This window comes from Cyprinodon tularosa, unplaced genomic scaffold (assembly GCF_016077235.1).
Source record: "Cyprinodon tularosa strain WSP-4 unplaced genomic scaffold, ASM1607723v1 ctg446, whole genome shotgun sequence".
In the NCBI taxonomy this organism is placed as follows: domain Eukaryota; kingdom Metazoa; phylum Chordata; class Actinopteri; order Cyprinodontiformes; family Cyprinodontidae; genus Cyprinodon; species Cyprinodon tularosa.
Window position 1 is genome coordinate 210010 of NW_024039170.1, and position 144179 is coordinate 354188.

The 144179-nt window shown below is 38.2% G+C and overlaps 7 protein-coding genes across 10 annotated transcripts; 5 read left to right on the forward strand and 2 right to left on the reverse strand.

Annotated features, from left to right (window-relative positions):
* Positions 1-1600: 1600 nt before the first annotated feature.
* On the reverse strand, positions 1601-75814 carry pag1 (phosphoprotein membrane anchor with glycosphingolipid microdomains 1). 2 transcript variants are annotated; one of them, XM_038300304.1, is made up of 9 exons: positions 75527-75814; positions 56439-56583; positions 18719-18950; positions 17140-17197; positions 14356-14452; positions 13935-14104; positions 13339-13770; positions 6075-6134; positions 1601-4675 (listed from the first exon to the last, which is right to left on the reverse strand). In XM_038300304.1, the coding sequence occupies exons 3-9, from the start codon at positions 18904-18906 to the stop codon at positions 4334-4336; spliced, it is 1347 nt and encodes a 448-aa protein (XP_038156232.1). In that variant the 5' UTR covers positions 18907-18950; positions 56439-56583; positions 75527-75814; the 3' UTR covers positions 1601-4333. The 2 variants fall into 2 exon arrangements, with proteins under 2 accessions (XP_038156232.1, XP_038156234.1); XM_038300306.1 differs by lacking the exon at positions 56439-56583.
* Positions 75815-84040: 8226 nt separating this feature from the next.
* On the forward strand, positions 84041-86811 carry mrpl53 (mitochondrial ribosomal protein L53). The gene is made up of 3 exons (XM_038300311.1): positions 84041-84177; positions 85879-85991; positions 86618-86811. The coding sequence occupies exons 1-3, from the start codon at positions 84083-84085 to the stop codon at positions 86734-86736; spliced, it is 327 nt and encodes a 108-aa protein (XP_038156239.1). The 5' UTR covers positions 84041-84082; the 3' UTR covers positions 86737-86811.
* Positions 86812-87846: 1035 nt separating this feature from the next.
* Positions 87847-89055, forward strand: fabp4a (fatty acid binding protein 4a). Its single transcript, XM_038300298.1, has 4 exons — positions 87847-88008; positions 88116-88291; positions 88375-88476; positions 88965-89055. Exons 1-4 carry the CDS (start codon positions 87936-87938, stop codon positions 89013-89015), a joined length of 402 nt encoding a protein of 133 aa, XP_038156226.1. The 5' UTR covers positions 87847-87935; the 3' UTR covers positions 89016-89055.
* Positions 89056-98475: 9420 nt separating this feature from the next.
* LOC119793233 (fatty acid-binding protein 9-like) lies at positions 98476-103450 on the reverse strand. Of its 3 annotated transcripts, none has more exons than XM_038300301.1 (4): positions 103310-103441; positions 98996-99168; positions 98818-98907; positions 98476-98620 (listed from the first exon to the last, which is right to left on the reverse strand). In XM_038300301.1, exons 1-4 carry the CDS (start codon positions 103380-103382, stop codon positions 98567-98569), a joined length of 390 nt encoding a protein of 129 aa, XP_038156229.1. In that variant the 5' UTR covers positions 103383-103441; the 3' UTR covers positions 98476-98566. The 3 variants fall into 3 exon arrangements, with proteins under 3 accessions (XP_038156229.1, XP_038156228.1, XP_038156227.1); XM_038300300.1 differs by lacking the exon at positions 103310-103441 and adding an exon at positions 99290-99448; XM_038300299.1 differs by lacking the exons at positions 98476-98620; positions 98818-98907; positions 98996-99168 and adding exons at positions 102492-102636; positions 102836-102925; positions 103013-103188 and having other exon boundaries at positions 103310-103450.
* Positions 103451-111026: 7576 nt separating this feature from the next.
* Positions 111027-112129, forward strand: LOC119793234 (fatty acid-binding protein, heart-like). The gene is made up of 4 exons (XM_038300302.1): positions 111027-111188; positions 111326-111501; positions 111585-111686; positions 111962-112129. Exons 1-4 carry the CDS (start codon positions 111116-111118, stop codon positions 112013-112015), a joined length of 405 nt encoding a protein of 134 aa, XP_038156230.1. The 5' UTR covers positions 111027-111115; the 3' UTR covers positions 112016-112129.
* Positions 112130-114759: 2630 nt separating this feature from the next.
* Positions 114760-115787, forward strand: LOC119793235 (fatty acid-binding protein, heart-like). Its single transcript, XM_038300303.1, has 4 exons — positions 114760-114922; positions 115060-115235; positions 115319-115420; positions 115678-115787. The coding sequence occupies exons 1-4, from the start codon at positions 114850-114852 to the stop codon at positions 115729-115731; spliced, it is 405 nt and encodes a 134-aa protein (XP_038156231.1). The 5' UTR covers positions 114760-114849; the 3' UTR covers positions 115732-115787.
* A 12880-nt stretch (positions 115788-128667) lies between these two features.
* On the forward strand, positions 128668-136570 carry fam8a1a (family with sequence similarity 8 member A1a). Its single transcript, XM_038300296.1, has 5 exons — positions 128668-129124; positions 132450-132570; positions 132674-132797; positions 135923-136062; positions 136152-136570. The coding sequence occupies exons 1-5, from the start codon at positions 128764-128766 to the stop codon at positions 136291-136293; spliced, it is 888 nt and encodes a 295-aa protein (XP_038156224.1). The 5' UTR covers positions 128668-128763; the 3' UTR covers positions 136294-136570.
* The last annotated feature ends 7609 nt before the right edge of the window (positions 136571-144179 follow it).

Below are 144179 nucleotides of genomic sequence, written 5' to 3' on the forward strand. Positions count from 1 at the left end.
GAACATCTACAGACAGATCAAGACATGAAGGTCCACACTGAGCAGCAGAAGAGCATTTATCAGAGACGGCAAAGAGGTCCATGTTTACTCCAGAGGAACAGTAGAGATTCACAGCTCTGGTGAGAGAATATGCTGACAGGACATGACAGGACAGTCATGCACTCTACAAATCTGGCTTCTATAGAGGAGTGGTGTCAAAAAAAAAGAAAAGGAGAACAGACCAAAATCTAAACCTATGGCCTACACGCAAAGCTGTGTGCAAAGGAAGATTAACGCCACATCTCCCAGAACACACCATTACCACGGTGAAATATGATAGTGATAGCGTCACGCTGTTGGGATGCTTTCTCTTCACCGGGGGACAAGGAAGTCTGTCAGAGTTCATGGTAAGATGGATGGAGCTAAATACAAGGCAATAATGGAGGAAAACCTGTTAGAGGCTGCAAAAAACAAAACAAAACTTGAAATCCGATGGATGGAAGGAAAAGGACTTTAGACAAGCTAGAATGGATCTGCTCAGATATAAATATCTATGTTAAAATGTCAGATTTTGATGACGTTGACTAAGCTTGAGCAGATTTGGAGAGAACAGAGAAAAAGTCAGACCTGTAATGTAGGTGTAATACTTTCAATATATATATATTTTTTTATACAGAATTGACTAGAGCAGCCTAAATTCTCAGTATTTATGTTTATGTGAGCCACCATGTGTAATTTCTCCACATCAAAATGATGCAGCTTTTAGTTTTTGGTCTAACACATAAAAAACAACAACTATAAAATACATAAAAGTGTGCTTAGTGAATATGCCGAAATGTGAAAACTTTTAAAAGCTAGGCATTAAACTAGATGTTAAGTTTGGAAGGTTGACATTAGTTTGATTACTCGTATCTACTATGATATCAGCTTATCCAATGTTTATTAATATAATAATGGCATCAAAAGGTGTCTAAATATATAAAAAAATACATTTTAGAGCTATATAATACAAAGAAAACAATATATTTCATCATAATCACAGTTTATTATAAGAGATGTATTAATGCGATCAAAAAAAAAAAAAAACTGCGCAGCAACAGATGTGACTAACTGGCAAAATGGGCCTGGCCCTTAGATCAAGGGCGGGTCTCACCACAGGGTTGTCTGCTGCCTATTTAGCAGGAACAAAGGTCCTCATTACTGGAAAAGAGAAGCCTAAAGACGATGCAGAAGGAGGGGGTCCCCCCTCTCCTTCCCATCAGGGGAATCTGTGTGTTTATATGACCAGGACAGGACGAGAAAGGAGTTTAGGTCTTTTAATGTATGTTGTCCTGATTAGATTTGCACTACAACATCTCCCTTTGGCATTTGCTCAGAGGTCCTTAATAGCATTCTAAGAACATTAAATCCAATTGCATGATATGTAGCTACATTGCTGCAAGCGGGTGCAATACTCTAAAATTTGGAATGCATGTAAAATACTTCCTCAAAGGTCGTGCACTGGGAGATGAAACAATATTTGAAATAATATACATTTAGAGATTGATTACCAGCAACAATCAGGCTGGATGAGCTAAAACCAACAACAAAAATAAGCTTCAGGATGTCTCATGAGAGCAACTGACTGGAGATAATGTAACACTTTAATAGTCGGATTTGGAGGGAAACAGCTGACAATATTTATCTGCAAAAGAAGATACTGTAGTAAACAGAATTAAAAATACAGCAAAATCACAACCAGGTAAACATATTAAAGAGTTTGTGTTGTTTTTTTTTTCCATATTGATGTACCAAAATGATCTTTCAACACTTGTACCAAAATAATTGTACCACCTGACGCACATCTGCTTTGTTAGTTACTACTTTGTTACAATTAACTAAAGAAAATACAACAAAATAAGTTGAACATTCAGAACTTTTCTTAAAAATATAAAAAAATCATACTACTCTGGACATTGAACAATTGAGTACAAGATTACATCACATTTCCTGTGAATAGCAGTCGGTTAAAGGAGTGCTCTAACTACATACATGCCTCATCTGGCATTTCGTCAGCATAAGCTGTTACATAGGTGGATCTAAAATGCATTATGTGCTAAAATTTTACAGGTACAGACCTTCTGGATTCATTAGCATCCATATTAAAGACATGTATAAAGAATTAACGATTAAGCTTTTTATTGTGTAAGACTAAAAAAATGAAAAGATGTTTCAATTTTCATCAGATTAAGGAAAACGCATGTTAAGGAAGTTATTAGGTTTACAAGAAAAAAAATCAAACAGTTTCTAATGAATATTTTACTTTTTAAATGATCACAGCATATAGACGTGTTACTTAAAGTGTAAGAGTTTTAAAATATCAATTTAACTGTAATATTACTAATAGAAGGAAAACTATTTTCCTTGTGGGAAGAATGGTGTGACACAGAGGCTGATTTCTCTTAGGTACTTGGGGAAAAACAGGAGAACAAGAAGTTCAAATAAGCCAAATGTTTTTACGTGTCAGAAAATAATTGCAAGAAATAAGACTAAATCATCCCTTATCTACAGTTAGATCAACTTTTTATATTTTAACATTACTGGAAGGACGAGGAAGTGAAACGAGGCCTCTTGTTTATACAGGCTTTTTTTTATGGATTTTGTTTTAAGATTTTACACTTAAGGCTCATATTTGAACATTTCTTTTGGAATTTTTATCAACATTTTGGACATTTGATTAGGAAACATTTCCCTGGTTGGGTTTTATGAGCCGTTTGATTCTCAAATCTAGATTATGTGGTGTTGTAAAGGGATATTTTACCACATTTTGGCACATGGACCAATTTGGATCAGCTCTCCTTTTTATAAAATCTCTTCAAATAACAGCTTGTAAATCTGCAGTTAATTATCCTTTGATAAAGGTGGATACTTTGATATCGCTAAACCTCTAAGCTTTCTATCAAAACTGAACCAAATGTCTGGTGATTAAGCTGGATCTGTGGTTCCATGGCATCTAAGCAACTAAAAATATATAAGATTATTAGTCTAAGAGGGTCTTAATACCAACATAAGATTAATAAGCATTTTTTTTTTATTTACTGGATGACAATAAATAAAGTATGCGGCCTTTTCTTTATCTTGTAGGTTATTGAATATGTTCATTTTAGAAATAAAAAGCTTTGTTGGATTATACTCAGTAAGAAAAATTTATCAATTGCAATGCTTTTCAAGACTAAAAGGAATTCTATTTATGTTGCAAGCTATAATGGAAAAATAGATTAACTAAAGCTCTAAAGCTCTTTTGCAAAAACTTCAAGTGAGATTGTGAAATAAAAGTGAATGCATTTTTAAGACTTTGAGCACATCTTTAACAGAGATGCTAATAAATGTGGAAGGTTGCTATGAGGTGATAAAGTCTGCAGTACCATTAATCTAATTCAAGTGCTTTGAAGCAAAGTGAAGACTGTACCGAGAAGATTAAAAGTTGCTAATAAACAATACAATAAGGTATGCAGTGTCATTCAAACACATAAGTACTTCAATGTTTGTGAAAACTGACATCCTTACATTTAAAGTAAAGGAACACGTACCTAAAACGCTTCAAACCCGCTTTGCGCTTTCAGCAAATTTCAATTAAAATGCCAGAAACTTCAATAAAAATCCTCTCACAGACACAATCAGAAACATTTCACAATTACACAATTACATTAATAAACATTTTCAAATAAATATGATTTGTACAAAAACCCTTTCCGTTTAAGGAAAGTCCAGATGTACAATGAAACCCTAAGCTCGAGTGAAAAATCACCCTGTTTTTTCTTCTCAGTGACGGTTTTTCAATCTTTCAGACATCAAGCCCAGAAAAGCAGGGAGCTGTCACTGATGGAGTATGCGACCAAATATCATTGCCGTTTGGTCGTCAAATGCCTCTTTTCTTTTCCTATCAGAAACTACTTCACAGGAACAGCTAGTGAGAATGCACAGTGAAGGTGCTCCTAACCTGACAAAGGCAGACCTAGGACACATTTCGGCGCTTAAACAAAATATGACTCAAAGCTTGACAGACTAAATGCTGCAGAGAGGACATACAGATAATACAGTTAGTGACTGATTTATACGCAAGTTATATGGCACTAGATTGATATCTTTTCATCTCTTCTGATCATGTGTAGAGAATATGTTGAGATTGGATAATTTAATAATCCAGAGTTCTTAAGGCCTTGCAGTACCGCTTTCACTCTGATAGACAAATATGATCAACTGTACCGAAGCAGTAAAGAAGATGTACACTTATGATGGAAGCAGTTTGCATCAAAGGCATCCTAAAAAGCTGCTTCAAAGTGCTACTATAAAGATGCAACCTCAAGCAGTCGACTCAAAGGCGAGACATTTCCCGATCCAGACCCAGCTCTCCAACACTTTCGTAGTCAGGTTCTGGCTTGGCGTTCCCGCCTATGTGATCATCGTCCGAGCTGCCAGTTTTTGGGATGCGGATTGATTCGTAGCCGGGATCTGAGCTGTCATTATGAGGCATTTCGCCTGTTTGGGGGTCATCAGGTTGAGCGTATAGGTCGTGGACGGTGGCATAGAGGTCGCTTGAGGACGAGGCCGGGACCAGACCTTTGAGCTCGGCGATGCTGCTGTAGTCGTGCTCTTTGTCTTCCTCGTTAATGGCCTGGTCGCAGTTCGGCTTGTTAACAGTAGAGTATAGCTGGGACTGAAACATGGACAAAGAAGAAACAATAAACACATCACACAGGACGTAATAGAGGTGTGCATGACATTGCACTCATAAGCATGGCCAGCTCTAAGCAGGGGAAAAGGGTGGCCGGTGCCCTTTTTAGAACTGGCCATGTTCTAAAACACGGCTCTCCACAACCACTATTGAGCATTTTTTCTTTGGATAAACTTTATATGCACAATTGCACTCTCACAAACAACTACAGGTGCTTGATTCCAGGTACTCAGAGATTCACTTCCATACAGAAAGCCCACATTCTTATCGTCAGGTAACACAGAGTACATGTCAGATTAAATAATATTACTTCAGCAATAGTTTCAAGGTATTACTTTATTGTATCGTACCATGTCTGTTGGTTGTGCTGTTCTTATTACATCTTGTTGCAGGTGATGAAGCAGACTGAAGATGTTTTATCATTATCTCCCTTCTATTTCCTCCTTTTTTTTGTTTTTCCTCTTCTGTTCTATTTACATTGCAGTGTCCATATAATCTATAATACTCCCTGCATAATTATAATAAAGCAATTTATATGCATGAAACAAGCGGAACACTATGGCCATAGCCGTACTGCTCCACTTGTGAAAGTAAAATCTGTTGGGCTCTTTTTGGCATCAAGACAATTATTCTTGTTGCCACATTGCCAGACAGGACACTGTTAAAAAAAAAAAAAAAAAACTGGCCATGTCCCCCTGTCATGGTCCCTTTACTAAAGACATAACACATAATAATTTATGTTAAATAAACAATGACATCCACTGACACAGGAACCACAACTAATAAACGATGATGCAAAAATTCAACTGTTGCACTTTTAGCTTTGGTGTTATTAAGATACGATCATATTCTTTTATCTGCTATGTCTAAGAATCTTATAGCAGATTATAGCTCTTAATATTCTTTTTTCTTTCTGCATTTTTTTTTATTCTCTTTATTTTCCTATATTTTAATCATGTAAAGCACTTTGCATTGTCTTTGTACTGAATTGTGCTTTACAAATAAATTTGCCTTGCCTTGACTTGCCTTTTGGTTTCCTTAAACTTAAACGATTAACTGTTTTTGGATTTATTCTTTTGAAAAACCACTAACCTCACTTTGCCCCCCTTGGTAAATTTGGTCTAGAACCGCCACAGTTCATGTGACAATGTAATTGTTATCAAAGATCCTTAAATAAAATAATCTTTAGCTACACTTTCTGGAGAAACAAATTTTTTTTTTGCTGTTTTTCATGTCAAATTTCAAAAACCAACAACTGTTATCTACAGGAAAGTAAAATAGAAAAGCCACATTTGACTTTCGAATAAAAAAAACATACTGTGCTGCTGTCTTAGAACTGAAAAAAGGCAGGCTTGGGACAAAGAGAGTTGTACAGACTTACAGCGTTATCGGACTGTGGATGATCTCCAAACTCCGGCGGAGGAGACACAGGGGATTCTAACTGTGGAACAACACAGAAAAAAAGATTTAGATGTGAAAGCAAAGGAAGGAGAAGAGTCCATCCAGAAGTGTGGCTCCAGAGCCTTTTAAGGGTTGACTTTATTAAGCGACACATCGATGGTTTTCTGTAGGCAACATGTTGCTACAAAAAAAAAAATGCTTTGAAATTTGAGGATTTTTATGATTTTTTCTTTATTAATTTCCCCTAAATAACTGGGTAAACATGGGTAAGATTTTTTCTTTTCAAGAGACAAAAGAAAAGAAAGTAAAAATAAAATATGTGGATCCACAACACGGGTAGGACCTGGAAAAAGAGCGAATTGATCCACAGCCTCCTTAAAGAGGATTAAAAGCAACAGACTCTTAACAAAAAAAGCCAACTAAGACTTTCTAAACAACAGCAATGGAAGACAATTACGGAAGAGTTGCACTTCTTATTGAGCTGTATTAATAAAACATGCCATCAAGATATCGACCGGGTCTCAAAAATGCATACTCTGTTAAAAAAAAAAAAAAAAACCTGTATGAATGCCTTGGAACGCTCCTCAGCCGATCGATGGTGAAATTCAAAACTATCCCCGCTGGCAAAAGGGGAAACATGTTCAGCATCTGCTGCGATACATTCAAAGTGAATGTTGTACATAACCACCCATTCATGAAAAAAATTATCGAGCCAAAGTCGATAGAGAGTGACGGGGAAAGGGATGCTTTTTCTGCTCGGCCTCTGTCCACTTTGTCTGATGATCGATGAGGCAGCCATTAATCAACAAAACCCATCAGACAAAGCACTTCAAAAGTCTAACGAGGATCTCAATATACCCACCGGCACTCACTAAGCAGTTTACATCATGTGGAAAGAAAAAGAAAAACTGCTTCATCCAACCTGATGCACGGGCAGAAATTTGAATCACGTCTACGGTTGGAGTTCCCAAGGTCAAGGTTGATGGATGCCAAGGTGCAGCTCTTTGTTTTAGTTAAGTCTGCCTCTTTGTGCAAACCACACTGTAGAATACAGGATAAAAACCAGCACAGAGTTCATCCATCAAGCTGTCCAACCCAGCTGTATGTCTCTGTTTCTTCACGTGTTTCTTCCTCAGAGCGTGAAAATCAATATGACTACTTTATGGATGGCGCGTATTTGGAGACATGATTACTTTTATAGATCCGACCTGAGCTCGACAACGTGGAAGACTCTTTTATCATTTCACTTTAATTAGCCAGCCAATTAGGCAGAATGCCCCCTGGGGGGATATTTGTAGAAAAACAAGGATGCAGGTGACTTTTAGCCCAGTCGGTGCAGCCTTGAAGTGTGTCTCAGAATAAAATACATGCTAATACATCCTAATTAAAGGGGGAATTTAGTCTGGAAATAAAAGCGACTTTCATTATGGATTTTCAACATGAGGGCAAGAGAACAAGCGCTATAAAAATGGGATTTCCTATATATGAAATAACTAGAAAACCATGGCGATGGATGTTTGTCTTTGGTCGATCCAAAACTAGACTTAACCACCCGACAGATTAATATTTTGACGTCCAACAATAAGCTTGCTTGTTTGTAAGTGAGAGCAGATTAGGAGTGTGTGTTGATGTTGCAGGCACGTACAGGAGATTTAATAACATGCAGGGCGTGCAGGAAAGACTGCACGCTAAGCGGATTACAGCCATCTCAGTAGATGGACGGCTCAGGTGTCAGCATGTCAGTCACAAGCGACGTCCACGTCGACAGATGCATACATCCGTCAATTTGAGCATATTAGCTGGGATATGTAGCGTGCCTGTGGTCACTCAGCAACTAAAACACCTAAAGAAATTTGAAGTAATGCAAAAAGCATGGGTTATATCGTGCAGCAAATTTGTGTTCCATGTTGGAATGATTCCCTTTAGCGACAGGTCCACTGCCGTGTTGAGTGATGAGTAGAGCACTGTTTTCCTGGTCTACATCCCAAATGTATAATTCAGCAGCCCACCAGCAGGGTCAAATTCATTTCCTGCCTCTCGCGTTAAGAGCCCACAGGCACTAAACGACTGCAAACATGCATTGCTGCTGCTGTATATGACAGTTCAATAAAAGCTCACCTTCACAGCTTTACAGGGACTTGAGGTGCTTGGGTGTTTTTTTCACCAAGTTAAATAGTGAATCTCTTGGTGTGTGCAGAAAATAATAAATATATATATATATGATGTAATGCCCTACAAGTTTAACTCTTTTTTTCTTTTCGTTTTTTTTGTACTGGAATGGCAAACATCTATTGAAAGGTTAAGAAAACAATCTCCCTTTAATTTTGTAAATTTATCTACAAAGGATAATTACAGACTCTAGTTAGCTTCATTTACTTGGCTACATTATTTTGATAATAATGTTGGTGTAAAATAGTAATTACTAAAATTGGTGTAAAGATTAAAAAATATTAATATATTTATTGAGTCTTAATTTAGCATTTAAAAACAACAACATAGAGCTGGTAAATTAATTGTATTTGCAATATAATCACAATTTAGTAAAATGCAGTTTTCAAATTGCAGAGGCTGACAATTTTTGTCACATTGCATTTAACAAAAGTAAGACACCAAATTTCTTACTGCAGTCCTTTCAATGGCGGTTATACAGTTAAAGTGTGTTTGCTGCCACATAGAAAGGTAGACAGAGTTGCAGCTAGTAGGCAGAGCCATGCATGATAGTAGAAGTAAGCACTTTTTACAGTAAAGTCGTGCAACATTGGAATCTGGACAAGCAAGCTTTCAAGGTCATGAAAATTCTGAAACATCGCTCAGCTTGTCGTTAGTGCAAAGGAAAGTTTAAATAAAATTGGAATATTGGTTACAAAATGTAGATTTGGGCAAAATAGTTTAGCCCTTGAACGATGTATTAAATCAAACTATCATAAAATGGGAACAAGATGGGATCAATGGTTTGTTTGGAATTTGAATTTTGAAAATTTCAACAGGAATGGCCCACAAAAGTCCCAATAATAAATCTGAAGGTCTGAACAATGCACGGTGGTGCAGTTTGTAATACCGCCTTGCAGCAAGAAGGTTCTGGGTTTGATTCCCGGGCCCAGGGTCTTTCTGCATGGAGTTTGCATGTTCTACCTGTGCATGGATGGGTTCTCTCTGGGTATTCCGGCTTCCTCCCATAGTCCAAAAACATGACTGTAAGGTTAACTGGCTTCTCTAAATTGTTCCCAGGTGTCAGTATGTGTATATGTCTCTGTGGTGTTGTGAACAACATGACCATACCTGACATCAGCATTTAAGCTGATTGCTGCTTGCATAAACAGTAGAACAATCTTTTTACTTTATTCAAAAAACCTTATAGGTTGGTTTATGCTTGAAGCATTTAAAAGGCCACACCCCACCGTACGGCTTCAACTCATCCGGAACTTTCTGCAGCCCACACCAAGAAATGCTCATAACTATACGGACAGATTTGTGCGGAAAAACATTTCTCATGAACAATAGGGTTTGCAAACAAAAAAATTTGCTGACATCTTAAGATTTTTTATTTTTTTTATTTTATCAACAAATTTTGGAAAGAAATGAGTTGACTATCGCTGATGGATGACACGAAGATGCATTGAAAATGTTGGGAACAAACAAACTGTTTTCTGCTTCTACATATGCTGCAGTCTGCGCCCTACACGGCCCCCTCAGAATATTAGCTACAGTGGGGAAAAGTCATGCAGAGATTACATAGCTGCAAACAATGTAGGCAACGCTCTGAAGGTGGATGCATCAAGCATAAACCAACCATTAGTTAGACATAAAGGAACACTTTCCAGTGCTTACAGGATGAGATATTTAATCACGTTTACATGTTTAAATGCAAAAATAGTGTCCATATATAGGGACGAAGAATACTAGCTTTCCAACTTTCAGTAAAGAGAGACCAAAATGCTGTAAATTCTGAGATTACTTCACTCCAACTTTCTAGTTTCCTGTTAAATGCAGAAAGAGAGGCAAAGGCCAAGAAACAAAACGACTAGTTTGTATTTTATTCTACCCTTTAAACATCTTTGTCGTCTAAAATCATATTTTTCTAACTGGAAGAGGTTAGGATAGACTTGATATATTCATCAATGGAAGACTCTAAGCCCAGTGAAGCTCTACAAGTACGGAGGAATTCATAGACTTCTGTTAACGGCCAATTTCCGTTCCAACCAATCAGGTCTTTTACACCACCAACATCCAAGAACCTTCAACTCAAGGCGTTGCGGACAGCCCCCTTCTCATTGCGGTTGGCACCATAAGTCAGCCTGTTTCTGTGTTAAAGAGCAGCCACCTGATGGGGGGGGGGGGGGGGGGGGGGAGTTCTCTAATATATTTACATCCAGACGTCTCAATGTTTGCACAGATGATTTGTGTGTCAATATGTCTGTATTTAAGAGGCCCCAGACAGATAAGGACTTTCTATGTCCCACATCATCCATCATGAAGTCTGGGTAAGTGACAGTGACGGGGTCCAGCTGGTGATCCCCAACACACACACACAGATATACAAATACTTGGTTGGGGCAAGAAAAATGGCAGGCAGCTCCTGCTCATACATGGGTGGAAACCGCAGGGAGCGGCAAACACTCCTTGTTAACCTAACACGAGGGAGGAACCCCCCCAGCCCCCAGTGCTGCAGAATATAAGTAAACAAACACGCAGACTGTGTGATATTATCAGACTGTGTGATATTGGAAATGGTGGGAGGACAAAAAGACACGTGTAGCAGAATACATTTGTTTGCTGCTGGTTGAAAGAACACATTCTTAGGTATGCGTGTATGTGAAAGTCTGTGGAGCTATACTGAAAAGTGTAAATAAGCAGAAGCTTGCTGGATCAGGATTTATCCCCGGCGTAGGGGTCAGGAGGGGTATTATTGTTCCCGCAACAAATAGGCTACTGCAGAAAAAATAAACAGAAGAGCAGCAAGCTAGGAAAAAAAGGTTTACAAACAGCTGAACTTTATTATATAGGTGAGGATATGTGGATAGATACAAGGCATAAAAGATTCAAACTCTATTTTTTCCGCAGTTGCGTAAATTGAAAGAAAGAATCCTATAAAGAGCAAAAAAAACAAAACTGTAATTTTAAGCCTTGAAGTTGGGACTTTCATTTAGACCCTCACTACGTTTTTTGCTGAAAACAACTAAAGCTCAGGCTGTTTTTTTGACACATTTCAGATCTTCAGTGGATAAATTATATAAGATGACAGCCTGCCATATCCCTGATTAGTGTGATGTTTTCCACCTCTCTGCAGGAGTGAAAGGAAAGGGAGAAAACACCTACAGAGTATGTCAAACAAACAGCTTCAAACGATCACTGTATCAAACAGTACAAGTCAAACTGCATGTAAAGTATTGGCTTTTGTGGGCTTAAATATGTACCGGTACCTACAAACATGCTGCACCAAATGTTTTAACATGTTGTAGAAAAGTGTTTTTCTGCCTCTGTCCATAACCTGACAACAGATTTAATACCACTTTGTAACTTATTTTGTAACAGTTTTAAGTCCTATTCTCCAACATTAGACAAAAAAAAAAAACATCTTGTAGAATATAATTGATAAACATTTCTAAAAATTGACATTCACACTCATGCAATAAACTACCATGACTGACTCAATTATATGCAAAATAGTTTTTCACATAACCCTATGCTGCAATATATAGAGATAATATTGTTTTTTTTTTTTTTTATAACTGCACAACAATAATATCCTTTTTTTTAATTAAATGTATCCCAGGTTCATTCAGATCTGTTTTGGTGTTGGAACAGACGCAGGTTGTGTTTGGTTTCCATTAAAACCCATTATTTTGATGCACCCTTACTCAAGTAATGAAGTTTAGTATAAAAACTAAACCAACAAATGTTTTTTTTTTATTCTAGAGACTAATACGATAAACTGATATTTAATCAGCAGAAAGGGAGGGAAAAGCAAATTATATAAAATAGAACTAACTTTAGAAATCAGAGTAGCAGCTTTGCTATGATCTGCTTCTTAAAATGATATGTAGCCAGAGCGTCAAAGCAAGCTTGCTGAGTGCAGCTCTACTAGAGGTGTTCATCAGTTTTAACCTCTTCAATCATTCCCATCTCTTCACATCACATCTCTTGCTCTCATCCTTTCTCCTCTTCAGAGCCATTTCTTCCTTATCATCCCATCTTACACTACTTTTCACTCTTTGCTACAGCGGGCTTCATCTGTATGCTGCTGGCCTTCCCTATTTCACTCCCCCTTCTATCTTACCATCTATAACCCCAAACCCTTGACTCTTTCTCCTTAATGCCTTCCAGTCCTTTCACTACTTTTTTGAGTCAATCTCACCATCACCATCTCTATTTCATCCATCTTCTCTGGCTTTTCTAACTCCAGCTCCTACTTGCAGTCCTCTCCTCCATCTTTCATTCGACATTATCAAGGTTTTTCCCTCTTTGTGCCATAGAAGCTTTCTGATGGCCTTCCTGAAGTATATTTGGGTTTAATGTTTTTATTTTTCAGGTTTAGTTAGACTCAACATTTAGCTTCAACCACAAGCTAAATGTTAATGCTTTTTATAGGTTAGGAATGGAAGTATGGAAGTAATGCATTGAAGAAAATTTAAAGAAAGTATTTTGCAAGCATTTGGGGTTGTACTGCATCTATGATACCCCTAAGAAATCCAGTCTAGACAGACACCCCCACCACCATGAATTGTTCTTCCTGCTGCGCTCTGGGAAGAGACTTTGCAGCATTCGATGCAGGACTAGCAGGTCACTACTTAACTTTTGCACTGCTCTGAACCTTCCACATCAATTCTACATGTTGTTTGCACAATGTTTACATTTTGATCACTGCTGCACTTTATAAATGAAAATGTTCACTTTCACTGCTAAGCTGCTGCTCATTCACTGTCAGAAAGCTGCATAAACTAAATTTTGTATTGTATAAACTGTGTGTATACAAAATGACAACAAAGTTTGTCTAAGTCTAAGTCATTTAGCTTCATGTAGTGTTTTACTCAAATAAATACAAACATTTTTAAATTTTATCTGTGGTGGAAACACAAAAGATCCAAGTCGCTCTTAAAAAAAGATAAAAACTAAAAAAAGATTAAAAGTGTGCGTTTTTAGTATTTAACCAAATAAAGGCTACTTGTCTTGTGTTGAAATTCCCATAAAAAACTGCAGTTTGTGATGTTTAGTAAAAATCTACAGATGTCAAATGCATTCCTTACCTCTCCGTTGTGCAGCCCAGCCCCCTCGCCACCATTCAACACCAGTGGCTGATTGTCGTTTTCATCCAGGACCTTCATTGGTACTGGCGGTGGCGACTCTTCTTCTGGCTCCTCTGCAGGCTTCTGTGAGACAGCGGCAGCATTATCGGAGCACCTTTTGGCCTCCATGTCAGCGCTGTGACGGCTCTTCTTTCGCAGGTCCACGGAGGCGTACTCCACCCCCTCGCACAGCGGGCCTCGCTCTGGGGTGCAGGGGCTGGGGTGGCCGTTGACAAGGGCAGGGGCCTGAGGTGGAGGTTCATTGGGGCTCGGCTGGATGGCACCGTTGGCGAGGGAAGATTGCAGGGAGACGTCTTTCATCTCCTTGACTGTCTCATACAGAGAGTCCTCAACGCTGACGTCTCGAGACGCCACCTCAATCTCCTTCACCACCTGGGTACCACACAGACTCATCACTTTGCTTTGCAAGTTACAGAGCAACAAAAAATCTTCTGGTTTCTCACTGTGACATCATTTTATTGACGATACCAGTCTCACAATGAAAGTTTCATTTAAACGTAGTAAAAACAGGAGGTAAGGTGACTTTAAACGCTGACCTCATAGGTGCTGTCTCCTGAGGCGGGGGGTCTGTCCTCCGTAGGGGCACTGCCAGGAGGGAGACTGGGAAGCTCTCTGTCCTGAGGACATTTAGAGGACCTGAGCTCTGATTGGCTGGAGAGGAGATCCTCTGACAACTGAGGGCTGGTGTCCTGCGTGTCTGAGAGGACTGTCGATTGAGACAAAAATATATTTTGGTTCTGTTGCAAACAGGATTTATTTCTCTTTGCTGTCATGCATCAAGAGAAACCACTGACCCCTCAGGACATGGACTCCAAACAACCACTGAAATGTATGCTTATACATATGCAACTAAGATGCTTCAGGTCCAACCAGAGAGGTTATTTTCCCCGCAAACACTTTGTGAGAGTTTTCCCTTTGTGTCATGACTTCATGTTGAGGCTACATTTCTCTGCTTACTTGTACCGCTGGTTAGAGGACCGTTGTGAGAGCTGCTGACTGCCGCGTCAGTCACTGGACTGTCTGCTGATTGGCTGATCATCTCCCTCTCCGACACCTGCACAACAAAGGATGAGATGATTGTCATTGCAGGGAGAGCTCACCTCGCCACGGAGCTAAAACCAGTCAGTACTCATCCAAGCTTGGACAGAATGGGTGACTCTCAAACCTCAGTGCAAAGCAGAATCAAAAGAAGCATGTATAATGTAAAGAAGGTATAATTTTCTCATATCTGCAGTACCAGCCCATTTTTTTTCCTGCTTCCCACCCTCTTTTATCTCTTCTTCCCTGAGCTATTCTGGTCACACTACTTTAAGTTCATTATCTAAACATTATTCATGCCTGATTAAATATCAGTTTTTCTTGATTACCAAGGAAAGACTTCAATAGATAGCTAGCAATTTCAGTATGCATAAACAACAAAGGAAAATGCGAACTAAATCAGGCGTGCTACATGTTTTTGACTCACATTATGATACTACAGAGTGTTGAAATTTCCTTGAATAAACGTAAATAAACTGTCAGATAGACATATTTCATTTCATGTTTATGACCTAAGCTGAACTGAAGACAGCAACACTGAGTCAAGAAAAGAAGCAAAGTTCATCCAAGGAGGGTAAACCACACTAAAATCTGTTGGCTTGTTTTTACCAAACTTCCCTCCACAAAAACCTCAGGGACTCTGAGCAACACCTCTGCAGCTGGCAGCTTGTCAGTCTTGCACAAGGACGCTCCAGTCCTTTCACCTAAGCACTGCAAACTCATAGTAACATCATGCAAGCTTTTAAAAACAAAACGAAGTCAGAACTGCTGCTAAAATTAATCTTCACCATTCATAATCCCAAATAACAGGAGAAGAGTACACCAGGTAACAGAGGATGTGCTGCATACGTTTTTAAAAACAGAGAGGACATCTGTAAACATGCAGTTAACAGAACTCTCTAATTCATGTGTCAAAATCTTCACTCTGTTATAGAGTTCAGAAAATCTGAAAACCTCACTAAAGGTGTGAGCCAGGAAGGTTCTTTGTTTAGGTTGTTGTTTTCATGCTGCATATTGGAGAATGGTGCATCAGCAGCTCTACAACCCCCCCTAGTGGTCATACACTCTCATAGCTGCTGTTTTCAATGATGTAATGTTTTAACTGTTTTATAACCTTATTATTGTCTGGCCATTGTTTGGTGTCTATTAAACAAAAGAAACAATGACACCTTTCAGTGATCGCGCTTTCTGCTAATCATAAAAAAAATGTGATAAGCAGCAACATGTCAAATATGTCGTCATTAAGCGTTATCTTTGGGTGAATATCTGCAACTTCATGATGTGTGTGTTTTTTTATTCTGCACAAAAAAATTAACGCGAAATTGTGCTAAATATGTTATTATTGAGTCTAAATACAAAGCAAATAATAAGGAAGCATAAGATGCTTCCTTATAATGTGGACACACTGCAGGTGAGAGAGGAAAAGCACATTACTTATGCTCACAGACAAAGACCCCCATTTACTCTGCCAGGCTTGACACGGTCCAACATACAAATGGGCAGCTCTTATGACAATCTGGCAAGTCAGCAAATTATGTGCACTGGGTTAGAGAGAAGAGAATCAAATGGGGAAATCACCCGGAGTGTGCGACAGACAGAGGGACAATAACACAGCCATCAATTATGTGATACAGAAAGAGACCAAGAGGATGTCATTCAGGCTGTGAAAGGTGGACATTTGCTGGATTTCATTGTGTTCAGGTTGTGGAAGTATGGATTGTGATGTAGAGGACAGGGTGTCATTAATAGAAGTGAAAATCTGTGAGGTCACCTCGATATATAGTCCTTTCAGCTCACTGAGCTGAATTACAGTAATTTTATTAAACAAAACAGCATCAAGAGTAAAATATCTGATCTGGAAATTTTAGCTCTTCATACCTTTGAAGAAGAGAGATTCTGGCCCTGATTCCTTTTCCCTTTTAAAGTACTCATTAGAGAGTCAGAGTTAAGCAGCTGCTCTTTCTTGGAGAGAGCCATTCAAAGTTTATCATGGCCATAAACTTTGTGTTCTTCCCAACCCATAGAAAGTACTTGTCATCCATTGTTTACAAACAGACACATCTCTTAAACGATTTTGCCATAAACAAAGCTTTTAATTGCAACCTTTTCTTATTTAGTTATTTATACCTATAAAGATTATTCCTATCTCAGATTGTCAATGTTTAACTGTGTCTTTTTCTGAGAAGAGGCCACTGGAGAATTAGCTGATTTTCTCACAGAAAGTAGTCCTTGCTAAGTGTCATCACTAAATGAAGGCACAGTTGAAGTATTCAATATGGTTTTATTCACATAGAAAGTACACCTGATTCCTGAATAAGCTTTCGTTCTACTTCTGTCTTTGCAATGAAGTTTAAACCGAACCGGGCACTGAGCTTTTGTCCATGAGTCTTATTAAAGTGAAATATTGACTAACTATTAATATGCATTGATCATTGACTAATATATAAAAGGTCAAACCTGAGAAAAAGCAAACCTACACAAAATGAACATAAAATATCTGTGTTGATACCAAACTGTAAAGGATGAGGGGAAAAGGGGATAATGGCCCCCCAAAAAATAAAATAAAATAAAATAAATGTTACAATCACGTGGATTAAAATTGAGACCAGAATTAACAATCTGATATTTGTGTCATGCAGCCCTCCTTAGAATAACAGTTTATGCATAGTACTGGTTTTTCTAAAATGCATAGATCTCACTTACTCCATTAACAAGGTTTTCTTGGTCTCCTGTAGGCTGTCCATCTTTTGCTTTCTTCTGCCTTAAGGAAAGAATAATGAAGAGATAAGTGAAAGGAAATAATAAAAGAAAATAAACTGAACAAGAACTGATTCTTTTTTGTTGTCTTTGGCTATAACACCTGATCAAATCTTCGATACAGCCTAAAAAGCATCAACCTTGTATGTGCACACTGCTGACAAGGAAGACTTTGTCCTTTAGGTATAAAAAAAACAAAAACACTCTTTGTTCGTTTTGAAAGTTCCACTGGTGCAATCTGATGCAATCCAGTGCAACAGACCTGCCAATAGTTTTTTTTTTTTTTTTTTTTTTAAACAAAGCCTCTGGGCTTCTGTCGGGCAGGGAGAGGCTTTGATAGCAAACACGTTAAATTTACAATAACAGAAGGATAGAAAATAATACACAAATTAAACTAGACACATATAGAAAGGAGGGACAGACAGAAAGAGTATGGGTGCAACTCAATAAATCAAAGTTTTATCCAAAAATGTTGATTCATTATAGCAGCTCAGGGAACCAGAAGGCTACTGTGGTTCTGCTAAGGTGGTCAAGAAGTCCAGCTTGCTTTCATGGAGGTATAGCTGGTATAGAGAAGTATAGAGCACAGCTGCACTATTGACTGCAGTGTTTCTTATGTTGCTCTACTGGGTTTGACTCAGGCACAATGGCAGGGCGGTAGTGGTTTATAATAAATTGATCATTTCAATATGTTGATTAAATAGTTAATGGTTCATATGCAAAATGAAAATATCTACATGTTCACCTTTAGGCTACACCATCTCCAGCTTCACAGTCAGAATGAGAACAGATGATCATTTATTTTGTTTTATTTATTAGGATCACTGCCATTTTTAATTTGACTGCGTTGTGATATACATGTGAATGATTTTGTCAGATGGCCATATGACACTGAATTATATTTATCCTTGACTTGCAAACTTAATTAAATAGAAATCATATGAAGAAAGATTCTGTCATATGGGGAAACAACATATCATTACCCAAACAATTATCACTATATATTGTATTTTTATAAAGCTGGTGATTTACACCCCTTGTACTTTTAACATCTTGCAGATATCGATAACATTCATGAATGAGCTTTGCAAGGTTATGTGTTTCTGAGTTGCTTCCACTAGGGGGAACTGCTGCTATGGTGGACAGCAGTTTGTTTCCAAAGGTGCATATTTGTTCAATTAAGGCTGTTAAAGGGCCAATTACACTGACAAAACAACCAAACCTTTTTTTTTCTTTAAAAGTATGAAAATTTTAATAACTATTGGTGAAAAATTTATATAAATAAACTCTTAGTATATGAAACATACTTCCTGTAAACTAATGCCTATACAAAAAAGCATGTAATAGTTAAAAGATGCAATATAAAGCAGAAATGTAAGGCTAAAAATTCACAGTTTTCAGTCCTACTAGTCTTGCCAACCTGCTAAAAAACAAAAAAAGTTGCATTTTATAATAAAATAAAACATTTAACATATTTAGGGCCTTTAGTGGTTATGCTCATGTCGGTGTGTGTGATGCAGCTCACCCCCGGCAGCTGGCACACAGCCCCAGCAGCACAGAGAGCAGCAGCACGCCAGTGACGATGCTGAGGGCCACGACCCACACCAGCTGCTCACTCTGCGGCCATGATGCCGTGCCGCTGGCTGCTGCCTTCCCAAACCCGACCGCTCCCGCCTCCGAAAGCCACCGCACACCACTCAGCAACGGAGCCATGACACATCACACTGTATGGGCTGAGGACATCGGACAGGAACCAGCTGGGAAATCACAAAGAAAAACAAACAGTTGTTTATCATTTTAGCTAGTCAGATTTCCAAATGCTGAAAATTAGCTGTTTTTCCAATTGAAACTTCCCCCAATCTAATCCAGAATAGATGAGATCAGCATACCAGATCAATGGTCACAGCAGGGGATAAAAAAATGCTTTACAATATTGTGTAGTTAAAGATCACAGAAACCAAAAAACTTTCAATTAAAAAGAAATTGTAAATCTAATAATATCTATGAACATTTACAGTTAGTCAAACATTTCTGCTCGTCGTGGATTTAGAAGAAAAAAATGATTCAACCAAGAACTATGGTTTTAAAATGTGACTGTTTTCTTCCAAAAGATAAAATCATAAAATGGAAGAGTCAGATAAAAATGTGGTAAGTCAAACTGCTTACCCTTTTTGCTGAGCAAGGCATATGTTTTAATTTTTTTTTCTTTTTCCTTTTATAAGAAGGTGTTTTCACTGGTAGCTTAATGAAGGCTTTGGGATTTAAAGTGCCTCCTTGCCATAATCCTAATCTGTAGCTCCCTCTACTGTCTGATTCCGTTTGGGACTCAGGCTGGATCAAATCCAACACTTAAATACACATTTAGTCAAACAAAAAAGAATATTTTGTAAGTATTCTGTAGAAAAAAATAATTATCTTTAGCTTAACTTTCATTTTCTTTTATTTTAACTGTTAGATGTGTATTACATGATCTACAGTTTTTTTTTTTTGCTACTGTTTGTTGCTTTTTTTTCTTCTTCTTTTACTAAAGTCGAACATCCGATAACTCTGACTAAAGTGGAAGTGGAGGCCGTGTCTGGTCAGAAGTCAAACATGACGTCTGAGGACCGTATAGAAAATGACCTACTAGAGTTAAGGGTGTTGAATTTGCTGGTTGAAATTTGTTTTGGTGTCAACCTAAAGATGTTACTGTGTACAGGCGGTCCGGGATGTGGCTCAGTGAACTCTGACTCTCATTTTTTAACTTTAGGAGATATTTTTAGTTACCTTGAAAATACCAGAGAACGAAGAAAAAGCCTCATTAATTTGGATGTTAGACCGAGCTGGACAAAACGGCAGTGCTCTAAATCTTTAAAGCTCAGTGATTAAGGAGCAGCAGTAGTTCCTATAGCAACCATTTGATTTTAACTTAATATTGATCAAACAATATATGGACTTTAATAAATGCTCTTGCTTTAACAGGAACCCATAAGCTTTGGTCAGAATATAAAAATATTGTTTTGTGTTTAACAAAACAAAATTTGCAAAAATGTAATAAATAAAAACTCCAGAGGGCTATTTTACAGAACCAAGATAATGGATTAAGTTGGGATTTTCTGAACATCCTGGTTTTATTAAACCACATAACAGCACAGTTAAGTTACCATGGCAATTCATTCTGTTCAGCTAGTATTCCATCCTGGTGGCGCATCTGCTCAAAGTGACACCGATCAGAAACCAATTAGCTTTGTCAGGGATCTTGTCTGTCTATTACGGTAGCCTTCACCATTAATAACTTTATAATTATTACTGTTTGATCTGTTTTTAAAGACGGCTTCTCAGTTTGACAGGAAGCTCTTTAATAGACTATTGATGTGTTGAAGAGATTGTAGAAATGCGCATATTAGATTTTTTCCCCAACAATTAACTCCACCATAATTTTTGCTTTTCTGAGAATGTCTCTATGTAGACTGATGGCTCCCAAAATTCAGCACTGCAGGAACAGAGCCATGCCTTTTCAGTGACACAGAGGTTCTGTGTCGGGCTCTTTATGCAGTAAGAGATGCTGACAATCTTAGCAGCCACTATTTGCAGCACCATCTGAAGTGTGTATTTGGCAGTGAAAGGATATAGACATAACTTCATAACCTTCCCTGGACACAGAAGAAATAACTACATCAAGGAAGGATTCCATAATACTGCACCGAAAAAGGAACTAGGTTAAACATGAAAAAAAGAAACAGGTGGACTACTTTTTTAATTTTTCTACAGGATCCCTGTCATTAGTGTGCACACATTAAGGTAGAGTGCCTTATGCAGCACATGAATGTGGAGGACCGGAGGAGTCAATAAAAAAAGAAAACCAGCCATTTCAAAGTTAACATTTAAATCATGCAATTTAAAATCTAATTTGAAAAGCAGTTTTTTAGTTGCACAGTTTAAATTTAATTATTAAAGAAGAATGGTAAATTGTATTTATGAATCCATTAATAATTACTGGAATTTGAAAACAATATTTTCAAATCCCCTTTCTAAATGGAAATTTAAAAACCAAACTTCTACTTACAAATACCTTTTCGTAATCAGACATTTAAAAAGGTTACTCCATTTCCAATTTCCTTTCAACTGTTTTTTTTAAATCCTTCTTAAAATTGCATTTTCATTTTGCTTAACCAATTCTAATGACCTTTTCTGTGACCCTTCTGGTCCTAGAGCACAATGGAAAGCAGTAAAACCCTCTTATTGGTTAGACTACCACACTTGGTTAACAAAAGTTAGAAGTTAAATTAAATGCGTTTTTTAATTTTTTTATATTCAGTGCCGAATAATACAACTTATATGAACAACAAACAATTCATCTAAAGTGTTTTTATCACCCCCTACAAAATACCAGTTAAGTGTATAAACATTCAGTTCTAGTTATTTAGAGGAACAGCTGTTAAAGTTTGATGGTGATATCAAATGTTAAAAGTATCATTAACCAAAACCCTGCCTTACCAAAACTTCATTTGCAATTTTTTTTTATTCTTCCTGGTACTAACTAATCCATTAAAATATAACCAAACCTTACAGCTGCTCTGTTATCTTGTTTTCTTACTCTGCCTATTATACACAAAGCCCAGAAAAAAATAGTTTCAAAGTAAGTTCTAAAAAACAAACAAGGACATTTTAATTCAAAAGACATAAAACAAAATGCTTAAATCAAATGGATGTTTAAAATTCTTTTAGCTAAAGACTTGATGAGTTTGAATATTTATCATTTTAGAACTTCAAGGAGGAGTAATATATTACCATAAATATTACCAAAAGTAAAGAATGTACATACTTCATTTAGTAATTTGGTTTAACAACATTTGGACAACGTCAGGTCTTACTTCGGATGACCTTATTTTGAGGTAGAAGTCTGTTAATATTAACATAGTTTATATCAACTTCATGCTATATCTAGAAACGGCCAGCAGGTGGCAGGGCAGAGCAGAGTATGGCTGCATTGCAGTCTGCTGCAGTGGCCCCCCTCACAACAGAGCCTCCACAGCCAGCATGAGCCCTGTGCACAGCATCAGAAAGCTCCTCACGTCTGCGTCTAACACCTAAAGTTAGGCTTCGGTGAACTGATGGAACCCCTTGATTTTATCACAGATGATTCATGGGGGCTGCGGGGAGCGGGGCCCGACGGGGGGGAGGTGATGGAGGAGGGAGGGAGAACGTGTGATTCTCAAGAAATGTCAAACAAATAAATGTGAAGAGGGGTGGTATGTCGCCTAGGGAGACTGTGCTGTTATGTTCACAAGGGTGCAGAGATAAAAACGGAGGCCAATGAGCAAAGATCACACACACTCAGGAGTGTTTGGTTTCTAGATATTTGCCTGCTTTTTGCATGTCTTTCAAATCATAGCTGTTCCATAGAAAATCGAAGAAATCAAGCTCTTCTTTCCTGCTTTGTTTTGCATGATTCAAACTCCTGTCAGGCTGTACGTACACAAGGCACGCATGTTGTTCCAGCATTCAACAACTTCTTTGTCTCTCCCTGTCCATCCTATGCTAATGTGTCCTGGAAGCGTAGGAGTCTGGGGCTAGCAGGCAAGGAAGTTGAGCTTGTGTGACTCGCACTGAGCTGCAGAAGTCAAATCAAACTTCTCCCTCAAAGAGTGTTTCTGTTTTTGGCGACACCATGACAACAGTATTATGTTGCTTTCTTTGTGAGTGCTTGTTGAGGAGGAGAAAACATCCTTACCTCAACACTGAGGATGATTAGTCAAGGGTGGCCTCGCCTGGCAGGCAGCAGATAAAAATTAGAAGAAGGCAGGGGAAGGTTATTACCTCAGGGAGTGGGGATTGGCTTTTTCCGGGAGTGAGTATCAGCGACCGTAGACAGCAACTCGTGTAAGTCGGGAGGTAATGAGGGAATTTGTGAGCAAATTCATAACAGGCTATCTGAAAGCTCCAACATGCACATACTGGTGAATCTCATTAAATTAGTTTAACACTGGAAAACAATCTCTTCCACTAGTTTAACTTACAATGGGATTTCATACAAAGTGATTTACTTCCGTTGGGATTTTTGATGATTATGGCTTACAACTAATGAAAAGAATACTACCTGACAGTTATTAAAATGATCACTGACAACCTTTACAAGAGTTGTACATCTATTGCTAAAACTGGCTAATTTGTGCGGTTTCCAAGCATATAGAGAAGCACACAGAGAAGACGGTAACACCTGTCAAACTCTTATCTATTAAACCCCCTTTTATTGCTGCTATTTGCATAGATCAAGGGTCTTCAATTCCAGTCAAGTCCAGTTCTGTTTTTAGCAAAAGAATGACTTCAAATGGAGGATGTAATTCAGCCATTTGATTTAGGTGTGTGGAAGCAGAGACACCTGATCTTGAGGCTTACAACTGTAGACCCATAATGCCAAATTTGCCAGATAAGGGGTCATGTGTGCTTTCAAAGCTTGCTGAGGCAAACAGGCGAGGCTGAGAAGACCAGGCCTTTGCTGAAAGAATATGCGCTTTCCTCTCCATATGGGTGAGCTCTGTCATACCCTCAATAAGCCTTCATTTATAAATCAATTTTATGCTAACAACCAGAGAGCTTCAAACCAAAGCTACATTCCTCCAGTCGCACTGGCAAACTGTATGCTGATACTAACCATGCTGAACTTAATGCCCTTGACAAACATTTCATATTACCACTTTTTCTTCAATCTTATGTAATATTTAAAGCTCCATATGATTATCAGAAATGACTTTTAAGCTATTAGTCTTAATATGATTTGCTAATTTTACTAGTTAAAACTAGGAAGAAAACAGCAGATGTCAGATTTCCTGAAAACTAACCAATCACAGGCAGTTTACTTTCTCAGGATGGTTCCAATCTTAAGTAGACAAAGGGGGCTTGTGGTATTAAATCTGCACACATAAAACCTACAAAATGCTTGTTTGCATGTATGATTTTTGGTAAGAACTGCTCACATGAGTATTTATCATGGGTGTGCAGCTTTTACAGTATTAAGATTTCATATTGCTATGCAGAAAGAAGGTCCTGTGTTCAGTTCTCACCCTAGGGTCTTTCTGCATTGAGTTTGCATGTTGTCCCTTTTTATGGCCTTGCAACCTGTCCAGTCTCTCTTGCCTTTTGCCCATAGACTATGGAGAAAAACAAAAGCCCACCGTGAGCCTGACGGATACACAGCAGCGGATGGATGGTTACTAGTTTACTGAAATGTAGCCATGTAGACACAATACAACATGCTTCGATGTGTTCAACACACATTGAAGACAACTATATTGATCAGCCATGTAACTGAGGAGATAATAGCTAAATGACATCACTGCTCCACACTATCATGTGACACATTATAACTTAGAACAGACTCTCTTGTTAAATCCCTACAGTGCAGCAGTTAAATAAATAAAACCAGCAAAACTAGCAGATTTTTAGGACCTTTATGTTTAATTTCTATTAATAAACTCACCAGGACTGAATGAAGACAACATGCTGTTAGATCATCTAGGTAGGATGTGTGTCTAAAAATGAATGAATACATAAATGAATAAATAATAAATCCTCCCCTAACAATGTCTGGTAGGCTCCTGTCCAGGTGTCACTATCTGGCAACCATGCTCTGGCTCGCTTGTGTCCTGGCTGGCGTCAAAACCAGAATAATTGCCGGCTGCTACGGTGTCACCATGGCAACATTGCCTTCTACCCATCAGCAACAACTTATGTCGGTACAGAGGTAAGCAAATATCCAGAGAGACATTTTAAAAGCAATACGTGCATAATTAAGCAGCATGTGACAATACATTGGTATTATTGGTTTGATGAATAACCTCTGAACTTTACATAAGATCAGAGAACAGCAGTGCAGAGGAAGAATGGACTGGGAGGGGTTCAGGTCAGCTTAGATATCTGACATTAGACACTTTGAAAAGTAAATCAGCTGTAATTATATCTTTGTTTTTTTATATGATTCATTCTTAGGATATGATTAAACCCCATGACCTTCTTGTAACATCAAAACAGAAAAAAGCATCTTCTGATTCTCACAGATTTGACAGTTCCTTTCTATCTCTATGTGCTTCAGGGCACAGAAAAATAAAAAGGCTTTCATTGGACGGATTAGAGGTAATGCGGAGAAGCTAAGGGAAAAGGTGCAAAAGCCTAAAAGTGGAGGCAGCAGAATACGCCTAAATTGTTTTGTGCCACAAGGTCAACAGGTGGCATTAGATGAGAACAAGAAGGGGGACAGTATGGAGCCCAGGAACTGACATAGGGGATAAAAGAGATACGGTTTAAGCACAATATGCTAATTTGTTTCCATAAAATACTTAATTGTAGCTACGAAATATACATGACATGCACAAAAAATACTAGTTGTGGACACAACATAGGTATATGGTACGCATCCTTCAACAAAACATCCCTCTACAAAGTGCACCTTCTCAAGTAGTTAGAGGAACATAAAAAACACAATGGACAGTGATAGTCTGACTGAGTTTTACTTTAAGCTGGGATAAGCTGCAAAGATATTCGTTAAAGTCAATCATTGAAAATAATTCTCATTAGAGAGAAACATAGAAATATAATATGAAGATCAGGTGTATGGATACATGCAGGACTTTATGTTTTTCATTTCTGTTCTGATGTCCTTCAAAATGGACAATGTTCAGTATTGGGTCAAAGGAACTCAATGCTGTAATCTATCCAGAAATCCACAAGTTGAAATGTTTTAGTTTAACCTGGTTTAATTCTGTATAAAATGTTCTTTAAGGAACATTTTTCTAACCGGTTATTAATCTATTAATCGAAAAAATAATTGACAGATTAATCGATTATTAAGACAATCCTTAGTTGCAGCCCTATATATATATATATCTATATATATATATATATATATATATATATATATATATATATATATATATATATATATATATATATATATATATCTATATATATATATATATATATCTATATATCTAACGGCAACAATCAGTATAACAAAGAAGGACTACCTGGTGACTAATTATTATTCTATGGCCAAACTGTTGGATTTCTTGCTAACATTATATATTTTTATTCCCCACATCAGCTCTTTAGGCTCTCCTTCCTTGTTCTCATCTGAATCCATCTGTTATACTTGCGGAGATGCTTTGAAACTACATTATCCATAATTCTTTTAGGTGACTCCAAACTCTGGTCAATATATTCAACAGTTAAATGCAATATCAAAAGTCAAAGTGGTTATAACTCTGCAAGGGAGGGTGCAAAGTTTGCAGATGGAATGGGATCAGATGAAAGTCAACTACCAGAAACTGAACTGTAAATATGATGGAGAAGTTTCTGCACTGAAACAAAAAGCAGACCAGCAACCAAATCACAAGAAAAATGGAAAAAGAAGAACTTGCTCGACGCCTTTTAAATAACCTGAGAGCTAAAAAGGATTATCTCTATCAAAAATTATCACAAGACATTACATCTGTGGAGGAGAAGAACAGATGGCACAGAGAATTAGACCAGCCTGAAGTTTTGTGTCGAGAGCTTAAGACAAGTATGAAAAAGATGCTTCTGCATTAAAATAGCAAGTTGAGACATACCAGCTGAAGATAAACTACTACAAAAATGCTAGTTCGGAGAGAGCAATGTAGGACCTACAGCTTATCAATGTCCTTAACACTGAGAACAATGATCTCTGTCTAAAAAATGTCACAGGAGATTGCAATCCTTTAAAAGGAGAACAAGTCACAGAGATAATTTGACCAAGCTAGAATGTCACATCAAGAAATAACCTGCATGTATGAAAAATAGGTTTACGTACTAAAACAACAAGTAGAAGCATATCATGAGGTAAAATCTGGCATTCCATGCATTTGAGGAAATCCAAAAAGGGGAAAAACAAGCAAGAATGTTGTCTAGTTAATTACGCAATTAATTAACTTGTGTTTTGAGCTGGGTTGTTGGAAAAACTCATTTACAAACTAGAAAAAAGTTCCCCTTGAACCAAATAAAACGTCACATTCAAACTAAATAAAAAATCTTAGGTTTAAAGTAGATGGTAGGATGCTACAACTTCACAGAGATGACGTCCCAAATCTAAACTGGACGTCCCTTTCTGTTTGGTGTTTGCATGTTTTCCAAATGTTTAGTGGGTTTTCCCCGGGTACTCCAGTTGCTCCCACACTGACAAAAAAATATTGATTAGGTAACTGGCAAATGTGATACTGATTCTAAGAAAGTAAAAAAAAATAATCTATTAGACTGTCATTGTGTCTGGTGGACAGGGGAACTTCAAGCAGGCTTTTAAGACATCCACTCTCTTGTTTGAATTGCTTAGAAAGGGACCTGAATTGACAAAGATCATTATTTTTTTTATTTATATGGTACTTGTTTCTGTATGAATATGAATGAACCAGACAAAATAATTTTCCTCCTGTGGAAACCAAAAAATTTATTTAAATTAGGGGAATCTCACACCTAGAAACAATTAAACATATTACCTTAAAAAGTCATCACACATCAAACATCAAAATGTGTTTGTTTCAAAAACTTACACACAAAAAATGTATTCATGTAATCCAAAAGTTTCAAAAACAAGAAAAAAAAAACAAGAAAAAAAAAAAACAACAACAGCACTTTAAATAAAATATGTGAAAAAATGTCAAAAATGTTTTGGAATGTGTATGTGTGGGGTGTTTTTTTTCACAGGGTGTGTGTAAAGCAACTACTGCAGGGGTGTTTATGGGAAGTTCGTGTTTTCTGCTTGCAGCTCCCTGCATTCAGCTGCTGCAGTTGGATAACGCCTTTCTATTGGTGTGAAAAGAGGAGATAAATGTGAAATCTCCTCCTGCCAATATATACATATACTCTCAACCACTCCTACAGTGCCTTATTGTGTCCTCACATGGCAACTGGGTACCCTGCAGTCCCAGGACAAAACTGCAGGGGATTCTGGAGCAACAGTGGGTCCTAGAGATACACACTAATATACAGGTGCTGGTCATAAAATTAGAATATCATGAAAAAGTAGATTGATTTCAGTAATTCCATTTAAAAAGTGAAACTTGTATATTATATTCATACATTACATACAAACTCATATATTTCAGATGTTTATTTTGTTTAATTTTGATGATTACAAATGACAACAAATGAAAATCTCAAATTCATCATATCAGAAAATTAGAATATTGTGAAAAGGTTCAAAATTGATGGCCCCTGGTGCCACACTCTAATCAGCTAATTAACTCAAACCACCTGCAAAAGCCTTTAAATGGTCTTTCAGTCTAGTTCTATAGGCTACACAATCATGGGGAAGACTGCTGACTTGACAGTTGTCCAAAAGACGACCATCGACACCTTGCACAAGGAGGGCAAGACACAAAAGGTCATCGCTAAAGAGGCTGGCTATTCACAGAGCTCAGTGTCCAAGCACATTAATAGAGAGGCGAAGGGAAGGAAAAGATGTGGTCGAAAAAAGTGTACAAGCAAGAGAGATAACCGCACCCTGGAGAGGATTGTGAAACAAAACCCATTCAAAAATGTGGGGGAGATTCACAAAGAGTGGACTGCAGCTGGAGTGAGTGCTTCAAGAACCACCACACACAGACGTATGAAAGACATGGGTTTCTGCTGTCGCATTCCTTGTGTCAAGCCACTCTTGAACCACAGACAGCGTCAGAAGCGTCTTGCCTGGGCTAAAGAGAAACAGGACTGGACTGCTGGTGAGTGGTCCAAAGTCATGTTCTCTGATGAAAGTAAATTTTGCATTTCCTTTGGAAATCAAGGTCCCAGAGTCTGGAGGAAAAGAAGAGAGGCACTTCATCCACGTTGCTTGAAGTCCAGTGTAAAGTTTCCACAGTCAGTGATGGTTTGGGGTGCCATGTCATCTGCTGGTGTTGGTCCATTGTGTTTTCTGAGGTCCAGGGTCAACGCAGCCACATACCAGGAAGTTTTAGTGCACTTCATGCTTCCTGCAGCTGACCAACTTTTTGGAGATGCAGATTTCATTTTCCAACAGGACTTGGCACCTGCACACAGTGCCAAAGCTACCAGTACCTGGTTGAAGGACCATGGTATCCCTGTTCTTAATTGGCCAGCAAACTCTCCTGACCTTAACCCCATAGAAAATCTATGGGGTATTGTGAAGAAGAAGATGCAATACACCAGACCCAACAATTCAGAAGAGCTAAAAGCCACTATTAGAGCAACCTGGGCTATCATAACACCTGAGCAGTGCCACAGACTGATCGACTCCATGCCACGCCGCATTGCTGCAGTAATACAGGCCAAAGGAGGCCCAACTAAATACTGAGTGCTGTACATGCTCATACTTTTCATGTTCATACTTTTCAGTTGGCCAACATTTCTATAAATCCTTTGTTTTTATTGGTCTTCAGTAATATTCTAATTTTCTGATATGATGAATTTGAGATTTTCATTTGTTGTCATTTGTAATCATCAAAATTAAACAAAATAAACATCTGAAATATATGAGTTTGTATGTAATGTATGAATATAATATACAAGTTTCACTTTTTAAATGGAATTACTGAAATCAATCTACTTTTTCATGATATTCTAATTTTATGACCAGCACCTGTAATGGTGTGGCACCAATCAACCACTGTCTGTCAGGACTCCAGTCTATGTGTTTAGTTTTTTTGTGTTGTTCTCCCTTCTACCAGCAGGAGGCGCCTGGTTCTGGTCTGCCTCCTTACACACCTGATGATGATTATCTCGTTAACGGAGTGCTCTTAAGCTGTGATTGCCACTACCTCGATGCCAGAGTGTTTGCCAGTTTTGGGTACTCTAGCCAAGCTGAGTTTTTGCTGAGTAAGACTGAGTTCTTGTCTACCTGAGTTTTAACTTTGTTTTTGTCTTTGCCTCTCGGCAGGACGTCATCCTGCAAACTGGATCTTTTCGGACCTTCTCTCCCTGGAGGAATCAACTGAGCCTCAAACCGAGCAGGGGATTCAAACTGGATGTTTGGATCCAGTTTTCCTTGAGAGGACGTTGAGTTTACTCTCTGAGCAAGGGAATCATCTCCACAACGACCCGTTCAAGTACAGCAGGAAATCTGAGTGGCAGTCAGCTTCTCCGTTCACCAACAACCATCCGAGTTCTGGGTTAACCCTGTTCCGCCCTCCACTGAATCAGAATAACACTGGAACACAGCACATAGATTAGTGTCAAAGATTCTACAACTTCTCTAGAAACGTGAGTCACAACCAGATCCTCTTCTCCAAATCCACGAATGAAGTTTCCAACTGAGCTTGAGCTAATCGTTTGTCTTCCCTTCACCTTCCAGTTCCGGTCGAGCTGAGTTCAGAGCAACTCTGCACCGTGCCTTATCTCTTCAATAAACCTGTTAAACCTTTCCCCTGGTGTCTCTCTGAATTGGTTTCTCTGCATGTGGGTCAGAGGTTTAGATAAAATCATGACACTGTCCCATCTGTGGGCAACTAGCTTCACTTTCATAGCCCTTGCCTTGGTAGGCAATTATGCTTTTGCACAGATCAACCACTTTTCCAGGTAGAGTTAAAAAGCTTGTCCTTTTCCTTCTAAGCCTAAGTAGTCTAAATAAGGTGCATTCACTTGTTTGTTTGTTTTTTGTTGAAGAAATGCTGCCTTCTTGGGGTGGGGGTTAGGTTTAGAACTAAGGAATGAATTGAGTTTAGGTTTAGGGTTAGGCATGTGTTGGTAAGGGTTAGGCAATAGAAATCAGTGGGAAATGAATGGAAGTCAATGGAAAGTCCCCACAAGGATAGTGTAAACCAACATGCTTAAACCTGTTTCATACACAGGATCACCACCTAACAGGATGTGGTTTTCTGTCCTAAATATTTAAGAAAATCTTTGAACCACAGTACTTTAACACTATTACCTTCACAAAATAAGGCAAAAATAATGTTAATTTTCCATTTGTTTTTTTACTATAACTATTTACTATTTTAGCTTAGGGCAGGTCTGCCAGTGGTTAATTTCAAAGGGAGCTGGTCTCAGTAATGCCAAGAATAACAGCGCCATTAGGACGTCAGGAAAATTTACACACTGTTCAATTTTTACAGTGTATTATTGAAAAAAGGTCTTCATCGTTTAGTACTCTAATAATAAAGGTCTTTTTTTTCTCAAAACACTGTATAATAAAATATGTGGTTCTTTCTTTCTACACACTTATTTTATCATCTAAATGAACTAAAAATAGAGTAGAATTTTTCATTTTGTTGACTTAACCAGACATTCAGGACCTCTTTTATAATAGAGATCTGACCAAGTTAGCTGCCAAATCACAAGAAATACATGATGAGCACCAAAGTTACATTTCAGTGATAAATAAATCAGCAGTTTATCTGAATTCGGTTTCAACTTGTGGCACATGTAAAAGCAACCAATTTGAGGAGCATAGTGGATTGATACGAGGCAAAGAGAGAATTATTGTTTTCTGCTTAAGAGAAGAATTAACCCCGGGTCATCAGTCAAAGCATTAACAGATGCATGATGTCTTCCAAGTCGTTTAAAATCATTAACATCAGCTCTGCTATTCAGAAAATGTTCCATCTGATACCAGTCAGAGAACAGACAGACTGAATGACACTGACTGATGAGGTGTTTAGGTACTAAAGGAGTAACTTCTGAAAATGGTAATATTGACACTTTGAAGGATTTAGTAAATCGGGCCTAATTAAAGGTACAATGCAGGATTTTTGCAAATTTTCTAAAAGACTCAATCATTCCACTAATAAGAAATGCACGCCCTGTACCCCCTCCCGAGAGGGAACACCTATTAAACACGTGCAAGAGCATGTGAAAGCCGATTTCTCCTCGTGCACGCTCTGTTTAAAAGCTACTGTTTGCATCGTTCATACAAGCTTACTTTCTAAAAGAAAATTTGCAATTTTTCCACTATGTCAGACTCACCACTGGTAAGTGAAATGGGAACGAGCACGTAGGGCGGCTTTACGTAAATATATCCCCAGAATGATTGACAATTAGGAGGATCAATTATTTTGATGATCCACCCGGAAATAGAATATCCTCCACTATGGGGGGGACAGGTTATGCTATCATGTAGAAAACATCTGCAAGGTGTTTAAAATGGTAATATTACTCCCGCTTGATTTTCTTCCTTTCCTGCATAACTTTATCGTAAACTACCATAGATTTTCTTTTATTAGTATGTTACACAAACACTTAATGCTATCTATAAATATGCTTTGTTCACTATTCTACAATGTGGACAATACTGTTTCCGTCAAAGTTTTAGAGCAGTAATACATTTCCCTGCCGTACCTATTAAAATGCTAAAATAAAATCCATTGTCAGACCTTTGTCTTTTTAGTTTCAGATTTAAAAATAGTTTCGGTAAACTCGAAAAAAAAACAACCTACAAGTAGGTAGTTTCCAAAAAAAAAAAAAAAATCCGTAAATTTGGTCTATTTGGGGAAAAGTTTTCAAATTACTGTTAGCTCTTACAATGTTTCCTAAAGAAGGATCAACTTAAAGACTTTGCTCTTAGATTTGTTTCCTGTTTCTATGTTTCGGAACAACAGTCCAGAACAATCTGCTGAAATGTCCTATAAAATTATTGGATTTCAAAACTAAAAAAAAAACACAAGACTGCTTTGATGCAAACAGAAAGAGAGCAGGTGTGGTTTCATCTGTTGCACAAAATCTTATGCCTGTATAGTCATTAGTGGGACATCTCATTGGCAATGAGTACTATATAACTGTTTCTCATTATAAGCTTTTTTTTTTCTTTTCTCAAACCAGCTGACTATAACATGGACAGAAAAAACACCTCAGGTTCACAGCAGCCCTGACCATGTTGTGTCCTTAGCAGAGGGCAATATGGATGGTGGGGTGAGAATAATGGGGGAGGGGCAAAGAAGAATTGAGGAGCACAGCCGAGAAAGAGCAATGATGATGATGATGATGATGATGGGAAGTAAGCAGGGGGATGAAGACGATTCACAGAAAGCACCATACTAACACAGATAAATAGAATGCACATAAAGCAAAAATTTAAATAAAAAAAATAATAATTCAAGAAAGCAAAAATGATCACTCAGGCAGACATACAGTAGCCACAGTGACACACACACACCCATCCCCAGGGAGGCTTGATGATTTACTGCTCCCCACCCTTTACAACCAAAAAGCAGCTATGCTGTGACAGAGACACTGTAATCATCTGATATAAAGATACAAGCAGAAACAGGCATTCAGACACAGCAAAATTTGGTAAATCAGATGCATTTTCTTTTTAAAAACGACCGTCTTAGGCACCAACCCGACTGCCCGGTGTTCAGCCAGAAGCATCATCATGCATGTAATGCAGTTCATTCTAATTCACTAATCATGCCTCCAATGTATGAGTGTGTGTTAGAGAGAGGAAGCATGGAAACAGGTGCTTCCCATCAAGGGACATTTCAGTGTTGCTGTGGTAACGCTGGCCGGCCTAAGGGTTATTGGTTTAGCGCAAGAAATTGATCTGTCCGCCCTAATATTGAAACTGCATAATTTAAAAAGGCTCCCCTAATTTTCTGTAGCTCATATTACAAATTAATCTGTTGTATTGATGTAAAGTATTAAGGCCTTTTGCTTTTACAAGACACAGAGGCGGTATCTAATGGCAGTACATTTTTTTATTATTAATGTTTGGCTATAAGTCTATTAAATGGTATGCTTGGTGCTCCAAAATAGTCTGTAATCCATGAGATAAAACCACAATGACAGACTTATTCTATGATATAGCCGTTGCAACCTTTCATGTTAGAGAAATCAGCTATTTACATATATGCATTCATATTAGACATGAAGTGGGGATAGGTTATATACACTTAAACTTTTACAACATTTTGGCATTTATTGTAATAAAAAATAAAAGTAATAAGGTTTTAAAAAATAAAAAAAAACCTTCCTAACTATAAATCCAACAACTATAACATTTGCATTCAATAACTGTGCTGCTAAACTATAAAGGCTAATTGCGTTAAAATAATATTTTAAAATTAAACAGATTCTAGAGATGCTTTCAAAGGGACAGTTGTGAAAAATGGTTTGAACAGCAAAATATAATGTCAGGTTTAATCAATGATGATTATAAAATTGTGTGCTTATGAAAGATTTTTGCACTCAGGAGACCATCCTGCCTGCTGCATTGTGTCTTGTGATGCAGTCAGGAGACCATCTTGCCTTGTCATTCTGATGGAGCATCTTGTCTTTATGAACTGATCAATTGTTGTGTCAGAACAAATACTGTTTTGTAATCATGTGCTATGCTCTGTTAATAAAAGACGGCTGCAGGAGGGGGTTCATTGAAGGAGGAAAGCTTGAAGTTGGGTTGGGCTTCTCCTTCCGCTCCTGCAGTACTGTAGCTGCTAAAACCTCTTTCGTGTGCAGGCTCAATTTCTATTTATTTGCAAAGTTATTCTTCCTGAATCCAACATTTTTGGTGCCGAAAACCCGGGAGTCAAGATCCAATTGTCCAGGACCGTGTGGGACCAAGGCCAAGAATCTGTCGACAGCCGTCCTCCCTTCGCTGGACGGGGCCCATAGGTTGGTCCAGCCCTGCCCTGGGCATCCTGGTGACGACTCCCAGAGGACTGAATCTGCACAGCGAAAGGGTAGGCCTAAAGCTTTTGATCAAAAGTTGGTCTGGGACCATATGAAAGCTATAACTGGTTGTAGTCGCAAGAATATTTGACAAACAGGGTTTTGTTGTGATAGATCTGGGATCGGTATTCTGTGCGTATTGGGTCTGGGACCCTCTGTGTTCTTTTGAGATAATAACACAGTTAAGTAAGGTGCAGCTGCAGCAGAGATATTTGACGAAACCAAGTTTTGTTGACAGATCTGGGATCTGGATATCTGGTGTGTGTGCCTGTGTGAGAGTGTGTGAGGAAACAATCAAACCTTTCAGGTTTTGTTGTTTCATACTAAAACAGCAGGGGTTAATACAGTACAACTCTTGTGGATGCAGAGGCAAGAATTTCTCACCTGAAAAGGTAGAAGCAGAAATTACCACAACAGTGTTTGGGTGCTGTCTTGCTGAATAAAAATCCAGTGTGTAGAATACCCTAGGTGTTTGTACTGGACTAAATTCTTTAAAATGGGTAAAGGTCAAAATAAAATTAGAGATAATTTAGAATCTACGATTAGAAGTTTGTAGAAACTCAGAATCCAACAAAAAATAAACACTTGAATATATAGTTTGGTAAAAAAAAATGGGTTTGAGGGACGCCTCTATTCCAAAAATAAAATTATAAGAACTAAATGATAACATAATAGAATTAAAGTGAGCCAGGGAGGTAACAGAATTAAAAAGGATGGATTCAAAAAGAGTGTAGAGATCATAAAGGGGATGAAAAAGTTTGTGTCAGATTGATCCAAGTAATTTAAAATAGTTGTAGAAGTGGAAGTAAAAGTATAAATAAATAAATGAGCTCCAAATGGCGAGTTGTTGATATAATACATGCGCAAAATAGATATGTTATTATTAAAAACTAAATAAATAGATCTAATGTTGTGTTTGTCCGGTTTCAATGTTATGTGTTTCTGTCTTTAAAGTTATGTTTGTGGGTTTTTTTAAGTTGTTTGTGTGTCCAAAAGATAATGAAACACAGTTTAGAGGGAGACAGCTTAAATCTGCACAAGCGCAGGGGGGATGTCATTGGAGCGATGACTGCAGCATTGTTCTAATTGACAGCCTTCCTAATGCGTCTGCAGGGTCTCCAAAACTATAATTTCGGAACCAAAATGTAAAATTAATAAACCCACAAGAAAATTTTTTTAGTCATGCAAGCTACCTACAGGGAATAAAAAAAATTAGAGGGATTAAATAAGTGGATTGTGCAACCTAAAACATAGAAACGGCTATGAAGTGTAATTTGGACCATAATTGGGCTCAAGTGAGGGGCTGGTGGTCAGTAGGGATGAAATAGAACAATTGGTCACTGATGAAGAGGGATTCACGGTGGAAGCTGTGTTAAGCCAAGAAAGTCCAGTCAATCTATCAGGCAGAGGTCTGTTAAGGAAATTGCAATTAGTCTTGGTTCCTACAGACAAATGCATGTCAGTGAGGAGCTGTACAGATTTTATGACAGCAGAGTTCAGATGCAGCTGACACACATGTGATACATTCAGGCTCATTCCCAAAAACATGAATAGTTCTAGCAATTAATGGACAGGCAGTTAGACTTATATGCGATTCAGGAGCCTGTAAAATTTGCATTAAAGATAATGTAGGACTAAAACCATCCAAAAGGCTTATTTTTGTAAAATCAGCAAATAATCAAACATCCTAGGAATGTATGTCAACCTTCAAACAGGAAAAAGGTTGCATGTTTTTGTAGTAATACTCACCCCATTAATCTGTTTGGATGGGAATTGATGGGAAAATTAAGCAATTTTTCTCAAACAGGGGGGCATGAAGGCTGAATGTGGAGAACATATAAATATCGTTTCAACAAAATCTTCTTGTGTTTAGATGCACTATGCTAGAAGCACATAGTCAGATCCACAGGATGCAGCTCTGTTAGTTGAACAGTAGACCGCTATGAATTTGTGCTTTACCCCAGATGAAAAGTTTGCAAAACAGTTTCTGAAACAAGACATTACTATAATGGTTACACAAATTATGTACACAGATGGGGGTTCTTAGGGGCAGTTACTGTTATGCTTGCTACACAGATGTAAGGAATGTACTGCTTATCATGGGTAAATCATTTGTCATTGGTTAAGACCAGTGAAGAGCAGTGGAGAGACACATGCCTGCGTTTAGAAGCTGCAGAAGGCGTATCTGATTTCTATCCATGTCCGCACCACACAAACAAGGCTGGCTTTATAGCCCTAACACAGAACTATGCAAGCAGCCTTATAAAATTCTGTTTAATACAGAAGCTTGGGTTCAAGATTTAGCATTTGTTAAAATAACTCAGCATTCTTTGCTATCACAATTTGATGAAAATGATTTCAAAGAGATCCCAAATACTTTGTGGTCTACAAGAAGAATTGATGTAGGACTGTTGACAACTATAGATTAAGTTGAAATAGTTCCTAATATAGGCCAAGGATAAAACAATATCTGCTAAAATGTGAAGCAAAGGAAACTATAAAACTAGTTATAAAATTTTTAGCGGGTGCAGAAATAAGTTTGTTGTTTGGGCTACAAAAGCTACAAGAATGTCTTTTTAGAATTGTGAAATTACTGTACGGCTTAGATTCCACATTATAAAGAAACTTGGCTTTTCTTAAGTTTTTTATTTTTTTTATGACACACTAATAGCTATGTCAGAGAAGCAGACAGCAATTCACAAAGCTGAATGTAGAACTTTTCTCAGCAACTGTCTTAGCTTTGTAAACTTATCAAAAACCGTGCATCCAAATAGTTGGTGGTTAAGCAAGTTATATGAGCTCTGTGTTGTTACATTCTCATGGTGATACGCTCATACCTGTAGTGTCTTACTTTTAAGGGTTAAAGGGGACTCGTGAAGCAACAGTTCCCCCATATTCTTATTCTTTATTGTATTGTGTAGTTGGATGTGTGTATATAAATAGAAAGCTGTAACCGAAGCGTGTAATAAAAGTATATTCCCTCTGGATTTATTCAAGTATTTCTGATTCTGATTCTGATCAAAACCAGCAGCTATTTTGATCCATGAAATTATCATGTCTCAAACAGGGGGGAGTTATGATGAATATAGTATACTAACACACACACAGGTGTGTAACTACTACTACTTTTAAAAATTTTGCATGTTGTAAATACAGTTCACAAGGAAATGAGATAACTAAGTGAGGACAGGTGCCAAGAGGTACAGCTCCAGTTGAAATAATTAGCATGGACTACATTGAGCTGACCCTAAGTGGACAGTACAAGTACTGCCTAGTCTTAGTGGACAATTTTTCTAAATGGGTAGAAATTGTTTCCACAAAACATGCAAATGTACTGACCGTAGCAAAAGCGTTGTGTAAACATAGCATACCTGAGCATGGTATCCAAAAAATCCTACAAAGTGATAATGGAACACATTTTGTGAATGAAGTGGTATCACTAATGTCTAAACATTTAAACATAACCTTAAAACATCACTGTTCCTACCATCCACAGAGTGCAGGATTGGTGGAACGAGCTAATGGAGAGGTTAAAAACAGATTGAGAAAATTCATGGCAGAAACAGGAAAGCCATGGCCAGAGTGTTTGTATTTAGTAAAACTACTCATGAGGATTACTCCCATATCTGATGGTCTGACCCCTTTTTAAACTAGTGTATGGGAAACCTTTTGTTCTACCCTTATGGGAAGGGCAACCATGGGCAGAAGAGAAAGGAAAAGAACATTGACCCATTTACTAAGCGAATTCTGAAGCTTTCAGATACAGAACTGTTCAAAGAACATGTAATCTGCCCAATGCTCCTTTTGTTTTTCCCACAGGAAGGCCTGAAGCTGGAGACCGAGTGCTGATTAAAATCATCAAAAGGGAAAATTGGGCAGCTCCGAGGTTTGAAGGACTCTACATTGTGCAACTAACAACTCCAACCACTGTGAAGAGATCCAGGAAAGAGAGACTTGAATCCACCAAAGTCATTGTAAGCTGATTAAAGATTTTCGTCAGCAACAAGTCCAGTTACCTTCACAGGGACCCCACGACTAAGGTATAGATCTGTGGTGAAGTCCAGCTTCAAAGGGGTTTGGTTTTTTTAGGACCACTCGTCTCAACGCTGGTGAAGGGACCAACCTAACCCAGTCTTTTAGAGTCCGGTTAGTGGGTGTTTCCTTGGACGGACTGGCAAAGATCTGAAAAACCAAAGTGGTTATGCTGCCCGGTGATGACTGTTGGACCGGTGTTCCTAGGAACTCAAACTGACTGTCTGAAACAAAGGAAGAGCAGGATGATTTTTGATGGATCCACAGCAAGTCATCCTACAGTGCCAATATGAGGTGGGAACATTCCAAGCACGTTGCTGAAGGTTTGAATAAAACGGACTGTTATGTTTGTACTCATACAGACTACTCTGGATGAGTTGAAGATTTAAAGAGGTATCTTGACCATCACACTTCTGGTGCAAGTCCAGCACCATGGACAAGTTGGTTCACCATGGGATCATGGTGGCATGTGCTGATGAAGATAGCTTTACCATTTGTAGGATTGTTTTTCATATTTTTCCTTTGTATTTGTTGCTTAATCCTATATCTCTAGTCAATGATTCAGAGAATGATAGGATCCACTCTAATCCAGTATTCAGCTGTAACTTATGTTCAACTCCGCCAAGATGCTGATGCCGATACTGATGATATGGTGGCAACTGTGTAATCTGTTACAGGGATAATGATCGCTTCCTCGGGAAGGGTCGGGTAGGAATTTTCCTCTATTGGAGAGGTTTTGCCTACTCAAGGGACAGATTTTTGAAGTTTTTACATTCTTAATAAATCTTAAATTTTTGCTTAAGTTTTACATTTTAATCCTTTTCATATTTTTGTTTTTTGCATATTGATCTTTGATTACTGAATTCTCTATCTGCAATGCATTTATGATGTGTGTAATAAAAATCTCTTTAGAAGTGCTATATGCTAATGTTTCTATGCACAAGAGGAGGGAAATGTCAGGTTTAATCAATGATGATTATAAAATTGTGTGCTTATGAAAGATTTTTGCACTCAGGAGACCATCCTGCCTGCTGCATTGTGTCTTGTGATGCAGTCAGGAGACCATCTTGCCTTGTCATTCTGATGGAGCATCTTGTCTTTATGAACTGATCAATTGTTGTGTCAGAACAAATACTGTTTTGTAATCATGTGCTATGCTCTGTTAATAAAAGACGGCTGCAGGAGGGGGTTCATTGAAGGAGGAAAGCTTGAAGTTGGGTTGGGCTTCTCCTTCCGCTCCTGCAGTACTGTAGCTGCTAAAACCTCTTTCGTGTGCAGGCTCAATTTCTATTTATTTGCAAAGTTATTCTTCCTGAATCCAACATATAACATAATGATATATTAATTACCCAACGGCAATAATATTTTTTTAAGAGGAAAGAAACTAGACCAACAACTCAGGAACTATCATGGCTTCAGTAAATGACACCAATTTCTAAGTGTCCAGAACCATGATGCGGTCTGTTTTGCTGCCAGCATTAGTAGATGTGGAAAGATGAGGAATGAAGTCTACCTTCAACTTTTTTCAGTAAACCAGCAGGTAGGTGTTTAAAATGTTGGCAGGTTGAGTTCTCCAACAAGAAGATGATCTTCTCTTTATCTTACATTATGTATAGCTTACATTTCTATCATCTTACATATCTATAGCTTACATTTCTAAAAATAGAACATAACCAGCCAATAATATGCCAAAAGCCTAGGGATGGTGACAACATTTATCAACTTGTTAAAAGACATTAGACCAGTCATTATTTGGTGTAAGAATTTATCTGAGGCTGTGTGTTTCTCTATTTATGCATATGCAGACATTAAAACTTACGCACCTAGTTGTTGTTCATCAAAACATCTTAAACTGAATTTTGTCTACTTTAATCTAATGAGACAGGATATGTGACAGAAATATTAAAATGTTTAAAATATATACTATTGTATAATTTTAAACTGCGTTAATTTTCATTAAACATGAAAAACCTACTAATGCTAACATTAACTTTAACACTGGTGCAGTGGTTTGGTCTGAGATGAGGAACATCAAGCAAGTGCATTAGCTTCAACTCTGACAGGAAGATATTTTTTTGTAGTTCTCCTTTTGTAATCTAAAGTTGTGAAAATATTCAAAAATACAGTTTTAAAACTGGTGCACTAATGAATAATGTCCTGTTTTTTTTTCTCTTGATATCCTATCCAGCTGCAAGGCCACGGATCAACCACATGTCCATATCCTTCATCCCAAATGACAAAGCTTTCCTCGTCCTCATCAGGCTCTGACCCGTCCTGACCTCACAGGGCTGATACAGTCCATAGAGGCTGTGCGTATGTGCAGAGATTGTGTAAACACTTGTGAGCAGCGTCTGTTCAATCTGCCTCCAGTTAAAGTCCAACAACCCCATGGGAAAATACCCATTTCCTGCTTTCCTCTGTTCATGTTTTCCAAGGACACAAATGACCATGAAGTCCAGCACTAAAGCTTTCTCCAAATCAACACTAAATGCAAGCTACTAAATTTAATGTGAATAAACATAAATGCGAAATCCCATACAGATGATTCATGTTTTCCCTCTACAGCTTTTCACATTAGTCATAAGCTCTACTAATGTTTTATCAGTATATGCCAATGCAAAGTCAAAACATTTAAATCATAAACCCTTAGCTCTATAATAAGTTAAGCTCAGGTAAATATGTTAAAGGAACCAAGACTATGGAACGAATAATCTCTCTTTCAATCTAAAGTTCAGTTCTGCTTTTATCTTCCCATATTTAACCACCATAATAAAGAACGTATTGGACCTGCTATGACCTATCCTCTTACTTCACCCGTTTCGCACAGACTCTCTCAACTTAAAAAAACAGAAGTGCTCTGACAGTGTTAAGAGTTTCACCAATTTAAAGGTTAGTCACAACTAGCCCTCCTAGATGAGATAAACAGAAAGGCAGAAATTCATATAATACAGTCTGTTACCAAGGTATCCATACGCCTTAAGCTTTTACACATTTTCTAAAAGTAGAAACACAAACTTTAATTTATCCTGACTGTGATGCATCAGAAAAAACTATTGCCCAGTTCTAAATTTGAAACAAACGTCTATTTGACTTTTTTTTTACTCTAATGAGCCGAAATTAAATTCAAAAGGCTAGATAAGTCTAAATTACACCTTTCTGTCTTTAGGGGTATAGAAAATAATTTCAAGAAGGTGACCAAAACGGACTTATAACTAAAGACAACATGTTGGGTGTAAAGTTGGGCTGAGACAATTAATCGGATTAATCGTGATTAACTGATTATTGAAATAATCGCCACTGAGAGCCGTAATTGTATCGAAATTGTAGAAAATTATGTAAACATTTTGCATTTAAGGTAAAAAAAAAAACAAAAAAACTTTTCTGTCGGTCAATTTGTTCAATCCAGAACTCCTCAAGTGGAAACATTTTATTTTCACCTTGTTTAATTTAGTTAAAAAAAAAGTCTTCTTTAAGGAACCTTTGGCTATACGATTATTAGTCGATTAATCGAAAAAATAATAAAAAGGTTAATCGATTAGGAAAATAATGATTAGTTGCAGCCCTACTTTAAAGACTAAAACTGCAGCAGGGTAGTGGCAGCATCATGCTGTGGGGACGATATTCTTAAACAGGAAAAGCTGGTTAGAGAACATGGTTACATGCACAGTTTCATGCAATTGTGCTCCAATCCTCAGGGTATTTGATTTCTGAAATGCTCATGTAAATATGTTTAAATCAAAGCATATAAGTGTGTTCAAATGGCCTAGTCAAAGCACAGATCTAGACGCAACTAAGAAATTGTGACAGGACTTAAAAACTGGTTCACTGATGCCTCGGTTCTACAAAACACTGAGTCGGAGGGCTGAAAACAAATACATGATATACATTTACATTTTTGTTTTGGTAATTTATTTGCGATTACATTATTTTAACAGTTTAATTTCCATTTCACAACAATGTACCAATATCTGTCGGGCTATCACATAGAACCCCAATTGAATACACCAAAACTTCTAGCTGTAATGTAAAAACATGATAAAGTTTGACGGCTATGAATTTGTAATTGCAAAACATTAGCATCACTAAAATCTAATGAGATGTACCAGATTATTCACGTCTACGGATTCTCAGACATGACAGTGCATTGTTTCATTATCACTAATTGGTTAGTCGTGTGACAGAGGAGCCCCTCAGCTTATAAAAAATGCTAAAAGAAAAGCAATTTTTGTTTCTATGCATCGCAACAGTGTTCAGCAATTAAACTGAGCAGCCAGGCGTAACATCCAAATATGGAAATGAAGGCGTGCAGCGTGAAAACAATATATCACTAGGGTTTCATGAACTGTCACTCATACTATAAGTCTAACCTCTAATGGGGCGATAAGGAGAGGATTGAGCTATGAGAATTTTAACAGGGAACATGAGTGCAGTCTTGTTTTAAAGTGATCCTCAACATACAAAGCTGACCTTTCTGCTCAGCTAAAAGCAAAGACAAAACAAAAACAGCACCGACATAAGCATATGCAGACCCATGTCCGCGACCCCGACAAGGATATAGCCGATTTATTCAGTACTGAAACTACTCCCTGCGTAAAATTTCTCCATCACTGTCACCTTGAGATGCAGATTAGCATTAGAGTGAATGAGTAGCAGATACGACCACCTCATTATTCACTCGCAGCATCCTTTATGAGGCGAATAGCTGCAAAGATAAGGGGATTATCAGGATGAATGGAATAGGATGAAGGATGTTTAGAGTGTGTGCGTGTGTGTGAGCGTGTGTCGCTGCGGCGGAGAAATCCACGGAGGTAATTCATTGTAAAAGCTGCTAATGAGATGCAACAGATGCCTACAGACGAATGGGTTCATTCTCGCTTCGGCTAACACGCATGCATCAATGAGCTGAACAAACATGTACACGGAGGCTATCAAACATTTACAAGCAACAAAAACCCAAAACTATTCTTTGAAGTGTTTCTGCCACGCCCAGAGCTAGTGCTTGTGCTGGGGAAATGGCCAAGTGATGGTTCATTTATCTCCCTCATGTGACACTGGCCTTTTGAACGAAAGGGCACAAGGCAACTGGGTTATTACTAGAGGTATGTGAGAATAAGGGCGACTGAAATGGAAATGGGGTCCATCTTTACAAGACTGTGATCACAGCAGGGGTGGGCTTAATAGATGACCCAAGTGGATCCAGTAATAAAGACTCTGCCCCTTTAAACCAATAAAACATCACTCTAGGGTAGAGTGGCTTTACTTCTAGGGAGCTGCTTTGCTTTTCTTCAAAATGAATCTCTATATATTCATTCCCCTGTCGTCCTAATTTGACTATAGTTACAGGTCTATCTCTCTCCATAGAAGAACACTATAGAGTCATCCTGTAAAGATATGGTAAAATATGGAAGCCTAAGGGACCTCAAAGGGCACATCTACAATCAGCAGCTGCAGCAGTCGGGGGTCAGTCAGACAGTTGGGGGTTTGCTGAGAGGAATTTTGAAGCTGACCAGGCATGGCAACCCCCATAATGGCAAAGAGGGGGGTAGGATGCTGCTGCGACATTCAGATGCAACTTCTGGATTCCAGTCTGGTCCTTCACCACACGAACATAAAAAGCAGGAGCAGCGTTTAAAGATTAAACTGCTCTGTCTTCACTTTTTAAAGGATTCTAAGGCTGCATTATATTACACAGACAACAGCAGTATTTACCCATACCATTGCCATTGGTAAATGATCTACTCTGCTATTTGATTTCTCACTTCTGAAGGCTGACTTTAATCCATTATTAATGCATTTTTATCCTTGATATAGGGAAAATAAGTCTAAATCATTAGATGTCGTAAAACATCCATGGGCTGATGTCTCAAGTCTGTAACAAAAGTAATTTAGAAATGAAAAAAAACCACAAACTGGGCCAACCTCTACTCAAAGGTAGGCCTCCACCCGCATGCCTAACCAGCTGCTTTATGGTGTTTTTGAAAGAGAAAGGCTGAGAAATGTTGCATTTATTCCAACTTTGTTCTCAATGCTTTCCCTACTATGCTACAATTTAAATATGCACCAATCAACTAGAATAGAAAAGCTGCAGATTGTATTTATTAAAGTCCAATCATGTTAATGTAGATGTAGAACACGTTACCTGGCCTCTTTATTCACCATATTAATCTTACATTTTACTACTGTTCTGTTCCCATCAGAGCATTACCTAAGGGGAACTATTTTGATGAGGTTCCTCTTCCAAATTATAGTTTGTAAATCATAGACACACAAAAAAGCAACAACAACTTTAAACAACCTGCAAATGTCAGCTTTGTGGTTGGTCGAACAAAGATCGAACATTTTAGGCAATATTCTTAGGAGGTAGTTACCTGCTGTGGATCATGTCAAGACTAGCATGGAGTGGACTTAAACTCTACAGGAAACACTGAAGAGTCCATTAAGGTATTAATAATACCGGTAACGCATCTACCTTTATTGTGGGGCAGACATAATTATGTACTGAAAGTGTTCCTGTAAAACTTCTCTACCTAACAGTATTTACTGACACCGCTCCTCAGTGTGAACAAGCCGGGTCAAACCATGTATAATAAATTTATAATATGGCAGAATTTCTATTTACAGAGCGGCAGAAGCTGCAACAGTCCTTTTCAAATCAGTTAATGGGGGTTGGCTCAGCGTGTCCCGAGGGACAGCCCGAACCAAATGAAGCAGCTGAATGTGCACCAGAGCAGTAAACAGAATGCCTGCTGGTGGCAGACAATCTGCTGTCAGTGTCGAACACACACACACGCACACTTACCGCCATTATTTAGGCTAGCATACACACTCGAGAGTTTCACTCAAATTCACGCTGAAAATGGACCCATGTAGACAGAGTCACTTGAATAGAGATGGGCCAATTAGCACGTGACAGACAGAAAGACAGAGCAACTGGATGGGGTGAGAGATGAGAACACAGTAACTGACTCTGTGTGCAGCAACTCATCACAGGCACCTTCACACTCTGACGCTTTGAAGGAAACTAAGGTGGCTAGCGGAAAAGCCATTCAGTTACAGAGGGAGGATAATTTGTGAAGATGAGTGGAGGATAGAGTGGGACCTCTGTAACTCAGATATTGAAACCAAACAACTAGAGCATAATTCCACTCTAGTGATAAAGTGAAACAGAGCGAGCATGTGGAAAAATAAAGGGTAGATTCTTTTCTTTGGTCCTGCACAAGACTGGAGATCTATGTCCGGGGTTTACCTCTCATTGTAAGATCTATACATGCATGCCTGCAAGGATGGATAGAGGGATGGAAACAGTATCGCTGCTACAAGAGGAAGGTGCTCCTACAGAGCACAGAAGATCAAATGCACAATCAAACTGCCATGGCTAAAGTTAGTGGAACCACAAAGTTAGGTCGCCATCTGAAATAATATTAGTGCTGCGAGACACAACTTTCTACCATCTAGGTCAACTAAAGACGCAACAAAGTGTGAGCCGAAGCAATGCTCTGTGGATATTTTAATAACAGAAATTTATTTTGATGGGTTTGATGTCTGTAAAGACTTTTTTTCTTGCTTCAAATACTGTAAAAATTTATTTGAGCTCAAATATATGAGAAGATGGCGGTGAGTTTGTTAAAAGTTTAGATCGCTTCAATGCCTACGATGACAGCCCCCAATTAATTCCCATTGTATTTAAGTATTAACAATGTACAGACTGATTACTATAGTGCAGTCCTTCTATACAGAACACAACAGTAATTAACCAGAGTAAACAGGCAGACTTAAGATAAATAATAATGTTCAATATATTCAATCACAAGCATGATCGACATGCCAAAAAATGCAACTGCAAAAGTTTATTGGACTCAGTTAAGGTCAGTTTTAAACATTCAGCCAATGTGGCTGAAATAAACCAGTTCTGTAAAGACAATGAGTGATTTGATGATCTGAAACATGCAAGCATCAGAAAAGTAAAAACAGAAGAAACCTGTAAGGGAAAACACTGGCAGAAAAATGTTTAACTATAAGATGGTGATAGGAACAGTTAAAAAAAAACAAATAAATACAGATTGTGTCTACATCGAATATCATTATGTCATAGCATTTGTAAATCACCTCCTAATAGCCTGACAACCAACGGCTATTGGGCCATTATAAGAACTCGTACACTAACGCAAATTACAGCAGAGACTAACTGAAGGCATTGACGGTTAAATTAGAAGAGCAAAAAAAACAAAAACATAATCATTATGACTAATGTTTGACAACTTAAGAGCTTTCTTAGTGTCTAGGATTGAGAAATATGTTGTTAGGCTTTCAGGGCAGTGATCCCTAGAGCAGATTGCTGGAAAATCTCAGAGGAAGTTATCAGATAAAGGAGAGCAAAATCTCGGTCTAAACTATGTCTATATTTAATCATCGTTAAGATATATCTAACAAATCTACTCTCTAGAAATGAAACTCTGAAGGGAAATTCTGTTTTCAGTAATATGTAGATTCAAAAAGCAGAAAGAAAAGACAACTAGTTTACTTTCAGCTCATGAGAGCGTTAAGGAGGAATTAATAGCATGAACAGGGTCAGAGAAGATTGACGGTTTCCCCCTAAGCTGCTTCAGAATGAAAAATAACGTGAAATCCCCTGACTTCTAACAACAATCTTGTTGTATAAGACTTTCTCGATATCAGTGGGATGTGATCCAAGAAGATGAACAGTAAAGCCCTAATCCCAAGCAACCTATATATGTATAAAACCTAAATATTGCAAGCAAAAACTCAAATGGATATAAAAAAAACAAACATAATTAAGCATGTTTGTGTTTATGTTAGCACTTTGAGGGAAGACTTAAGTATCACACAACAAACTGAACCACAGAGAGTATAAACCTTTCCTGGCACTGCAGCTAAAGGAATGAGACAACAGAGAGTCAGTTTCCCACTGGAATCAGTGGAATGTAAACAGGCCACCCGCACGCATAGTTTCAACCTTATTTTTTAAGAGGCCGTGAGACCAGAGCCACATCTGGAAAAAAAACAAAAAAAAAAGTCTCATGGAGCACTTTAGTTTGTTGGGATTGTCCTTTAAGTTTCTTCCTCCTGACCACACGCTGTGCTACAAAAAGCCTCAAGAGGCTGCAGGAATGTTTCTGCCTGCTGGGAAAAATATCTAATTTCTGCAGTTTTTTTGGTTTGTTGTAAACATCCTGTGTCCAAAATGATGCAGAATTATGAGTAAAATGATGTGGTTGCATCTACTCACATCTGGGAGTTTTTTTTTATTTTTATGGTCAAATGCTTGAATCCCAAAACAAAGACTGTGTGATTTATAGTTTACCAAGTTGTAATTTAAAAACTACATAAGACTTATTTACAATACTTTTGGTAAAGCTGGCATCCTGGATTTTGAATTCTAATATCATAAAGGGCATTAAATGCTCTTAAATTTGTTGGTGGAACTGTTAAAACTGTTAGTATGTGGTAAAAATGGATCATTAACCTTCCCAAAAGGCCATAAAAAAAATAAAAAAAATAAAATAAAAAAAAAAGATTCTCAAAGGCCAAACCACTGGCTATACAAAGCTGATCTAATAACATATCTAATAAATAACGCTAAATATAATTTTCCTTTGTTAAAATTAGCCATTTACAATCTATAACAAGATGTTATCCATCATATGAACGACTCATGAACGGTTAATACATTATCTTTTATTGTATAAGTCATCAGTTGTGCAGCTTTTGTGCTTCACTTCATATTTAGCCTACAGCTAGCAGCTGGGATGGTTTGGCTTTCTCAGTCCTCACAAATGTTACTCCCCTCATCTTTAAAAACACTTAAAATTGTCAAGTACCATTTTATGAGTCACATGTTTCTTTTAGAATATGGATTTAAATTCCCTTATTTATTTAGAAACATTTCTTTTTTAACTTGGTCCAATTTGAAAATAGGTAGCTGGTATTTTTTTAAGCTGTTAACTGAATTTGATATGGCATTATAAAACAGATTAACACATTTTAAAGGTATTTCTTAAACTGAAGGGCTTTTTAAGCCAGGCGAAAACGTACGTAATAACCGGCCCATACGTAATTATAATCACTCTCGAACAAACACCTTGGATATAGTGTTGTTTCTTTCATGCTTTTATAATCTAGAGCTCTGGTCAAACCCAACAAGACTTCTTTATATTCAACGCTAACAACACAAAAGGGTAACTTAAGAATAATTCCTTTCTGTCTTCAATATATTTCTCCAAAATGTAAATCCCATAGGGTGTTGGAAAGGCACAACAGTAGATCTGGGGCCAATTATATTAGGCTGGACTTATTTCACCATCTGAAGCTGCATGAGGACAGCAGCTAGATGAAGTTTTCTTTTACATGAACTTAAGGCACTATTTTCAATCTAGCCTTTACACTCATATCTGAAAATGTTTATTGCCTGGATATGCTGTTATTTATTGTTTGGGACAGAAACAAGTCTGCTATTGTTCAGCAATCTCCACTTATCAAGTCTTATCACTGATGTGGACTCCAGCAGGCATCAGAACTCAACCTTTAGCACTTTTTAAACCCTATTTTATTATAGTGGAGCTATCAGGCTTATGGTTACTCAAGACCACCTGCTCTGTAGAATGAATTTCTGGGTTGTTGTGGGTTTATTTTACCATTGCACACAGTCTTGGGGGCCAAAAATGGGTCAAAAAACGGTTTCTTGTCAGAGGGTTCCAACAAAAAAACAAAGCTGATGCCACTGAGATGCACGGAGAGGCATGCTATTATTAATTAGCAGGAACAGGTCTAGACAAGTGAAAGCAAACAGTTGCTAATTTCCTGTGTTGTGACTTCTATCGGCTTCGTTTTGTGGTCTGGTAGATCCAGCCCTCCTCCTGGGCGCCTTGTGGGTACCAGTTATTGTTCCGCTGACAGGGCTAATAAAACAGCTTGTTGCAGCCCTTGTTATGGTTGTGAAACTGGCCACAATTGCTTGGGGAAAAAAAGAAAAGAAAAGAAAAACATGCCAGCATATGTTTGAAGTTGTTTTCCTTTCATAGGGTGGACTCCCTTTGTTAAAAGTGACAGGGAGAGAGACCATGCTTATTTCAGCTTTCAGCTCCTTTTATAGTGTATTCTGTCAGCAGAACTCTCCATGAACACGCTGGCACATTTAAAAGAAAGAGGAGGCAAAGGAAAACGCGTGCAGTAATGTAGGACAACTAGAGAGCATCAGCTATTTCTCTTTGTAACATGAAGAGAAAAAATCAAGTCAATCAACTTTCTTAAGTCAATTAAGGCTTTAAAAGTACCTGCCATATTGATTTCCTATCTCCACTAATTAAACGAAGACCTGAAAGGCAGTTAGTATGATTAAAAAAAACAATTTGTACAGCAATAATGGCCTTCATACTGTGGCCATAATGGCCCATTAAATATACAAGAATGTATCAAGTGTCAAGCTGAGAAACCTTTTATGGGAAGCTCTTTAAAGGTTAAACTAAAACAGATGTTTGGATTCATTACCCGACTAAAAGCATACAGCATAGTTTCAAAGGTTCTAGCAGGAAATAACAGAGTTCAATTGGTGAGGAAGTATAAAAAAAGGGAGCTGAAAGAAGCACAACGAACTGCTTAGAGACCTATTTTAACCCTCAGTGAAAGATGCAGATTCATTCCTGTTGGAGGAAGACAAGGCATGAGTAGTGGACCCATTTTACAAAAATTACAACAGTAGAAACAACCTCACCATTTCAAATTTAGTCTATGTGTGTTTCAGACAAAAAAATAAAAAATAAAATAAAATAGTAATAGTAATAGAAACAGACAATAGCAACTAAACCATGAAAAATGTTTATTTCACCTGACAATCGGTCTCTGCCAAGTGACGTCAATTGTTTACCTCGGGCGCGGTACACTACGCCTTTTCCACCTAAAATGGCGTCTTAGCAACAAATGTCACTTGACTGGCGGAGACCGATTTTCCTAAATCCGCCCCCGTTTTCAGGCTTATGTTAACTGTAATGACTTATCTTGGACAGGCTGCTATGTAAACGGGCCTTTAGTCCTTCGTTTTGCTATGCTGCGGTTGTTTACACTACGCCTTTTCCACCTAAAATGGCGTCTTAGCAACAAATGTCACGTGACTGGCGGAGACCGATATTATAAAAATGTAATCACTAAGTCAAGACCTTTGAGCAAATTAAGATTTAGATTTTTTTCCCAAGTGGAGAATCCAGATTTGAGTGATTTTAGAGCTAAGAAAGACAGAAAAGCTACTGTGATTAAGGATAAATGAAAGCGATGGCTTTTTATGGGCTTAATTCATAACCAAAACAAAAACGGGGCTGATTGGATCTGTGAATTGAGAAGAGAAACTGCTGACCTAGCAATTAGCATTAGAAACAGACTTCTCAAATAATAGTGATCAGATGTGCAGTTGTGAGGGAAGATCCTTAACGGGATGAAGTTAATGTCAATTGCCCCACCTACAGTCTTTTTTCATTGATGGAGAATATTTTTGTTCTTTTAGCTCCTCCTTTATTCAGGGGTCACCACAGCACCTTATTAGGACATATTTGTCAGAGAAATCTAAGGCAAACTTTTTTCAAGCAAATAATTCTTAAAGGCAGTTTGCACTTGTAAAAATATACAATTATCTATAGGGCCAGAAAATAAAATAATGCTGGATATGCATCTAAAAAAACAACCAAAACACAGAAACTTTAGGCTTTAGTCTATGCTCTTGATAAATGTTTGACTGCAAAAAAAGTTATGTTAAGGCCACAAGAACATTTGGATTTTCTGATGCTCTTAAACTACCTGTGCAGTCAGTTTTCTGAGGAAATATGAGTGCTGCATGATAAGCATTGAGTAAGAATGTCATCAGCAGGGATGACAAACCTCTCTGGGTTTGGTTATCACTTGGCAGACCGTTCTGCACTCAAAGCACCGTGTCCCAATAACAGGCTATAAAAGTGACGATGCGCATCCACGGAATAAGAGGCTGCTGGGACGCATTCGAGGATAGAAGACAACCTTGAAGTGTGCAGAAATAAGGTATTAGGGATGACGCATTCACAAAGAGAACACAAAACAAGTGCACACATGCTTTCCCAGACACATTCGACATCGATTACGCCTCACGAGTGGCTGCCTAAGCTTAGTGCGTCTGGGGAGAGCTGTTTATGTGGATGTGTAGGTGTGGTCAGCTCATATTCCAGAGTCGTGCGCAACTGTCACTGAGATTAAAAAGAAGAAAGAGTAGCTATGCAAGCTGGAAGACACTTTTTCTGCTCTTGAATGAAAGATATTTTAGAGTAAATCTATAATAATAGAAAAATAAGGTATGCCAAGAATTCTAGTTCACCAATTTGCATTACATTAATGTTAATAAGTTTTTTATATTGCTAAGAGGGTAAAAAACGCATAAAAAATTTATTATTATGAATATATTAGATCATTATAGAGCATTAAGATATTAAAAAAAAAAAGATATAATTTTAAATGTTAGAGTAAAAAAAAAAGCATTAAGAAAATCTGTAACCTGTACTATTCTATTTGCATTTATAAATGTTTCAGTGGAATTTTCTATCGAGGCTTTTCAGAGTTATAACTGTGGACCTACAGTTTACAACTACATAAACATGTATGAGCCGTTCTATGCTGCTGCCTGTTTTTTTTTTTGGTGTAGTCCTGTTTCTCTGACTGTGACTGGCTGGATTTGCTCTCATCATCCTCTGGCATGGGGTTGGCTTGGAGTTCGTCTGCCTGGCTGTGTTTTTCCTGGATGGGGCCGCTTTTCACAGTTGCTTTTTGTATCTCTGTCTCCTTTAACCCCAGTCGGCCTCAGCAGATGGCCGCCCACACTAAGCCTTGTTCTGCTGGAGGTTTCTTCCATTTAAAAGGGAGTTTTTCCTCTCCACTGTCACTACAAGCATGATAGTGTGAGAGCATAGTGTGAGGGATTGTATGCGAGTCAATGAATCGATGCAATCAACTGGTTTTCCTTAGATAGAAAACTTTAAATCAATTTCACTGTATGATCTGGTTGAATTGTAAAGTGCCTTGAGATGACATGTGTTGTGAATTGGAGCTATATAAATAAACTGAATTGAATTGAATTTAAGAGATAGAGCTCTACTGTCCATGCCTTCAACCTTTAGCTTAAATTAACAATTCAACCAACCTTCCTCTTCAGGACTTCATTTTTTAAATTGCTGTTAGTATTTGCCAGCAAGTATTGTGACTGCAGTCATTCAGCCTTGGATGAATGCCTCAACACCAAGTCAGTAAAGGCAGCAGACAAATGAACAGTTCCATTGACTCTGACATGCCCACTCACAAACTGCAGGGTAGATTTTTTGTTTGTCCTCCAGCTCATTTATTGTAATTCTCCCATAATCCTTTATGTGGCAAAATGACACAGCTGCCAGACATATCCTCTCTGCTGGCGCCTCAGACCTCCACTCCTTTCCTCTCCTCTTGCTCACAAATGATTTCTCCCTAAAATGAACGTACTTCACAACCACAACATATCCTTAAACATCCAAGTTAAAATGTAGGGACTCTCGTCCCTGGAGAGCCGACACATCTTAGTGTTTTTGTTTGTAAGGATGGGACACACCCTGTTGACAAAGTTTGATTCATAACTCTCAAACCATTTGGTGACTAAGGGCTTCTGGAGAAAAACAGCTGTGCAATTTGTTTTTTTGCAAAGTGTGACTACTCTGGAAGTGCATAGGATTAAAAGCCATAACAGAAATCTGTACACAGCTGAACCACAATGAAAAGCTTCAACACTAACAGGTAAAAACATGAACTGAAATGGCTTTTCGGTAGATGTCCAACTGTCCTAAATTAACTAGACAAGACAAAGCCGAACTTTGCATTTCTCGGTTCACTGATGAAGATAAGAATCCAGCCCCACATTGGCAGAGAGCTTCCCAGACCAAGCAGCAGACTGTGGGTTTGAAACGGTGTGCAGGGCTGTGTGGCATCTGGCCAAACTGCGATCTGCTTCCTAGCAAATCCTTGTTGATTTAATTTGTGCACAGTCGACCGGCAATGTCAACTTCGTGAAGCGCGGACCTGAAAGCTGGGCTAAATTAGATGAGCGTGCTTAATGCCTGCTTTTCTCCCTTCATTGGATGCAGGATGACAGCACATGAACAAGTGCTAAAACAGCCCAGAGAGAGCCAGTAACGCCAACATCACAGCAAATAGGATTGGAAATTTCTGGAACAGTGTCTGTATTGTTGGGAAAACACCGCTGGAAAGGCAGAGCGAGGAAAACTCAGCTGCACGAATCACCAGACAGATGCTGGGTTGTTAATGTCTGTATCTGTGCAGATAAATCACACATTCACCTGGTTCCAACCAGCAGACAGGAAGAACCCTGGAAGGTGTTGTCCTCTGACTGAGGCTGAAAGCAGTTATTAAGACATTACCTCTTTAAGCCAGGTCTGTGAAAGGACCAATCCAGGATCATTAGTGGTGTAGCTTTCAGTGCTCAGCATGCTTAATGAGCAGACCTGTCCATCCTGTCTGAGTGATTACTGAGCAGGCTGAGCGCTGAGACTGACTGCTGTGTGTCTATGTCTCACAAAAGGCACACATTTTGCACATCCTCTGATTTAGAGGATTCAAATAGATGTTTAGATTAGTTCAAGATAAAATAAACTCCTTTGAAATGTCTAAACCCACACAAAGAGCACCTGTGGATCACTAATGCCGACATTAGGGATAACTCTGCATTATGAACCAGCTGTGGTTTGGACCAAACAAGAGATCATCTAGTACTTCAAATGTCCTAGACTGGCTCACTATGGCTCATTTTGATTGGAAGCTAATTTCTGTGTGTCTCTAAAAGAGAATTTATCACTAAACAAACCACAACTCATCTTAGGACGTAGATTATTTTCACAATTCTCACACATGTTAAATGTTTCCACATCTAGTCGGCCTTTTGCTACCCAGCATCTTAAAGCTCAGTTCAATCAAAGTAAAAACCAAATTCATCAGCAGGAAATGCACCACACTAGGGCTTAAACAAATAATCAGATTAATCATGATTAATCGATTACCCAAATAATCGTCAACTAATTTAGTTATCGATTAATTAAGTATAGAGACTGTAAAACATGCCTTTAACTGACAAAGCAACCTACTTAGAGCAGTCATTATACCAAAAAAAAAAAAAAAAAAAAAAATAATTCAATTGGTTTGATTAATTAAAAAAAATCTTCTTTAGAATCCTTTTGCTGTCCAATCATCAATCGATTAATAATTAAACAATCGATAGATTAATCGATTAGGAAAATAAACGTTACACCATGCCCTATACCACACAAAGTCTCTTTTTCATCAATCTAAAAACTGATGCAGAGGAGAAAAGGCTGCTGGAAGAAACACTGAATCAATAAAGGTATAATGGTGTAAACAAATTCAGTTTAAGATCTAATATGGAAAATATATATAGATGTATTTCAGACTTTTTAAGGGTTAAAAATAAGATTTCTTTTTTTAAAGCTTCTCACATACATAGAAATATGATAACATATTTTGGGCGGGGTTCTGTTTTATTTTTGGATCTTTTCATGACTGTTCATTGTGTCCCTCTATATTTCAAAATATGAAGCACTAGATTGGTTATTGCACAGGTTATGCTGCCAGAAATCTAATGAATTTCACTTAATATTTTGTCATCTTTACATAAACTGATTCCCCCCAAAATAAAAAGCTAAAATCTGTCAATAAAATACAATTTAAAAGGGAGATAAAATAAATTGCATAGAGTATGCATTTATAGTTTGTATAGTATGCCCTTTTAAATTATGCTTGTGTTAGGATGGGGAAGAAAAATGTGACGAATAATGCAGTCTCTTCTGCACCAGTGCTGCAGCAGACTGCTTGTTTTTATCCTAGAAAAGCTACTCACTGCAGGGGGAACACAGGCCTCATCAGGGTGTTTCCTGCTGCTACTAAATGCATGAAAATTAAATCAGAGCAACAACAGAGAAGCCGAGTAGACAGACAGGAATTAAATGGAGAAACTTGAAGCTCAGATCTGTTACAAGCTTATGACGGCAGCCTGTTTGGTCAAGGTTAACTGTTACTGTATGAGCTTGCACTACCTGTTAGTACAGATAAAACAGCTGGATCAGAGGATTACCAGAGCAACAGTTCCCATAAAAAACATTTCATCCTTGATCTAAACAAAAGAGCATCAATGATTGTAAAAGAAATTTCCACAAAGCTATAGTAGATCCAATCACACAAAGACCTGCAAAATGTCAAAATATATTATTCTAAAAATTAAAACAACTCAGAACTACATGCAGAACCATTATATGTTATTTAACCAGTGTATCTTTTTGGTATTTGGTACATCTGGAACATCAGACATGAAAACAATGAATAGTTAGATAAAAGACTTGCAGACTGACAGAGAAAGAAAGATTATTTTATAACACATTGGACTCTGAAGACGAAAAAAATAATTTTTGTGCTTGGAAATATTTTGTCAAAAATCAATATACTTTTAAGAATCTGGTTAAGATGTACATTTCTTAATGAAATAGATGTATCACACGGTTCTAAGGTCATATCAAATTATGTCCAGATGTTTTTACCTCTTTGTGTTGTCTGAAGTTGGGCCAGAGGGATGGCAAGGTGCCTTGAAATCACAGCTTGGTGGAGACAAATGTTTGTCCAAGTTTTAAATGAAACAGCAACCAATGACTGCGACCATATGGGTGTTTGGTCCAGATTAGCGGTCTGAAATAACATCAGAAAAGAGACTTCTATCAAAAAGCTGAAAGCATTGGTAAAAGCTTTTTATTTCCCACAATTATCAACTAACCCACCACAGCCTAGATGGATTTTTGGATTGTATATAATTTTTTGAAAAGCAAATGAAAAAAACAAAACAAAAAACAAATTGAAGTGAAAGTGTTAGTTAAAATCTGAGGCTTTCACTCCCTGGAGTGTTGGGAATTTCAACAGTCTGTTGTGTCTGGCAAAGCAGCTTAAAAAGGGTCCTTTCCCATCTTGGATTTCCCGCAGCTAGTCACTTCCCAGGCTGAGCGTTGGCATTGGCTCACGCCCTCAGCTCCATTTTCCTAGTTTAAAGTTCCTCTATTTCCATTAAATATCCCTTCAAAGTTTTGGAATCAGTTAGGAATAAAAAAACCCATCCAAATTAGAACATTTAAACAAATCCAGATGCTTTACTCTCCTAATCCTCAGTTCTATATTCCACCGTTTGCTTTGTACTCAGTCCCTTGTGATATCTGTCACCTCCAAAAGTGCCCAGTTCACAACTTTTTCAAAGTCCTCTTTGAACTTGATAGCTTTTCTAAAAATCAAATCAAAAATATTTTCTTTTGCCATCTTCTCCCACGTTTTCCCCGCTCACCTCAGATCTTCGCTTTCCATTAAGTGTCCAGGGGTCTGTCTCAGTTTTGAAATTGTTTTTGGTTGCTGTTCTGTGCAGCACAGCAAGGCGCCCTGCTGCGGTGCGGCTGTTCATTTTTTAGACTCATGTCTTCCTTTTATAAAACGACCACTCCCTTCTCTCCTTCCCTTTCTCACTTCCTCTTGCAGAAGCTAGAAGGTAAGCCCCTTTCATCTTCCTCCAGTCAAACTTTTCTCCCACTATTGAAGAAAGCTTCTGCACTGCAAGTTTAACATCAATACTTTAGCTGGTTTCATTCTAACAAACAGGGCCGCATCTCGGCTAAGAGAGCCAACCCCGACCCCCCAAAACAGAAAACAACTTATTGTTAAAAAGCTCTACAGTCAGGAAGAAAAAATACAGCAATAAATCATCTTTTTATTAAAATTAAGTTCAGGCTTTTAACACTCAACAGCTATACTTAATTACAAGTTGGTCAGAGACTGAACATGATGCATGAAGAGGTTTAGGCATTGACAGTTAAGAAAAATGAAGGGACATAAAACTCTGCAATTGAAATGTGAGTTCATAATGCAAACATCAAACAGGAGAAAGTTCGGAGAAATGTTGTTTTAGAGGAGTAACAGAATTAAATCAGGTGAAACTAAAACTTTTCCACTGCAGGAGTTCTGGATAGAGCATATTGACAGACTAAATTTTTTTATTATTATTATTATAAATGCCAAATATTTACATTATTTTTGTTTTTTTGTTTTACAATTTTGGTATAATTACTGCTCTAAACCTAGTCTCTATACCACAGTTAACCATTAATCCAGAAGTTGACGATTATTTCAATAATCGGCTAATCATTAGTCCAATTAATTGTTTCAGCCCTAACTGAGTAACTAATGCGGTTAGTTTAAAGTAACCCAAAGTAAGTCTAGTTATTTCCTTTTCCTCCTTTGATGCTGACACAGAACTGATTAGTGGTAAATTGTACATTTCTTCTCTTAAACACACTTCAACGCACGCTTATGTAAATCACTGGCGAGCGCTTACAGGTTCTCTCTTGCAAGTCATGGTGCAAAAAAAGGAATAAGATTATTCAATTTAAAGAAACGTAACAGAGCTGTGATATCAAGCCTTCAGCAGAGACCTGAACATATAAAAATAAACACAAACTGCAAACAGTTTAAAATTAAATGAACTTTCTGAATCCTTTAAGATATCAACTGAGGTTTTTAGGAAAAAAAACATTAGGGACCGACTGTCTGGGAGGAGAAAGCTTCCTCAGTTTGGATTAACAATACGCTCCTTGTTCTTTCACTAGGCTCAAACTGCTTTTATCAAAATCTATTTACTCGCTCATTTGACCTAACTCTTAACCATCTCACATTTTGTCACATTTTTGTTTTTTCCATCCTATCTTTAACATTTTACTGCTGTCATCTTCTTCTTCTCAAGTATAAAGAAGCATATTTATCAGGCAGAAACAAAAACCCTTTTCAAAAGGCTCAGCCATGACAGAGACCAAGGCAGGAAGAACCAATGAGTGGGAAAACAGAGGAAGACAGAGTAAACTCTCTGAATAACATGTGAAAACCAATAAACAATATCTTCAGGGAGTTCAAATTACATTAGATGCAGGCATGATGCAGTTAATTGCCTCCATTTTCTATTTGCTATTTGTTATGCATTTAGATACAAACACTACTTCCCCTTTCTTTCTCATTTATACACACAAACACTAACACACACACACACGTATAAAGACCCAATGCTCTCTGATATTATATTGCCCTGGGGTCCATTAACCTGAGCATGAAGACTATAAAAAAATAATTGGAAAAAAGACAGAAAAATCTCAAGGGTAAAAAAAAAAATATATCAATTAGTTGCAGAAAGAAAACCTTCAAAGCGTTATTAGCGTTGCGGGGGGGGGATTTAAACTGATGAACATTAGTTGTTGACATGCCAAAAATGCAAATATAAGTAGATGTTTAGGGCAATTTCATTTAATACTCTTTGACAAAGTAAATAGCTTTTGTTTTTTGTTAAAATAAGTAAAAAAAAAAAAAAAAAACAGAAACAACCAATTTATTTTATTCCTCTAATCTGACAGAGTGAAATCACAAGGTACTGTATGAGGAGGTGTACTCTTTTACAAAAGATGGATTAAGATTCATAATACAAATATAATGGAATAAAAATATATAATGGAGCATATTAAATACATACACTGCAAAAAATGTAAATCTAAATAAGTCATTTTTTCTTAAAATAAGTGCATTTTATCCTGATTTGAGGAGATAAATGAGAGACTTTGCCAGTGGAACAAGACAATTTACATTTGAAATAAGAAAAATCAATTGCATTGTCTTATTTCAAGTGCATATTATCTAATTATCTCATTTTAAGTGTAAAAATACTCATCCCATTGGCAAACTATCTTATTTACCTACTCAAATTAAGTGTAAATACACTTGATTTAAGAAATTTTTACTTAATTTCAGATTGTTTTTGCAGTGTAGTGGTTCAGCTAGGAAAGCAATCAATAAATGGAGAGAATAAGAAACAGTTTGGGCAAAGGCAGAAGTTTTTCTTATAATGATGAAAAGATGGAAGCTGGAGAGGGCAACATTTACACTGGAGCCTCAGAGAAATCCTGGCACAACAATGCAACTTAGCCATACCTGCAAGAGTGTATGGTGGTGGCAGCATTATGACTGGGGGTTCTTTTTCTCCATATGGAATTGCTTTGTTTTATTTTGTAAAAGATATGGGAAAATATTGATAGATCTAAAAATCTGACAGCTGTTATTCAAAGCCTCCAGGTGATTTCTAGAAAAAAGACAACGAATAAGGATGAAAGTAATGTTTCAGCATCACAGGGAGTCTAAATTAAAAGAAAGGATCTGTATGACCTTGCTGGAGTCTGGACCAAACAGTGACAGGACTTCTGCAGTGTCAAAAAAGATCCTCAACAAGCGATATTAACAAAATATAACCGAATGAGAGAAATGTTATACGTTAGACTCTGAAATTTGTGCTGAAAGACTCAAAACAAAGACTGAAAACTGTAACTAAGACAAAAAGAGCCACAGATAAGTATCAGTTGAAGGGTATGAAAATTATACAACTGGGTTATTGCTGCTTTTTCAGTTCTCCGTGAAAAACAAAAATAAAATAAATTATACATATACATATATATAGATCCAAAAAGATATTTTTCGTTAGAGGTGCGTATAAACATGTATCAATTGAGGAAGAATGTTCTAATAACAGACTAAACCGCCGAGAAAATGTTTCGACTCAGACTTAATGTCAAATATGGTGGTTAAAGCTAAACATCTAGTGCTCTTTTCCAGCCATTATGTTAATCATAAATACATCTCTACACCAAATTTATGATTTTATTTTTGGATAACTGAATAAATAATTTTATAAATTACTCACAATATCTTCATGTTCATAAACAGCTGAAGAAAGCCAGTATAACGATTACTGCTAAAGTTTAATTACTACAAATTGTGCATCTGTAAACCTTTCTAAGAGCTATCATTAGTTTAGAGCCAACAGGAAGTTTCACTTCATTATCCATTTTTTGTCATATTTAAAGTAGTAGGAAAATTAAACTGTTCTCCATTTTTCTACATAATTTCATAAAACAAAATAAAAATTGTTTTTTCATATTATTGCTGGTTTGAAAGTGAGTGAAAGTATGATACATGGTCATCAATAAATGTTGCAATCTCCTCTTAAGCACATTTTTTATTTTTTGCAAAAATGTCCAGAACTACCTCAGATGAGCAGAAAAACTTTTTGTGAAATTTAGTCAATTCAAATTTTAATATTTCAATCAAGTTCTTCTAATAAGTCAATTCAAAATGGCTTAAAAAAGGGGATGGAAACATGTAATAGTATGCAGCTTTTGAATTTTGCATATTTTTGTTGGTATGAGGTCACATTTAACACATTTATTCAAAAGCTACAAAGAAAAAATAAAATAAAAAAAACTCCTAGAGTCATGAGATTTCTTAAGATCCAGCCTCCTGTGTTCCTCTTTGTTATTTCAGTCTGTTTTCATCACATTTTTAGGATAAAGTAGAAATGGCCCTGTGCTATAATGACCCCCGAAAGCTCTATCTTTCACTTCCCACATTTCTCACTTCTGCTTTCTGGCTTTTCTGCTCTTAACCTTCTTGTGCCACGACAGGCATAATTGACTCAAGCAGTAGAGAAAACAAATAACCTGAAGAGTTTTGATTTGCATAAACTGGAGCCTGGGGATACATAAGCTTTATCGGAGAAAGGACACACTAAAGCACGTTTCCACACCTTGTTTGTTTTCGGCTTAAATTAATACACCGGTAGGCAACGAGATAACAGGGGCATTTCCTATTATGAGCCTGCTTGGGAAAGGGGAACAGGGAGGTACGGTTTAACTGTGAGAAGGACAGACTTGTCTTTGCATACCAGACATTTCTTTTAACCTTATGAACAGATCTAAACAGCTGGGTGGTGAAAGGGAGTGGTGTATTTAGAGAAACATGTGACAAATGTTCAAAGAGGAATGGAAAGCAGACAGAATGAGGGAAAAATGTGAAACATGCCAAGGAGATAGGATGGAATAGGAAGGCCAGGTGGAAGAAAACAAACAAGTAATCGTAAGAAAAAAAGGTCAAAGAGACTCCCAGAGGAGGAAGGAAAATGAGAAATAAAGAAAAGGTGGAAAATGGTAGCGGCCAGCCGGAGGTCCTTCATGATGGATGACAGCCAATCATCTCCCTGTCCATCCATCACCTGATAGCACATAGAGGGAGGAAATAACCAAAGTGGAGCACAAAAAAACAATATACTGCTATAGTGGATGTGTGGCTTCATGCAGCTTATGTGGAGAAACATTTTTTTCCAAAGAAAAAGAGAGAAAATCAAAGAACAGACATACAGCCTTCAAAAACTCTGTTTTATTTCCTTTCAGATTCCAAAACAACCCTCTTACAGCTTAGAAAGTGTCTCTGAACAGAAAAGCTATTTCTTTTCGATCACATGATGATCACCACAGAAACCAAGTGGCACTCACCATGACTAGAAGCTGCATCCACTACAGATGGACTCAGTGTCATGTCGTCACACCAAGCTTTCATCAAAGGCTTGTAAAAATAAAAGCCTCAAATGGAACTTCTTCCCCTTTTAATGGTCTGCACAACTTTTTTATAAGGGCAAATAGTTTTTATAAGAAACTACAACAAGTCAGACTCAGTTTTAAATGGATTGAACTTTACTTTATATAAAACTATATTTGGTTAATTACTAACTGGCCAGAGTGTTAGGTACACCTCTTTTAATTCTAAGAAGTGAAATAATTAATCACCCTTTCAAATTGCAAAAACCAAATTCAGTTTTGCATTGACATGATGGAGAAGACTCACCAATGTTTAAAACTAAGTATCAGAACTTGGAGAAAATGGGTTAAAAGGACTTTCAATGAGGCAAATGCCTCATTTACGCTACCCCTCTAAAACCGATCTGTGCCGAGTTCGGACCGAGCTTGGATCAGTTAACTGTGCCGAGCCTGGTTCCTTACGACCATTGACACATCACGCTAGCACGTTTCTTTCAATGCTCTCTAGGTGGGAATTACACAAACAAAAATGGCAGCACCCATAACATTCAGGAACTTATTTTCCTGGATAACGTCCTTCGCCCAAATTTCAATGAGAGCCTTGGTCTCGGCATCCTCCATAGTCACACTAGGCTCTTTCGATGCCATTTATTGTTAATAGGCTGAGAAGAGGTTCATGTTGTGAACAAGTGAAGAGATCTGTGAATTGCAAAGCCAGACACGCCAGATAACCCACTAAATGAGTCAGCTGACTGTAAATAGGAGATGATGCGGTCTACTCATGCGGTCTTTGTTATCAGAGAACTGAGCCACAACTGAACTGTGCCGAGCTCTACTTTAGAACTAGTATTAGATTGGCACGGTTCGGTTATATCTGGCACGGTCCAGTTCAGTTTTGCTTTCCATTTAAACTCAACAGTTATCTCAGTTACCATGCTTGGACCATTCTCTGCATGGTTTCAAAAGGCTAGTGTAAATGGGGTTATAGTTTTTAACAGGCTGGTCTGAGTGATTTAGAAACTGTCTTGCTTTTACACAGAATAGTCGAACTTGCTCTATCAGAGCATAGAGGAGAATAGGCAGACTGAGATGAAATAAAGTGAACAGCAACTAAAATAAGCAACAAAGTATGCAGATTGTCATTTCTAAATGCAGAACATTTTAACGTTTGATGTAGACCAGGGGTCTCAAACTAGTTCCAGAAAGGGCCGTGAGGCTGCAGGTTTTCTTTCCAACCAGCAATAGCACCCCAGACTCCAGTCATTTCATCAAGTGAATCCAGTCTTGACATGATGACTTGATGAGATGAATGGAGTCTGGTGGGCTATTGCTTGGTTGGAAAGAAAACCTGCAGCCTCACGGCCCTTTTTGGAACCAGTTTGACACCCCTGATGTATACAGACTACGGCAGCAGAACAACTTATCAGCTGCAAATCGCTTAGGCTGATTATAAGAAAACATAAACAAAGAGCAAATAAATACACTCTAAAATCTTCCTTTGACTGTCCTTTCAGATCAGTTCACCACATCGCTTGCTTGCATGCAAAAAAACAACACAAAGTTCAGTCCAACATAAAGCCAAAAGGAAAATGTTTTAACCAGAGAAAAGATGCAAGTCTTTTTTTTTTAACTGGCAGATATTTTCTAAGTATGCAAAAAGGAAGCATACAGACCTGTGAGCACAAGCATGTCCTTCAAATGCACAAGGGTAAAATGTGTGTTTGTCCTCCCTGCAGTGTTTCCCCTGCACTGTGTGAAACAAAGATCCCTCCCTTGGATGACATTATAGCATCTCTTCTCTGCAGAATACAACTACAAGTACAGCTGCTGCATCAGCGCCTTTTTACAATAAGGAGAGTACGGGCAAGCCACTATAGATCCCCTGCCCTGGATTCAACAGCCCCAAACTGCTCCATCAGCATCCAACCATTAAGTTATCACTTGTTCACATCATGGTCATACATGAAACATGCAAACACACTCAAGCAATTAGAAGTGTTCAAATTATGATGTGAGAAGGACGCTTCCCATCTGACCTGCTACAGAGAGGATGTTGTTGGTTCTCCACCCTATCCTGGACGCTCCACTTGAATTGAGGACTAATAAACAAATATACCGGAAGTCTATGTTCAAAAGGAATAAATAGAAATAAAAGGCAACGAGACCAACAATAGAAATAAAAGTAAAACTTTAAGATAGTTTCTACTCGGACATTTAAGGAAAACTTAAAGAAAACAAATCCTCATCCACATCCATCATCATTAGTAGTAGTATTACAAGAAGTTAAAAATGTTTTGCTATTTGTTTGAATATTCCTCATACCTTTTTTTAAACAGTGTTATTCAAATAACTAGGATGAGTTCCCATGAGACTTCTTTGTCAGAATAAAAGCCCCTTTGAAAATAACAGCCTTTAAACAATTGTTAACATACTTCTTATAAGGCCCTCATTTATGTATTAAATATCTTTTGTATTAGTCAGATTTAAAGGTATAGTGGATGTTGGGTCATCAAAATAAGTGGTCCTACTAATTTTCAATCATTCTCGTGATATGCTTATTTAAAGCCGTCCTACGTACTCGTCCCCATTTTCACTTACGGGTGTTGAGTCTGACATAGTGGAAAATTTGCAAATCTTCTTATATAATGCAATTAATTTTCTATTTGAGTATTCATCTTAAAATCATATTTTTGTTTGTCACTTTTTTTTTATTTTAAAGCAGTCACGGTTTTAATTGGCAACCCTCAGGTCCCAGCCTCTAACCCAATGGAGCACATATGGCTTAAAGAATATAAAATGCACTTTTTAATCAGGAATAAAACAGGCCTAGCAATGGCAACATCATCCTTAAACTAGAAAAAAAAAATACTTTATATGTTATCTGTACCAAAAAGTTTACTTTATATTTTGTTGTATATTTTCATCATTCAGTTGTATATTTTCATCATTCAGTCTTCATCATCCTTCCCTGATGTTAATAACTACATCAACATCTCTCAACTGAATGTTTAAACTTCAACAAACTGTCTCTTCTTCCATCTTAGGGGCTTGGACAGAAAAATGCCTCCTGATCTAGATAATTACAAAACTGCTTCAATATATATATATATATATATATATATATATATATATATATATATATATATATATATATATATATAAACGCTTATTGTATGTTACGCTCTGACGCTCTGTCTGTACTGCTAAAGATTTTCTCACCTTGGAATGCCAAAACAGCATTGGACCTACTTTTTTAATAATTGAACCAATAAATATTTTACAAACTGGGGAGTTTTTAAAATGCAGAAATAGCAGCTCAGATGGTCAGGAGAGCTGCAATTAGAAAAAAATCAAATAAACAGGGATAAATGTCAATATTTCTTGGTACCAAAAGAGTAAATGCACAGCAGCTAACAGAGGCACATGATCTAAAAGCTAACTTTTGCTAATGTTTGTCGTCATAAAACTTGTCTTTCAATGCGTTTATAAAGTGGAGAAAACAAAAAAATATTTTTTATGTGAACTAGTTGTCTTTTATCTTATAACTGTGCATTTTATTATTTTCTTCTTCTATTTAAATCAATTTCTATTTCATATTGACCTATTTTGTCCTCCTCGGACTTTCCAAACATTTCGTACATTGTGACGACAATCCCTATCAGCTAATAAAACATTTTTGACATAGCTCAGTGACGGTCTGTCATCAAGCTTTCTTCCTGATGTTTAAAACCAGTTAGTCAGAAATGAAACCAGCTTATAAAAGAATGAATGAGGACATAGAAAATCTGCCTGAAGCATAGATCAGACAAACACTGCATGAGAGATTAAGTCAGAAGGGTTGTCATAGTGATAGATTTCTCAGATCATGCCTCCTTGTTCACATTTAGATGCTGGAAGAAAAACGTGTGTGGCAAAAAACCTGTGTGACACTGAAGGCTGAGAACTGAGCTCAGGTTCTTACCCAAAATAAAATGAAAAAATTATGATACATAGTAAGTCATAACCCCCATTGTTTTTTATAACATTTATAACACAATTTATAAATTGTTTCTGTCAGCTAGTTTCTAGAAAGAGGAACTCAGATTGTCCTCTGAAGCCTTTTTGTACTAGCACATTTAAAAATTGCATTCGAAATCGTCAGTTGATCTTAATATAGTCCATTATGCAGGTCTCTATTTTATACAGCTAAGGGACATTTGTGTGCTATGAAGCATCAATTTAAGAGTTATACAAACTTGATACAAAAAAAAAAGAAATGAAAACACTTTTTGAGAAAGCATTTAATTTATGAAAACATTCAATACCGCCTGAACATTTGAAACTGGTGCAAAATAAAGATTTCCAAATTAAAGCACTGCATCTATATTCAAATTGTGCATTTCTATGCATTCATACTCTCTATACAAACAACTTATTAGACCACCCTTTTCTTATTAGTAGTATTTTATTGGGCTGCAACTAATGATTATTTTTTAAATGAATTAATTTGTTGATTATTTTTTTGATTAATGAATTAATAATCGGATAGCAAAGGGTTCCTTAAAGAAGACTTTTTGCGAAATTAAATCAGGTGAAACTCAAATCTTTCCACTTGAGGAGTTCTGGATAGAGCATATTGACAGAAGTTATTTTCTTTTCAATTCTAAATGCAAAATGTTTATATTTTTTTATAATCTTGGTTTAATTACTGCTGTAGGTATGTTGCTCTGTTAGCTAAAGGCATGTTTTACAGTCTCTATACTCCAGTTAACGATTGATCGAACATTAAATTAGTTGATCAGTATTTCAATAATCTATTAATCATAATCAAATCTAATACTTTATTTTCCATAACTATAGGTGAGTTTTATGTTCTTATGTTTTTGACATTTCTGGGCATGATCAGGCAGGATTCCAGCCACTGTACCTTAGGAGGAACAAGTTCCACCTCATTGCTGGCTGTTTGAGCTTCAGAGTTTGACAAGCCGATATGATGAGCTCAGCAGCTTCTCGTAAGGGATGTTACAACTTGCATTCTTTTTTAAAACATGGAAAGAATGTGTTTACACATAAAAGCACACGTGGCTAAGTGAAAATGAAATCATGCATGGTTTCATGGCGCTGCAGTGACTCTGCAGCCCCGGTTTTCATCAAGTTCTCTTTTAGAGCATGAAAATAATCAGCAACAAAATCAACAAATGCAAACTATTTTTACAGTACAGATCTTTTTATGATTTAGACCTCTTGATAAATGTACTGTGAATAAAACTCAGATGAAATGAAGAAATGACAAACTGACTCAAAATAAAAACATAGCTTGATCCATTTTAAAATCAGGTACTTCCCCACTTTATACAAATAGACAGACTTTCTTAAGGGAGTGTAAGATAAAAGAAAGTCAAATAAACACCCATCCTGTTTGACTTCTATTATAAAACCCTAATTGACGGCGACAAAAGCGAATAACATTTAAATAGGGGAAAAATTGCTCTTCTGGATGAATGATGCTAATTAAAAATCAATTTAACAAGGATTGGAGCAAAAGAGAAGAAGCAGCGATAATCCAAATTGAACACTGCAAATCAATATTGTCCTTTTCATTATTGGAATTTTTATGCCTTATTTTTATTCTGCTCATCTGGCATCTACAGCGCCATGTTTTCGTTACTGCCTCATTTAATCTGATATTATTTCTTCTTTCTTTTCTGAAGCTTCACAAGCCATGCACAAAAACACAAGTGTAGCCAAGAAATCTATAAATCTATGTGGCAAATAAGTAAAAAAATATTATCTTCACAGGACTAAAATCTAGTTCCACCTGTATTAAAAAAAGACTTTGAATTTTGAAATGATAGATTTGAAAAAAAAAAAAAAACAGATAGAGCCCACATGTTTTTGCTTTGAAGTATGATTAACCACAATCTAACTCAAGCAGCATTGGTTAAACCCCTACATTTTTGGCATTATAAACCCCCTTTTAAGGGGGAATTGACAGGAATTTCCCAAAGATGAAGTGTATTTTTATAAATTCTCCTTCCAGATTCAGAAGAGATGATGATAAAGTACCTCCAGTGGAAAAAATTAAGATAAAGTAAATCAGCTTGTTTATAATTTTTGTCCCCTAAAGCCAACTCTCCCTGATGAGATCAACTTACACGTTTTAGTAATTTCCTTCTGCGCCCACGCTCTAAAAAAAAAAAAAAAAAAACACTGGCAACAAACTTCAGAAACTTTAACTTAATAATTTACCTTTTATTTTTAAGTTTCCCAAATTTAAAATTCTGTTATTGTAAATTATAATTTTTAATTCCAGTATATGTAAAAAGTGGATGGGACTTAGACAAAGTAATGAATAAAATACTAATCTTAAACCTCTTATTTAAGAATCATACTTTTTCTTTAAGGATTATTGTCCCTTGGTGGGGAAATTTTTCTTCTATAAAAAATGATCCTAACCTTTTTTTGTTTTAGGGACAGTAACAGTCTGAGAATTTGACCTCCAAACTTTACAGCTGCTCCAAGAACAAAAGCTCTGCTCACTAAGCAGCAGGCCGCTCCATGGCTGCATCCATCCCTGATCACTGATAACTTCTCTATAGGTGAACTGGAAACTTAAATAAGAATTAAATGTGAAGCTTTATTGTTATTGTGCAGCTCATACAATGTTATTTTGCCTGGGAGCATCTCTTAAGCATCAATTGTTTTTTTTAATCAAACATTAAAAGAAAATTGAGCCTCTCACTCAAACAAAAAAAATTTAGCTGAACCTTCACCATTCAAAATAGCCAACAACTTAAAGCTGTACGTACAGGCAACTCACTCAAAGTTAAGGAACACAGCTACATTATTTTTCTGAACTGATTTAAATCATTGTCTCTATTTAAAACACTTCATTTTTTCCAGGTTTAAATAACTGAAAATAGTTTTTGAGCTTAAATTCGTCTACATTTCAAGATGGAAAAATCAACAAAATAGAGTACAATCTGGTTCTGCTGTTAAATTGATGCATCTGGCTTAAATGGTTGAAAGCATATCAGGCAATAATCATATTTTTTTTAAAGAGGATTGCGATTAATTTCAACATTATTATTTTCCTAGATAAGAGTCCCTCTAGTTGTCCTCTGCCTACGTTTCTGTTGCTTTTTGAATGCTAAGGCAACTGAGTCATGTTTGCTGACCAAAGAAGATTAGGTGAGGTGCTTTAACTTTCTCCTCTTCAACAGATCTGTTTACCTTCCTCCATTAAGGCCGGCGCCAAAGTCAGTTCTAGTTAGCTCTGGCAGAGAACAAGCTGGTTTTAAAACAACCACAGATCAACCTCATTATGCCACTACAAATAACGACTAACATTTGATCCTCCCTCTAGTAGTGAAGTCTGTGCTTCCAGGGAGAACCTCAGAGCAGAGAAACCACTATGATGGAGAAAACCAACTAGCACTGAGAATCCACACTTTAAAACAAAGAGCTTGTACCTTTTAAGGTTTACAGTAATATCCTATTGGTTTTTTTGTCTCTTAAATAAAGTAAAAGCTCTGCTCCAGCAAGGAAGCTTTTGCATTGATAATTATTGTACGTTTTGCATGCAATCCTTTTAATAACTTAGTAAAAACCAAACAAGACACTTTTCTGAGGTCACCAAGTAGTTCTAGTAGACTACTGTGTTTCTTGACAATTACTATAGAATGCAAAAGTGTCTCTTGCTAGTATTTTGTCCTCTTACATTTTCAGACACGGTGAAAGTGGGCGATATTTAAATGCACTTGAGGTAGCACAAACACCAACTTTGAATGAAGAGTTTAGTTTAGTCGTGAAACTGCTTGCATGAGGTGAGAAAACTTAAGAACGTGAAAAGGAAGGAGCTGTATGTGAGGCAAAAGCAATAATTTGGTTTAAATCTGCAGTGTCCTCCATTTCAAACCATAAACCAGGTTTTTCAATTGAGTTCTGATGATCACCTTCTACTCAGCAGGCAGGAAGGTGGACTTTAAGCAAAGGTTCATTGCTAGTCGAAGCGACGCACCCTGCTCCAGACTCAATCTTCGGTTTAATTCCCTCAGGTTTACGCGCCTCAAACGGACAGCGGTGTCAAACAGGGCGTGCGGCGTAATTGTTAAATGTGGGGCTGAGGCTCCACAGTTTGCTTTCCAATGATGGGGATGGTGTTCCTGCTTGTTAAAGACTAAGTGACTGTGAAATGTGTGTAGTCTGCTAAATGACATCTCGACAGCCTGTGATGAAGCGCTGCGGTCAGAGAGGGAGTGATTACAATTTATCCTTTTCAGAACAGGGACGCTCCAGATCCAACTGAAAGCTCAGCAGTGTTTTTAAGACAAGAAAGTACTAGCATTAGAATCACTAAAAATCTAGAACTAAAAATCTACTTTTTTCTTTGTTATCAGGATTGGGAAATATATATATGAATCTGTTGGATAATATGGCACAGAACAAAATAAGGATGCAAAATAAAATAAAGGCTGCTCTCTGCCCAGCTACATACATGAAAGCAATCGACCTCATCCAGACAGAGCTCTGGATGAACCAAAAGCTGTCTACTTTTTCCAGCATTTTTTTTCCCAAAAATTTACGGTCTCGTAAAACCAAATCAAAAGTGCTACATAGAGAAAAATTTAGCAGTAGCGTGTAATGTTAGGTTTCACCTATGCTTTTATTGTAGATTGCCGACAGCCAGATCTTGACAGGAAATGCTATGCAGTTTCCTGGGATAATGGCAGATTCAACTAAAAGAATCTGGGATGCTGATGAACTACTAGATATTGTAAAACACTCATTTCACCCTCTGAACAAGGTAAACATGCCCACTGTCATATTCAATGCCACCACAGGAATGGCAATAACTTTATATTCGGAAACAAGCATAGCACTGATGTCTGGTCAGATGGTGACATAATCCGCTTAGATTAAAAATATCTTAAAAACCAAAGCAACACAAACAACAGTTTTAAATGCACACATCTGCATAGAAGTAGCACAAAAAAGTAGACCATTTTGGTGCAATTGCAGCTTAGTGAGGGGATGATTAACCCTGGATGAACTAAAAATATTAACAGAAATTATCTTTTTCTTTAACACAAATGATAATTTAAAGTGCAGTAAAGGTGCAATAATCATTGTCTATTTGCTAAGATTTTTCATGCATGTGGGGTGTTAACTTTAAGTAGCTAAAGCTCTGCCTATCTGACGTAAACACTAGGCATCTGAAATGCACACCGGTGAACTCGCCACAGATTAACTGTTTTTTTTTTTTTTTTAAAGCTTGCTCTAATAAAAAAATAAGCATAAATAAAAATAAAATAAAAATCTTGCTCTCTGCTGTTGGGGCTGTAGCGTGTTGTGCTGTACGAATAAGGGGGTAAACGTATTAAAACGTATGTAAACCATGGATATTAAAGAATGTTCAAACATTTTTTTTTTAGAATAATTATCATACTCATTACTAATTGTGGTTTCAGTTGCAAAGCAGTGTAAGGAATAGTGTACTAATAATGACTAAATGCTTTTGCAGAATATATGATTTATTATTAAGATGTAATCTACCAGTAAATGTTTTTTTTTCCTGGGCGCTCTTTACAGCGGTAGCTCCTCTTCTAATAAACAGTTCAGTAGCCCACCCCTGACCTCTTTTATTTCCCACTTATCTCCTGCTTTTTGTACAACAGCTGCAAGCACCTATCCTGATCTCCATCCAGATTCTTGGATTAGCGGCCCGCTATGAATACCAGCGAGAAAAACCATCACAAAGCATTTGCCTTTCTCCATCACTCGGTCAGTTGGTTACAGAGTGATGAGGATTTAGTGATGCGCAGACGTCTCCCTCTGACCCTCCTGACATGTGTGTGCTTTAAGTTCCGAAAGCCTCCATGGCACTTCTGTACAAAACACACACACAACGGCACAATAACACAAGCCTGAGCCTCTTGAGACACTTCCATATTGTCTAAATCCTTCAGCTTCCATGCGGATTTTAAATACTGAAAGGCATGTATTGTTGCTGTCATTCAATAGGTTGGAAAATAGAACATTTATTTAGGGAGAATTATCTAAACAGTAACCAGCTTCCAGACAGAAACAGCTATTCATTAACCCCGTCTCTATCAAAGGTTGCCGCCAGAAAGAAAAGAAGTCATTAATGTTTAGCATGCCACACAGGGAAGTGCTGTGAATGCAAAAAGGAAGCTAAAACAAAGTGCAAATTGTGTTTGCTGAAGTCAATGTCAACTTGTGTGACAGCCAGACTGCTACGGGGTATCTGCCAGCATTTTTCAACAACTGAGCACATCAACAGGAGCCGAAGGAAGGGGGGGGGGGGGGGGGGGGGGGGGGGGGGGGGGAAGGGGGCTTCTGTTGAATCTGTCGGTCCGTGTATGTGTGTGTGTCAGTTTGTGTGAGTAAGATAAATGAGAACCGCCAGAGTGTGAAAATGGGGGTTTATTTGGCAGGTGAGCAGCAGGATGGATTTGTTGAGTGTGTGTCTCATCTGCATAGGATACAGTACAGAGAGGCGTGTTTGGTCATGCAAGCATGCATGACAGCTTTAAATTCGGGTGGAGGAAAAGAGGTCGCCCATGTCATTGTGGATGAAGTGGGATGTTACTAAAACTCAGTTTATGTGCAGCTGTTTTACTATCAATGAGTCTTGCATCCCCATTGGAAAAAAGGTAGCTTAAAATGAGAGCGTATGGACCTGGAGTATCACTTATTATCCATTTTAATACATCTCTGAAAGTAACAGAGCTTAATGAAGAAGTTTTGCTAAAAAAAAAAAAAAAAAAAGAGAAACCCTCTCTTATTTACCTAAGGATAGAAAAATTAGATCAATATAAACATATATCTATAAACATATGCAACTACATATAGACACATAAACATTATATACATATATATGTATATATATACATGCATGCATACCTATACATATATAACATATAAAGTATCATATATATATTATTTATTTCAGTTATTCAATTGAAATATGATGTTTATATACAACATAGATTCATTATATACAGTTTAGATGATCATGACACCCAATCAGAAACTAAAACTAACTAAACTAAAAATGTCAGAAAACTAACAGGACAAATAAAAGTCAATAATCTGGTTACCAAAAAGATAAGAGAACTGTGTGGAAGAAAAAGCTGTGATTAAAAATTAAATAAAAAAAAAACATATCCTTGAGGCAACTCTCAAGTAATAACCATTCAAGACTTTGACAGGATATGAGAATTTTTTTGTTTTTGATTTTTTTTTTATATATGAGCGACATGCAGAAATTTGTTTTTTTTTTTTTTACAGTACATGAAGGGCCCACTGACATAATTTTTAGATTACCCATAAATAGATTAATTTATTCCTTTGGGGAAAATTTGTTATGTTAGGGTTAGGATTTGGATAAATTCGGTGATACCCACCTATGGTTGGGAGTAGTAACAACCATTTATTAAATGATAACATCTGAAGCAGCTGCAAAAAGACACTTAGTATTTATCTGTACTAATGGAAGACAGAATCAAACTACTGTAAGGAGGAACTCCATAAGATGATGTTCAGGTCCTACCTGTTAGAACAATGTTTTTAGACTTCATCTTTATCTGCTAGCAGGTGATTACACCTAAATAGATACAATGATCCACTATTATTCAAGCAGTAAACTAGTTTTCCCCATAATGTTATCAGCTATTACCTCTAAGGCAGGCCGTTTTGATATGTATTTGCTTGACTGAATATGTATTTCTGATATCATAAATACATATTCAGTCAAGCTGATAAATGTCAAAACAGCGACTTAAAATTTGTAATTTTTCTAGGTATATAAAACTTAAATCTCACTAGTAGGCTACAATTTTGTTTTTTGTTTAGTTTCTGAAATCCAGTTTCTGCAGCAAAAAAATTATTTAGAAAATCTGTTATAATAGTTCCTTCTAGGAATGTGATTTTGACTAGGAAGAATCCTATTTTAGTGATCTACAAATGTAACAAAAGAGAGGAAAGTGCTTTTAATAAATGTAAAAACGACCTGCCATAGACCAGTTCATATAAACCTATACACATTAACTCGTGCAGCAATATTCTCCTTCACAATCTTCCTCTCCTTTACAGCGGAAGCACTGTCTCCTAAACAAATTCTCCATTTTTTTTTATTTCTGCATTAAAATCTCTAGTTCCTATGGTGTGAAATAGTCACCTACTGTGCCTGTTGTCATGGAAACTCAAAGAATTGGGGGCTCCACTGATAATGCCTTTTCATACTTGTTACGCACCTGCTCAACTCTGAGTGGACCTACTCAAAGTTGATTAAACTAACTGTAAATCCAGAATTTCCAACCTTAGGATAGATCAATTCAGAGTTGATGATTTAAATCTGAGATGGTTTGATCAAGTTTGATGAAATTCCTTAAAAAATTGGAAACAATTCTTGTAATAATTATATTATATTTTTATTTCAATTAAACACTAGGCTGATTGAGCCATTGCCTCACAAAAATCACCCATAAGTCATTTGACCTTTATTTGTTCCAACCAATAAAAAAGCTAAATCTCTCATTTGCTAAAGATTTCATAGCTATTTTATTCAAATTTGTATCTGTTCAGAAATGTTCCTATTAATGGCATACACTATGTTAGAATCTGCACTTTTAAAGCAACACAACCTAATCTTTTAGACCATATTGCTGACATGTTTATTATATTATTATACATTCATGCACAGACAAATAACCACCGCCCTTCATTTAAAACGCGTGTTTGCTGTGCCCGTGTGTGAAAAGCTGTAAAAACATTATAAAGTTAAAAAGAATATTGGGGGAAGTTGATTTGCATAGTTAAACATGGTCATACCCTACTTATGAATCAATAAGAGATGCGACAGTTTCCTATATTTGTTCTGCAAAACGAGCCAAACCCATCAGAGACGGTCATAAATGACAGTTAAAGCAGAAAAATGGTTTATTATCACCAGCAGCAGATTAAATTAATTAAAAATCTCATAGTGGTGCTGTTTAAGGGTAATGCAGCAGTGATCCTGCTGGAAACAGACTTGAGAAGCTTGTGAAGATGGCAACAAGTTTCTCCTAATCTGCTTTCAGCGCGACCACCGATGCTGCCGCAGTCACCCCCTCCCTCCCTCCTTCACTGCCTGCCGCACAACTTTTCCAGCCATCTGCTCACACATATAACAAAAACAACTTTTACGCACTCACATGCAAAGGCTTGGAGAGGTGGAGCGCTCTCCTAGAGACCGAGGAGCGATGAGCGTTCCGCGGCTGACTCAGTCCAAAGTGTCTGGGTTTCCTTCACTCCGCTCCCCCCTGAAGGTGCTACGTCTGGAGGGGCTGAGAAACACAAGCGCTGTTTCTGTGTTTGCGGAGGCCGCAGCTGGAGATGCGACTCGTTGCGCAGTTTGAGCGCATTTCAGGAGGACGGTAGAGACGCGGGGCTCCTCAGTTCAGTGCAGCTCCTCCGCCAGCTGTAAAGGCTGTGGACAGGAACGCCGGGTGGGAGGAGGAGTGGCGAAAGATGCCTCGCAAAGCATCATGGGAAGTGTAGGCCGTTTTAGTCATCGCTTGGATTTCTCTTAATATTGCCTGACAGCAGTTAGTCAAACTGTTGATAATAAAATAGTTGAATCTTAAGCCGTGGTGGACAACATCTGCCTAATTTCCAACCATTCTAAGAGAATATCACAGACCCATCACATGATGCAGCCATCACCATGCTCAAGGGCAAAGGTTTGATCTCAACTTTGATAGGGATACTATAGGTCTTAAGTACAAATACTTTGTTACTGTACTTAAGTACACTTTTTAGGTATCTATGCTTTACCACATTAATTATTTTTCTTCCTACTTCTGACTTCTACTTATTACATTTTAGCACAAGTATCTGTACTTTCTATTCCTTACATTTTTAAACAAAGGTTACTCGTTACTCTTGGCTTTGGTTTATGCTTATATTTATTTCACGTCATGTGCGTCATCCAATGCAGATCATTGGCGCCATCCGCATCTGGTGAAAACTAGTGTAATTGGATGAGTCATATAATGCAAACACTCATTGGTTAGCTGAAGGAAATCATCAGAAGCAAGCAGGTGTTCTTCAAACTGCAAACTTGAATTGTCTATGCCATGCTGCAAATGTTGGATTCAGAAAAAAATGTTGAAATGTCTGAAAGGTTGGACACAGGCGAGAGCGTATCTGGAGATGGAGACCAACAAGACCTCCCTCATCTTTGGCCCTATCTCAAAGAATTTTTCAAAATAGTCAAAAAATTGAGCTTTCAATTCATATAGTGGCATCTGGCTGTTTTTTTTTAAAGGCTACTTTATACTTTTATACTTTTTTGAGCACATAGTTTTTCACTTTTACTAGATTAAAGTGGTCAAGTTGATTCTTCAACTTTACAAGAGTGTTTTTAAACTGCAGTATCTATGCTTAAGTAACAAATGTGTGTACTTTTGACACTACTAGTCTTAAGTTGAATTGGTCTGATGTCAGTGGTCCTACGCATTATGCATGCTCCTATTTTTTTTATGCTTGACGTGAGCATCACGGCGCGTTTTGTTTAAAGAGAAAACAGCATTTTTTGCTAAATTTATACAAATCTTATAAGCGCTACACACACAAGATGCTTTTTATCAATGTTTGAAGCATGAGTAGCTCGGAATAAAGTAAAATTGGGACAACTTAACACTTTGAAAAGGGTTACATTTGAAGTTACCAGTGACTAAGACAGAAGGTAAATACTTGCCTATTGTATGTGTGTTTATCCGGTGTTTTCATTTGAAGAAATAGAGTTGTGCAGAGGTAAACAGAGGTAAAACCCACTATTATTTTTTTTTTAATCTGATATGCTGATATTCTCTGTATTGTAAAACAAACCAAAATAACATATTCAAGGGACTGCAAATAGATTTATTGTATTTACATGGGCCCAGGAACTATAAGAGGAACTGACAGTTAGCATTTATAATATTAACTTCAATATACAAGTTGTGAGAAAAGAAGCAACTGCTGCAACAACACTGTATTGTAAACTATAAACATGTTATTCATATAAAATTATTTGTAGGGAAAAGTAGGTTGGGCCAAAATTTTGGTAGGGACATGTCCCTATGGTCCCTATGCAAACCTACGCCCATGACCATGCTTCACTTATACCAAGCTTGAAAGCCTTGCCATTTCCCTGTCGCTGAACCCAAATACCTTGATCAGTCCACAAGCTGGGTGGGCATCTTAAATAAAAATTCAAGGAAATTAATTAAAAACATAATAACAATGGAACCACTGAGGGCAGACAGGTTTAGACTGGAAGACCTAGTTTGATATCCCCATGGACTGGCTAAGGAAGAAGCTTCAAAAATGGCAGCTTCAAGCATGTCTAAATATCCAGAGGTGTCAAGTAACAAAGTACAAATACTTTGCTTTCTTTCTTAAGTAGAAATTTTGACTATCTATACTTTACTGTAGCTATTATCTTCAGACATTTTTTTACTTCTACTCCTTACATCTTTTTGCAATTTTCTCTTTCTACTCCTTACATTTTAAGAATAGACTTGTTAACTTGGTTTAATTTAAGCTCATTTCCGTTATGGCCTGATGGTATTCATAAGATAAAAACCATCAAAGTAATTAGTTTCACTTGACAATTAATTTCTTTGTGGTTGGACTCAGTGCTGCACCAACTTGTCTGCCACATACTTATTTAGATTAGAAACTGTTGCTATTAATTATAGAACTAAAATAAATTAAGCAGGAAGTTGTCATCCAGAATTGTAATAAAATGTTCCTTTAATAGGGTAGTGAAGTAAAGCATCTTTCCTCAGCATTTTTTCCTGCATTACTTTCATTTTTATACTGTAATTTTAAAAATGATACTTTTACACTTTTACTTGAGTGAAAAGCTTAAGTTCATACTCTAACTTTTAGAAAAGTGCTTTTAAACAGTAGGATTTATAGTTCTAGTGGAGTAATAAACATTAATACTTTTAACACCAAATATATGGGCCAAATGTTACATGATCAAAAGAGAACATTTTGACTACAAGAATTTTTTTTTTATGATGTTTCAAATTACAGAACACTGTTCCAACTGTTAGGCATAGAGGTGGCAGCATCATGCTCTGAGTCGATCATGCTGTTAGTGTTACTGGAACATGGCCCAATGTGGTCGATAAAAATTGAGAAGAAGAAACACACAATCTTTATCTCTCCTCAAATCAGCAAGATAAACTGTTTAAAATTAGACACAGCTGAATGTTACAGCATGACTAACACATCCAAACTGCTTTTCGAAGCATGTTGATGATAAGGTTATGGAGTTGATGTAATCAAAAACTAAAATTTATTTGCAATGGTAAGTTTGCCAGATATCCAGCCAGAAACTTATAACGGCTATATTTGTTTCTTTCTAGTTCCACAAGTTTATGGCTCTGAAAATTGATAGGATACATATTTAGATTCAGTAATTAATTTTTATGTATCTATTTGAGCCTGTTACGACATTGTTTTGATTAAAATCTCTTTTATTTTATTTGAAATAATGCATTGATCGCTTGATTTTAAGAAAGATTAAGTATGTTTGATCAACTAAAAATCAACTAACATGAAATTTGCGCAACTGCAAGACGTCTCTGCTTAATAAAAAGAGGTTTACCTCCTGATAGTTTGTTATTTAATATCATCAGAACACATGGATTTTTATTTACTGAATGAGACTTTAAATAAAGTCATATATAGACATCATTTAAACATAGAAAATAATTGTAGAATATTTTATCAAAGCTCATACAGTGGGTGTAAATCAACAGCTTTATTACAATAAAACCTTATACTGATTTGTTTGGGTAAACAAGATATGCCAATATCAATAACTAATACAATTTACATCCACTTCATTCACAAAAAAACAACATGTGTGATTTGACTATTCTATTTCTAAGGTCTTCCATGCATCAGGTATTTCAACCAAAAAGAGCTTTCCTCTAGTTATTAAAAAAGAAAATAATAATAGATCACCTGGTCCCTCTTGGTCCTCGTCAACTTCAAAATAAAGGCATCTCTTGAATATGATGATGTGGATTAATTTTTTTCTTTTTTGTTGATACAACTTAGCAACTGGCTAGCTGGAATGGTAAGTCCCCCATCCTGCAAACAGGAAGTCTGGGTTCGTATCCTAGGTGGGGGCTGCCATTGTGGGTCTTTAGGCAAGACTTATGCCCCAGACTAATGGTTAGGGCATTGTTCTTGAGGTTCAAGCCCCAGTCCCACTGATTGCCACTCTGGCCCACTGAGCAAGACCCTTGATCCCCACAATGTGCCCACAGGCAGCCCACTGCTCCCCAAGGGGTTGGGTTAAATGCAGAGAGTTAATTTAGTTGCTCTGTACTTGCGACAGTGTAATCACATGCCAGTGTAATGGAAATAGAAAATAAAAAAAAAACTGGATAATCAAGCATTTAATTGATGTAGCTCCTAAAATGATCTTAATTTTGGTAGATCTTCTTTTCCTTAAATGTAAAGTACAGTGGGAATCACACAATAACAATTGAAGCATTCCGATCATAAATATCAGAATGCTTATAATAGATGTCCAGTGATACGTAAGCTTTATATTTGCTGAATTTGTTGCAAATATTAAAGGCCCTTTTTATCTTTTAGAAAAGAAGTTCATAAACAAATGATTAATAAATTACAATTCTGTATGATTTACAGATCTAAACTGCAGGTTCCTGATCTGATCCTGATTCCCAGATTTCCTCTGTGGGTTATGAGTTGATGGGTTCAGTATGGGGGCTGCACTGTCATAAACAGCTGAAACAAACACCTCTTTAAGTAGGTACTACATTATGTCACACCATGACAATCATCTTCAACATGTTTTACATGTATTTTACACTCAGAAATATTTTATGTACCAGACCAACAAAGGACAGTTTACAGTGAAAGAAAAGGGATGCATGATTTTCAATAAAAAGGTAAATTAATTGCAAAAACATTTAGAAAAGTTTGGCTATTTCTACTCTGTGTAAACCATGCATCGTACACCGTCTGAAAACCATTGTTTCCTTCAATTGCAGCTCAAGGTTTATGGGTGTATGTGCCAACCTTTTAGATGTAGATAGATTATTCTTCTTTGTTGAATGCCTCAGGTTAATCAGACTGGGTTAGAAACTCAAAAATCTGCATTTTCTTATATTTCTTGTCACATATTCTTTTTTCTACTCTTTATGGACTTTACATACAGCTTCAGCTGCATGCTTACAGTAAGGTTGATCCCTGGCCCTCCACCCTGGCTTTCTTTCAAGATTGCCTTTTATTTAGCTCCATCCAACTTCCCTGGTCTTGGCTTCTTTCTCTTCTCCCTGTCTGGCCTGTTAGCTCAGTTGGACAGTCTCATTTTGAATGGTAATTTAAAAAATGCTCTATAAGATCTCCCTTTATCATCTACTTCTTTTTCTAGGTTCTCTTCAGCCTGTCTGCTGTTTATTGTACTGAGGTGAACTCCTTACATATTAGATGGGTGTTAGAGTAGAAAGTTTAGAATGCAGATTCAGATTCATTATTAAGAAGAATTTTTAAAACTCTTGTCTATTGTCTATCTCTTGTTATTTCCTGGTTACTTCTTCAGGTTTGTCTTCCGCACAAAATGAAAATACAGCACAAAAAGGTTTGTGGTTAAAACATAACAAAATGGGCTCAAGGTACACCAGTTCTTTTAAAAAAGTACTGTTTTTCTAACGTTAACCAGCATTTACTGGTTTATGTTTGATTTTTTTCACAGCCTTAATGCAAAAGGCACACTGCAGATACATGAAGAGATTTTTATTTCTTTTTTTTGTGCAGCTTACATATTAAAGACTTATACATAACCAGGAAGCTAGTAGAAGAGCTTTTTGGTATTTCTCCATGGATTTACACTGCAAAAAATCTAAATCTAGATAAGTCATTCTTTCTTAAAATAAGTCCATTTGTTCTTGAATTGAGGAGGTAAAAGAGACATTTTGCCAATGGAACAAGACAATTTACACTTAAAATAAGAAAACACAACTGCATTGTCTTATTTCAAGTGCATTTTATCTAATTATCTTATTGTAAGAGTAAAAATACTCATTCCATTGGCAAACTATCTCATTTACCTACTCAAATTAAGGGTAAATACACTTAATTTAGGTATTTTTTTTACTTATTTCTAGATTGTTTTTGCAGTGTATAAGATCTATGATTAATGGGGTTCATCTAAAATTACACTTTAAATGGGCTGGAGAAAAGAATGCTGATATTTTATATAATTAATTTTTTTTCTTTGAGGCATCCTTGCAGAAAATCCCCAACGGTACCAAAGACACAGACACTGCAGTGAAAACTGCAGAAAATCCCCAACGATTCAATAGGAACAGATGCTGCAGTGATGAACATAGTGAAGCCAGTGCAGCAAAGTTGCAAACGTACTTCAGTCTGTGCAGAGTATCTTGGGTTTAGCATCTACTCTGGTGTATAGATACAGCATTTCCATAAGAACCACCTGGGCTAATGACTTTAGTCTCTACTATTTAGATTCAAACCTGATTTCACCTATGGTGTGTATATAAACTTCTCAGACTTGCTGAGGTATTTTTATTTTACAGTAAAAACAATGAGGGAGTCATTCAACTGTTCTTATCCTGGAATATCACAACAAAATACTGTTTGATGCATTACTTACTACACAGTGTATTATTCTCAGTTGTTCTGTTTTATTTCATTTGCCTTTCTCATTCACTGGTAGACCAATATCTCCCCTACAATTCTATACAATTTGCCTCATTTAGAATTAAATCTTCAACCCCTGGCAGAGACCTTGATGGATGAAATTCTACACAAGACAATAAGTCGTTTTCCTTTCAGGTCAAACATCCCCTCGAGCATTCATTGTTTTTCAGCAGCCTCTCCCCCATTTTCTTTCTGCCTGTGCAAAGAGTACATTTCCTACAACGACTTTCTGTGCATGTGTGTGGTGCATGTGGGGTGTGTAAAGGAAATGCTTCTGCCTTTCAGTAGCCTTATATCTAAATTTAGAGTACCCCACTGTCCCGGCTGTCAGAGGCCGGCTCGGACTGCCGGCCGTTCAGGAAAGAGATTGGAAGGCGTGTTAAAGCCGGGAAGAATTGTGTTGAGCTGAACTGTGGTCTGCTGAGAATAACATGTTTGCTCCTTATAAGCAATGAAAAACAAGAGCGTCTATAAATATCCTGCAATGGCAAGGAGAGTTTTTAGGAAGTGTGAATGCAGAAGTTTCGAATGTTAAATGGGTAGACCGGTTGGCCTGTTTCTCATCAAAAGAGATCATTTATGAGAAATGAAAGTGTTGATCACCTGAGGGTCATTCTTAAGTCATAGAGATCACACTGATTGAAGACTCTGTGGAGAAAAAGAACAAAAATGGAAGAATCGTATTTGTGTCAATGGGGTAAAACAATTGTTTTTTTCCATCTGTTTGTAGGCGATGCTTGCTCCTTGTCTATTTGATTATGGGATGTGTCTGTATGGTTGTCTATATGGAGAGCAGTGGCTCCTTTATTGACTTAGTTCCTGACAGACACACAAACAATCTCCCCCATCCATCGCCTGCCCTCTAATGTGATTCGCCTCTGCCAAATGGAGATGATAGCAGCAAAGTGCCACAGTCGGGTTGCCTCTAGGCTTTTCTTTAACAGACTATGGCACATAAACTCGGGACAATATTCTGTCTTTTCCATGAGTAGAATTTTGTATAAATCTGTTTTTTTAGCCAAAGCAATACTGGCAATAGTACGATCAAGGAAAAGGGTTGCATAAATATGACAATTTATTTACATTTTTTTCACAGGTATTAATAAGCATAAAAGAAGAGTTTGGAAAATATTGACTTCTATACAATTTTCGCATCTGTTATGAACCCTACAGCTCTTTCTAAAAAAAAAAAAAAAAAAAAAAAAAAAGCAACTGTTTACTTAAAAATTGTGCTCCTGGAGTTTAAATTAGTATAATAAATAAAATCTGGGTGGTAAAACCTTCAGTAGAGCACACGCCTGCGTGCCTACTGGACTCCTCCTCAGTCTCGCAAATTAAGTTTAATTAAGTTTTTATAAAGTAGAATGTAAGATGCAGGTTGATTTCAATGGATTAGCCCTGCTAGGTATAAGTAGTTGTAAAAAAAACAAAAAAAAAACAAAAACCTAAATCAGTACCTCTATTATCTCTAATGATATAAAAGGCATGTGCATATTTTGGCAATTGCATCTGTGGATGGGAAGGATGGATAAATGTGTGTTGCAATAATATGGAAATCAAACAGAGAGACTTCGAAGGACAAATCCCTGCATTAAAAACCCATTAATAGCCTATTAATTAACCACAGTTCACTCGAGATATAATCAAACATCTATCTATATTGATTGAATTATTACAATGAAACAATATAGATGCAATAAGTCATACAGAATTAAAATCTCCTCTTGATTGATCATGCACTCTTAGGTGGATAATCCCTTTTTTTTGTTTTAATGCTGCGATTCTTATATTACATTTGTAGATTTTGGTGAAATTGTGCTTTATAAGATGTTCAGCGTTTAGTATGATGCGATATTACCTGGTTTTAATCTTTTTCACTACTTTGTGTGATGACTTATAAATCAGGCCAGCTTTCACTTTGTGTAGTTCCCTGTGCTCTGACGCCATCTAGCGGCCGAGAAGTAGAACTTCACTTCCTGTTGAGGTAAGAGGTCACCATTCCAGAAAACATGGCGGCTCCCAGTAAATCTACTCTGCTATTAAAGTCTGTGAAGAAAATAGTCGTCCAGTTTTGTCCCTTCGAGTCCAATGTTCGCTCCACACGGTGAGAAACTTCTATTCAACATTTCTGTTGTGCTAAAAGGTCGTTGTTTTGCTATAGATTTATAATAATGGGTTTGTTAGCGAACAATTAGCAGTAACTGTCAAATGATAGCTCATTTTACAGGAGATTTTTTGGCTTTTAAAGTATATGAGCGTTTATAATTTAATTTTGTGTAAGGTACTTGGTTATTTTATTGATAAGGTTAACATTCTGCTATTTTACTATTTAAAGATGTGGGGGTCTGTCATATAGAAGGCTTTTTAACATGTTTACAATTGTTGTTGTTTTCCTCATGTATTTGTTTTTATTGATGCTGGGATTTTGGCAGACATGTTTTATTATCTGTGTTCTCCCAGCCATCTCCAGTAAGATCAGTTTGACCTGTTTGAATAAAAATCTAGATGCTAATACTTTCTGTAAACTCATGATGTAAGGTGGTAACTCAAAAATAAAGGATCCCCTTCATAAAATAGTCAAATAAACTATAAATTACATTTTTTTTTAAGGTTGGAAGATTGAATAAGGGTAAAAGTAATTTTGTAGTTAATCTATATCTAGAAACTTGTAAAAAACAAAACAAAAAAAGAACTTCAGATTTGCAGCACCCGTGTAGAAATAAATCAATTAGACATCAGTGAAAACTTCAGCACTGCTTTCCAGGAAATGCCAAGCTTGTATTCGGAGTCCAAAACTTGAATGAGATTAAATCCTTTTTAAATACATATTACAATAATGAAATAATGTTTATTTAATGTTATTGAAATTAGTTTCTTTTAGTTAAAGTACTGCCCTCATTCATGGACTAAAACATAAAAAATGTCTGCTTAGTTTTCAGCACATTTAAGCTCAAACTGATGGTTTGATCCTAATCGCTTGAAGATTATTATTCAATTACTTAGCTTAAATATTAAAGTCTTTCGTCAGGACCACAGCATTATTATTGAAATGTTTGGTCTCTATGGCTTTTAACTCACATTCTTGGTATCTCTGGGAAAAGGTTATTGTAGAAACAACAACACAGCACCCACAGACACAATTACTCATACTCTAAATAACAGCACTCTATATAAACTTAATAAACAAAGAGCAAGAAAACAATGAAACGAAGAAACGAAGCTGTTAAACTCTGAAATAGGGCAGCAAACACAGTGTTAAGGTACTGATAATGATAATAGTCCAAATTATACTATTGATAATCAAAATAATAGCAATCATCACAATAATAATATTAGTAATAATTAAATTGTTTATTTAAATGTAATATCTTTGAGTGTATAAAAAGGTTAAAATATATGGGACATAAATAAATATGTATAGAAAAAGACTAGTATAAATATGTGTATCTATACCACAGCATTTTTAAAAGGTTATTGCATACAGACTGTAGAGCTTAATGCTCTATATTAAGCATCCCTGTAAACCTCTACCTTGAGTTTTATCGATGAGTGGATGCAAATATAATATTACACATAAGCTATTTTGGTAATTGCAGCTTTGCTTACATTGAGATCACAGTGATGATAGTTATATGTTGTGCAGGTCTGTGGTAAACCTGAAATATTCCACAAGTATTAATCCAGAATTAGTCTCCAATCCAGATGGAGGCAGTGTGACAGGGCTGCTGGGTTAGGAGCAGCTCATACATGAGACAACAGTGCATCAAATCCTTAGAATCCTTTCACCCTCTGTTTGTCTTTTCAGAGAGTTTCTGGCTTTGGTGGGTTCAGAAAAGGCCCGCTCCACCAACATGAACTGTGAGGTGATACCTGTGGTGAAACACGACAAGTCGGAACCAGTGATCGATGTGACTTATGGTAAGAAATGGGCTGCTGGTATTTGTGCTTCGTAATAGAGCACATCAAGACAGCTGCAGATCCCCCAAAAAAATAGTTAAAATGAAATCTCTGATGTTTTAGGTAATGTTACACTCTTGGGCACTAGGGGACGTCATGGGGGAAGATCTGAACTCTGCCAAAGATTTGGCTCTGCTAGTTTCCCAGGGTTCCTTTAGTCTCTTTAATAATTTTTGTCAAAATGTATTTAGATGTGTTAATGAACTTCATACAAAAACATCTTTGCAACATCAAAGTTCACTGTCCCTCCTGTTCAGATCAGATTATTTAAAGGATAATTCACAGTCAGAACAAATAAGGTAGAATCAAATAAGTTGAGTTTAGCAGCTGTAGGTAGAAACAAAGTTGCTCTATTCAAACATCCACTTTTATATCCTAATTAGTTCCTGATGGTTAGATTGGATGTTAGATAGGTAGCCAGCTCCCAAATGTTTACCACCAGTTTTCATAGAACCCATGAGCATCTATTTTGTTTTTTTGACATTTGCTCAGAGTTAACTTTCCCTGGATTGGACTCTCCTCACAGCACATCCTCTTCTGAGTCCTCTCATTGTTCTTTCTGTTTTTTTTGTTGTTTGTTGCCACAGTGGACGGAGAGAGGCTGGTGATGAAGGGGGGGAGGTTGACCTGCAGCGAGATGCTGAATGCGTTTCAGTCCCGCTGTAAAGACAAGGACCCACAGACTCTTGCCGGAGTCAAGAAGTGACCGACTGTTTTCCGCTTGTTTGTATTTATATGTGTAAAAACATTGGATGTGCACAATAAAATATGTTTGACTATGGTTGTTTTTTGGTTTATTCACTTAAGTCCGTTTATACAAAGTTATACCTCAGACATCCTTTTTTTCTACGTTCAAATCATATTGTTGAGATAAAGATCTTAAATAAGATATCATCCATGTATTGGAATTGAAAAAATAAAACATATTAAAGTCTCTCCTTTTGAAAGAACACAACAAATACAGGTGTGTTTTTCCACTCTTCGCTGTGTCTCTCCCCCTGATTTGTTTGCAGGTTTGTTCATCCATCCATGCATTTATTGTTTTACATTTGCATATGCATCATTTGTTTACTTGTCCATCCATCCATTCCTGTTTTTACATGTTCTATATTATTCATTTCACTCTGACATTTGGGTGCAAAAGTAGTGAACATTTCAGTATTGACCAATTTTATGCCAAAAATGGAGGGGGAAATTTGATTGAACAAAGAATCTTAGGAGAATCCTTTTTGTGCAAGATAAAGAACAAATATTTGGTGTTAGAAAATAAAATGACCTTAAGTACTACAACTCCACTCCAATAGTGGGCTTCATAGTATGACATCCAGAGATCTTTTAGACGCCCGTAATGCTGCTGACTTACCTGGTCAATACCATCCCGTATCTAAGGCTCACAATAGGACAAAATAGTCACTCTGTTGTGACATGCAACAGTCTGTTTAATTTGAACCTAAATCTATATCCTGATATTAGAGATAAGGTACTGTGAGATTCTTGAAGTGAAGGTGAAGTGCGATTGCTCTGATTAGGTGTGGTTCAGTTCAATTCATCTGATGAATTTATGCTGCATACTATTGAATCCCTACACAATATAAGTCATTTTGATTTATTTATATATATATATATATATATAGACCCTTTTAAAATACAGTTCATAAACAGCAGGGTGCGTTAAAACATGCAAATATGAGAAACACTGGTGTAAAAAGCCAGATAGTGAGTAAAGTCGGCTTATTGGAGGCGGGATTTCAATTATTTAAATTTGTGACTCAGAGGGCTGTGATTGGCTCCATGTCTGTTTATAAAAAAAAGTGATCTGGCTCTTTAAAAGCGAGCATCCACAGTCTAACTAAAGACTGCGTGGATTTTAGGGGAGGAAAGAAAGAACTACTGAAGACCGCAACCATGGTTGACAAGTTTGTAGGAACCTGGAAGATGATTTCCAGCGAGAATTTTGATGATTACATGAAGGCACTGGGTAAGCATGCTCAGATGCAAATAATTTAAAGTAGCTCATTTTGATTTAAAAGTATTTCTTTATTTATTTCTTTATTTATTTTTTTTTTGTTTATTCCTGCGCTACAGGAGTGGGTTTTGCCACCAGGCAGGTGGGGAACCGAACCAAACCCAACTTCATAATGAGCGTGGATGATCAGGGGATGATCTGCATGAAGTCTCAGAGCGCCTTTAAAACCACTGAGGTCAAGTTCAAGCTCAATGAGCCTTTTGATGAGACAACTGCTGATGACCGAAAGACTAAGGTTTGGGTTTCTTTAATTATGAACTGCAAGGTTTGCACGTGGAAAAGCTGTTAATTGTGGGAGTTTAATTGTCTGTCCTGCAGAGTGTGGTCAGTCTGGATAATGGTAAACTAATCCAGAAACAGAGCTGGGATGGCAAAGAGACCAGTATTGAGAGGGAGATCTCTGATGGAAAACTGGTTGCGGTAAGGATTTATTTTTTTCTTCCCCTCTGCTCTTGGTAAATCTCAAATTCCTGGCTATGGATATTGTGGAAATGCATAGGCATCTAGTAAACTTTGCAGGGGCAGCAGTGGTGGCTCCAGGAATTATTTTTCCCTGGGGTTGCTTGAGGGATTTCCAGAGGTGGAGACATTAGAATGGTGCCTGAGTAGCCATATTGATTTTTATCCATTTTTATTTTTGTGCATGTAATTTGGGGTTGGCTGTGTTTTTTTTGTTTTTTTTTTATAGATTAAAAATCATCAAACTACTTTGAACTGCTTACTCATTATGCCCTTTGACTTTTTATAATGGGATTTTCTTAAAGGGTAAACCACTGAATTGTCATCCTTCGCTCCTTTCTAACCATCAGCTGTGCTGGTCTAGCATGGGGTTCCTTCTACCTTGAATTAATGCTTCTGTCTTGTAGTTTCTAGACTCGACTCTTGATGCTTCTGCTTTTTCTCTACAGAAATGCATTATGGGAGACGTGGTGGCAGTGAGGACGTACGTAAAGGAGTGACCTTTTCCTTGATGACCAGCTCAGTTTAATGAGCATGCTCTCAAAGAATGACGTGTTCTGCTCTCTTTACACGCTGTTTCCCAAAGCCTGCTTTTTTTTTTTTTTTTTTGTACCTTGTTGCCCCAAATTTGATTCCCTTTTTGGGTTTCGTTTGGAAATGTTGTGGTGGTTTGTGAATAAAAGAATTAAGCTTTTGTCAAATTGATGCCAGAGTCTGAGCCTTTTTATTTATCGGGTGTCATTTTAAAATCTGTTTAGAATTTTTAATCTAAAGGCAGCATTTTGACTTGCAGTATCAAAGTGTCCTTTTAAGGTCAAAGCAATTTTTTCAGTCCACCCGACTTGGATTCAAAGGAATGTAATGAGTGCATTAGAGGAAATGTTTTCCCCCTTTTTGGAAAGGCTGAACATTTCCCATTGCAGCTCCCCTTTTGGAAGTCCCCACCCTATTGGCTGTGTTTTGTGCAGGATTTGAGGGATGCAGTTTTCCATGGCAGGAAAGGCAACTGATGGTGCTAATTGAACTTGATGACCAAAACAGCTTAACCTGGAATACTGGGCCAGCGTCCCGTTTTGGACAATGGAGCTGGAAGCCATGGAGGACATGACCCCTGGGAAGAGGCCACATGAATAGGGATGCAACAGAGCTCTGCTAGCAAAGGTCAATGTGCTAAAGTTGCTTCAGGGAATCAGTTTTCCATGCCTTGAAGCATACTTTAAAATATTTAGTCAAATAGAAGCTTTCTTCTGGTTACAGAAATGTGTCCTTATTTGCACCATTTATGGTAAACAGATCCTTCATCCATAGGTTTCTACTTGAATGGTTATATTTGGAACCAAAGGGTTTACAGTTGTGGTGCAATATAAATTTTTTTATATTTGAATCAACTGAGGAAATACTGTTTAAAGATGGTAGGTCTTAATTTTAAAATACACAGCAGTTGTTCCTTTGGTGCAGAACAAAATATTTTTTCAGCTTTTTTCCTACATCCACTTATGCCTCAACTTAATCGTAAATCAGATTTATTAGTTTGACACGGTTCTCTTCGATCTATTACTCGGGGTGTATTCTGTGGATAATGTCTCCAAGTGGGACAGGTGTCATAAAACAAGCAAAACTGATGCATGGGGGGAAAAAAAAAACTTCAAATGTAGAAAAAATCTGCTCAGTTTACTGCCAAGAGAAATTGTAACAATCTTAACTTTATTGGAAAAAAAAATCTTAGGTTTTGCAGCTAAAATAGTATATTTTGCAATCAGTTACCCTGTTGAGTGTTGGTCAGCCCAGGCCACTTTTCTAACTTAGAGTAACCTGTTTATCAATGGGCTGGATTTAAAATTTTGTTCCTCTGTAACAAACATTAAATGCACTTGAAGAATTGAGAGGTTTAAAGGCAAACTTCTGCTTTAGATGTCCAAAAATACAACAGCATCTAAATGGAGGGAAGCGTAAACATGGCAAAGCGCATTTCTGATGCATCTGCTGGAAATAACATCAAGTGAAAAGATGTAAAAAATATAAAACAACTAGGCCTAATAGCAAACGATATCTTTCAGGAAATAACTAAATGTACCATGCACTGTCAACCTGATAGGATCATTGTTTCTCTTGTGCTGCCACAATCAGTGCTGCATTCCTGCAAATCACAATGTAACCAGCTGCATCCAAACTATAATTCATTTATATTAATCATGTTCTGCATATTCTGTATTTTATTGCTTTACATATCAAAAGCATACCTGCAAGAAGACCCTGGTGGACCAGATTGAGATGGTGACTCATTCAGCTAATATAACCTCTAAAGGTATAAGAATAAATAAATAACCTTTATTCTCTGCTTTCATCCATCTTTATTTGATTTGATTAGCTGTTCATGAGGTGGAGTGTTTTGTGTTCACATCCTGAAAGCCAAAAGGCACATCTGCTATGGATTGACTTACAGGTGCACTGCTTGAAAGTCAACAAGGCTTCCCCATGTCTTTGTTTGGACAACTGCAGGGAACAGGGTGGATCTTCACCTCGGAGTCCTTTTTTCCCAGACATCATTTCTCTCATCTGAATTTTAGCTGATGCACAACTAAATACAACAAATTATTTAGGGCCTCTTTGAATTCCTAGAAGTTATTAATATCTTGCTAGGTAACAATGTACAGGTGCTGGTCATAAAATTAGAATATCATGAAAAAGTAGATTGATTTCAGTAATTCCATTTAAAAAGTGAAACTTGTATATTATATTCATACATTACATACAAACTCATATATTTCAGATGTTTATTTTGTTTAATTTTGATGATTACAAATGACAACAAATGAAAATCTCAAATTCATCATATCAGAAAATTAGAATATTACTGAAGACCAATAAAAACAAAGGATTTATAGAAATGTTGGCCAACTGAAAAGTATGAACATGAAAAGTATGAGCATGTACAGCACTCAGTATTTAGTTGGGCCTCCTTTGGCCTGTATTACTGCAGCAATGCGGCGTGGCATGGAGTCGATCAGTCTGTGGCACTGCTCAGGTGTTATGATAGCCCAGGTTGCTCTAATAGTGGCTTTTAGCTCTTCTGAATTGTTGGGTCTGGTGTATTGCATCTTCTTCTTCACAATACCCCATAGATTTTCTATGGGGTTAAGGTCAGGAGAGTTTGCTGGCCAATTAAGAACAGGGATACCATGGTCCTTCAACCAGGTACTGGTAGCTTTGGCACTGTGTGCAGGTGCCAAGTCCTGTTGGAAAATGAAATCTGCATCTCCAAAAAGTTGGTCAGCTGCAGGAAGCATGAAGTGCTCTAAAACTTCCTGGTATGTGGCTGCGTTGACCCTGGACCTCAGAAAACACAATGGACCAACACCAGCAGATGACATGGCACCCCAAACCATCACTGACTGTGGAAACTTTACACTGGACTTCAAGCAACGTGGATGAAGTGCCTCTCTTCTTTTCCTCCAGACTCTGGGACCTTGATTTCCAAAGGAAATGCAAAATTTACTTTCATCAGAGAACATGACTTTGGACCACTCACCAGCAGTCCAGTCCTGTTTCTCTTTAGATGCTTCTGACGCTGTCTGTGGTTCAAGAGTGGCTTGACACAAGGAATGCGACAGCAGAAACCCATGTCTTTCATACGTCTGTGTGTGGTGGTTCTTGAAGCACTCACTCCAGCTGCAGTCCACTCTTTGTGAATCTCCCCCACATTTTTGAAGGGGTTTTGTTTCACAATCCTCTCCAGGGTGCGGTTATCTCTCTTGCTTGTACACTTTTTTCGACCACATCTTTTCCTTCCCTTCGCCTCTCTATTAATGTGCTTGGACACTGAGCTCTGTGAACAGCCAGCCTCTTTAGCGATGACCTTTCGTGTCTTGCCCTCCTTGTGCAAGGTGTCGATGGTCGTCTTTTGGACAACTGTCAAGTCAGCAGTCTTCCCCATGATTGTGTAGCCTATAGAACTAGACTGAAAGACCATTTAAAGGCTTTTGCAGGTGGTTTGAGTTAATTAGCTGATTAGAGTGTGGCACCAGGGGCCATCAATTTTGAACCTTTTCACAATATTCTAATTTTCTGATATGATGAATTTGAGATTTTCATTTGTTGTCATTTGTAATCATCAAAATTAAAAAAAATAAACATCTGAAATATATGAGTTTGTATGTAATGTATGAATATAATATACAAGTTTCACTTTTTAAATGGAATTACTGAAATCAATCTACTTTTTCATGATATTCTAATTTTATGACCAGCACCTGTATTTACTGTAGCTTTCTTTAATCTGTTTGGCAGAAGAAGGAAGAAGTTGCTTTTTGATTAGACCACAGCTAAACCTTTTAGTCATGATAAACACAACCTGTTGTGGAAGAGGAATGACTCTTAACATCATAGCCAAAAAATCATCACCACTTAGAAACATGGTGGTGTTGGATTCATGCTGAGGGGATGCATTTCTTCAGCTGGAACAGGGAAGCTGGTCATAACTAATAGGAAAACAGGACAACCCTGGAGAAAAGGCATTAGTGACTGCAGAAAAATAAAAAAACAAAACAAAAAACACTATGACATAGAATGACATAGATCACTACAAGGTGATGGAAAAATGTTTTTAATCTGTCAAGATCTGCACCTAAATCTATGTAATATATATGTGTATATATATATCTAAATACACAGATGTATATATCTAAATATATGTAAAAGGAAGTGAAAACTAAAATGCGCCCACATTTCGGATCTTTCAGGGATGATGTATCTTTTCAAACAGGAATGAGCAAAAATGTTTGTAGGGATATATATCCAACAAACTGGAGCTGTATTAACAGTATTTCACATTTTTCATTGGCACATAAAACCCTATTAGAGTACATGTAGTCACAAGAAAAAGTACCTTATAAGTGTTTTTTTTTTCACATACACTGTAGACATGGTCTGCACAATCAAACTAAGAGTGCATCTAGGACATTTCTACAGTATGTAGTGGATGGGGTGCACCTTCTCTAACTACCATCTTGGCTCCAGATATAGAATAGACAGAGCTATAGTTTAAATCCTGATATAAAGTCCTTTGGAAAACTTGCAAATGTTCTCACGCCTGATAGAACCTTACATCTGGCTGACAGCGGGTTTGCTTTGTGTCATGAGAGAGACAGCAGGTCTGGGACTTCAGAGGAATTAACTCACATCCTTTGCATAACATCTGGAAAGCTCCACTTGAGCTGCAGCGTTGACACCCTTCCTTTGCTTGTCCTCAGCTTAAACTCAGCCTTACAAAAACACCTTTTAAGTTCAAGTGCTTCAACAAGGCTATGAATCTTAAATCTACCATAAAAGCTTCAACTCTATGATTTACTACGTGTGTTAATCAACAAGTGGATCTCAACAGCGAACATGACAGTACAACTAGGCTTGTTTTTTTCTGTTCACAAGGTTGTGCCCTGAGAATGAGCTGTGTTTGCAATGAAACACTTGCTATTTTTGAGCTGTAAAGTGGTATTTCTGGTATGCATTTTGTAAAACTGGGCTGCATGGTGCTGGACAGCTTTAAAGGAGAGGCGTAAACTAGGGCAAAAAAAGTCTGTTTAGTTTCACATGCAAGATAGTGCAAACAATTAGGCAGATAACAACCCAGAAAAAAAAGATCCCATAAGTGTGTAGCTTTGATGTTTGATTAAAGACATTAGCCCTAAATAAACAACTTTTTTTCATTCACACTTTTTTCCTTAAAATACTGTTATATTTTTCAGGTCAAATTTGACTTTAAAAAAGAACAAAATGTCTAAGCTAGAAGCTGTACTGCTACTTGCTTTAGTTAAACTTGTGAAATGTTAGCATCTAATAGTCCAAATCCCACTCCCATTTGTCATATTACATTTCTCATGCCGTGGAGTTGCCCTTGAGGTCAGTCTCCGCCAGGTTTCTTGAGAGTTTCCCTGTGTGCTTCGATGTTCACTAAAATCACATTATTTTCATCTTGACTCCTCTCTGCAGGAACCGAATGGCTCCTGGGCTGATCTAAGAGCCTCCAGAGAAACCAAACAGCTGAACTGAGTTATGAGCGAGGAGGCCCCACAAAACTGTAGGGGAGCCTGGCTGCAATGCAAGAAGATTTCTGACCTCAGTGATTCCCGCAATAAAGGCTGAATTCCAGTTTCGTCAACTACTGTCTGAGTATTTCCCAAGCTGTGCCCCGTGGCTGTACTTAAAATTGCCCTCTGCATCCACTCACTCAATATCTGTCTTATAAATGTGAGATTGGTAAAGATTGTACAGGACCTTGAATACTAACTATAGGTTCTATCTGCATTAATATTATAGTAGCAGATCGAACCAAAAACAAGCAACTTGTTAGGAATCCAGTCTGTGTGGGTTGTGTTTTTGTTTGTTTTCCCTCCACCACCAGGTGCTGCCTGGTTCTCGTTGGTCCTTCTTACTGCCTGCGGATGTTTGCCTCATTACCTGAGGACTCTTAAGCTGCTGACGGCCACTACCTCGACGCCAGAGTGGTTGCCAGTTTTGGGTACACTAGCTAAGCTGAGTTTTGCTGAGTCAAACTGAGTTTTTTGTCAACCTGAGTCTTAATCCTGTTGTTTTTGTCTTTGCCTCTCGGCAGGAAGTCATCCCGCAAACTGGATGTTTTGGACCTTCTCCCCCTGGAAGGATTGTCTGAGCTTCAAATTGAGCTGGGGATTCAAACTGGAGGCTTGGATCTAGTTTTTACCAAGGGATTGTTTGAGCTTCACACTGAGCAGGGGATTTTTCTCCACAAGATCCGTTCAAGTACCGAAGGAAATCTAAGTGGCAGTCAGCTCCTCCATTCCTCAAGGAAACAACTTAACCTGGGTAAACCATGTCCACCCTCCAACGAGCAAACCAATTTCTGGAACAACCCACACTGACTGGATTCAAAGAAAGACACCTTTTCTGGAAACATGAGCCCTGTTGCCTTTACTCCCTTTTGCAAATCGAAGCTCAAATTTCCCACTGAGCCTGAACTAACCACAGGAACTTCCCCTTCTCTTTTCAGTCCCAGTTTGCCATTGTTCAGAGCAGCACTGGACCCATTCCTACCAGTTCTCAATAAACCTTTTAAACCTTCCCTGGTCTCTCTGATTGGTTTTCTATATGTGGGTCAGATTTTTAAATAAAAGCATGACACAACTGATGCCATTTGTATCTGTTTATGTTGTCTTTTTTTAAGCATCTTGTCCAGTGTGTCATGATGGGTTACTGAGAGGCCCAAGATGCAGAACACCACGGAGACAGAATAAAAGTTTAACAGGTTTATTGTTTCACAAGCACATAGAAATAACACTGGTACTGGTTCAGGCCTGGGGGCTGGTTCACTGGAGTCTGTGTGGGAGACAGTTCAGTTAGCGTTGGATCAGTTGAGTTTGAGTTTGAGGTTCTCAGGTTTGTACCTTGAGGAGTCCTGGTAAAGCCTTGAGGGAGGAACTGTTGGGTCCAGAGATTGTTTTGTTCAGCAGAGTCTGATAGCTGCTTCTTCAGGTTTGGCTCAGAGGGCAGGCTCGGCAGGTTAAGCTCTTCCAGAGCTTCACGGGAGAAAAACAGGATTCCTGAAAGCAGAGACAAAGGGTTAGAATCCAATCTGGATTCAATGGCAACAAAGGTTCTCAGAAGATACTAGGCTTAGGTGCTAACCAACTGGATTTAACACTGCGGCGTCGAGGCAAGGTCTGAAGACAGCTTATATACTGTGGATCCTCTGATGATGAGATGCGCCTCAGGTGTGTCGAAGGCTCAGCTCAGGAGGATCCATGGCGGACTCTGCTGGAGAGAGATGGAACTTCTCCAGCTCCCAACACAGTGGTGGTCATAGCATGAATTGTCCCTTTAGGGAGTTTGTATCATTTCCTGTATAAAATAAGGAAAATTCTGGGGTGGGGTATAAATAGGATGCAGTCCACTACAACCATAAAATCCCCTATTCTCAGTAGCAAGCAGTAGGTGCTGAGCAAGCATAAAAGCAATAGAAAGCTTGTTCAGGGAAAACCTGACGGAGACAATATAATGGGGCTATAGCAAGAATGCAGAATTTTTGCAGAATGAAACCAGGTGACACTAAAACTTTTCCACTTGAGGAGTTCTGGATACTGCAACAGACTGGCAGCCTGTCCAGGTTGTACCCCGACTCTCGCCCATAGACTGCCAGACATGGGCATTGGCCCCACCATGACCCTGACAGGAAGGATGGATGGATGGATGGATGGATGGATGGATGGATGGATGGATGGATGGATGGATGGATGGATGGAGCTTTGGGTAGAGCATATTGACAGACGAAAACATATTTTATCTTAGATGCTAAGTATTTATTTATTCTTTTTCCAATTTGGTATAATTCCTTTCTGGATTTCTCTGTCTATGGTGCCACATTTCAAAACTCAAGCAAGCAAAATAAACATACTCGCATGAATGTTTAACTACTTCTATGCATGGTTTATTCACCACCTGTTGGGCCAACAGGATTGTGTGCTGAGCTGTGTTAGGGTTTCTCTTACCTTTTCCTCCTCAGAGTCTCCAGCCCAGAAAAGCACCCAGCTGGTTCCAATTGGACGCAATCAGGGAGCAGTATTTAGAGGAGTGGATTCCCTGGGACGGATGCCAGTCGGTTAAATTCCACATAGTGGTAACCTACCTGCTAGCTCTCCTAAGACTGAACTTTTTTGCTTAGACTCAAGCTTACCTCCTTGTCCTCCTTCTCTCCTAGAAGCCTTGCAGTCTCCAAGCCGGTTCTCCACTCAGTCCTCCTGGATCCATCCTCGATTGCTCACCTGCCTGTCCACCCTCTGGATCTCTCAAGCCGTGGCCCCAGCATTTCAGCCAAACTCTATCTCTCTGGGCTCATCCAACCTCCCCTCCATCTGCTCCGCTCTCCAAGGTTTTTTTGCAAGGGGTTTTGCATCAACTCTTAATTACTCAGTTCCCCTGCCTGCCCGTGCAGTTCCTTACTAAGCAATAATGGAACTAAGCAACTAATAAAGCAACTAATAAACATTCTAAACTGCTTCCTGACTCGTATTGTGTCTGCGCCAGAGTCTACTCTAGAATCATGTCACCACCTCACAACAAAATCACATATGCTTGAGTAACTGCAGCTGAGAGAGGAGAGAATCGCTCTCTGTGCATGCCAGCTCTCCCCACGCATGCTCGGGATCGTGCTCAAGATCTCACTGCGCACACAATTTTCTATCCAGCGGCTACGCTAGAGGAAGGCTACGCTCTCAAAAGCCTTTCTGTCCTCGGACGGGTTTTCTCCTTGCACAAAGGAAAATGTGTTTTGACAGGCTGGGCATAGACTAACCTCTTCTGTAAACCTGATTGGGCCTTGCATACACGATCACACGGGAAGTAGTGTCAGGAAACCTTTGACTGACATTTACTACCTACCCCACGTACCACAAACGTTGGAGAAACCTCCGCTCCTGTCCTGCCTTCAGCCGTCTTCTTCGCTTATGACACTACTTCCCGCTCTATGCCCTTACCACTAGGCCGCCACTCCCCTGGCTACCCACTGGCTCTACACTCTCCCACAATAGACAAGGGATTGGTTGAGTATTTTTTGGAGGTGATTATTTCCTAAATAAAATTAATCACCAAAGCTTCTTTAAAATTTTTTTTTATTTTATTTTATTTTTTTTATACTTGCTCAAACAGATTCACTTAATCTTTCTCCATTAAAAAACTATGGATCCCATCTCTTTTAATTTTCTGTACATAGAGCCTTTTATTCATACCATTGCCACCATATAATGGATCCATAAGAAAAGTAATTGCAAAGCAACTAAATATAATTAGTAACAGTACTATAACATTTTAAGATGACTTAAAATAGGTAAAATCTAAATGACCACATTATTTTGTAGCATATTTATCAACATGATTAAATTCTAGAAATGGTTCACCTTAAATATAATGCATATTAAAGAGGGAACGTAGACCAACTGATGCCACATAACTTTTTTATTTATTCAACGAAACAGTATTATCAAAGAATGATGACTTTCATGATTCTGGCGATCATCCATGTTTGCGTTCATTCTTCCTTTTCGAATGTCCTCACCACCACCGCATTTCCCATCATGGTTCTCTGTGTGAAGAGACAACAGGTGAGTTAGACGTTTATTAGAAGCTTGGAAAAAATGCTAAATGGCGTCTTGCACGAAACACTTTTTTCTTAAATGAAAGCCACAACAAAAGCTCTGCCAGAAGAATTCAATGTCCAAGAATGTTTCCATATTCTTATTGGATTTCATAGGTAAATTTCTCAAACTCAAAATGTCTTACCACGATCAGTTTCTCATCCAAGATTTCCCTCTCTACACACATTTCTCCCATTTTCTGAATGAGCTTGCCATTCTCCAGAGTCACCACGGTCTACAAGCAAAAAAAAAAGGCTTTTTAAGCATCAACAAGCAAAAAGATTAAATTGGTTCCTCTCTAAATATGTCCTCAAACAGCTTACCTTGACCTTGTTGTCCACTGTCTCCTCTTCAAAAGGCTCATCAAGCTTGAACTTGATCTCAGGTGCTTTAAAGATTCCCTGAGACTCAATGGTGATTATTCCCTGGTTGTCGACACTCAGGGAGAACTTGGGTTTTTGTTTGCTTGCCATCTGCCGCTGGGCAGCAGAAATACCTGCAAAGTGGCACCAAAAGAAAATGAATTTTACTTCTCAGCTGCACTCTCTACAGCATATTTCATCAATCGATAGATCTTTATTCAATAGATGCATTGTTTTAATTATAAGGTTTCTTACCAAGTTTCTTCAGAAATTCATCAAAGTTCTCGCTGAAAATCAGTTTCCATGTTCCAACAAACTGCTCAACCATTGTTGTAGATCTTGATGCAACAGCCCCACTTAGAACCTGTTAACTGGGTATGGACCAGTGCTTTGAACAGTACAGGTACTGAGGGCTTTTTATAGGGCTGGCTTCTTTTTTTTTTCTATCGGAAACAAATCTGGAGCCAATCACTATACTTTTTGTGAACCAGTCAGTCCTGTCTCTTCACTAACCTCCTCACTACTGAAATTTGCATGTTTTATTAAAAATGTAACAAAAGCAATGGAAATATCTATTGCTTGATGATGGAAACTACCAATTAATACATTTGTTTTTCATTTTAATTTGCATTTGTTCCCTAAAGGAAACAAGATATGCTTCTCTCAGAAGATCATAAAGTAATGTAAAACCTTGAATACTACCTATAGGTTCCATCTGCATTAATATTATAGTAGCAGATCGAACCAAAAACAAGCAACTGATGACATTTGTATCTGTTTATGTTGTCTGTTTTTTGTTTAGCATCTTGTCCAGTGGTAGTCATTGCATGAATTGTCCCCTTAGGGAGTTTGTATCATTTCCTGTATAAAATAAGGAAAATTCTGGGGTGGGGTATAAATAGGATGCAGTCCACTACAACCATAAAATGCCCTATTCTCAGTAGCAAGCAGGAGGCGCTGAAAGTATAAAAGCAATAGAAAGCTTGTTCAGGGAAAACCTGACGGAGACAATATAATGGGGCTATAGCAAAAGATTCCTCAAATATTTTTTGCAGAATGAAACCAGGTGACACTAAAACTTTTCCACTTGATGAGTTCTGGATACTGCAACAGACTGGCGACCTGTCCAGGTTGTAACCCGCCTCTTGCCTATAGACTGCCAGACATGGGCATTGGCCCCACCATGACCCTGACAGGATGGATGGATGGATGGATGGATGGATGGATGGATGGATGGATGGATGGATGGATGGATGGATGGATGGAGCTCTGGGTAGAGCATATTGACAGAAGAACGTATTTTATCTTAGCTGCTAAATATTTATTTATTCTTTTTTCCAATTTGGTATAATTACTTTCTGGATTTCTCTGTCTATGGCGTCACATTTATTTCAAAACTCACGCAAGCAAAATAAACATACTGGCATGTATGTTTAACTACTTCTATGCATGGTTTATTCACCACGTCACAACAAAATCACATATGCTTGAGAAACTGCAGCTTAAAGAGGAGAGAATCGCTCTCCATGCGTGCCAGCTCCCCCCATGCACGCTCGGGACCGTGCTCAAGATCTCACTGCGCACACAATTTTCTTTTCCAGCGGCCACGCTTGAGAAAGGCTGCACTCTCGAAAGCCTTTCTGTCCTCAGACTAATTTTCTCCTTCCAGAAAGGAAAATGTGTTTTGACAGGTTTGGCATAGACTAACCTCTTCTGTAAGCCTGATTGGGCCTTGGAGACACGATCACACGGGAAGTAGTGTCAGGAAACCTTTGACTGACATTTACCACCTACCCCACGTACCGCAAATGTTGGAGAAACCTCTGCTCCTGTCCCACCTCCAGCCGTCTTCTTCACTTATGACACTACTTCCCGCTCCATGCCCTTACCACTAGGCTGCCACTCCCCTGACTACCCACTGGCTCTACACTCTCCCACAATAAACAAGTACAATGTGTTTGCTCATTGGCTCAGAAGGCTAATTGATGATTAGAAAACCCTTATGCAATCATGTTCACACATCTGAAAACAGTTTAGCTCGTTACAGAAGCTACAAAACTGACCTTCCTTTGAGCAGATTGAGTTTCTGGAGCATCACATTTGTGGGGTCAATTAAATGCTCAAAATGGCCAAAAAAAGAGAACTTTCATCTGAAACTCGACAGTCTATTCTTTTTCTTAGAAATGAAGGCTATTCCATGCGAGAAATTGCTAAGAAATTGAAGATTTCCTACAACGGTGTGTATTACTCCCTTCAGAGGACAGCAAAACAGGCTCTAACCAGATTAGAAAAAGAAGTGGGAGGCCGAGTTGCACAACTGAGCAAGAAGATAAGTACATTAGAGTCTCTAGTTTGAGAAACAGACGCTTCACAGGTCCCAAACTGGCATCTTCATTAAATAGTACCCGCAAAACACCAGTGATAACATCTACAGTGAAGAGGCAGGTGCGGGATTCTGGGCTTCAGGCCAGAGTGGCAAAGAAAAAGTCATATCTGAGACTGGCCAATAAAAGAAAAAGATTAAGATGGGCAAAAGAACACAGACATTGGACAGAGGAAGACTGGAAAAAAGTGTTGTGGACGGATGAATTCAAGTTTGAGGTGTTTGGATCACAAAGAAGAACGTTTGTGAGATGCAGAATAAATTAAAAGATGCTGGAAGAATGCCTGACGCCATCTGTTAAGCATTGTAGAGGTAATGTGATGGTCTGGAGTTGCTTTGGTGCTGGTAAGGTGGTAGATTTGTACAGGGTAAAAGGGATTCTGAATAAGGAAGGCTATCACTCCAGTTTGCAACGCCATGCCATACCCAGTGGACAGCGCTTGATTGGAGCCAATTTCATCCTACAACAGGACAATGACCCTAAACACACCTCCAAATTGTGCAAGAACTATTTAGAATGGAAGCAGGCAGCTGGTATTCTATCAGTAATGGAGTGGCCAGCGCAGTCACCAGATCTAAACCCATTGAGCTGTTGTTGGAGCAGCTTGACCGCATGATACGGAAGAAGTGCCCATCCAACCAATCCAACTTGTGGGAGCTGCTTCTGGGAGCGTGGGGTACAATTTCTCCAGATTACCTCAACAACTTAACAGCTAGAATGCCAAAGGTCTGCAATGCTGTAATTGCTGCAAATGGAGGATTCTTTGATTGAAAGCAAAGTTTGATGTAAAAAAAATCTTATTTCAAATACAAATCATTATTTCTAACCTTGTTAATGTCTTGACTCTATTTTCTATTCATTTCACAATGTATGGTGGTGAATAAGTATAACTTTTCAGGAAAACACAAAATTGTTTAGGTGACCCCAAATTTTTGAACGATAGTGTATATGAAAATACTGTAGGTAAAATCTAAATGACCACATTATTTTGTAGAATATTTATCAACATGATTAAATTCTAGAAATGGTTCACCTTAAATATAATGCATATTAAAGAGGGAACGTAGACCAACTGATGCCACATAACTTTTTTATTTATTCAACACAACAGTATTATCAAAGAATGATGACTTTCGTGATTCTGGCGATCATCCATGTTTGCTTTCATTCTTCCTTTTCGAATGTCCTCACCACCACCGCATTTCCCATCATGGTTCTCTGTTTGAAGAATCAACAGGTGATTTAGACATTTATTAGAAGCTTGGAAAAAAAATGCTAAATGGCGTCTTGCACAAAACACTTTTTTCTTAAATGAAAGCCACAACAAAAGCTCTGCCAGAAGAAGTCAATGTCCAAGAATGTTTCCATAGTCTAATTGGATTTCATAGGTAAATTCCTCAAACTCAAAATGTCTTACCACGATCAGTTTCTCATCCAAGATTTCCCTCTCTACACACATTTCTCCCATTTTCTGAATGAGCTTGCCATTCTCCAGAGTCACCACGGTCTACAAGCAAAAAAAAAGTCTTTTTAAGCATCAACAAGCAAAAAGATTAAATTGGTTCCTCTCTAATTATGTCCTCAAACAGCTTACCTTGACCTTCTTGTTGTCCACTGTCTCCTCTTCAAAAGGCTCATCAAGCTTGAACTTGATCTCAGGTGCTTTAAAGATTCCCTGAGACTCAATGGTGATTATTCCCTGACTGTCGACACTCAGGGAGAACTTGGGTTTTTGTTTGCTTGCCATCTGTCGCTGGGCAGCAGAAATACCTGCAAAGTGGCACCAAAAGAAAATGAATTTCACTTCTCAGCTGCACTCTCTACAGCATATTTCATCAATCGATAGATCTTTATTCAATACATGCATTGTTTTAATTATAAGGTTTCTTACCAAGTTTCTTCAGAAATTCATCAAAGTTCTCGCTGAAAATCAGCTTCCATGTTCCAACAAACTGCTCAACCATTGTTGTAGATCTTGATGCGACAGCCCCACTTAGAACCTGTTAACTGGGTATGGACCAGTGCTTTGAACTGTACAGGTACTGAGGGCTTTTTATAGGACTGGCTTCTTTTTTTTTTCTATCGGAAACAAATCTGGAGCCAATCACTATACTTTTTGTGAACCAGTCAGTCCTGTCTCTTCACTAACCTCCTCACTACTGAAATGTTCATGTTTTATTAGAAATTTAACAAGAGTAATGGAAATTTCTATTGCTTAATGATGGAAACTACGACACATATATATATATATATATATATATATATATATATATATATATATATATATATATATATATATATATATATATATATATATATATATATATATATATTTGTTTTACACATTCTAATTTTCATTTGTTCCTTAAAGGAAACAACATATGCTTCTCTGAGAAGATAATGTAAAAAGAATATTCATAACCTACTCAATATTCAGTAAAAAACATTTTTACTGAAGTGTAAAATTTCACCTATTTGCTTTATTAGCTTTCTGTGTGTGACTGGTCTTTAGGTGATTTATTTTTGATAATGAGTTCCAAGTCTTTGAGGTTGGAGGGTTTCTTTTCTCTCACTGTAATTTTAAACTACTTCCACAGACAAGCTATCGGGCGGATGTTCAGACACAGCCACCAAGTTATAAAAGTGTCATATAGTTTAAACACTAGTTTATTTCTAATCTAAAACCCTGAGAAAAAAACAAAAGGGTAACATCTTAGAACAAGCCTTGGTGATTTACAGGATCCTGATTTTAATAAAACATGCAAATAAAAACTTGATTCAAATAGTTAGAAAAAAGCCTGAATTCCCTGAGGTAATACAAATGCCCACAGATGGAACATGCAAACATTTATTAAGAAAATGCTGCAGCTAGTATTCAAACCATTAACCTTCTTGCTTGGAAGCATTAGCCCATCACCACTACAAACCCTCTCCCTGTATCACATATTTTGCCTATTCACTCACCTACCTTTGTGGAAAATCATTTTTAGTACAACTCTAAACTCTAACAGGAAATTAAACATTTCATACAATAATTTCAAACTAATTGTGCGTTAAATTTAAACAATGGATGATTATTACTTTTATAGAAGCTAATCTGTAAGACTGCTGAAAACTTTGAGGACTCCCTCTCAAATTATCCCACAAGCCATGAAGGGGACATAGATGAAAACAGATCTAAACTCTTTGGCCTATGTGCAGAATGCTGTGTTTTGTGCTAATCCCTCTGTACACATTGTCCCCATGATGATATTTGGTGGTGTCATAGATCCGGCTGTTTGGGATGTTTGCTTTTAGCAGGGAAGAAGAATGGAGTTAATTACATGAATATCCTGAAACAAAAAATATGGCTTCAAAATACTTGAGAATATCTTATAGACTCACTTTCCAGCAGGATAACGACCTTAAACATACACCAGAAGGTGAATGAAATGGCTTGTGTCAATACAGTGTGTGTAAATAGCCAAATTAAAGCCAGTACCTCAATCCAGTTAAGAATCTATGCTTGAACATTTATGATCACAAACTCCAAACGTCATCTAGCTGAGTTTGTCTGGGAAAAAAAAGAAAAAAAAGTAAAAAATTAACATCTTAACATTGGGAGAGACTTACCTAAAACAATTCTTAGCGATGAAATAAATAATGGTGGTTCTCCAAAATCACGAGGACTACAAATTTACACCACAGCTTTATAAGACTTTAATGAATATTTTCCTTCCATTTAACAATTACACAGTACTTTGTGTTGATCTATCACATTGAATACACACCAAATATATTTAACTTTGTGCTTCTTACATGAATAATGTAGAACATTTCACAAAGTAAGAATACTATTGCCAGGCACTGCAACTGGATAGGACTCAGCTGTTTCTCTTAACAGCTCTGTGAATTTGTCAAGAATGAAGACATTGAAGGGGAACAGATCCCAAAAGGATGTTTAAAAGTTTTGCAAGAAAACACCACATTTGAGGGGAACCAAACGTATCATTTATTTGCATGTTAACATCCCCATACAAGAAAGTCAGGACTGAGTTTCCAGTAGTTTAACCATCAATTATGGACTGGAAAATGTTTAAGATGTTTGTAATACTGTCCAACGGGATTCATAGGCTCCTTTCAGTTGGGGATTAATTTGCGTAATTTCGGAGTGAGCAAAGTAGAGGGGTTCCTCGAGGTACCATTGTCGGGACACCTTTCTTCAATAGCCGCATACTCCTGCTAGTCCAGATGAGATTAAGAGATTATCTAATCCTTTTTTATCATCCCTTTTATGCTCAGAACACACACTTTGTATGTTTGTATGTTGTATGTTTCAACATTTGTTGCAATAAAAAAACTAGTTAAGTTAAACTGATGTGATAAAAACTTTTTTTGCATTCTTTCTTTGTTCCCAGGTAAATAATTTTTTCACAGTAGGCTCAGCGAGTCCCAGCACATTGATCTTTGCTGCAGATCTTGCCCCTGTCTTTAAGCCCCCAGCCTTTAAACCAGAGGATTTAAAGGCTTTAAATATTTAAAGAAGTCAAATAAGCCAGAAAAAAAAACAGTAAGAATGGAAATAATTGCCTTAAAGCCTGAAAGATTTGCATACTGAATACATGCTGAGCTCCATCAAAAGATTATCCTATACACCATTCCCCAGTATAAATAACTTTAAAGAATATGATATATAAATCCCAGTTTTGATGTTCATTTTATTTAAAAAAATGCTACCTCGTCAGATTTATTTAAGTATGATCCCAGCTGGTGCTCAGATCTGCTCTTTCTTAAGACTGGAAACGTGGACGGGGTTCTATCTGACTAAGCTGAAAAAGTATAAAAATACTCCCATGATTGAAATATATCTTAATTATTAGAATGTGTAAAAAATTGGTATACAAATTTAATTTTATAATTTTTTGGTTGAGGGTACATATTTACAATATGCTTAAAACTTCCCCTTTTTAAAAAGCTCACAGTTAAAGTGGCACAGGTTAACCTACGTTTACATTTATGCTGCTAAAGGCTTAGGCTGCTGGAGGACATCAGGACCACATTACATCAGTCTGCTTCATTCTTTCTCTCTTTTCCCATTCTGCTGTGTTTTTTCTTGTCATAGTAGCTTCATCTTGTCTGTTCCTGTTTAGCTGTGACATCATCCTAGTCAGAAATATCAACCAGGCTACTGCCAAATAACATCTTTGATTATAGATGATAGAGTTTGGTCTATTTTTCAATATTTGGTCCCGTTTCTCTCCTTGATATAGCTATTTGACGTAGCTTCTATTGTGACAAACTGTATTTGCTTTTAACCCTTTGAAGTGATAACTGGCCCAGAGCTGGTCTGCTTAACCATTTTTTTCCCAGACAGAGCCACCTTTTGAGGAGGTTCACCTTTACCTTTTCTAACATAGAAAGTATTTATGGATTAGTGCTTCTATGTTCATTTTGTATATCTTCTTCTGTCTCCTTGAACACCACATGGTCTTGGCAGAAGTTGAGCCTGATTCTGCTGGAGGTGTCTTCCTATTATAAGGGAGTTTTTCCTCTCCACTGAAGCTGCATGTATGCTCAGTGTGAGACTGTCCACAACAAAATGAAAGCAAATATCTACTATCATCATATGCTTATCAACGAGGAGTGTGTCAATGACTCAACACAATGACTCTGGTCTGCTTGGATAGAAATTTTTATAACCAATCTGACTGTATGATATAAATGATTTTATTCATAAACCACTCTGAGACGTGTTGGGAATTGGTGTTAAATAAAAAGACAGAATAAAATTATAAGGGTTGATAAATTAATAGTTAAATCATTTGAGTGCAGCACTTGTATTGTGATGCTTGCATTATTGCACTAAAGGGTGAAGAATAAGAGTAGTTTGAATATTAGGCACTGCCTGTTTTGGTTATATTTGCATGTTCTCTCTCTGTTTTTTTAATTCTCAGAGGGATTGTTTTACCATTTGTTCTTTTTTACAATGAATAATTCTTATTATTTATACACCTGACATATTTATTTTATCATCATTGTTATATTATTTTTAAATAAAGTTTGATTTTAATAGGGAATAAAACTGACTTTTCCATAGATTTCCACTCACTCAACCAACCTGCGACTCTGCCTTAACAACTCCGAAAGGTGGATATCCCTTCAATGAAAAAGAAACATCTAGCAGAGGAATGAACCAAATCTCTTGAATGTGTGAGATTATTTAAGCTTTTGTATATTTAATGTATTTATAGGTTTAAACAGCTGGGAACATAAAACTTTAGATAAGCAGGTAATAAAGATGTATAACAAAGTTAAAGTATTGGTAGAGGCAACAAATTCATCATACAAAACAAAATACAGTGGAGAAAAAAAATCCATCAATATGACCAAAGCATCATTAAACAAAACAGATTAGTTTTCCTAGGAGGAATCATGTTTAGGCCTCAGTTTTAACCAAACATTAACACTGTAAATAGCCCTGCTTACTAACAGCATCCTGAGACTGATGAGTTCTGTGAGTATATTGGGTTTTTAATATTTATGAATTTGAGAGTTTATTATTCTATAAAAAGGAAGATATTCTTTTTTTCCTCATTGTTTTATATTAGATCAGGCTAAAGCTTTTTGTTTAGGATTTCCACTTTCATTTCTGTGCCTGGGATGATGAGAGGGAGGCTTTAATGATATTTATCTAAGGGTTCCTCTAAGTAAGATGTTTACATGCATTTCCTTCATTAACACTGTGTCATCATGGACAATATTGAGTTTTTTTTTTGTTTTTCCGGCACTAGTGGCTAGTTTTTCTGACAGTAGGCTGACAGGAAAGGGGGGTATGAGAGAGGGGGAGAGACATGCGGTAAAGGACTAAGGCCTCCATAAATGGGTCATGCGCACTAACCACTGCGCCACCTGCACGCCCGTCATGGACAATACTGGATCATCCTTCACAAAATCAAAACAGGGATTCCTCAAAGAACTAATTTCGGTCCCATCCTTTTCAGTTTTCTTTAGTTCATATTAATTGTCTACCTGACATCTGTCCAGAGGTCAGTTTGCAGATTTATGCTGATGACACAGTCGTGCATGTGTCTTGTAAAAGCAGTGCTGCAGTCAGTGAAAAATTGAAAATCCAACTACAAAAAATATCAACTTGGCTAAACAGTTACTTTTAGATCCTGAACACAAAGAAAACCAAAGGAATTAATCTCTTAACCAGAAAACTTTTGTCTTTGCAAGTTCAGATTAATGAGGAATTAATTGAACAGAGGTAAAATGTAGAGGAATGATTTTAGATTCCCAGTTGGATTTTAAAAGTCATGTTAAAAAAATATGTCTGTAAGGTCAATCATGAAGTGTTGTTGAATATCAACACAATGCTTGGCCTGTGTGTTGTGCAGAGATTATCTTAAATTTGATGATTCTATCACACTTTTCCGATGCAGCTACTCTCTGGTAACCTGGCATATATCAGATTGATATCTGAGGTTCAATTTGAGTTTTACAAAGTATCCACCTGGAAAGGCTCCTGTAGAAAGGGTTCGCCAAAAAGGAGGGACATCCAGTACAATTCTTTGAGCTGATTGGGTAAATCAATAGGTGGCTGTTGCCTCCCAAAATGGCTGCCAATCGCAGTGGCAGGAGCAGTTGACATATCACATTCTACATTTATTTCACAGCTAGCGGAGTTAACTGAAAACCATATCAAATCCGGCCAGGAGGAACAAGCAAACATCTTTTCCATCCACAAAGGCGCAAATCGCATGCTTGTTTTTCAAAAAGAAAAAGGGTATTCCAGCTAAAATCGGAGAGGCCATGCATTTTGGTCCTTAACATTTCTGTATCGATGCTAATGCATATTTTCAGGAGTTTGTGAATTCACAAATCAATTCATCTTGTTTCTAAGGTAAACTGTCTGGTCACAGAGTCACCAAACCACCCTAAAACCTTTGGGAAGTTTTTACAATCAGGCTTATACTAAAAGCCAATCAGATTTCACCACTTTAATATTTCAGCATAGTGTAGTAGTTTAGGTCTTTTAACTTTTCTAGATACATTTTTTAAAAACCACTTTTTTTGTGCCTGAATGGATTGACCCCTAAACAACCGAGTGACGTTATAGATAAACTGTAGTAGATCAACCAGAGCCGTGTCAGGAGGACACTGTAAGATCCCTTTCCGTAAAGCCTCTTTTGTCCAAAGCACTCTCTCTGTGAGAGGTACTGGTCTTTGGAATCACTCCCTGCTGATTTAAAATCTCTGACCAGAATAAAATTTTCACAAAACAAAGCAAATCCTGGCTTTGTAAAGAACAGCATTGCATTAATGTTTAACATATATCATAACACATATTTACTCATTTTAATCTCTCTTCTGTGTATATCTATATTTTAATATGTTTTTTTATTACTCTGTTTAGTGTAGTGTTTTACTTTGCTTATAAAGGGCCTCCTCAGGACAGAAGCTGCAATTAGCTCATGCTATAAGCAGCAATCTACTTGTGAAAAAAAAAAAGAAGGGGATGGTGGAATTTTTTTTTTCATTGGAAGCATACATCCTAATGAATATAGTCTATTTACCTAAAACAGTATGCATGGAATGGTTGTTACATGTCAGGTACGCCGGGTCATTGACCTTGACCAAGGCTCCTTACTGTAGAACAGCAGTCTGTCCCTGGACCTGCATGACTATCACTGCCCTTACATAGTTAGGGATTAATGCAGAGGACAACATTTCTACTCGGTTCAGCTTCATAGTCATGGTAGGCTACTTCTTTGATTTTATTTATTTTGCTCAGGCTATTCGTAAGCCAACAGCCTGCCAAATGTTTAAAGGTTAATATTCTTGCCATTACTGTTGATATATAATATAAATTTACACATTAAGAGATAAAATGTCACAGGGGATGGTATGGGGGGATGGTCATTTAAGAAGGGGGATGATTTTTAAGATGCCATCCCCCCTCTTCCCCCCTCAACTCCAGTACTGGCTATAAGCACCATTATGCCAGCAAGGGGCTGATGTTTTTTCAGTATGTCTTTGTTAATGTGTTTCTGTCCTATAAAATAAACTCAACAAATAAATAAAATTTACTTATTATTGTCATCATTCCTAATTGAACATCTCGGTTCTACAATACTGCATTTCAACTCAACAGATAACTTCATAGAAGATACATTGGGATTTATTCTCAAAGGGACTGTGGCCTAACTAATAAAGTTAATCATCATTATCCCAAAAATATTCCACACAAAGCAATCTCCTCATAAAGCCAAAGTCTGTGAGGTGTACCGGTCTATCCTAAGTTTACAAAACCCAGCTATTCCCATCTGGTCATCCCAAATGAATCGAAGGAAATGCAATGCTTAATGTATGCAGACTTCTGACTTTGACGACAGCAATAAAAAATTAAAAGGATATCTGTCTCATTATTCTATTACCTGATAGAAATATTTGTGTTAATCTCAACTGATCCAAAATAGGAACCATATAACTGGTTTGTATGCTAAGTAGAGGCAAATTTGAGCAAGAGAGACATTTTTAGAGGTGGGACTGAAGGCGTCACAAAGACAGCTGATTGGTTCCCAAAGGTTGTTTTTTTTCATAACTAACCATATAAATACACCGACACCTGTGCTGTTCTGTACACTGGAAGGAGAGGCTTCCGTCTGCTATTAATTAACAGGTTGTTAGTAGAGATCCCAAACTCAAGATCGCAACAATGGTTGAGCAGTTCGTCGGAACCTGGAAGATGACCTCCAGTGAGAACTTTGATGAACTTATGAAGGCATTTGGTAAGAAAAACTGTGATTAAGACAAAATCTACCGCAAAGTCTCTATGTCAAACAACGTTGAGTCTGCAAATCCGACAGAGAAGTGATTTTGTCTTGCATTTTTAAGTGAGCAGGTGTGTGCTGATTCTTTCTTGCAGGCATGGGAGCATCTCAGCTACAAATGGCAAACCAGAACAGACCCAAATTCACGCTGAGCATGGACGATCAGGGCATGATTTCCATGAAGTCTCTGAACATCTTCGGAACCCCTGAAATCCAGTTTAAGCTGAATGAACCTTTTGTTCAGAAAACCATCAACAACAAGGAGACAATGGTTAGATGGATTGGAGATGCAAGAGAAATTCCAGTTTATTTCTTTTGTCTGCTAAAATACAACCCCTCTTTTTTTCTCCCCAGACTGTGGTAACTTTGGAAAATGGAAAGCTTATTCAGAAGCACAGCGGCGATGGTGGAGACTTTATCATCGAGCGTGAGATCTCAGATGGGCAATTGATTGCGGTAAGATCCAGTGTTCTTTGAATTTTTTGCTACTAAAATCCATTTTAGATGTTTTCAGGATATTTTTTTGCCCCATTTTCATAAAAAAAAAATACTTTTAACGAATTTAGATATTTAATGTTCCATGTTATAATCATATTGAAAGCTAAATGTAACTGCTTCTTATTGATAGGATGGACCAAAAAAATACAAAAAACAACAATGCTCAACCTCTATTGAAATTTGTACAACTTTTTATGTTCTGACCCCTAACTCGCTTTTTTTTCTTTGCACAGAGATCCAAAAGGGGAAATGTGGAGGCAGTGAGGACCTTTGAAAAAGAGGCATGAACGTAATCCATCATGAAAAGCACAGCTTGGTTTATCTGTCTAATTCCAGATTGATATTGGGTTTTGTATGGAACGGCTGTAGCAATGATTAAATAAAAATAATGTTGCAACATATTTGCCAAGTGTTTTTTTCCTTTTTTAAATTGAGTTAATTAGCTGACATATAAAGATATGCTAAAATACTTTAAATTTGAACCATTAACGGTCTAGGAATGAAGCCATGTCATCTGCATTTGATCTTACACCCAGAAGGATTCATTCATCACTCTCTACTTTATAGGAAACCCATAACAAGCAAAAATATGCAGCAAAAAAATGGTTGCATCAAGGGGGCCAATAGGATTCTTATTTACTCAGGGAACTGGGAAACCTCCATTCCACACAGGCATATAGATCCTATAGTCAGTGGTATTCAAATACATTTTTGGGGGCATGTGCTCAGGTTGGAAAAAAGGCACCTTATACATCGCATGGAGGGGCCAACAGCCAAACACCGCCTGATGTTGACATTCTAACGATCTTCCACAGTCCATAACTAGCAATAGCATATTAGTGTCAATTAAATAAATGACCATTTCAAATATAAATCCCAGAATTCCAAAATATTTTCAAGTTTATTAGGTATATATGACAATTTCTGTATGATTTGCATTTAAAATATGATAATCATAAGTTTTTATCTCATTTCAGGTGCAAAATATGTAATAATCTAATCTAAATTATCTTATTGCCCTTTTTCAGGTTGGGCACAATAAGTTTTTTTTTTTTTTTTTTTGCAGTCCAAGATGTCTGTCAATAAACACAAAAATTGAAAATGCAACTTCATCTTCACACCCTCCTTTAACTGAATGGAACCTTAAAATAGTTATTTTTATGAATTATGATCATTTGTCCTCATGTTTGCCTTTAAATGGAATGTTTAAGAGATGAAAGGTAACTTGTTTGCTGTAGTTGTCATAGAAACAAGCTGAATATATGTCAACAAGGAGTCCCTGACAGGGACAGTTACAGCAAACCATAATTACAACTATGAGAATCTTTAAGTTATTATTTCTTTTCTAATCTAATAAAAGAGTTGCATTTTAAACCGTTGTTTGGCGCCTGGTAGAAGCCATTAAATACGGAGGTAAATCGCTTGTTTAGTTACCTGGAAGGTTAGCTGGCCCTTCACCAGGACAAGGCTGTATTGAGTTGGTGCTGCATGTCTTAAAGAGCAAAATTACTAAAATGTAGACTCTGCATTTGATAGGCTTTTAAATTCATAAATGGTATTTTTGGCCAAAGACTAAACAAAGTTAAAAAAACAACTAAATGAAAAACAATTTCAGGAGGGCATTTTTTTGTCCAGAGGGGAAAGGGGCAGGTGCTCTAGCACCACCTACCGATAGGTTTCGACATGTTTACATCCCTACCTAAAGTCAAATGAAATGATCCCCAGATGACATCCTTTCCTGGATGGATGGTGTCATCTCATCTCCTGTTTGGTTCATTCTTAACAACAATCTAACCTAACTTTACTAGTGAAGCTTTTGATTAACAGTTAGGGATCGGTAGTAACCCTAAACTTATTAATACCCCACCTCCTAATAAACCCCACCTTCCAAATAAGTAATTCATAGTATAATTCATATTATTGCCATTACTGTTGATATATAGTAGAAATTTTATATATTGAGAGATAAAATGTCACAGGGGATGGTATGGGGGGATGGTCATTTAAGAAAGGGGATGATTTTTAAGATTTTTTTAAGAAAGGGGGGAAGCCACCCCCCTCATCCCCCCTCAACTCCAGTACTGGCTATAAGCACCATTATGCCAGCAAGGGGCTGATGTTTTTTCAGTATGTCTTTGTTAATGTGTTTCTGTCCCATAAAATAAACTCAACAAATACATAAGATTTTCTTAATATTATCATCATTCCGTTTATTTGAAGGTCTTGGTTCCACAATGCTGCATTTCTACACAACAGATACTGGGCATATATATCATGCATAAAGTACATCTACAATCTTATTATCATGGAGTCCATATGAATTTAAGAAAACAAACATGGTGACTAGAGGCAAGGTCTTCTATCACGAAGAGTTAATATCTTGTTGAGCTGGTGGCTTTAAGAATGGCTGCAAATTATTTTAAAATTAGTTGTGTTTGGAGCAGAACACTTGTGCATTCAAGAAGGCAGCGGGTATTTTGTTCAAAACCCCAAAAGCTTCTACTTAAAAAGACCCCTAACCCCAAATTGCTTTCTAGGAGCTGCGGCCTGCCCACTACTCTTTTAGGGACGACTTAATGGCAGAAGACAGATTTGGTTGTTCATTCACAATGACTAATAAAGTTGATCATCATTGTCCCAAAAATGTTCCACACAAAGCAATCTCCTCATAAAGCTAAAGTCTGTGAGGTGTACTGTTCTATCCTAAGTTTACAAAGCCGTGCTATTCCCATCTGGTCATCCCAAATGAATCGAAGGAAATGCAATGCTTAATGTATGCAGACTTCTGACTTTGACGACAGCAATAAAAAATTAAAAGGATATCTGTCTCATTATTCTATTACCATAGAAATATTTGTGTTAATCTCAACTGATCCAAAATAGGAACCATATAACTGGTTTGTATGCTAAGTAGAGGCAAATTTGAGCAAGAGAGACATTATTAGAGGTGGGACTGAAGGCGTCACAAAGACAGCTGATTGGTTCCCAAAGGTTGTTTTTTTCATAACTAACCATATAAATACACCGACACCTGTGCTGTTCTGTACACTGGAAGGAGAGGCTTCTGTCTGCTATTAATTAACAGGTTGTTAGTAGAGATCCCAAACTCAAGATCGCAACAATGGTTGAGCAGTTCGTCGGAACCTGGAAGATGACCTCCAGTGAGAACTTTGATGAACTTATGAAGGCATTTGGTAAGAAAAACTATGATTAAGACAAAATCTACCGCATAGTCTCTATGTCAAACAACGTTGAATCTGCAAATCCGACAGAGAAGTGATTTTGTCTTGCATTTTTAAGTGAGCAGGTGTGTGCTGATTCTTTCTTACAGGCATGGGAGCATCTCAACGACAAACGGCAAACCAGAACAGACCCAAATTCACGCTGAGCATGGACGATCAGGGCATGATTTCTATGAAGTCTCTGAACATCTTCGGAACCCCTGAAATCCAGTTTAAGCTGAATGAACCTTTTGTTCAGAAGACCATCAACAACAAGGAGACAAAGGTTAGATGGATTGGAGATGCAAGAGAAATTCCAGTTTGTGTTTCTTGTCTGCTAAAATACAACCCCTCTTTTTTTCTCCCCAGACTGTGGTAACTTTGGAAAATGGAAAGCTTATTCAGAAGCACAGCGGCGATGGTGGAGACTTTATCATCGAGCGTGAGATCTCAGATGGGCAATTGATTGCAGTAAGATCCAGTGTTCTTTGAATTTTTTGCTACTATAATCCATTTGTAGATGTTTTCAGGGTATTTTTACTTTTAACAAATTTTGATATTTAATGTTCCATGTTATAATCATATTGAAAGCTAAATGTAACTGCTTCTTATTTATAGGATGTACCAAAAAAAAAAAAAAAATACAAAAAAACAACAATGCTCAACCTGAGATTTGTACAACTTTTTATGTTCTGACCCCTAAACTCACTTTCTTTTTCTTTGCACAGAGATCCAAAAGGGGAAATGTGGAGGCAGTGAGGACCTTTGAAAAAGAGGCATGAATGTAATCACAATAACGGCTGTAGCAATGATTAAATAAAAATTATGTTGCAACATATTTGCCAAGTGTTTTTTCCCTTTTTTTTTTAACTGAGTTAATTAGCTGACATATAAAGATATGCTAAAATACTTGGAATTTTAACCATAAACGGTCCAGGAATGAAGCCATGTCATCTGCATGTGATCTTACACCCAGAAGGGTTCATTCATCACTCTCTACTTTATAGGAAACCCATAACAAGCAAAAATGTCCAACAAAAAAAATGGTTGCTTAGGGTCGCATCAAGGAGGCCAATAGGATTCTTATTTACTCAGGGAACTGGGAAACCTCCATTCCAAACAGGCATATAGATCCTATAGTCAGTGGCATTCACAGACATTTTTGGGGGCAGGTGCTCAGGTTGGACAAAAGGCACCTTATATGTTGCATGGAGGGGCCAACAGCCAAACACCGCCTGATGTTCAGATCTTCCACAGTCCATAACATATTGGCCTATTAACATGGCATATTAATGTCAATTAAATAAATGACCACTTCAAATATAAAGCCCAGAATTCCAAAATATCTTAAATTTTATTGGGTATATATATGACAATTAATTTCAAGTGCATAATATGCAATAATCTTATTTAAGTCATCTTATTTCCCTTTTTCATATTGGGGACAATAATTTCTTTTTTTTTTTTTTTTTTTTACAGTCTAAGATGTCTGTCAATAAACACACAAATTGAAAATGCAACTTCATCTTCACACCCCCCTTTAACAGAATAGAACCTTATAATAGTTATTTTTACGAATTGTGATCATTAGGCCTCATGTTTGCCTTTAAATGAAATGTTTAAAAGACAAAAGGTAACTTGTGTGCTTTAGTTTTCATAAAAACAAGCCGAATATACTGGCACCTGGTAGGCCCCCTAAGCAATTGTTGACTAGTATGTATCTTTGTGGATCTAATGGTGCGAAGAATTCCTCTTAAACCCACCTCATAGTGCAGTGACTGGCCGCACCGGAACTTATTTGTACTGCAACACATGCCAGATTTCAACATAATGTTGAGCCATTTAAATTCGATATGAATCTCCCTAAAATTAGTTTTTGGAACTTTGGATGTCTGTAACATGTAGTGGTGCGCTGTCAGCACCGGTTCGATTCAAGGTGCACAGTCACTATTTTTCCGGGTGTGATGTGTGATCATATACTACTGAGAATTGCATAATTGTATCTTCTTGGCCGATTTATGGAACTGTCGCCGTATCCTGAACCTTTATCACGTGTTGTACTTCATATGGGACCCAACCAGATAATGTTGGTTACGGGCCTATTCTTGTGTCGTTACGCCAGTGTCCAGAGGCGAAAGGGGCAGGTGCTCTAGCACCACCTACCGATAGGTTTCGACATGTTTACTTCCCTACCTACAGTCATATGAAATGATCCCCAGATGACATCCTTTCCTGGATAGATGGTGTCATCTAATCTCCTGTTTGGTTCATTATTAACAACAATCTTACCCTTCATTAGTGAAGCTTTTGATCAACAGTTAGGGATTGGCGGTAACCCCAAACTTACTAATACCCAGTAATTCATAGGTAGGACAGGACCCAATGTGTCTTTAGAGCCAAACTGTCCAACTAACACATTTATATTATTCATCCTCCCATGCAAGCTAGAATATGAATCAGTAGTGATAATCATGGGCTTGACCTTGTTCTTACAGCTCACTCAGCATTTTAGGATCCAACTCTGCATCTTTTCAACAAACAAAAAAGTCAAACCTTGTGTTTAGTATGTTTATAACTTTAAAATGACAGGCTAACATATTTTCTCCCTGTTGGTTACCCAAAGAAGACATCACACAGAGTCAGCTCTAAATACAACATCCATCGGACTCTGGTGTATATAATGAGGTTTATTTATTTTGCTTTAGGAACTACCACAAAGAATCGCTGTTTTTCCAGTCATCCCTGCAGGAGTTCCTGTCAAGGTTTGGTGTAAAATGAGGCCCCTTTATTTGATGGTAAAGCGTAAAGGAAGCATGGTGGACATTCTTTAAAGTGAGACGATGTGAACAAGCTCCTGAACAATAGTATTCCCCCATGAGCTGAACCACCACATACCTGCAGGCTTTTATGTGTCCACAAACATGACCAGTTGGGTGAACTTTTGTCTGGAGTGGTTTTTTGATAAGAAATGACTAAATATAAATAAGTGTGCTGAATTAGGCCAGAAAGCACCACAAGGTGTTATTACAGTATGTTTAGCATATCCTCTCCCGGCTCCTTCCTGTTAATGTGTAACACTTTTACACACTCATAACCTTGAATTGAAATTAATTAAAGGTAAAGGAAAGGGAACAATGAATCCTGACTCCTTAAAACCTATTTTTTTCTCTCATTAATGAATAAACATGTGTTTATATTGAATCAGATGGGAATCAACAATATAAAAGCCATCTCCTTATTTGTATTAGACACTTATTTTGCTTTACTAATGACTGCACACAGTAGAAGCAGCAAAAAGCTGCGTGCTGCTTCATTTTTGATGCTGAGTGGTTACAAAGTAGTTTTGATACGTTTTTAAGTGAGTCCACCTGAAAACTTCATCTGTGCAGCCGCTCAGACCCTCGTACAGTGGCGGTGTTCTGTCAGTGGGAATCCCGCTCAATAGCAGCCTCTGGCCTGGTCATCTCTTTGCGGTTTTCCTCTACTGTTCGCAGCGACTCGTAGGCCTTTTTCATGTACGCAATCCAAACTGCAGGCACCAGAATAATAGAATCGAACATATTTTGCTGGCAGGTTTCAATATGTTTTAGTTAATTTAGGCATTAATAATCTTTTTCAGAGGAGTGATCATAGCGATCTGCAGCAGTGTTATGTCTGTCTCCATGTCAGCTTCAAAATCAGCTTCTTTGATTAGTTGACGTTGCAAAAGTTCAATTTTTCCAACTCCAGCAGCTGCTGCTTCTGAAGCACGTCACGCGCATCAGATGCTCCTGCTGCTCAAAACATGCTGCGGACCTTTTGCTGCGCCTTGATGCGCGTCAACCATTGACTTTGTATGTAAACTAGCTGCTTCTGCTGCATGCGGTCTGAACGTAGCATTAGAAAAAATTGAAACTCGATAGCATGCAGGGTTGTTTATTTTACAACAGTGTTGAGCTTAAATTTAACTTTTGCTTGGAAAAAAAATCTTGAAACACATATTATCACACTCAAACCTTGAGGAAATTAAAAACACTTGGCAAACCTTTTTTTCTCAAGCACTTTTTTGCATGCATGGAAAAGTTTCAGAGAAAATTCTCTTGATAATATAAAACTCTTTTTCTTGTATACTTGCAGAAGAGCCACAGCTGATGCATTCAGGTGTGGCTGCAGACACCTCAGCCAAGGTTTAGCATGTTTTACCACACAGTAAAGCAAACTGTCTGCTGGCGTATCTCTGGAAAAACAGACAGAGGAATTTTGGAGGGTGGCATAGTGCGGAAAAAAGACTTTGTTGTGGTGTCTGCATCTTAAGTATGCAGTCACAGACAAACACAGACATGCTGACCTTCTGCTGCAGGTGGTAAGTGCGGGCTGAAAGGGTTTGATACTCGAAAGGTCAGACTATGCCTTTTTTTTCTCCCTGGTCTTAATGAATCACATACAAATACATATATTTTGAAAAAATTGTATTGCAAAGAAATCGAGATATTCGAAAATACAAAAGCTTAAAGATTAATTAAGATTAAAATGCTTTTTTTCCACTTTTTTTTAACATACAGGACATTTGTTTGGGTAAAGTTTTACAGATACAGGTAACAGATGGTCCATTTTAAAAAGATATAGGGACAAATATAAAAAAAAGTTCTTTGAACTCAAAGTAGAGCAAAAACAGCTGTTTTTAAGGAAGCTGAGCTTCCCATGTAAAGTGCACCAGATTGGCCTTCTGATATCAAAGCATTAATATCCGATCCAGCTTTTTAGTCAATAATAGAGCCGATATCTGATCCAGTCATTGGATCAGTGCCTCTCTACTACATATTGCATGGACCCATTAGCTCAAGGTTAGCAACTGGTGCCCAGACATTTTCCTGAAGTCAAAGTCATTCAATTCCTTGAGTAGTGAGGGGCCTTTCGAATTTCATGTAAACTACTTAATTTGGTTTAAAAAAACCTGAAATATTACAAGGTCACACAAAAAAATATCAACTAGAATAGAAATTATTTGAATATTTTGTTTAATGCAAAAGCTATAGGAGGGTCAGACTGCAGGGAGAGGGGGGAGCTCAGTCATTTACTTTGCTCCTGGTGAGAATCTCACAGAACATTAAAATATGTTCGAAGGAAACATTTGCAAAATATCTGCAAAAAGCAATGGAAAATGTAACTTTACAATGGTTGTAGTCCCTCCAAAGGGATGATACTAATACTGACTGTATTTAATAACTTTTTCTCTCTTTAATAATTAAAAGATTATCTTTTTTTTAAAATATTACTAGAATTTTCCCACTCCCTTATTTTATTCCCATTACTTTCACAGCTCTGACTGAGGTTTTAGTTGATTTTCGTCAGCAGATGAGTAGATCTGTAGCTCTGAACAGAACACCTTATACTTCCATATGATCAGAGGACTCGCAGTTTGTACTTTCAGAGGAAACCCAAATGAAAACATAAACAACAATGGACCATCAGGAAAGTTGGCTTGATGGACACTTTGCGACGTGCTGAAGGCAGCAGACACTTCCTGACAATGCACTGGAAAGATAACCTCAGCCTTCGACAGCAGGGAGGAAAGCGGAAGCCATTAGTCACAGGCTGACCTTTCTCCACTGCTTGTAGACGGGACGTAGAGCAGTCAAAACCCAAACAGCAAGATTCTCTTAGAACTTCAGGGAAGAGTTAACAAACAATAAGAAGCTCATTTGGAATATATTATTGTTTATTTGATAATAAAGTGACATCTGTTGTTTGATTATAAAATATTTGTATGTAAAGTATAAGTAAAAGCATCTTTCTCTAATGAGATACTTGCATTATTCCTTTCCTCATTGAACAGATCAGTTACAGTATAAGAAATCAGTGCCTTTAGAGCAGAACTGGGTCTGAGGCTCCTTTTCTTGTTACGAGCATCACCACTAATTAAATTTGGTGAAACCTCCAGGAGGGGCCTAAATTTAATTGGCTGGATTTTAGAGCAATCGTTGATTATTGTTTATCATTTGCTTGGATTTATTATTGAAGAGACAAGTGACAAGATTAAATTGAAAGTGTCATATTCTAACTATATCAAACAAGGAAAATTACTCTGCACTTTTACAAAGGGGATTTTAAAGGTCTTTCAAACTGAAACCATCAAATATTATAGTATTCTTAATAACATAAATATTTGTGTTAGAATTCAACATTGTTCATGCCTGAATTGCCTTACTTTACAGTATAGACAGCAGTCTAAAGAAGTATGACTGGGTATTGAAGCAAATTATCATATTTTTGGATCTAAAGCCATTTCTAATGACTCTGAAAACTCAAGGACAAAGTGTAAAGAATCTGTGTTGGGGTTGAGTGGGGTTGTTGAGGAGTGAGCCAGCTCTCCTGTGAGGTGGGTAGTGGTGCAGGCTCTGTGGTGAGGGCAGTGAAGTGCTGATGATCTTCTCTGCAGTCCTCAGCAGTCTCGGGATGTGCTTACCATCCCAAAGGAATGTGTCATTGATCTAAATAAGTCTGAGAACAAACAAATGGAAAACAAGAAAAAAAAGGTCAGTCTGCCTTAAAAGATGTGGCTGGAAGTTAAGATTTTGGGTGATTGCTTTTATCAGAAGTGTAAGATTGGTTTGGATTGCTGCTTCCAAGTAATGAATAAAATTCTCCCTTGAGAATCTTCTTGAGCATCTAAAACATTGAAATGTGGCTAAAAGCCAGCATGTAAGATGGCATGTGCTTTTTCACAACGGTGCAGGTACATTGTTCATACTTACTGCAAGGAAAGCTTCAAACTCAGAGCTGTTTACTTTGGGGAACCTTGGACTTGAATCTACCCTATATGTTCCATTTAAAAACATAGTAAAAAAAAGTTCTGATTTCAGCTTTGTATCCTCTGAGGTCTATGGCTTTGCAGCTGTTTCATAACGTCAGTGTAAATCTCAGCATAATAGAACCTCACTGTCTTCCTTTCAATTCCCAGTTGCACATTAAAAAAGTTCCTACCCGAAGGTATTTCATCATTTAATGAAAAGGAAAAAGAAGGATTGAATAAGTGCAGGCAATGAAATAGTTTTGTCATGAGGATGGAACGTCAGTTGAACTTAGGGTTAGAGTGAGAAAAACCGTCTGCAAACTTGCTCATGCAACAGGACTGAAATGTGATGATGCAAACAGGGCTGGCATTCTAGAGCCGGAAAACAAATGGACAGGAAGAGGAGGCTTGGTGCTGTTACACCAGCAAACATCCTTACCTCAGTGTGCTAGCAGCAGGGGAAGGTGCAGGGTGTTAAAGGTCTTGGAAAGACTGAGAATTAAGCAAGAGAAGGATTAGGGGAAAAAAATGCTGCTATGATCAGGAGCTAGCCAACAAGCAGTGGTGCTCTCCTCGTCCCCCTTGGTGTTCCTGTCATGTCTCCAGGGAGGCAGACATAATTCAGTTAATTGGTTCTCAGCTTAACATATAAGACCAACCAGAATGCCTTGAGACTTTCCTCTGATGCCTCAGCAAACAAGTTTCTCCTGTTTAACCCACATTTTTATGCTTCATTCCAAAGCTTGACTAAATATATCTACATTTCTTCATGAAGTATGGTGCATTTTACAACAAACTGCAAGGGAACGAGGGGCTCTTTCATCTCTGCATGACATCAGTGAATTAAAGAGGTTAATCCCATTTCAAACTGCAAGAACACTCTCAAACTATGCAAAACATGAGAGGCCTGATGGATTGAGACCAGCTAACCACACAGTTCCTGAATCATGTGACTCCTGCTACCTCCACCCACTCACAAGACAGGATATGAGTTTCCCAGAGTTATCTGGACATCTAATGAATGTTTTGTTCGTTTCTTTAACCTGCGGCCCACTACACACATTCTGAATAGGCTACATCAGCATGCTTTGCCCTTTGTATAGAATAACTTCTGAAGCAGCCCAGAGTTTAGAAATTAGGCAACCTGCCAGTTTGGAAACGCTGCAGGAACCAAAGGCCATTGTCCTTCTGTAAAAGTTGGCAGGCTTTTAATCAGTTTCTGATAAACTGTGATTCACTTTTAGAGCAAATTATTGCCGACTAAAAGGGATGTTTTGCTCTCTGGTGAACTTTCACATTGAATTTATTTTGAAACACTGAATTTTTAGTTCTGATAGGTTAAAAATATAGCAGTTTTTGATTAGTAAAGTAATTTATAACAGGAAATACACATTTTTTGTTCATTTTCACCACTATGTTTCACTGCAAGAGATAAGGGATCAGATCACATACATTGAACCTGTCTGAAACATTAAGTAGATCAAAATAAGTTTAAAAAAAAAGTCAGAAATAAGAAGCACTTAAGGAATTCAAGATAGAACAGGTGAGTAACAAAACCACTGATAAATCAGTCTGTAAAGTGCTACAAAACCAAAGTCAGAGCATTGATTGGTGAAACTGAGGCCATTCGATCGCACTTAGTCCAAGAGAACATCAAAAAGTAACTTCAAACAGCATTTGAACACTGCAAGCTGGCTTAACACATTCAAGTTCAATGTTTCCAATTTATCATGGAGAATTTGGATAAAAATGGTGTCCATGGGAATCTTCAAGGCAAAAATCGCTGCTGACTGAAGAGACCACAATGACACATTTTACAAATCTTCATGACTATATTTTTGGAGACTGTGCAGACAACAGTGGAAATCTTTAGAAACGTCTGTCACTTCAAATCAGGAATTAAAAAAAAAGAGTATTATATTAACAGTGGAAATGTAGAAGGTAATGTGATGATCTGGAGATGTTTTCCTGCTTCAGGAGATACAAAAACCTAAAGCTATCCGTGAAATCTGAGAATTTTATTTTGTGACATTAAACTGAAGCTTTCTCTGACCTATGCAGAAATACCGGCCAATTATTTTTGTATACTGTATAGAGGCTGGTATTTTTAGGGTAACTTGAACATATGGAATTGAAATAAACCACCATTTATTTTGCTTTGCTCTTTACAGAGGAAAAGCATATTAATGGTCAGATTTCCATTAGAAAACAAACAATCTCCTTCTCATCCAATGTTTTCTTATATCCTCCCTTGTCTCCTTGTATCCTCTGCGGACAAACACACAGCCCTCATGCCGCCACCGTGTGGGGAGTTTTAGCTTTATTGATAAAATGATCGACTTGGCTTCCTTCGCTCTGAAAACCCCTTTTTCAAATTGCACGACCTTGTTCCATCAGCGAAACAACTTCTTGTTCAGACACAGCAACCTGTTTCACAGTAACTTTATCAGCCATGTGTCCTTTCTACATCAGTAAATGCATTCCTCTCTTTTTACCATTCATTAGACTCAACAGTTAGCACAAATTCTCCATGAAGGAGACATATTTACATTTCATGTGGCTGTTTTACTGATTTCCTGTCAACTGTAATATGTTTTTTTCCTTAACAATACATAATAAGTCATTTATGCGTCCAAATTGTGTCTAAGGAAATGAGTTGGAAGGAAGCAATCAATATGGGATGTTATGGAAGGCAGTTTATTATTAGCAGTCTGACTTAAGTTGTTGCCTATTTTTTTTTATCAAAACAATAACAGAAAGTTTCAATATTACCACAATATGACAGACATAGCTTTATAAATACTCAGCCGACACATGCACACTGAAATCCCAGCAGGTTTTTGGGTTTTCTACTCAGGTCAGCGTTTGCCAGACACAGCTTTTATTTAGACCCGATTAGTTTTGGGCACAGTCATCGTATGGCCTCTGTTGGCCTGGATAACACTCATTGGTGTCCGCCTCACTGGATCTATTCAGGCGGGTAGGCAGAATTACGTAGAACTGGCAGACCTAGCCCAGACACCTAACCCAAAGTTTCAGGCCAGCCCAGTCAGCAAATGCAATGCCCTCCATCACATCCCATTCCTAAGAGACAGGAGGACCTAGATCCTGCAGGATGAAGTGATCCAAACAGGAAAATAAAAGTCAGAGCGTATGAGAGTGACAGAAAAATTACCCAGCAAGTCAACTTTTACACACATCTGAATTACTGACCTCAGTGATCTGTGTGCCAAATGACTGATTAGTCACTCCTTTAACATATTTGGGATTTCAGCTTGTTGGTGGATATACTTTGCAACAACGCTTAACTGTACAAAAGGAAGTATGTTTTTTAAAAGATAAAAACTGAAACAAAGCCAAATCTGCTTTAGAAACATTAAAATGAATGAGGAGGAGTTTCACATTATAAATAAAAGATAGAAATTGCAGCTATAAATTCTTGTTCAAAGCTAGTCTGGAATGCTTACTTTGCAAAATTGATCCTCTGCTGCCCTCTTGTGATATGGAAGTTTTAGCTAAAGGTAGTGCATTGTCTTGTCACACTACTCAGTTTGTAATAAAGAAGTACTATATGATTAATAAAGTGCTTTCTGTCTTATTGAATCTATTGAAGTTACACATAGAAATTATAATCTGATGAAAATATTAGCTCAATAAAATGTTGCAACAACTTTATTCATTCTTTGTTCAGAAAAATATTGTCTTCAATCATAATTTTTGAAAATAAACTTTTAATATTACAGCTTAAGTGGTTTGGATTATTTTGCAATTATACAGTTTTTCAAATTGTGGCTTAATATATTTTCTACATATCTAATTAAAACCAATGTTTTTGCCTGAGCTGAGGACTCATGTAGAGGGAAAAAAGCAATTTCAAGGCTGGAAATTGTTTTTTAAGTCACTACTGAACAATTCTTTCCTATGATGTTAAAGGAAAAGACAGCGCCATCCTCAGAAATAAACTAAATCTCAATCTAAAATGAAGTTGAGTGAAATAAGAAGAATAAAATTATGGCGATCTTTTTTTTTAGCTTTGAGCATGATAAGGAATGGAATACTAAATCACATTTGAATTGTTTCATCTATTATTAGTGTTAGTAATTATTATTGATATACTCATTTTTCCCTCTTGTTGTTTTTGTTTGAGCATAGTCAGAGGATAAAATGCAAAAAAAAAAAACAATTATTTTCAAAATGGCCTTCATAGACTTAGACTTGTTTCCTGATATAAAATTATTGCATAAAATCATATGTCGTTCCTGTGCTGGTATTGAATACAACAGTGGGTATGTTTACCTTATCAAGTGGCTGAAATGATTGTTTAATATTCAGTTAATCGCTGGCCGGGTTTGGGGTAGAAAATGGCCTCTTCCCTCCAATGGAAAAAAAAACTAATCGTTGCTATGGCAACACAGTGACACCCGTGTGTGGTTGTAGCTCTGTGGGGCAGTGTGACATAAAATTTAACATTTCCCATTTCTTAAAACAAATGTATATGGTAAAATAAAACTATTTCAAAGAGGAACTCACATTTTGCATTTGATTATGTTTTTTTCTTATACCTAACTTGTGATTTTCTGTCAGTATGATGAAGATGGAGCAAACTGGTGGAACTTACATTTAAATGCAGGTGTTTCCTCCCCCATTGGGCTGCTGTTACACCTGCTGCCAAATTCCAGTGAGCCTGCACTGCTGCAGACTCACTAGACTCGCTGGATGATCTACCTGTACTGGTACTACCCACTACATGGTTTGGGATGGCACTTAATGTGGCGGACCCTCCGCGGGAGCAAGCAAACAGAGGGTTAGTGCTCAGGGTACATCACCCGACCAAACAGTACCTCATCTGTTCCGTGAATTTTTGCCAAAGCTGGGGAAATTGTCTAAAAAATAAAACTTCTGAGCATCTCTACTTTGCGGAAAACCCTTTTAATACATAAAAACACCTGAAGTAACACAGGTACCCTCTTTACCAAGCACAATGTCCAAAAACACCCAGTACACCAAGCACCCAAAATATGAATTATAATTGGAGAGCGTTCTGACCAGCTGTCTCATTGTGTGGTGTGGAGGCTGCAGGACCTCAGACTGGAAGAAGGTGAGAGAGTAGTAAGAACAGCAGAGAGGATTATGGGGGCTCCTCTTCCTTCCATTAAAGACATTTCATTCCAGCACTGCGTGTCCCGAGCCCGTAACATTATCAATGACCCCTCACACCCCCAACATGGACTGTTCACCCTGCTGCCCTCTTGAAAGAGACTTTGCAGCATCAGGTCCAGCAGATTCCAGAACAGTTTCTTCCCCACTGCCATTAGACTGCTGAATGTTACCAGTATATAAAATGGTTTATTAAAAAAATAAAAAACCTGAATGTTGGAACTGTAACTATACGGTCGTATGTTTACATTACTTTTTTTCACCACAGTGGGTTTTTTTTTCATCTCAGTGTTTTTATCAGTGCTGCTTGCCTTTATCAAGGCTGCACTTTAAAAAATGGAAAAGTCCAGAGAGCTGCACTAAATGAAATCTATTTTTGAGTGTACACTTGTGTGTACAAAATGACAAAATCAATTCTGTCTAATGTCTAATCTAATCTTATGTCTACTCAGAGGTACTACAAACACATACAAAACATACACGAGTGTCATTGTATACAGAAGAGATACATCACATCTCAGGATTTCAATTAGTCCAACAATAGCTTCTGCCAATAGAGTATTGAATGTAGCTTCGGACAGTGAATTACTTTATGACACAAAGGATCAAAAAGAATCATCGCTTCAATAGCATTCCCAGTAATGCTGAATGACCGGAACAGGTAGTGCAACAAGCTTCTGGGAACACATTAGAAGCTGAGTGATTAGTTTTCATTCTGGCAGCAAGAGGAGAGTGAGGCATGTATATAAAGAGAGTGAAACAGGTGGAAAATTTGGGAATAATAAGGAGCAAAAGTTGGAGCTGATTATGGTGCTAAATGCTGGCTGGGAAGTGACTAAGAGAAATACACAGTGGAGTGGAAGTAATTTGTCCAAAACTAAAACAGAACAAAAACCAATGCATTACAAATTCATATATATCTTTAGTTAAATATAAAAATACAAATATGACCAATTTATGATCTATAGTTTCAGCAGTTGATTGTTTGCCCCACATATTTTCAAGTTAAATCAAAGCTAAGAAGGATTTTTAGGACGTATTTTTTTTTTTTTTGTAACTGGTTGTTTTTTGTGAGGAAATAATAAAACCAAGAACAGCATGTTCAAGAATATTAGGTTCGTTGAAAAGGTATCAAATCTATTTTTTTCCTTGGGGTGTGTTAGGACTTTCTTTCATGAGTAAGTCAGAAGTTAAAAGTATTATTAGAAGAAAGGTTCAAGAAAAATGGCAAAAACAATGGGAAGAAGATATAAAAGGAAGATGGCTTTACAGAATACAAAGGAAGGTTAGGAAAGTTCAAGGGAAAATTGGGAGGAACAGAATACTTAGGACATACAGGACTTAATTGAACATTACAGTTAATAGGAAAACATGAAACAGGAAGTTGCAATATATGTGGGGAATTTCAAACCACAGAACATGTTATGTATAACTGTAGGAAATATCAAAGAAGACAGCTGATAAGGAGTCTTGAAAAGGAAAAAGAGCAGTATTGTCTAATAAATATTTTAAGGAAAAGCACTTACAATTTAGGTTATAGAATTATGTTTCATTTTTTATTGGTAACAGGTTTAGTGAAAAGAATGTATTTTATATATTTATTTTATATTTTATAATATATATTTTTAAATACATATATATATTTTTGAGCATGTTTGTCCTGATCCACACTCCTTACTGGTTGGTGGCGGTAATGCGCCATAAAGTTGTTTGCCAACCGCCAATAAATTCTAGAAGAAGAAGAAGTTAGGACTTTCTTGGAGGTAGCTATAGGTCCCCCTAGCGCCGCTACTGGGTAGCGCCAGTCCAACCGTCAGGTGCAGCAGGGGGCAGACTGAATTGCTTCCTTTCTAATGCGGGTGAACTGGTGGAGCATTTTGTGACTATGGCGAGTGACAGCTGTAACGACGGCTTCGAAATCGATTCTAAGCAGCTCCAAGCTAATGCCACGACTGAGTATTGCTTGAAGTTACAGCGGTGGATGTGGGAGCATTACTGGGGCTATGCTAGCTGGCAGAGCTGGCTGGCTCTGTCCGCCTTTCCTTTTCCTCCGCAGGGCTCCGCCGCCCAGACACTAGCTGCTCGTGCTTCTAGCTCGGTCAGCGGACAACAAGCGTCCGAAACTGTGAGCTGGTACGGTCACCCGTATGCCTTGAGACCCCCTGGGTCCTTCCCTCCGCAGGCGGAGCAGCGCTCAGCCGCGGGTGAGGAGAGGAGGCAGCCGAACGGGAGTCCACCACCGGCAGGTAGGGCTCTCCTCTGCATGGTGCACCGTGCGTGGTTCCTAAAGGCTTCAGATAAGACCTGAATGTAAAGGGAAGCAGGATTAGGAAGAAGTCCAGCTGGTAAACAGGCTTATAGGGATTGTTCTTTGCTCTTTGTTTTCCTCTACGAGTTTTATTTAGATGTGAAGTAGCTTCAGAATAATTAAAGTGCCTTGCAAAATGATTCACACCTAAACTTTTTGCATCCAAACCATCACAGCAATGTAATTAGATGTTATGTGTTTAATGATCATGAAATAAAACTGTGATATGGATTGAAAAAATAACCTGTTCTCACCACAAACTCTGAAACGTGTGGCGTGCATTTTTCCCAGCCCCCTTACAGAGCCGTAGCCAGAAAATTTTAATAAGGGTGGCCAGGCAATAACCAATGGGTGCCCCAAGCGGATAGGTGCCAGAGCCTCAGGGTCAATCTACACTGTTCCAACAGGAAAATGAACAATCACAACATCCATATTTTCTAAATAAAGACAAACTATACTTTCCTGCAGCCTTTGCTAACAAATAGATGCATATATTTAAACATCCATGCTGTCTAAATTAAAGGTGTGGTGGACAAAATTCTTTCAGTTTTGAGTTCTGGCACGAACATCTTATTCATTGTCATTACTAACCTATTTTTATTAATAATCATTCAGCATAATATGTATACCTACATGTACTAATATCTACATTCAATGGATTACTTATTATTAAAGTAGTTATTTATCTCTGATTTCAGTAAAGATTCCTAAATGACTTGCAGAGACATAATTTCCTCTTTACTCCATATAAGACAAGATCTAAAAAGAGCATGAATTCTGTATTTATCTTTAATGTTAGTATATTCATGTGCATAATTAACCACAGGGTTTTTGTTGTCAGGTAATTGTTAACATATAGAAAATTTAAATGTTAAGTAAGTTAGAACATTCCACTTGAGAGTATTACTGCTGTCACCGTCTGTATTAGAGGGAAAAAATGGTAGGGGTGGCCAATGATTGGGTTAGGGTGGCCATGGCCACCCCTCGCCCCCATCTAGCTCCACCCCTGGCCCCTTAGTGTCATACTTTAGTACTGTAGGATCACCTTCCCTGACAATTTCAGTAGCACGTTTTTATTTAAGAAGTTATTATAATACTTTGAGCCATTTAGGCATTTTTTGCTAAATGATACCTCAAACTATAATGGTATGAATAATTTTTAAAGCTATTTTGGACAAAGAAATATGGGAAAGGTTTGTGCTTCTGGTGCTGGGACAGTCATGTTACTGTAAATTGTATAAGTGGAAGGGGATTCCTCTGTCTTCCTCATTATCATTACTTAGATGGTTGGATTAAGGTTTGGATCAAAAAAATCCAGCACAACCTGGGAATCCGATGAAAACGCCTTCTAATGTGTGCACTGCATGCTCTTATTGATCTTTTTTTTTCTAACAGTTCACAAAGAACTATTGAAATTATTTTCAGATTGCACATAAATAGATTCATTAATTCTTGGGGAAAAAGGGAATTACCTTAGGGTTAGGATTGCTGGTAGGTTGGAGGCAAAATTTTGAAGCCATTCAATTGGACTTATAACCACTAATAATTGGCCATTTATTGGGACGATAGCATCCAAAGCGGTTGCAAACAGCCACTAAGTATTTACTGTGTGATCGTAGACAGAATCAAACTGAGGAGGAACCCCATAATATGATGCACAAGTCCTACCTGTTTGAACATTTTTAAACTTCACTGTTACTAACATTAGAAGCAATAAACTATTTTCCCCCTAATTCTATCGTGGCTACAGCAGGCTATGGCAGGTCCTTTTAATATGTATTAGTTTGACTGAATATGTATTTCAGATATCTGAAAAAAAAACATTTTTTTTTTCATCAATATGAACATTTAAAAAAAATTATATTCTTCACATCTAGAATAAACATTCTGAATGTCTAGAAATTAATTTCAGATCTCCATTTTCCTATTGTTACTGATCATGATTTGTATTATTTTGACTATAAAGAAATAATTTTAGATATCATAAATGCATATTCAGTCAGGCTGATGAATGTCAAAACGGCCTGCAGTAGACCATATAAATCTTCTCCTTGGCCACCTTCCTCTAGCCTGGGTGCCATTCCGAACTTAGTCCCGCCCACAACGTTTGAGGTCGGGAAGTTCGGCCTGGCATTGCTCAACAGTAGCGCGAGTATGCTAGCACAATATCTGGCGGGCCAATCAAATCGTCAGGGCGGGCTTTATACGATGATGGACAGATGATCAACAGTAACGTAATCAACCACGTGACCAAAGCGCGCTTGAGTGACAACAACAATGGCTGCTGCTGGAGAGTTGAGGTGTGTAGATTCTGCTATTAGGTCTGTTCTAGAAGATATCGACAGCAAATAATAAATTTTAAAAGAGGAACAGAGAAACGCGATCAAGGCTCATCTTCTTATTCTAGGCGTGCAACTGCACGCTTTGATTTTTGTTGACAACAACTATGCGTCGCTTAACATACGTCACGCACTCCTTTGCTCTTATTGGTTGTAGGTCTATCCAATTGAGTGCAGAGACATTTTTTTTCCTGGTTCGTTAGAAACACGCCCCATAATCACAGCTCTATGGAGCAGTATCAGACTCATATTCTGACTAGAATTGAGTAGGACTACGTCAGGCTAATCTTCCTCTCCTTTGAACCTATTTTTTTTTTTCTAATTTATTTGATGTTTTTCTTACCTTGGATAAAAAAAAAAAAAAAAAAAAAAAAAGGTAAAATTAGAGAAGCTGCAGAAAGGTGTGTTAAACTAGGAATTTGCTTCCTGGCCTGCCCTCTGGGCTGTAAGGGTATCGAAGAACAAGTAAATGTGGCCATATACTACATTAAATTCTAAAATGAAGTTTATGTAGGGATTGAAAAATTTTAGTTTAGGCAACTGGATGTGAAGTTTTCCAGAAGCCGTTTCGCCTCGGATCCAAGACGCTTCTTCAGTTTAACTAATGGTGGGGAGCACTGAGGTTAATGTACTGTAGGTATAACAAAGAAATATGGGAAACATCCTGGTTACACCTACAGGTATTAATCTTAGTGCTTCCACCACTAGTTAGAACTGATGAAGCTTCTGAAAACCTGGAAAACTTCACATCCAGTTGCCTAAGCTGAACTTTTCAACTTTTTTATTTTGTTTTTTTTTCTGTTTTGTATGTTATTTAATTTTTTCCACTTTAATTGTATTGTCAGATTTGTATCTGTGTCATTGTTAACATGGGACAAACCATGAACTGCACAAAGGAAAATAGTTTCTGCATTATATTCACAGGACGAGAGTACACAATCCCCTCGCCTCTCCAGAGGTTCCTGGCAGAGACTGTGGATTTCCTCATCCTGTTCTGTGTGAAGGCCACCATCGTCTTATGGATAATGCATCTCTGTGGAATGAAGTGAGAACCGTCAGTGTGATTAAGAAGCAAAAAGCAATTCAATTAATCATTTCCAACTTTAGTTTCATACCTCATACGAACCAATCGTCTCCTCTTCTTTCAGGGACATTGCCAAGTTCATCACCCACTTCATTATTGAGGAGATCGATGAGAACACATCCATCGAGGACCTGCAGAAAATGATGGTGGTCGCTCTGGTTTACAGGGTGCTGGTCTGTGTCTACGAGGTGGGATACGTTTTTAACTGCCTGATTTGTTGAGTCACTTAAAGTAGAATATTTTTTAGTTGGTGAGTTGTTGTTTTTTTTTTTTTTTTTTTTTTTGTTACTCTTACATTGATTGTTTTTAACATTAATTCATAAATCAGACGATGTCCTTGTCCCTCTACAGTGGCGACAACCCTGGTACATATTGTACAAAACCCTGATCTTTATAATTCACCTGAATAACAAGATGTGAAGTTCATTATGATGGGCAACATAAGATTAGCAGATATCACATTATGTTTATTTATATATGTATATATAATTACATTTTTTAAATGATTACAGTTTTTAATTTTCCCTTTCAGTTTTAAATTTTTTAAATGCAAAATGAGAATAGGTGTTCTAAACGGACTTACTGTAAGTTGACCACAGCGTAATGACTGTCTAGATAATTTTTTTTTTCTTGAAAAAAACTCAAAATCAAATATTGAGGGAAGATGAAGGTTCTTTCCACTACATTCACAAAGAGTTGGTTCATTGCTGCATAAAGCGACTTCTGTGCAACAAAACATCTTGTTCCATAGAGGGTCCATGATGCAACGTTGCATTCAGAATTGCCTTGGATGAAGTCATGCGGGCTGCGTCTGGCGTTGGACGTCTGAGGCTGCGACATTGTTTTCCCACGTGGGGCTGAGCTCTGGGACGTTGAGGCACCTCGGATCAGTCTGGTTCAATCGCACTGGTTTCCTTTGATGTTTTACAATAATCAGAAAATACATTTCTGGCCTAATTTAGGTGCTTCTTAGTTTATTAGAATTTCATTATCAAATATTGAAATTCAGTTTCTAAAAATGCACATTGATTGCTCATTACTAATCCTGATAGCAGGGCACTGAAGCCTGAAGTTTATAAAAGCACAGATGTATACAGGAAAATGGACTATAATGACTTTATTTAATCTTGAGCCACCTGTAAACCAGAGAAGAGGATTGGCTCAACTGTTGGTCTGTTGCTCAGTGACCCAAAGGCTCCCTTTTTCAGATGAAACCACATTTTGCATGCAATTTGGAAAGCAAGGGTGGAGTTGGACGTGTAGATGCAGATACTTCAGGTCCAGTGTAAAGTTTCTACAGTCGGGGATGATTTGTGGAGGCATATTATCTGGTGCTGGTGGTCCGTCTCTGGTTTATCTAAGGTCAGCCCAGCCATTAACTAGGACGTTAGAGAGCACTGTATGTTTCTCCCTGCTGATAGTGTTGTGGAGATGCTCTAGTTAAAACTTTTTTAAAAGAGTTTCTTAAACCTTATGTAAACCCTAACCACAAAACTGAAAGTATATTTAGGTTTATAAACTTCACAGTTACTTTTTTTCAGTGTTGGTTCAGAGACTGCAGCAATAAATACCAGTATCTCTTAAATTATGATTTGTTTTTAAGTTTCCCTCATATAAATAAATGGTTAGTTTTGTATATTTTGATACATTTTTTTCTGTAAAATTGTAACTCATCTAATTTGAAAACATACCCTTGTCCTTGGACAGATTTGAAAAAATGCAACCAAAGTGGTCAGACCCAAGAGACCCTAATAGTACATTCACACCAAACATGTTGTTTGCAGTTGGAGTGAAGGATTCTCATGTTATCTCTATGTAGAGAGGGGATCTGGAGTGAAGCAAAGTGCAACGAAGCTGAGTGAGGCAAATGTAGGGAGGTGATTCGTACGATTTTGGGGATGTTTGTGACATCTGATTACTGCCTGCGAGTGAAGTAGAAAAATCTGAACATTTGTTAATATTCACTTGCAAAATCCTCGCCTCTCCTAACTCTGACACTATTGCTGGCTTCTCAGATGTACCACTGTCCTGCTCCCAGAAAACCTTAGTCTCTACCCCACCTCCAGTGTTTTGTCTTCCCTGTGGACTAATCCGATCTGCCACTGTGCTCCACTGTTCCCCCACAGTTAGCTTCTACAGCTAGCCCTCCTCCGATCTCCTGCTGTGGTTCTATAGTTCCAGAGGCTGACATGGCTAGCAGGCCGGTCATGTTCCTGTTTTTTTTTTTTTCTCTGCTGGTTTTCTCGCCCTGATTTACGTTACTCCAGCCTGAGCTTCAAAATGTCATCTCACCTAATTCTCTGTCGTCCGGATGATTCGTCCTCCAATGTGGAACAGCAGACCCTTGACGTAGGGCGGGGATTGGCGGATAGTGACCGTCATCCAGACCTAGCCTCAGTGTTGGTATTCCCTGTGGTCGCTCCGTCTCTGGGAATCTTTTTCGGCTTTCTGAAGTAAAAAAAACAAAACAAAAAAAAAACACTGCTAGTCGCTTTGTAAATCCATGTCGCCATGATGAGATGAACCCAGAAATCATCAGATTCCATGATGTAGGATGCCTTCGTCCGCCGGGCAAAATTCTTTTGCTGGCCAGGAAAATAGCAAGGCGAGCAAAAGCATTTTCCTGACTTCACCAAAATCACGGCATTCGCCTTCTTCAATTCAGCACCTGCAGTGTTCCAGTGCTGCCCTCTACATATTGATACCATGGAAGTGGAAATTTGCATTTGGTGTGAACGCATCTGAAGACTTAAAGATTTGGAGACTAATATTGCAGAATTACAAGATCTTGTACAAAACACAGGTGTATTAGAATGGTACCACAAACACCTGCATAATTTGTTATTGACTTTTCTTATTTGATGTTGACAATGCTGCATTGTTTAACCTGGTTAAACAAAATGTAAACCCAGACAACTGGCCCAGTGATGCCAGGAAATAGTCTGCCCCTTGTTGTATCACAGTGATGCAGTAATTCCTGCAAAAAGAGTCTACTCCAACTGTTTAGTTATTTATCGTACATAACAAAATTCTGGAGTAGATCCAGATTTCAGTTTTAAAAAAGTAAATTTTATATGCGGATGCTTTTCTAAGTTTATGATGATAATTGTATTATTTGCCAGAAAGATCAGAAATACTGCATTCAAACTGTTACGATGTTACTCTGTGTAGTAACTTATTAGTTAAACTGAATTACTGACATTTCAGTGATCTCCTGACACATATAGATGCACATATAATTGTTTTTTGTCTGGTTATATATTTGGTTTGCATTAAACTTTAAATCTTTGATGCTTTTCTCTTGTTTGACCAGACGGTTTGCATTTGGGGAGCTGGTGGTGCGACTCCAGGAAAGTTCCTGCTGGGTCTGCGGGTGGTGACCTGCGACACCTCCACCATGGTACGACCCAACCGCGTTCTTGTAGTTCCAGCATCCAACGTGTCCCTCTCAGCGTGAGTGATGTCATCTTTAACTTTCATCAAAGTTTCCTTCATTATATGAGATCATCAAAACAATTTCAGATTTTTCCTTACATTCACAGCTCCACGGTGCGGGCACTAAACAAGAACTTCTCCATCACTTTCCTCTTCCCCATCTTCATCACGCTGCTCTTCTTCCAGCACAACAGGACTGTTTACGACATTGTCGCCGGCACCATAGTGGTTAAACGCAGGGGGGGTTGATGGGTTCCCCCATGTCACACACTCCGCATTAGTTACAGAGGGCAATTGTTTAGTTTCTAATAAAAAAACAAATAATTTATTCTAAATGTATATTTTGTTACACTGAAAAGAGACGTGTTTGAACATCACTAAGCAGAAGTTTGACTGCGGTTGTAAAGGACATTGATACAGATATGGTTGCAGAATATTTTTATTAAAATAAAAAACTGACTGCACTGAGAAGATTTCAGTTTCCTTATAAGTTATGTAAAAAGAATAATTTATTTGCCTCCATAAAGGGGGAAAAAAATGTGTACATCTGCTTTATCGCTCTTACATATACAATATGGATGTGCTATTTTTTTAAAACCGTTTTTTTTTAAAGCCAATTTAATCAATCTCAAACCTTAAATAATACCTCTCCATCCAATCGTTTAATATAGTGTTTATTGCCTCTATAGAACTATTTTTCTATATAAAAGAGAGCTGAATATTAAGACTTTTGCACTAAACTATATTGTAGATGAGCCAAACTTGGGGAGCCTATAGATGGGCAGAAAAATCATCAATGCGATCTAAGTTCAATGCTCATGAGTGTGGATCCTTTGAGAGGCGCCAAATTAAGGAAACCATTTTTACTTTGGGCTAAAAGCATACAAAAAAAATGCTAAATATCTGCATGCAAAATTCCACATATTGCACATATCTTTGTTTGTTTTTTTATGTCAAATTCTTTCTTTTTGAGCAGGTTGTTTTGATTGGAGCTGTTTGTTCGACCTCTGAAGTATTATTTAACTTGTTTCAGAAAAGCTGTATAGAGAAGAGCAGTAATGTTATTTTTCTCTCTTTTTTTTTTAGTTAGATTAATTTTTTCATATTGTGCTTTTAGAAACTGTGTAAAAGAAGATGCTAAATAACTTGGTTATATTTTTCTTTTTTTCCTGTTCTTGAAATCAGTAATATATCATTATTAATGTTATATTCTATAGTTTTGTTAAAATGAAAACAGAAAATGTATGTTCTTTATGGTTAAGGTGACTTTTACGTTATGCACATTTCATACATACATAAAAAAAAAAAATTTTGTGACTAAGGGCAAATTTTTAGCATTGATGCAATATTTTAAGTATAAAATGTCTTTATGTAGCCAATGTGAAGCTATTCTGGTATTAAAGGACTATGCATTCTCTAAAGATGTTTATTTCTTTGCATTGGTTCATGAATGCTTTCTGTTTTACTTGTGCATATGTGAGACTTCAGATAAAATAATACCTTTAGGAAAAACAAGAAACAGCTGACACATGTTAGCTAGTGGATTTGAAATGTCTATTCTACCGTGCATTTGTTAAATGAACCTTAATGTTGGTGGTTAATAAGAATAGAATTACAGAGGGACTTTAACCTGACTGAACTGAATAACAAGAGGACTGTTTTATGAAATCCACTGAGAAAAGCCAGACTTGGAAGCTCAATTTTGGCTCAACTTGGGTCAAACTTATTGAGCTGTGTTAATAATCACTAATGCAAGAAGAGTTCAACTAATCAGTGTAAGTGTGCACATATGCAGAGTTAATTGAAGAAACAATGGCAAGAAGTGAGAACGCTCACCTTCACTAGACACATTTCACAAAAACACATTTCATCAGCAGAAAGCTCTCAGTTCTTTTTCATAATATTCACTCGGTGTCTCGCTATGGGATGCAGCCTCCTGCAGCCCTGATAGAAGCATTTATCTCAATCTGCCAATCCTGATTGGCCGGTGAAAGTGCCCGTCTTACGCCACGCCCCGTAGCTCCGACTACTAAAGCGTGTGCGGATCACGGCACTCCAATTCAAAACCTCTTCTCACCTGAGAGCTTATCTCGCGTCGGAGCCTTCTGAAGCTTAACTGCCCACAGACGGACCTTGCTAGTTTCCGTCGCCGGACGCTAGCACTGCTCTGGCTTCTGCCCTGTCCGCTCACTCCAGACCGGACCGGTATCCTTTTTGTTCTCTTCACGGCGGAATCCCTCTCGGCTCCCCTCCGCGGACGCTCGAGTCGGACGAGCATTTAGCACACCAGCTACTTTCTCGACCCCACCACGCTAGCACTACGCCAGGTTGGCCCTCGAGATTCCCGGCTCCTGTGGACACTGCAAAGTGTTCACGGTTAGATCCTCAGACGCAGGCTAGCCCGCCAGGTTAGCATCTCGGACTGTGATCCATTCATCCCCACCGCCGCCCAAGGTGCAGCCGCGGAGGAGGACGTGGACACAGCTGGGGAAGCTCCGGAGACTGACTACGACTGGGGTGCCCAGTGCGAGCAGCTCCATGCCCCCCCGTTTCCCGAGGAAGACGTGCTGGAAGTCAGCCCCATGGAGGAGGATGACGACACCTCGTTCCTCATATCAGAGGACGAGTAAGAGGATGACACCTTCATGGCCCCAACACAGCCTGAAAAGCCAAAACCGCCGAGCCCTTCCACCAAGGAAGACAGGGGAGCGAGCTCACCAGCTCCCTCCCTCCATGTAGACCTGCTCGACGTGTGCAAACGTGCGGCAGAGAAGCTGGAGATCCCCTGGCCGGTCGCAATAGCGGAGCCCACCTGGTCCCGCTACGAAGGCAAACGGCTTCCCCTGGCACGAAATGCGGTGAAGCAGCTTCTTCCTGTCTTCCCCGAGTTGCTGACTGAGCTCTCCAAAACATGGACTAACTGCCCATACAGCAACAGGAGCCCTATTTCGGGCGCAGCATCCCTCGATTGCGAGGCGATGGACGCCCACGGCCTCCTCTCCATGCCTCCGGTGGAAGTCCCGGTAGCTGCGCACCTCTGCCCAGGCAGCGTGAGCCAGCTGTCTGCGGCTTCCCCCAGGCGGCCGACGCTGCCAGCTAAGCCCGAGCGGTTTCAGTCTGCGCTGACCGAAAGGGCATACAAAGCAGCAGCCCTCTCGGCCAGAGCCCTCAGCGCCCTATCCATCCTCACTGCCTACCAAGCGGAGTTGTTTGGCGCGTCCGCTGAGGAGCAAGATCCGGACGCGTGGGAGGAGATGGCGGTCATTGCAGATCTGTCTCTCCGTATCCAACGTGTCTCGGTCCAGGCCACGGGGAAGGTGATGGCAACCCTCGTCGTCCAGGAGCGAGCGCGATAGCTCAGTCTCGCTAACCTGACCGACAGGGAGCGGGATGACATCCTGGATATGCCGATCGTCCCTGAAGGCATCTTCGGCTCTGCATTGGCCACAATGCAGCAAAGATGCGAGGCAAAGAAGGTCAACGAGGCCCTCAAACTTTGTCTCCCTCGCAAAGCCCCAGCGCCTTCACCTCCAGTGCAGCGCAAAACCTTTGCGCAAGCAGCCTCCCAGCCGCCCCATTTTAAAATACCGAGACGGCCACCACCGCCAGGTCCGCCCCCTCCGATGAGGAAGGAGCGCAGAGCCGGCTGGCAGGGAAAACCTGTCTCCCCGACCGCTGTGCCGCCGCCGCCCACAGCCGCCGCGACCTCGGTCCCACAGGCGAGGAAGAAAAAGAGAGCGGCCTGACAGCCGCCAGTTCCTCAGTTGGTGCAGCCTGCTGTTCCCCGTTGCGCAGGCCAACCGTTTTGGCTTGTTTGTGCGCGCCCCGCACCACCGTTGCCCATCCCAGAGCCGGTCTGCGAGGAGAGGGACATCGCCCCGGAGGTTTGCGCGGTCGCGCCCCGAGCGGAATGTCCACAAGCACTGTCACACACCCTTGTTCAAAGAATAAATGGTGTCAAAATAAAAATAATAAATCTGTCACAGCCAGGCCACGAGCCGAGGGTGCAGATAATAAAAAAAGCCAAAACAGACAATGCTCTCTCCATAAGCAGGGTGGCCCCTCAGCCCCCTGCAGCTCTGCTCCCGGGACGGGCACCGCCGTCCCCGCTGAGCAGAGCGGAGCGCCCCACCGTACCTCTGGTGGTGCCCGAGAATCATTTCTCGGTTCTACCACAGGGGGGCGTGGGGCAGGAGCCGCAATATGTTCCCCCGCTTTCTCTCAGATGGGAAAGCTGGAGAGCAGCAGCAGCTCCACCGTGGGTGTTGCGCACAATTTCCCGGGGATACAGGCTTCAATTCGCCACTGTCCCTCCCCGCTTCTCCGGCGTAATACACTCACATGCACAGGGAGAATCAGCTCGAGTTTTACGGGAGGAAATTCTCTCTCTGATAGACAAACGAGCGGTTTCTGTCGTATCTCCCGAACAGGGTCTGTCAGGGATTTATTCCAGATACTTCCTCGTCCCCAAACGGGGGTGGGGGGGGGGGGGGGGGGGGGGGGGGGGGGGGGGGAGGAATCCGCCCTATTCTGGACTTAAGAGCCCTGAACAAATTCCTGCGGAAATACAAGTTCAGGATGCTGACACATGCAGCACTGCTGCGTCTAGTAAGACCGAACGACTGGTTTTCGTCCGTGGATCTGAAAGACGCGTATTTCCACATTCCCATTTATCCCCCTCACAGACAATATCTCCGATTTGCCTTTCAAGGGGTGTGTTACGAATACCGTGTTCTACCATTCGGTCTGTCTCTCAGCCCGAGGGTTTTCATACGGTGCACAGAGGCCGCGGTAGCTCCGCTCAGACGCCGGGGGATACGTCTGGCCACGTATTTGGACGACTGGCTCCTGTTAGCGCAGTCAGAACAGGAAGCCAGGGTTCACACACACATTGTCACAGCACACCTGATGGATTTGGGTTTTGTGATAAATATGGAGAAAAGCCTCCTATCTCCAACGCAGGAGATATGCTTTCTGGGATTATCCCTGCGCTCTGTTCCGTTCATAGCTCGCCTGTCAGAGGAAAGAGTGACGACTTTCAGAGCGTGCCTTGCACATTTCCGTCTGCACAGGTCTGTCCAGTTCAGACTGTGCCTTCGGTTGCTGGGTCTGATGGCCTTAGCCATCCTCGTGATTCGCCTCGGCCGCCTTCACATGCGGGACTTTCAGCGCTGGGTCGCTTCGCTCCGAATGGATCCCGTGCGTCATGGCGCACGGCGGATAACGGTCACAGCGGACTGTATAACAGCTCTGCGCTGTTGGCGAGCCCCGTCCTTCCTGACCCAAGGGGTGCCTATGGGCACCGTCTCGTCCAGGAAAGTGGTAACCACGGATGCCAGCCTATCAGGCTGGGGCGGCATTCATGAGGGCAGGTCTGTGAGGGGTCGCTGGAGCCAGGCTCTCCAGCACCTTCACATAAACTTTCTCGAACTTTCGGCGGTGCTTCTTTCTCTGAGACACTTCCTCCCGTTCCTCTCGGGTCACCATGTCCTGGTGAGGACAGACAACACGACAACAGTGGCGTATATCAACCGCCAAGGGGGCCTGCGCTCCCATACGTTGCACGATCTGGCGCGCGACCTGATTCTCTGGAGCAGTGCCCACTTTCTCTCCCTGAGGGCGACGCACGTCCCGGGAGACTTAAACACGGGTGCGGACCTGCAGTCCAGAGGCGCGCCGGTGTACGGGGAATGGACGCTGCACCCGCAGGTCGTGGAGCAGATATGGGCGAGCTGTTCTTCTCTCTGAGCACTCTGAATGCCCCTCTGGGCGTAGACGCACTAGCGCACGCTTGGCCGCACGAGCTGCTATACTCGTTTCCACTGCTGGCTCTGATACCCCCCACTCTCGCCAGGGTGAGGGCATTCAATCACAAACTGATCCTGATAGCTCCGCACTGGCCAGCACAACACTGGCTGGCGGAGATATTCCAGATGCTGTGCGCCCAGCCTTGGGAGCTGCCGCTGCGCAGGGACCTGCTCTCGCAGGGCGCGGGGACAGTGTTCCACCCACACCCGGAGCGACTGCAGCTGTGGGCCTGGCCCGTGAGTGGCTTAATTTAATCACTGCTGGGCTCCCTCAGAGTGTAATTAATACTATCCAAAACACCAGAGCTCCCTCCACTAGGAATCTATATGGCTCCAAGTGGGGACTGTTTGAGTGGTGGTTTCTTGAACGGGACTACGTTCCCTTTCAGTGTTCTGTACCAGCGATTCTGTCGTTTTTACAGGAACTGATTGATAAAGGAAAAGCTTTTTCCACGGTTAAGGTTTATCTGGCAGCTATAGCAGCATGCCATATAGGATTTGGAGACAAAACGGCGAGCCAACACCCTTTGGTTTGTCGGTTTATGAAGGGCGCCCGCAGGCTTCTCCCCGTCTCCAGACCTTTGCTGCCTCCGTGGGATTTGTCGGTGGTTCTGGAGGGGCTCAAGGGACCCCCATTTGAACCGTTGTTGGGGTCCAGTCTTAAACATCTGTCTCTCAAGACAGTGCTGTTACTGGCTCTGGCCTCTGCGAAACGAGTCAGCGACATTCATGCGCTTTCTGTGAACCCCGCATGTACCCAGTTCGACCCAGAGTACACGCGTATGGTTCTAAAGCCCAACCCGGCCTTTGTTCCTAAAGTGGTTGGTTCTTGTTCACCGATCGAGCTAGCGGCGTTCGCCGATTCCCCAGGTGAACAGCGAGCGCACATGCTGTGCCCTGTTCGAGCCGTGCGCTCTTATATGGACAGGACGCAGAGCTTCAGGAGGAGTGATCAGCTCTTTGTCTCCTGAGCTTTGGCGTATGGAAGCAGGGGTCTGCAGCCCCCGGCGGGTCTGCGTGCACACTCTACCCGTGGGATGGCTGCGTCCTGGGCTTTATTTCGGGGAGTGTCCGTTCAGGACATTTGTTCAGCGGCGAGTTGGTCTTCGCCTCTGACTTTTGTCCGGTTCTATATGCTTGACGTGTCTGGACCGTGCGTGGCCAGTGCGGTCCTAGAGTCATAACTGACCTTGCGGACCTTCCCCATCGGCCGGTTTCTTGTTCGATAAGCTGTCTGGCAATACGGGAGCTACCATATCCCATAGCGAGACACCGAGTGAATATTATGAAAAAGAACGTTTGGTTATCTAACATAACCCCAGTTCTTAGAATAATATGAGCGAGGTGTCTCGCCAGACGACCCTTCTTGCAGGGCGGCGAGAAGAGGTTTGCTTGTTGAATTGGAGTGCCGTGATCCGCACACGGTTTAGTAGTCGGAGCTACGGGGCGTGGCGTAAGACGGGCACTTTCACCGGCCAATCAGGATTGGCAGATTGAGATAAATGCTTCTATCAGGGCTGCAGGAGACTGCATCCCATAGCGAGACACCTCGCTCATATTATTCTAAGAACTGGGGTTATGTTAGATAACCAAACGTTTCAGAAAATTGGTTCAAAAATGAAAAGGGAACACAGGCCAAAAGATTTAACTGGTAAATCAACGCTTTTATCATACACATCATTTCAGATAAATCAAAATTAAATGCGATATTAAACCAGTCAGTTTTGACACTTAATAAATAAATGTTAGCCTAAAGTATCATGACAAAAATGTTAATGATTTTAGTGAAATTTCAGTCAAATTCTTCTTTCCAATCTTTCTTGTCGTCTAGTTTTAGTCTGGAGATATTAGTCATAATTTTAGTCACAAACATCTTTTAATTAGGATTTAGTCATATTTTATCCCTAAAACACCTTTTCCCCCAACATATATCTTCCACTTGCAATGTCTGCTGTGAGATACGCACTGTCGAACAGTGAAAACTAGGTATAATAATCTAATTTAAAATGGTAGCTCTGATAACTTTTTATTTTAACAAGGCAGCAAAAAGATTCAGCCACTTGAGATCATGTTCAATGAATTTATAAATAATTACTTTGGTGATTCATAGTTTATATCTTGTTGCCACATTGATATCATCATAAATTTGGACCAAATAGTGGTTCTAAAACCGTTCCTGTCACTTATGCCGACTCCATTTCATACCCCCTGGTGTTGGATTCAACAAAATAAGATATGCTTAGAACTTTGTTTGCTCTGAACATGATCTAGAGCAGGCTAACCCAAAAGACACCAAAATAAACCAGACTTGGTAAACTAAGCCATACG

Excerpts from the sequence above, each read along its gene's own strand:
- fam8a1a (XM_038300296.1), top strand. The coding sequence starts at position 128,764 with ATGGCGAGTGACAGCTGTAACGACGGCTTCGAAATCGATTCTAAGCAG. Across the intron at positions 129,125-132,449 it reads CGGGAGTCCACCACCGGCAG|GACGAGAGTACACAATCCCC; the intron begins GTAGGGCTCTCC and ends TTATATTCACAG. Across the intron at positions 132,571-132,673 it reads ATGCATCTCTGTGGAATGAA|GGACATTGCCAAGTTCATCA; the intron begins GTGAGAACCGTC and ends CTCTTCTTTCAG.
- LOC119793234 (XM_038300302.1), top strand. The coding sequence starts at position 111,116 with ATGGTTGAGCAGTTCGTCGGAACCTGGAAGATGACCTCCAGTGAGAAC. Across the intron at positions 111,189-111,325 it reads TGAACTTATGAAGGCATTTG|GCATGGGAGCATCTCAGCTA; the intron begins GTAAGAAAAACT and ends TCTTTCTTGCAG. Across the intron at positions 111,687-111,961 it reads CAGATGGGCAATTGATTGCG|AGATCCAAAAGGGGAAATGT; the intron begins GTAAGATCCAGT and ends TTCTTTGCACAG.
- LOC119793233 (XM_038300299.1), bottom strand. The coding sequence starts at position 103,382 with ATGGTTGAGCAGTTTGTTGGAACATGGAAGCTGATTTTCAGCGAGAAC. Across the intron at positions 103,189-103,309 it reads TGAATTTCTGAAGAAACTTG|GTATTTCTGCTGCCCAGCGA; the intron begins GTAAGAAACCTT and ends GCCACTTTGCAG. Across the intron at positions 102,637-102,835 it reads TGGATGAGAAACTGATCGTG|AGAACCATGATGGGAAATGC; the intron begins GTAAGACATTTT and ends TTCTTCAAACAG.
- fabp4a (XM_038300298.1), top strand. The coding sequence starts at position 87,936 with ATGGTTGACAAGTTTGTAGGAACCTGGAAGATGATTTCCAGCGAGAAT. Across the intron at positions 88,009-88,115 it reads TGATTACATGAAGGCACTGG|GAGTGGGTTTTGCCACCAGG; the intron begins GTAAGCATGCTC and ends CCTGCGCTACAG. Across the intron at positions 88,477-88,964 it reads CTGATGGAAAACTGGTTGCG|AAATGCATTATGGGAGACGT; the intron begins GTAAGGATTTAT and ends TTTTCTCTACAG.
- pag1 (XM_038300306.1), bottom strand. The coding sequence starts at position 18,906 with ATGGCTCCGTTGCTGAGTGGTGTGCGGTGGCTTTCGGAGGCGGGAGCG. Across the intron at positions 14,105-14,355 it reads TCCTCTAACCAGCGGTACAA|TCCTCTCAGACACGCAGGAC; the intron begins GTAAGCAGAGAA and ends CTCAATCGACAG. Across the intron at positions 6,135-13,338 it reads CTGGGCTGCACAACGGAGAG|TTAGAATCCCCTGTGTCTCC; the intron begins GTAAGGAATGCA and ends GTTGTTCCACAG.
- LOC119793235 (XM_038300303.1), top strand. The coding sequence starts at position 114,850 with ATGGTTGAGCAGTTCGTCGGAACCTGGAAGATGACCTCCAGTGAGAAC. Across the intron at positions 114,923-115,059 it reads TGAACTTATGAAGGCATTTG|GCATGGGAGCATCTCAACGA; the intron begins GTAAGAAAAACT and ends TCTTTCTTACAG. Across the intron at positions 115,236-115,318 it reads TCAACAACAAGGAGACAAAG|ACTGTGGTAACTTTGGAAAA; the intron begins GTTAGATGGATT and ends TTTTCTCCCCAG.
- mrpl53 (XM_038300311.1), top strand. The coding sequence starts at position 84,083 with ATGGCGGCTCCCAGTAAATCTACTCTGCTATTAAAGTCTGTGAAGAAA. Across the intron at positions 84,178-85,878 it reads TCCAATGTTCGCTCCACACG|AGAGTTTCTGGCTTTGGTGG; the intron begins GTGAGAAACTTC and ends TTGTCTTTTCAG. Across the intron at positions 85,992-86,617 it reads AGTGATCGATGTGACTTATG|TGGACGGAGAGAGGCTGGTG; the intron begins GTAAGAAATGGG and ends TTGTTGCCACAG.